General features: G+C 54.7%; 12 protein-coding genes across 18 annotated transcripts in view; 3 read left to right on the top strand and 9 right to left on the bottom strand.

Moving 5' to 3' along the window:
- Window positions 1-3,955: 3,955 nt before the first annotated feature.
- Window positions 3,956-4,732, bottom strand: LOC309968173 (thioredoxin-dependent peroxide reductase, mitochondrial-like; the record flags this gene model as incomplete). Its single annotated transcript, XM_082849349.1, has 1 exon — window positions 3,956-4,732. The coding sequence occupies one exon, from the start codon at window positions 4,730-4,732 to the stop codon at window positions 3,959-3,961; it is 774 nt and encodes a 257-aa protein (XP_082705475.1). The 3' UTR covers window positions 3,956-3,958.
- Window positions 4,733-19,628: 14,896 nt separating this feature from the next.
- On the top strand, window positions 19,629-22,002 carry SPSB2 (splA/ryanodine receptor domain and SOCS box containing 2). 2 transcript variants are annotated; one of them, XM_082849341.1, is made up of 3 exons: window positions 19,629-19,797; window positions 19,959-20,709; window positions 21,649-22,002. In XM_082849341.1, exons 2-3 carry the CDS (start codon window positions 20,043-20,045, stop codon window positions 21,774-21,776), a joined length of 795 nt encoding a protein of 264 aa, XP_082705467.1. In that variant the 5' UTR covers window positions 19,629-19,797; window positions 19,959-20,042; the 3' UTR covers window positions 21,777-22,002. The 2 variants fall into 2 exon arrangements, with proteins under 2 accessions (XP_082705467.1, XP_082705466.1); XM_082849340.1 differs by lacking the exon at window positions 21,649-22,002 and having other exon boundaries at window positions 19,959-21,061.
- A 160-nt stretch (window positions 22,003-22,162) lies between these two features.
- TPI1 (triosephosphate isomerase 1) lies at window positions 22,163-25,789 on the bottom strand (the record flags this gene model as incomplete). Its single annotated transcript, XM_082849339.1, has 7 exons — window positions 22,163-22,750; window positions 22,878-22,965; window positions 23,544-23,629; window positions 23,915-24,047; window positions 24,122-24,206; window positions 24,310-24,433; window positions 25,564-25,789. The coding sequence occupies 7 exons, from the start codon at window positions 25,787-25,789 to the stop codon at window positions 22,635-22,637; spliced, it is 858 nt and encodes a 285-aa protein (XP_082705465.1). The 3' UTR covers window positions 22,163-22,634.
- A 1,297-nt stretch (window positions 25,790-27,086) lies between these two features.
- Window positions 27,087-40,120, bottom strand: USP5 (ubiquitin specific peptidase 5). Of its 4 annotated transcripts, none has more exons than XM_082849307.1 (20): window positions 39,961-40,120; window positions 36,849-36,974; window positions 36,559-36,625; window positions 36,228-36,361; window positions 35,926-36,071; window positions 35,497-35,681; window positions 34,931-35,025; window positions 34,198-34,391; window positions 33,402-33,473; window positions 32,894-32,981; window positions 32,640-32,765; window positions 32,012-32,165; window positions 31,502-31,676; window positions 30,792-30,880; window positions 29,782-29,973; window positions 29,136-29,279; window positions 28,905-29,050; window positions 28,532-28,685; window positions 28,324-28,408; window positions 27,087-27,699 (listed from the first exon to the last, which is right to left on the bottom strand). In XM_082849307.1, exons 1-20 carry the CDS (start codon window positions 40,069-40,071, stop codon window positions 27,606-27,608), a joined length of 2,577 nt encoding a protein of 858 aa, XP_082705433.1. In that variant the 5' UTR covers window positions 40,072-40,120; the 3' UTR covers window positions 27,087-27,605. The 4 variants fall into 4 exon arrangements, with proteins under 4 accessions (XP_082705433.1, XP_082705434.1, XP_082705435.1 ...); XM_082849308.1 differs by having other exon boundaries at window positions 36,502-36,625; window positions 39,961-40,102; XM_082849309.1 differs by having other exon boundaries at window positions 29,851-29,973; window positions 36,502-36,625; window positions 39,961-40,102.
- A 1,164-nt stretch (window positions 40,121-41,284) lies between these two features.
- CDCA3 (cell division cycle associated 3) lies at window positions 41,285-43,071 on the top strand (the record flags this gene model as incomplete). 2 transcript variants are annotated; one of them, XM_082849356.1, is made up of 5 exons in its annotated part: window positions 41,285-41,404; window positions 41,652-41,778; window positions 42,330-42,548; window positions 42,686-42,789; window positions 42,916-43,071. In XM_082849356.1, 5 exons carry the CDS (start codon window positions 41,285-41,287, stop codon window positions 43,069-43,071), a joined length of 726 nt encoding a protein of 241 aa, XP_082705482.1. The 2 variants fall into 2 exon arrangements, with proteins under 2 accessions (XP_082705482.1, XP_082705481.1); XM_082849355.1 differs by having other exon boundaries at window positions 42,255-42,548.
- Window positions 43,072-45,057: 1,986 nt separating this feature from the next.
- On the bottom strand, window positions 45,058-50,602 carry GNB3 (G protein subunit beta 3; the record flags this gene model as incomplete). 2 transcript variants are annotated; one of them, XM_082849336.1, is made up of 9 exons in its annotated part: window positions 45,058-45,563; window positions 46,352-46,568; window positions 47,986-48,187; window positions 48,284-48,350; window positions 48,439-48,601; window positions 48,719-48,782; window positions 48,871-48,977; window positions 50,236-50,274; window positions 50,546-50,602. In XM_082849336.1, the coding sequence occupies 9 exons, from the start codon at window positions 50,600-50,602 to the stop codon at window positions 45,457-45,459; spliced, it is 1,023 nt and encodes a 340-aa protein (XP_082705462.1). In that variant the 3' UTR covers window positions 45,058-45,456. The 2 variants fall into 2 exon arrangements, with proteins under 2 accessions (XP_082705462.1, XP_082705463.1); XM_082849337.1 differs by having other exon boundaries at window positions 48,287-48,350.
- A 1,484-nt stretch (window positions 50,603-52,086) lies between these two features.
- P3H3 (prolyl 3-hydroxylase 3) lies at window positions 52,087-62,418 on the bottom strand (the record flags this gene model as incomplete). The annotated part of the gene is made up of 15 exons (XM_082849319.1): window positions 52,087-52,594; window positions 52,736-52,876; window positions 53,610-53,685; window positions 53,762-53,879; window positions 54,104-54,254; window positions 54,530-54,631; window positions 57,422-57,546; window positions 57,659-57,726; window positions 57,846-57,898; window positions 58,954-59,043; window positions 59,422-59,558; window positions 60,030-60,161; window positions 60,305-60,506; window positions 60,858-61,010; window positions 61,924-62,418. The coding sequence occupies 15 exons, from the start codon at window positions 62,416-62,418 to the stop codon at window positions 52,439-52,441; spliced, it is 2,199 nt and encodes a 732-aa protein (XP_082705445.1). The 3' UTR covers window positions 52,087-52,438.
- Window positions 62,419-63,541: 1,123 nt separating this feature from the next.
- GPR162 (G protein-coupled receptor 162) lies at window positions 63,542-66,911 on the bottom strand (the record flags this gene model as incomplete). The annotated part of the gene is made up of 4 exons (XM_082849323.1): window positions 63,542-64,087; window positions 64,391-64,548; window positions 65,142-65,331; window positions 66,045-66,911. 4 exons carry the CDS (start codon window positions 66,909-66,911, stop codon window positions 63,542-63,544), a joined length of 1,761 nt encoding a protein of 586 aa, XP_082705449.1.
- A 4,674-nt stretch (window positions 66,912-71,585) lies between these two features.
- Window positions 71,586-84,718, bottom strand: CD4 (CD4 molecule; the record flags this gene model as incomplete). Its single annotated transcript, XM_082849332.1, has 9 exons — window positions 71,586-71,616; window positions 71,915-71,982; window positions 72,301-72,422; window positions 72,991-73,191; window positions 73,939-74,277; window positions 75,257-75,490; window positions 75,902-76,060; window positions 84,364-84,528; window positions 84,670-84,718. The coding sequence occupies 9 exons, from the start codon at window positions 84,716-84,718 to the stop codon at window positions 71,586-71,588; spliced, it is 1,368 nt and encodes a 455-aa protein (XP_082705458.1).
- Window positions 84,719-100,460: 15,742 nt separating this feature from the next.
- On the bottom strand, window positions 100,461-105,799 carry LAG3 (lymphocyte activating 3; the record flags this gene model as incomplete). Its single annotated transcript, XM_082849512.1, has 8 exons — window positions 100,461-100,620; window positions 100,893-101,020; window positions 101,302-101,544; window positions 103,052-103,327; window positions 103,724-103,987; window positions 104,643-104,902; window positions 105,290-105,437; window positions 105,742-105,799. 8 exons carry the CDS (start codon window positions 105,797-105,799, stop codon window positions 100,516-100,518), a joined length of 1,482 nt encoding a protein of 493 aa, XP_082705638.1. The 3' UTR covers window positions 100,461-100,515.
- Window positions 105,800-107,560: 1,761 nt separating this feature from the next.
- PTMS (parathymosin) lies at window positions 107,561-112,196 on the bottom strand. The gene is made up of 5 exons (XM_082849360.1): window positions 111,743-112,196; window positions 108,730-108,801; window positions 108,488-108,563; window positions 108,286-108,347; window positions 107,561-108,116 (listed from the first exon to the last, which is right to left on the bottom strand). Exons 1-5 carry the CDS (start codon window positions 111,785-111,787, stop codon window positions 108,066-108,068), a joined length of 306 nt encoding a protein of 101 aa, XP_082705486.1. The 5' UTR covers window positions 111,788-112,196; the 3' UTR covers window positions 107,561-108,065.
- A 9,236-nt stretch (window positions 112,197-121,432) lies between these two features.
- Window positions 121,433-121,896, top strand: part of MLF2 (myeloid leukemia factor 2) — a 4,254-nt gene continuing 3,790 nt past the window's right edge. Inside the window, exon 1 of the mRNA XM_082849352.1 lies at window positions 121,433-121,614. The gene's annotated coding sequence lies outside the window, so the exon portion shown is untranslated. The remainder of the gene's footprint in view (window positions 121,615-121,896) is intronic.

Below are 121,896 nucleotides of genomic sequence, written 5' to 3'. Positions count from 1 at the left end.
ATAGATATGTTGATATTATTTTTTTCAGGGAGGTTAGTTTATTATGGCTTTTTTAAAGTTATAATTAACATGCAATATTATATTAGTTTCAGGTATACAACATAGTGATTTGATGTTTTTATGCATTATGAAATGACCACCCCAATAAGACGAGTTACCATCTGTCAGCAAAGTTGTACAATACTGACTATATTCCCTATGTGTACATTATATCCTCATGATTTATTTTATAGCTGGAAGTTTGTACCTCTCAATCCCCTTCATCTGTTTTACCCATCCCTCCATCCCCTGCCCCTCTGGCAACCCCCAGTTTTTTCTCTGTATCTATGAGTCAGCTTCTGTTTTGTTTCTTCATTTGTTTTGGTTTTTAGATTCCACATAAAATTGAAATCATGTGGTATTGTTTTTCTCTGTCTGACTTATTTTACTTAGCGTAATATCCTCTAAGTCCATCCATGTTGCCACAAATGGAAGATTTCATTCTTTTTTATGGCCAAGTAATATTCCACTACACACAGACACACAGACACACACACACACAGACACACACACAGACACACACACACATCTTCTTTATCCATTCATCTATGGATGGACACTTACGTTACTTCCATATCTACCTATTGTAAATAGTGCTGCAATGAACGCAGGGGTGCACATATCATTTGAATTGGTACTTTTATTTTCTTCAGATAAATACCTAGAAGTGGAATTGCTGAATCATAAGGTAGTTCTATTTTTAATTTTTTTGAGGAATCTCCATACTGTTCTCCATAGTGGCTGCACCAATTTACATTCCCACCAACAGTGTGTGAGGATTCCCTTTTCTCCACATCCTCACCAACATTTGTTTTTCTTGTCTTTTTAATAATAGCTATTATCAAATAACCACAAAATTATTTTAATTTGCATTTTTGATTGTTGGTGAGGGTTTTTTTTTATATGTCTATGTATTTGTATTTATTTTACAAAATGCCTCTTCATGTCCTTTTACATGTTCCTGCTAAGTCATTAGTTTTTAAAATTGATTCGTAGGAGCTTTATATGATCTGAATATTAACTGTGGTGGAAACAGCCAGTTTCTTACCTGATATTCATTCTTCCCGTCTTTCTCACCAACAGAACTGTTTTTAAACAGTTTATATAAATGAAGTTATACAACATGTGGTCCTTTGCGTCTGGCTTCTTTCACTTAGCATTATGTTTTCAAAGTTCATCTGTGTTGTAGCATGTATCAGTACTTCATCCCTCTTAATTGCTGAACAGTATTCCATTGTATGGTTTATACCACATTTTTTTAATTTCTTCATTCGTCAGTTGAGAGACATTTGGTTCTTTTCATTTTTTGGCTATTACGAATAATGCTACTATGAACGTTCATGTACAAATTTTTGTGTGGCCGAATATTTCCATTTCCATTTCCAAATAGTATCAATAAAAATATAATACTTTTAGTATCAAGATATTGTATACAGTAATGTATACAGTAATGAATGGATTCCAAAGGAGGACATGATTCTTTGCCATGTGGAGATTTCATTCTAAAATACTTACGGTTTCAACATATTCATTTATTCAACTATGAATATTGAGTGCTTACTAGGTACCAGGCACTTTGCTAGGAGCCTGAAATAAAATGTTACAAATAGAACCAGACCTCATATATTTCAACTAGTTTATTGGCAACTTTTTCCTTACAAGTGGAACTGTAAGTGGATCATATGGTAACTCTATATTTATCCTTTGAGAAACTGCCAGACTGTCTTCCAAAGGGCTGCCCCACATTACATTTCCACCAGCAGTGTTTGAGGGTTCTAATTTCTCCGTATCCTGCCCAACATTTGCTATTACCTGTTTTTGATTATAGCTGTCCTCGTGGATATGAAATGGTATTTCATTGTGGTTTTGATTTGCATTTCCCTGATGGCGAAAAATGGTAAGCATCTTTTTTTGTTTTCATTGGCCATTTGTATATCTTCTTTGAGGAACTGTCTGTTTAAACTCTTAGCTTATTTTTTAATTGAATTTTTTTGTCTTCTCATTCTTGAGCTAACAGAACTTTTATATTATTGGGGCAACACTGTGCCCAGCTTTAAAATATATATATATTTCTCAACCTCCATTCACTGCTGATACGTCAGTTAGTGAAACTTCTAGAATGTCCCTTTTTCCTCCTCCCCTTTCTCTTACTTCCTCTGTAAAGTAGAAATGTGATGGCAGGAGTTCCAGCAACCACATGGGGCTGTGAGATGACCCAGAGAATATAAGCCACATGCTAAGATGCCAGAACGTAAGTAGAAAGCAGCCTATGATACAGAAAATATCATGAAGCTATCATATCACCACTGCACTGCCTGTCTCCAGACTTATTTTATATAAAGGGAAACACTGGTTAAGGCTCTGGGTTTGGGGGATCTATGTTGTAGCCACATGCAATTCTTAGTTGATTATAACAAATTATCTCAAAACTTAGTAGCTTAAAACATTTATTATCTCAGTTTCTGTGAATCAGGAATCTAAAAGTATCTTAGCTTGGACTACAGTTATCTGATGGATTGGCTGGGCCTGGAGATGGTTCAGTGACATGGCTGTTAGCAGGACTGTTCCCTGCCATATGGGCTTCTCCACAGGACTGCTTGAGTGTCCTGACAATTAGGCAGCTGGCTTCCCCCAGGAGAGAAGGAGACCATGGTGGAAGCCACTGTGCCTTTTAGTCACACAGATCACTTCCACTTTATTCTATTTTTAGCAGCTAGTCACTAAGTGCAGCCCACACTTAAGTAGAGGGAAAATAGCCTCCACCTCTTGAAGAGAAGAGTATCAAAGAATTCATGGGTGTGGGTTTTTTCGTTGTTTGTTTTGTTTTGTTTGTTTTTTTGGCCGCACCAAGCGCAGCCTGCGGAAACTTCGTTGCCCAACCAGGGATCAAACCCAGGCCCCTGGCAGTGGAAACATGGAGTACTAACCACTGGACTGCCAGGGAATTCCTGGTGGGCATGTATTAAAACGACCACACATATACATTAACTTTTTTTTTTTTGTATTTTAAAATGTTTATTTTTTTACATTGAACACGTCAGGAAATCAAATAATTACAATGATTCAAATGCATGAATGATTCAAATTCAAAATGCAATCCCTGGATTCAATAATTATCCTTTATAATTATGCCCAATAAATATTAGAAATGTATGTAGGCACTAAGTCAGCTAACAAAATAAGTAAAATAATTATATAAAGTATATATCTCAGGACTGGGGAACATGCATGATCAGTTAAGTCACTTGGCCACTGTAGATGGTTTTTTAAAAAACATGATTCACATCTGCTTCAATCACATACACATTCATTGCAAGTGTTTTTTTTTTTTTTTTTTTTCCTGGCCGCACTGTATGGTATGTGGGATCTTAGTTCCCTGACCAGGGATTGAACCCACACCCCCTGCATGGGAGCACAGAGTCTTAACCACAGGACCACCGGGGAAGTCCTGCAAGTGTTAAACTAGACCACTGATGCTAACAACTTAAAACTATGATCTTAAGAGAAAATTCAGTTTAATACAAAGAAACTCAAGAAGAAAATTTCAGGACCCTTGATCAGAAGCTTTTGATGCCTGTCACACTACTCTAGTGTACACAAACGTTCAAGTAAGGCTGGTAAAGAAGAGTTGTTTCCTTTTCCCTTTGAAGACATGATCCAAGAAATAGGGGAACTGCACATTCTATAGCAACTAGCCATCTGCCCATACACTGCTAATAAAGGACTCCTTACGTTAGTAACTAACCACATTTTAATAGCCTTGGTCAATGTTACAAAAACAAAACATTTAGAGTAATATTTACGAATACAAGCATAATTGTGTTTTTTGCCTTCTATAAATAATCTCTGAAGTGCTAAAAGTGAGTTCCAGCTGTGGTTCTCTTCTGGTGTGGGAAGCTGCAGGTGAACATGGGATGGTCTACTGATTTACCTTCTCAAAATATTCTTTGGAAGCAGTCGGATGGGGCTTGATTGTAGGAGAATCTGGTGTCCAGTTGGCTGGGCAGACTTCTCCATAGGTTTCTACAAACTGGAATGCCTTCACCAAGTGGAGGGTCTCTTCCACACTTCGGCCCACTGGGAGATCATTGACGCTCAAATGCTTGATGACTCCGTTAGGGTCAATTATGAAGAGACCTCGTAGTGCAAGGCCAGGACCTTCTAACAGCACACCATAGTCTCGGGAAATCTGTTTAGTCAAATCTGACAAGAGTGTGATGTGCATGTGGCCCAAACCGCCATTCTTCCTTGGTGTGTTTATCCAGGCCAGGTGGGTGAAGTGGGAATCCACTGACACTGCCACGACTTCACAGTTCACATCGTGAAATTCATTGGCTTTGTCACTGAAAGCAATAATTTCTTTAGGACACACAAAGGTGAAATCCAAAGGATAGAAGAAGAGCACTAAATATTTCCCCTTAAAGTCATCAAGGCTTATTTCTTTGAACTCTCCATTGACAACAGCTGTACCCTTAAAATAGAGCACATGCTGGGTGACGGCAGGGGCATGGCATGAGGAACTGGTGCTAAAGGCGAATTTTGCTTGAGCAGAACCAGACCACCGTGCATTTGTCAAGCACGTTCTTCGAGAAGCAGCAGGCCTAAGGGCTGCGGAGGCAGAAATGCCCCAAGGAATGGCACTCACTTTTCGCACAAGCGAAGTCCAGAACAATCTTCCCGCCACGGCCGCCATCTTCAGGGTCTACATTAACTTTCTGTCTTTTATAAATACTGAAAATGTTTTCCTAGTTTGTCTTTTCACTTTGTTTATACAGTGTCGCCTTAAAGAAATGATTAATCCCATCCTTACCTACTGATTTGAAATGCCATTTTACATATATATATATATATATATATATATATATAAAACCCTGGACTATTATTTTCCATTGACCTATATATAATATATATAGCTCTTTCTGCTCTAGTACCACACTGTCATAACTATAGATTTTTCTATGTATATAATTTATCCTGCTATCTTATTCTATTCTAGTAATAGAATAGTCTGTCTATTGGATAGAGAAGTAGAGGAATTCAATATATTTTAAGATGTTAAATTCTTAAAATAGACAGAAAATTCAGAGTAACTACATATATATGAATATCTATCTATCTATCTATATATATATATATATATGGATGTATAATGATTCATTGAAGGTGGAAGAATCTGGGGTAAGGAGGGGGGATGGAGAGGAAAGTTCAACAGGACTCAGCAACTGGATGGACACAGCGTATGGAGAAGAGGAATATACCCAAGGTTTGCCTGAATCTAGTGTTCCTGGGGAAATAATACTGGCAAGGAAAGGAACAGAAAGGTTTGGTCTTGAAGCTTTGGCAGATGATCGATTTCTTTGGGACTTACTGAGGTTGAAATGGTAGTGGGACATCCACTACCATGGACATGGAGATGTCCGTTAGACCACTGGAAACAGGGAGCTAGAGCTGAGCTTCGAGGTTGGCTGGTCCTTCCGCTCCGCCATGTCCTCCAGGACTGCAGTCCGCCGTACTGTACTGCCTTCCCCTATGGCTGAGTCTTCCCGTTGTCATGTGATGCATGCAGAGAGCAATCTGAGACCTAGGTGAAACCATGCACATGCAGCCAGAGAGAGTTTCTTCCTGCTGCTTTCTCATAATGATCTCGGAGGTCAGTGAGATCCGAGGTCATAATAATCTCGCTGACAACGGGCAGCAATCCTGAAGAGAGATCTTAGTTCCCAGCCCAGGAATTGAACCTGAGTAGCCTGGATGAAAACCAGGAATCCTAACCACTAGACCACTAGGGGCTAGAGGCTAGAAGCAAAGTGGCCCCTGCTCTTTCCCCCGTTGAAAGCACGAATGTTTCAAGGAGACAAAAACTGTAAAAACAGGTACAAAGTTTATTATTAGAGACATAGCACAATGTATGGGAGGAGTTTGTTTATTTAAGTCAGAAGCTAGGCAGAAATACACACCCAGAGAGGAGTGTGGGAGTCCTGAATGAGGAGCACCGTAAAGAAGTGATTTAAATCACTTATATAGGACAGTCCTTCCGGGTCTTTGTTTACATTGGGCCAATTATCTCGTTTCTTTTTTCACACCTGACTGGTCCCAGGACCCTCCCCAAGATACATGCGCCCCCAACATGCGTGTGCAACTTTTTGCTAAGATGGATGCCACAGCAGAGGCCTGTGGGTGCATGTCCACACTTATTACGGGGTGGGGGCCCCCTCCCTTTTTGACCCCCAAGGAGCCTTCCTGCGCATGTGCAGACAGGGAAGTCTTCCCTGACCTCAGGAGTGAGCGCCTTTATCTCTTTACTTTAGCAGAGCTGAGCTACTGCCACTAGCTTTGTCCTTGGAGTGTCTGGGTGAGAACAAAGCTTCAGTTTTACTCCACTTGACAAACCCCAGCTGTCCAGCCCAGGGGCCCATCTACCTCCTACCTCAGGCAGAGCAAGGAACCTTCTTTTCCAGCATACTCCACTACCCTTGGATTCAGTTTAATGTGAGATGATAAATGAGATGATCCTTATGAGATGTCCTTTAATACCATTTGGTCAGAGTTTCTGTGACTCAGTGGAAAGCATCTCGATATACCTGTCCTTGCAAAATCAGTGATAGATACTCAGAAGACTTTTTTTTTTTTCTTTTGGCTCTCGCCGTGCAGCTCGTGGGATCTTAATTCCCAGACCAGGGATCGAACCTGGGCCCTTGGCAGTAAAACCACTGAGTCCTAACCACTGGATCGCCAGGGAATTCCCTAGGAAGCCTTTCTTTGTATCTCTATCAGCCATAATTTGCAGCACGTCAACAAAAGGAGTGTGTGTGTGTGCGTGCATTTGTCACATTCAAATTATACTCTAAAAACTAAATAACATCGATAGCAGTGATATGCAGGTAAATGTTTAACAGCAGGCTCTCCAGAGAGAACAAAAGGCCCTCCTTTTTAGCGTATACTGATTTTTCTGGTGTAAATTCCCACCACGGCTGATTGCAAGCTGGCAACTCACAATGTCATGTTTCCACCATACAGATACAATAGAGATAAATATTGGGTTGGCCAGAAAAACCCGAATGAATTTTTGGCCAACCCAATAATTTCAGTTTTGTTAAGGGCTGAATTGTGTACCCCCCAAGTTCATAAGTTGAAGCCCTAACCCCCAGTACCTCAGAATGTACCTGTATTGGGGATAGGGCCTTAAAAGAAATAATTAAGTTAAAATGAGGCCACTAGTGTGGGCCCAAATCCAAGCTGACTGGTGTCAGTATAAGAAGAGGAAATTTAGGAATGCCCTGGAGGTCCAGTGGTTGGAACTCCATGCTTTCACTGCTAAGGACCCGGGTTCAGTCCCTGGTTGAGGAGCTAAGATCCTGTGGGCCGAGAGGCGTGGTCTAAAAAAAAAAAAAAAGAGGAAATTCGGACACAGAGGTGCACGCACACAGATAAAAATATGGTGTGAGGGCACAGAAGAAGGCAGCCACCTTCAAGCGAAAGACAGAGGCCTCTGTCAAAACCAAACCTGTTGACACCTTGCTCTTGGATTGCCTCCAGAACAGAATAAATTTCTGTTGCTTCAACTATTTTAGCATTTTTGTTATGGCAGTCCTAGCAAACTAATACAAAAAGGGAGTAAAATAATTAGAAAGTGATGAGTTTTGAGTACTTTTTAACTTTTGTTTTTAATATAATTTAATATAATTTATTTAAATTATATTTTACAATTTTATTTTTTTAATTTTTTTATTATTTTTTTAAAAATGTATTTATTTATTTTTGGCTGCGTTGGGTCTTCTTTGCTGTGTGCGGGCTTTCTCTAGTTGCAGCGAGCCGGGGCTACTCTTCGTTGCGGTGCGCAGGCTTCTCATTGCGGTGGCTTCTCTTGTTGCGGAGCACAGGATCTAGGCGCAGGGGCTTCAGTAATTGTGGCACGAGGGCTCAGTCATTGTGAGGCATGGGCTTAGATGCTCCGCGGCATGTGGGATCTTCCCAGACCAGGGATGGAACCTGTGTCCCCTGCATTAGCAGGCGGATTCTTAACCACTGTGCCACCAGGGAAGTCCCCGATTTTATTTTTTTTTAATGGCTGCATTTAATAACCGGCTCACAGAATTCATGAAAAATTAACAAACAGCTCTCACAAGCCTGTTCAAGCCAGCTCCAGTTCATTGCATATTTCAACGAGTCTCAAATTTCTATTTCTAACCAAGAACACTTTTCTCAGTCCAAGGCTTATATAGTACACCTCCTCCTTCTCAATTTATATAACTGAGATCTCAAAATTAAAATATACAAATTCCATATCTTTTCCTCTAACTCTGCTTTTCTTCAGTGCTCCGCATATCACCATTCAGATGTTCAAACCAGAAACCTCGCATCGTCTAGCCGTTTTTTTCTCCCTCAATGACATTTTTCCCCAATGGCTCCCACTGAATCTATCACCAACGTGATCCATCCCACTCCAAATATATCTTGGCGACTAAGAAACATATTCACAACCTAAAAGTTGAGAGTTATGTTTTATTCAGTGGACATACTAAGGACTTCAATCCCGGGAGGCAGCATTTCAAGTAACCCTGAGAAAACTGGTCTGAGGAGGCAGGGTGGGAACTAGGACATACTGGAGTTTTGCAACAAAGGGTAAGTAGTAGTGACAGGGATAGAATAGGATAGTTATACAGGTAGCTGTAGAAGTCCCAGTAGGGGACTATAGATAGGGAAACCTAGGAAACTTTGCAAGACCACTGTAAGTTAATGATCCCTCAAGAAAGCTATTGGAATATCGTGGAAGGAAACAGGCTTGCTTAACTATAAAGCCATAAACAAAAGCACGAGATATGCCCCAGGCCATTAGGTGGAAGAAAAAATTTCACCACCCTTCTACTGATTTGAATAAACGCTATGATAATTCTAGTTTGACCTCATAGGGTCAGACACTCTCTTGCCTGATACGAAGGAGGAACTAGGGATGTAAGCCTCCTGTCTACTCGAAGAAGGTGGTCTTTTCCCCTCCCTCTTTCCTTTGACTATAAAATTGTACCCCACTTAATCCTCAGGGCAGAGCTCCCTCGCCTGCCTGCTTGCATCTCTTACAAGCATCCTATATTAATAAACCTACTTCTTGCCTATCACTTTGTCTCTCGCTGAATTCCTTCTGCGCTGAGACACAAAGAACCTGAGCCTCAGTAAGTCCAGACCCCAGGTGAATGATTCCAATTAAAAGACCGGGGGTTCAAGTCCCAATCAGGGTTCTGGCTGGTTTTGAGCCCCGGCCACGTGGGTTCAAGTCCCAGTCTGGGTTTAGACTGGGTTCGAGTCCCGGTACGGGGGTTCAAGTCCAAATCTGAGGTGCACGGTTTCAGCAGGAAAAAAAAAAGATTACTGTTAATAAAAGAAAACTATACATCTCAAGTTAAGGAATTCAGCGCTTTTCTATGTATGGGAAGATGCAAGAGTCTGAGCTCACTGAGATCATTCCTTTGATATGCAGCTCAGCTATCGGGGGCCAGTATCCTGTGTTTTCACATCCTGAGTTTCCTCGGGGCTCACCGTGGGGAGTGGCTGCAGTCTGAGGGCTGCTAGATAGCAGGCATGCTTTGTTTCCTTCCTGAGTTCCCTCAGGGCTCACCAGCTCACCACTGGAGGGCTGCAGTTGCTGATGACTGTGACATCCTTTGTTTACTGATATGTCAGGCCATGTTTTATTTCTCAGTCTTGATTCCATCTACTTCTTTCCATCTTCTGTGACACCTCTCTGGCCCAAACTATTATCATCACTCTCTGGAACTAGTAAAGTAGCCTCGTAAATCGTCTTCCTGATTCCACACGCTCTCATCCAGCCATCTTTCAAGACCAGTCATAGTAAGCCTTTTCAAATGTAAAGAGAAGCCTCTGGCTTTTCCTATTGCCCTTAGGATAAAATGGTTACTCATCACCCCAGCCTAGAAGCAAAGCCTGAACCCGAGCAGGACCCTGTGGGGCCCTCCCTGGTACAAATCCTTTCTGTGTCCCCAGTTTCTTATTTGTAGAAAACAGGCTTCATTCACAAACTTCCCTGAGTTCCAAAAGGAAGGTTCAAACAGTTGCTAATCAGGGAAGGGAGGGAATGCAGAAAAAAGGGAGAGCAGTGAAGAAACAATAGTGCAACCTTGGAGCAGGGTCCTGGTTCCTCCCCAAGGAATATACATAATAATACCTTTGAGGCTTCCCTGATGGTGCAGTGGTTAAGAATCCGCCTGCCGATGCAGGGGACACGGACACGACATGGGTTCGATCCCTGGTCCGGGAAGATCCCACGTGCCATGGAGCAACTAAGCCCGTGCGCCACAACTACTGAGCCTGTGCTCTAGAGCCCACAAGCCACAACTACTGCAGCCCGCAGTCCTAGAGCCCGTGCTCCGCAACAAGAGAAGCCACCGCAATGAGAAGCCTGCGCACCGCAACGAAGAGTAGCCCCCGCTCGCTACAACTAGAGAAAGCCCGTGCACGGAAACGAAGACCCAAATGCAGCAAAAAAAATAATTAATGAATTAATTAAAAAAATAATAATACCTTTGAGCTCTTCTTCAGGAACTAAGGCCCCCACCCAGGTGGAGGATGGCACCGCCCTGTTACCTCACCACCAACCAATCAGAAGAAAGTCACACCCTGTAGCCTCACCCCAAATTTTTCCTATAAAAATTTCTCCCCCAAACCATCAGGAAGTTCTGGCCACCTGTTCTCCTTGCTTGGCCCTGCAATAAACCTTTCTTTGCTCCAAACTCCAACATTTTGGTGTGTTTGGCCGCACCATGCATTGGGTACGTGAACTTGTGTTCTGTAGCAAGCCCAGCAAGGTCTGTCATGACCTTTGCTATTGAGCTCCAGCCACACTTAGGTCACAGGGCCAGCTCTGAAACCGTGCAACCCAGATTGGGACTTGAACCCACGGGTTTTTAATTGAGATCACACACCTGGTCTCAGGACTTAATGAAGCTCAGGTTCTTGATGTCTCATGGCAGAAAGAATTCAGTGAGAGACAAAGTACTAGGTAAGAAGTGGACTTATCTAGAGAGAAACACACTCCAGAGACAGAGTGTGGAAGGCGAGAGGCCCTGAAATATGGGGGTGGTTAGTTTTTATGGGCTGGGTAATGTCATAGGCTAATGAGCGGGAGGATTATTCCAACTATTTCGGGGAAGGGGTGGGGATTTCCAGGAATTGGGCCACTGCCCACTTTTTGGCCTTTTATGGTTAGCCTCAGAACTGTCATGGCGCTGTTGGGTGTGTAATTTAGCATATGCTAATATATTACAATGAGTGTATAATGGGGCTCAAGGTCCACTGGAAGTCGAAACTTCTGCCATCTTGGACCTGGTTGGTTCTAACCAGTTTTTGTCATGTCCTATGGCTACATCATTCTTTTAAAGGTTGTGCCCTGCCCCCTTCCCTCCTGTTTCAGTTCCTTCTCCCACCTAACTCCCTCCTTCTTGTGGCTTTCACTTATATTCTTTTCTTTTGTGTGGAACTCTTAACTAACACCTTGATACTGAACCAAACTCGGATCTGCTTGGCCATGCACAGTAAAGCCAATCTAATGACACCGGGTTGTGGTGAAGGAAAATGCAGTGTTTATCGCAGGGCTGCAAGAGAGTAGCCCAGGGCAGCTGGTGCTTAAAACACTCAAACTTCCCATTGGTTTCAGCAAAGCAATTTTAAAGGCCAGGTGAGGGAGGGGGAGTCCCAGTGTATATGATCAGCTCGTGCACAATTTTCTGAATGGTGAGGTAACAGGCCCGTGTCACAGGGGTTACATTATCAGTCCTTAGGCACCCGTAGGCTATGTGCTCATGGCCATCAAGCGGTTAATTTCTTCCACTTGGTGGTGGTTCTAGCATCTATGAAACAACTCAGGAAATGCGCATCAGATACTATCATCTAGGTACTTTGGAGAGGAGCTATAAAACAGAGGCTATGTGGGCGGGGTCTGTCCCAGGAAGGCCCATAGGGTCCTGCTCGGTTACATCCTGAGGTCTTCTAGGCCTTCTCAGAAAGGCCATTCTTCTTTTCTTTTTCTTTAATTAACTTACTTATTTTATTTATTTACTTTTGGCTGCGTTGGGTCTTCGTTGCTGTGTGCGGGCTTTCTCTAGTTGCGGCGAGAGGGCGCTATCCTTTGTTGCAGTGCACGGGCTTCTCATTGCGATGGCTTCTCTTGTTGCAGAACACGGGCTCTAGGCGCGCAGGCTCCAGTAGTTGTGGCTCGCGGACTCAACAGTTGTGGCTCGACGGCTCTAGAGTGCAGGCTCAGTAGTTGTGGCGCACAGGCTTAGTTGCTCCACGGCATGTGGGATCTTCCTGGACCAGGGCTCGAACCTGTGTCCCCTGCATTGGCAGGTGGATTCTTAACCACTGCGCCACCAGAGAAGTCCAGAAATGCCATTCTTAAGCATAATCTAAATTAGGATTCCCTCTTACCGGGCCCTGTTTTTCCTTGATGGCAGCAAACACAATTTGTCTTTATACCTGAATTTGTGGATCGAGTTTGTTCCTTTCCAAATGTCATCAAGTACTTCTATGTCAGATTCTTCTAACTCCAACAGACTTTCAGTTTTGCTCTGCATCCCTACCGCCCAGGCCCAGTGCATGCCACATAGTAAGTGCTCAATAAATACTTGCAGAATCAGTATTAAATGTGATTTTTAAAAGTAATTAAGAACTTCCTGCCCTCAATTTGGATTTGCTGTACAGATGAAATGCCTTTAGCTCCTCCCTCCACTTTGTGAATCACTAATGAGTGAACAAAGGACAAGCCAGGGAGCTAGCCCCACTTAGGATTCACTAGAAGGAAATGAAGGCCCTGAAGGATATAAAGGTGGAGAAAAACTAGAAAAAGTTAAGTCAGTCTTTTAAAAACTGGCAATGATAAAGGGGCATTCGATTTGGCAAGTAAGACTTTTTATGACTGATGGATCTAGGCTGGCAGAGTTTAAGAGGGAGTGGGTTTTGTAGGCCTGCTCCTTTCCCCTGAAGTTTCTAGAATAACCTGGGTGTCTCCTACTTCCGGCCTCGCTCTCCTCCCAGGTGAACACAAATACTGTCTCCTGTGGAGGGTCCCTAGACAGAACTACACTGACCGTGGGAAAAGGAGAGAGATGGGGAAGTAAGGACGGTTTTTTGAGTGATGGAGGAAGGAAGCCCTTTAAACGTAGATAAACTCCATCAGCCTCTATTAGCAGATCTGCTGAAGCACTAGTTCCTTCTACTCTCCCGTGGAACCCGGAGCTACAACCGCCCCTCAGCAGCCCTCACTTCCGCCCTGGGGCCTTTGTTCCGGCGCAGAATGTTCTAGACGCAAACGCCAGCGCCGGAAGGAGGTGGGCGGGGGCGGGAGCTTGCAGGCCCCAGGCGGCCCTCTGCGGCGGGCGGGGCTGGCGGGGCGGGGCGGAGATCGCGTCACCGCTGCGGCCGCTGGGAGGCGCGCGAGCCACTCGGGCGGCCCGCCTGCCGCGCCTGCGCACGTAACCGCGCACGTGACCGCCCCCGCGGGGTGTCAGCATGTCCCGCCTCCCGCTGCGCCGCGGTTACGTAGCCGGCGCCCGGGCGGTAACGACGGTGTCACGTCTGCTTTAGGGCGTGTTTCCTGCAGTCGCCATTTCGTCCCCGCCTGGGGATTTGGCGCAGTGGCTTCTCAATTTTTGAGCCCCGTTGCTGCCGTTTGCCAGCTCTAGTCACAGGGAAGTCATTTAACCCTTCGGAGCCTCGCTTTGTGAATCTGTAAACATTGGGCCGTCTTCGTTGTGGGGATTAAATGAGATGTGGTGGGGTTTCATCATAGGCACCCTTAACGTGAGCCCAACGATTCTCAGATTAAATAGGGCGGAAGGTCTCCAGCCACCATTCCACGCGAGCGGAAGGAGGCGGGAGACTGGATTCTGTGCTCTCAGCCGGTTCTCAGCCTCTCATTGTGTGTTTCTTGAGAGGCTGACTGGGTTCCAGTGTTTTGCTTTTTAAGATGCCTCTTTTCCGCATAACACGACCCACCTGAAGGCAGTCTAACCATTTCATCTGGCGCCCAGCCAAAGAAACAGGTAGCCCTTCCCATGCTGGAAGAAAAATGAGCTTACTTAAGGAGGGGCAGTGTGTCCATCTCCAACGTGGCACATGAGTATGATCTCAAGAAATTACATGTGGGTCTTCCCTGGTGGCGCAGTGGTTAAGAATCCACCTGCAAATGCTGGGGACATGGTTTCAAGCCCTGGTCCAGGTAGATCCTACATCTTCCTGGGCGGAGCAACTAAGCCTGTGCGCCACAACTACTGAGCCTGCCCTCTAGAGCCTGTGAGCCACAACTACTGAAGCCTGCGCACCTAGAGCCCGTGCTCCGCAACAAGAGAAGCCACCGCAGTCAGAAAACCGCGCACCACAGCGAAGAGTAGCCCCCTCGCTGCTTCTAGAGAAAGCCGGCATGCAGCAGCCATAAATAAATACATTTTATTTTTTAAAAAATCACATGTGCAATCAAGATTCAACAGATTTCGTGAAGCCAGGTCATCAAGTTCTGTAACTGTTAAAGTGACAGCAAAGTACATGTGATAAATCTTTAAAAGCACTAAACTTATTCCTGGAAGAAATGAAGCAGAAGTATGTGCCTCACAATGGCCATACATGGCAGAAAAAGAAAAAGAAAAGCTCTTGGTCTCAAGTCACAGTTCACACCTCCTGCCAGAGAAGACAGCCGTGGGATGGAAGGATTTCAAAACCAGCCAAGGATGGCATAACAGTTTTAAAAACCAAAAACGTTGAAACTGTTGAGGCTGTATCAGTGGAGGAACAGGAAGCAAAAGCCACCCAGAGCTACTAAACAGAAGTATTAGGCAAAGGGCTAGCTTCCAGAATATAATGAGGCTGGTATCTTCTGATGGGGAAATGCCCAATTGCCATTAAAGTTCCAAACTAGAAACACAAGGCCCTGGTTTGATAGCAACTAATGACCTTGTGACCACCTCTCTCTTCTCTCCTGGTGGCAGTGTAGCACTCTGTTTAATAAAGCCAGAGAGTTCTACAGAGGTACAAATCCCAGTGCCCCCGCTGCCCCCATTTGTTTTTTTGTTTCTTTGTTTTTTACTGTACTCTAGCAATCAAATGCAAAGTCCTGGGTGGCTGCAGCACTTTGCCTGATTCTGTTTTGCAGTTTACATTCTAGAAGCCAAGTAGGATCTCAGAGAGAAAAGCCTTGGCTTTGTTGCTGCTCACGGGCGGCAGTACCACTCTGAGGTACCACACACTTTATGAGTGTGCTCATAAAGGCTTTGAAGTCCTCTTCTCTCTAACGTCACCCCTATCCTTCATTCTGCTGATTAAGCATGAGTTGCTGTTTCAAAGGCACATGCATGAGGCTGAGATTCCTCCTTGACTCCCAAAGCCAATTGAATGCTAACCCTGATCTTAACGTGGTCATGAGTTGGAAGAGTTGAAAGTGCTCCAGTATTGCCAGTTGCATCTTTATATTAAGCAGACATGGAAACAACCAAGCCTCAAACCGTCCTTGCTTGTTGGGAAGAATGTGTTTAGTATTTTAAGGGTTTTCTTTAATTTTTTAAAATACATTTATTTATTTATTTTTGGCTGCATTGGGTCTTCGTTGCTGTGCGCAGGCTTTCTCTAGTTGCGGTGAGAGGAGGCTACTGTTTGTTGTGGTGCACGGGCTTCTCATTGCGGTGCCTTCTCGTTGCGGAGTACGGGCTCTCGGCGCGCGGGCTTCAGTAGTTGTGGCGCACGGGCTTAGTTGCTTCGCGGCATGTGGAGTCTTCCCGGTCCAGGGCTCGAACCCGTGTTCCCTGCATTAGCAGGCGGATTCCTAACCACTGCGCCACCAGGGAAGTCCTGTAAGGGTTTTCTATTGACAAAGAAGTGAAACTCACTGTTTGGCCTAACAAGTGTATCATTATGGCTTTGTGGAAGAAATGAAAGAACTTGAGAGCCACAGAGAAACACTAATAAAAAGCTGAGGAACTGATAAAATCATCCCCAGAAGATAAAGATAGGAAGAACAGGAAGAGAAGAACAGTTCAAATCTTCATAAACTTGTTGAAGTGTTCCATGCTGTAAATACCTGAATGATTTAATTTCTGAATAAAATCCCTCCATGGAGAGAAACCTGAAAATTACATTTGGTTAAATCTATGCATTCTAATTCCTTGTAACCCGGCAATTCTGCACAGTAAGTACGCACCCAACAAAAATGAGTGCCTAGGTCCATCAAAAGAACCTGCAATACTGTACATAGTAGCTTTCTCTATAATAGCTGAAAATGGAAACAACTCACATGTCCATCAACAGTAGAATAGGTAAACTGTGGTATATCCATACAACGGAATACTGTAAAATGATGGAAGTAATGAGCTACCTTTTCATGCAACAAATGGATGTAAAAGTTAAGATTACTCGTAGCATTGTGGAACATCTGAGCTATTACCAACAAATGTTTGAGCAGTCCAAGATTCGGTGGCAACAATTGGTGAAGAAACGTTTTAAACCACCAGCAGCTGAGCAGCTGCAACTTCTCAAGCTGAACTGGAGCTGGCCGTGGATTAGGCTTGGTATCTGACCCCCAAGACATGATGTCTTTATTTTTGTTGTCACACTGGCAAGAATATCCAGGTTGGGTGGATGACAAGTGTTCCGGTTCTTTTTTTTTTTTTTTTTTTTTTGCCACACCTTGCAGCACGTGGAACCTTAGTTCCTGGATCAGGGATTGAACTCATGCCCCCTGCAGTGGAAGCGTGGAGTCTTAACCACTGGACTGCCAGGGAAGTCCCCACATCCTTCTTGTTAATATGCTTTCTTCTTTCTCTTTAATTAAAACAATGTAAAATGTTATTCTGTACATCATTATATGTGTACTGCCATGTATTGTATTTGACCTGAAACTAACGTATGCTGTACCTAATAGATGGGGTAAGTAAGGTGTTTTCAAGGGTAATTTTAACTCTGAGACAAATCTGTCACCTTACCTCTGCCGACTCTCTATCCTCTCAAAATGTGAAGCGTGTAGCACAGTGCCTGACACACAGGAGGTACCAGTTCAGCACCTTCAGCCTGGACACCCACTTTCCACAGTCCACACGCACTCTCTCACTAAAATTGCCGATGACCCCAAAAATCACGTAGGTAATCCAACCTGAATTGTCTGCTGTGCTGTGTCCTCCTTGACCCTCTCCTCGCTCTACACATTCTCTCCAGGACTCCTCTTGTTCTCATAGTTCAGCTCCTGGCTAAAGGCTGATACACCTCCCAAATTTATATCTCCAGTCCAGGCCTCTCACTGCCCGTCCAGCCCCGCCATTTTCTTTTTCTTTTCCAGACCTGCCACTGTCAAGCGTGTTCTGGATGGTTCCATTGGGTTGTTGCTCAGGCACCTTAAGAACACGTCCTAAAGTGAACTCACCATCTCTCTCTCCCACCCTCCTGCCCCTGCCCCCATCGGCTCCTCTTTCTGTCATCTCCGTCTTCTCGTGGCACCACCTTCCAAAAAAGTCTTCCAGTCCAGAAAACATCCCTTTCTCCTCTCCCTGGCCTCAGCATCTAATCAGTCACCAGGTCTTGCAGTTTCATCAGTGTTTCTTGAATTCTTTTCATCCTTATTTTGACTGCCCTATTCCAGGCTCTCAACATGTCACCTGGGCCGCTCCACTGCTGCCGGGATGCTTTTTCTAAAAGAAGTTTCTAACCGTGTTCCTCTCCCGTGTCTCTCCTACGTGGCTCCCCCATTACCCATCTGTCCTACAGGGTAACATTTGCATTCTTAACTTGGCCTGCAAGCCCTCCTGATCTCACACCGACTTCCCTAGGCTTGCATCTTACGCTGCAGCAACCCTGAAATCTTCCAACTTCCCCAAACCCAGCTATCGCTTCTGTTTTATTTTCATGTTGACCTCTCAGTCTGAATGTCTTATTCATGCAGCAACTCTAATCCAACCTCCAGTCCTGCAGAACCACCTCTCAGGCAAATTCCTTGTCATTCTTAAAGATTCAGCCCAGGGACTTTCCTGGTGGTCCAGTGGGTAAGACTTCGTGCTCCCAATACAGGGGGCCTAGGTTCGATCCCTGGTGGGGGAACTAGATCCCGCATGCATGCCGCAACTAAGAAGTCCACATGCCGCAACTAAGATCCAGTGTGCCACAACTAAGACCCCAGGCAGCCTAAATAAATAAAAAATAAATACTAAAGAAAAAAAAAGATTCAGCCCAGTGTCATCTCCTCCAGGACACTTTCCTTTCTGAACTGCTTGATCTCTGGTTAGGAGTCCCATCCTTTTTACTCCTATAGTACTTTCTGGATATCCAGAATTTTATCTGCCGCACGATAAACTGTTTCATAAATGTCCTTGTAACTTCCTTGAAGATTCCCTGCTTAATCCTCAGTGCTCAGCACAAATGATTACATTTGAACCAGAAACTAAGTGCTTTACATGTATATAACCTCACTGAATCCTCACTAGAGCCTATGCAGTAGATACCAATAGTATCTCCATTTTACAGAGGGAAAAACAGGCATGAGGAGCTTAATAAATTTGCCCAAGGTCCCCCGCATACGGGCCTTCAGGTGTTCACACCCAGTCAGCCTGGCTCCACAGCTGGCATCATTTACCACTAATAGTAGATTGCCTCTCTATGAAGTGGGCACTTAGTAAATGTTAAGGAAACAGGAATAGCTATGCTTGGTGAGTACAAACTATCCAGCAGACTCTGTGCTAAGTGCTTCACCTGGATTACCTCAACTCCACAACAACGCTGTGAGGTGAGTACCATTATTATTCCCATTTTACGTAAGAGAAAACAGGTTTAGAGAAGTCGGGCAACCTCTCCAAGGTCAGAGAACTAATTAGTGGTATAGCTGCACTCACAACCAAGGTCTTATCCACACACTCTACCAGATGAGGCTGACAGCTCAGGAATGGATTGTCGGGTAGGATGAAGGCTAGAACAGCACGCAGACCCATGACGCCTACCGTTCAGAGCCAGAAACTCAAGAGTTCAGAACCTCAGGCACCGAGCAGGCTGACTCACAACCCGGGTCAGAAAAAGATCAGCCCAGTGACAGTGACCCAGAATCACCAGGACTCGGAAATAGATGTCACCACAATGGAAGCCCTTCCTTGACCTCCTGTCCCATATCCCTAGGGGCTCAGGAGCTGCTGGCCCAGGAAGCTCAAAGTTCTTGACGGTGGAGAACAGACCTCCAAAGCGATGATAACATGAAAGGGTTAACTCCGAGCTTGGGCGGCCAGGGGCGGACTCCATCGAAGCGGGGTAAGATTTAAGCGCCCGGCCCGCCTCCTCGCGGGGGCGGGGCCTCGGGGCGAGGAGCGGCCTGGGACTGTGACCAGAGGTTTACCGCCCGGGAATGGGCTCTACGCGCTGCGTACCCCCAGCGGCCTAAGCCGGAGCCGAGTGTTAACCGCCCCGCGAGGGGCCCCGCGGGGGCGCGGTCTCGGGGCGGGGCGCGACCTGAGATGGTGACAAGAGAGTTAACCGCCCGGAGGGAACGTGGGGGCGGGGCCGTGGGGCGGGACGAGGCCTGGGGGAGGTGCTGGCGGCGGAAGAGGCCGGCGGGCTGCGCCCGGCGCGCTTCGGCCACTTTAGGCTGTGCTGCTCCGGAGGGCCGGCGACCTCCCGGCACGGGAAGCCCTGCGAGGTTCAAGGGCGGTGACAGGGGTGCAGGGCGCGCGAGGGGGAAGGTCCCTCGACACGCCGAAAGGCGGCGAACTCGCGAGTCTCGAGAGACCGGGACAGGTGGGTGAGGGCAAGGTAATGATGGGCCTGGGAGCTTTGGGGGAGCAAAGAGGGAGGAGCGGGGCGGTGAGCAAACCTGGGGAAAGGATGGGGCGCCTGGGTGAGGAGTCCCCTCCAGGATCCCTCGCTTCACACACTCTTCTCTCCCAACTCCTCTCTAGGTCGATCCCGACCGAGAGCTCGACTTTCAGAGGAGAGACGCCCCAGCAAGCCTCTTTAGGGGAGTTCTCCAGCTCCTCACCTCCATGGGCCAGACAGCCTCGGCAGGGGGCGGCGGCAGCATCACCCACACCCCGCAGGCCCTGTACCCTGGCCTGTCTTGTCCCGAGGGCTTGGAGGAGCTGCTCTCGGCTCCCCCTCCTGACCTGGGGACCCAACGGCGCCACGGCTGGAACCCCAAGGACTGCTCAGAGAACATCGAGGTCACGGAAGGGGGGTTGTGCTTTGAACGGCGGCCCGTGGCCCAGAGCACTGATGGGGCCCGGGGTAAGAGGGGCTACTCGAGGGGCTTGCACGCCTGGGAGATCAGCTGGCCCCGGGAGCAGAGGGGCACCCACGCTGTGGTGGGCGTGGCCACGGCCCTCGCGCCGCTGCAGGCTGACCACTATGCGGCGCTGCTGGGCAGCAACAGCGAGTCGTGGGGCTGGGACCTTGGGCGCGGGAAGCTGTACCATCAGAGCAAGGGGCCCGAGGCCCCCCGGTATCCAGCCGGACGTCAGGGTGAGCAGCTGGAGGTGCCGGAGAGGCTGCTGGTGGTTCTGGATATGGAGGAGGGAACTCTGGGCTACGCTATTGGGGGCACCTACTTGGGGCCGGCCTTCCGCGGACTGAAGGGCAGGACCCTTTATCCAGCAGTAAGCGCTGTCTGGGGCCAGTGCCAGGTCCGCATCAGCTACCTGGGCGAAAGGAGAGGTGAGGCCTGGGGCACGTGTGGGGAGAGTAAGTTCTGTCACTGGGGTCTGTGGTTTTGGGATGGAAGCTCAACACCTTACAAGAGCAGAGGGAACTGGCCTTCATCTGACCCGTCTCCTACCTCTATTCAGTGCCAGGAATGGCTAAGAGTCTTCACAGCTGTTACCTAACTCAATCTTCCTAAGCCATAGAGGTAAAAGTAAGCCTTGGGAAAGCAACTTGCTAGTGAGAGGTGAACGCTCAGAATGAAGTGAAGCACTGTGGGGATTAGGGCTTCACAGGAGAGATCAGCCCCTGGAGCCAGAGGTGCAAAGGGTTAGATTTGTCCTGGGCTAGGTGTACAAGTCCCAGAGGAAGAGGACTGGTGGTGCCAGGCGCCCGGAGTGTGTACCCGGCTCACTGGGCTCTGACTCTGACACATACCTACTTCCTTCCTCAGTCGAACCCCAGGAAGGAGCCGTTGAGGTCCAGGCACCCGGAAGAGCAGTGAAGGAGGCAGGGCCTTGGGGCTGAGTGGACTTAACTGTTCTGCAGTTGCCGAGTCTGCAGCAGAGGGTGGCCGCCTCTCCCCTGTAGCCCATGGGAGCTGTTGTAGAGTGGAGGAGGGCCACCCTTCCTTTCACCTCCTCAGCCCCAGCTCTGGGGCCTCTCTGGATTCAAAGCCTGGGCCAGCTCCACGGTCACAGCCGCCTCGGCCTGTTGCTTAGAGGGCCTTATTTAGAGCTTCACCCCAACTCCGACCGGGGACGTGTGAGATCCATGATGCATCCACCACAAGAGCAGATGCAGAACTTCAGAGCACCTTAGACCTCCCCTGAACCGAGGTGGGAGCAGACTTGCAGCAGGAAAACGGAAGGGACTCTGGGCAGGACCCCGTGGTTTGATGATGTCTGGCTGGTGGCTGCACCCGTACTTACTTTCCCTCATTCTCTCTCCCAGCTGAGCCACACTCCCTTCTGCACCTGAGCCGCCTGTGTGTGCGCCACGCCCTGGGGGATACGCGGCTAGGCCACGTTTCTGCTCTGCCCTTGCCCCCCGCCATGAAGCGCTACCTGCTCTACCGGTGACCCCTGTGATACCACAGATTGCGCTGGGGCCTTGACCCACCCCTCTGGGGGAGGCAGCACTGCTGGCCTAGACCAGCTGCCTGAAGCCGGTGAGGCTGGGTCCCACCCCACCCCAAGCTCTGGGGAGCACCACAGCCCCAGGGCCACCCAGAGGGTGGAAGGGAGGGAGCTGTTACTCAAGGCTGGGGCAGCCTGGTACACAAGACATTTCTGCAAGTAAAAGTTGGAAGAGATGTGCTGCTGTAGAAACCTGTTTGTGGGGGGTTTTTTTGTTTTGTTTTGTTTTTTTTTTTTTGCACAAGGGTCCCGTGGCTGCCTCAAAAGGGAAAAAGATGATCTGGACAAGTTCAGTGAAGAAGGACACACCCCAAGGCTTAGTGCCAGGTGTTTATTTCCCGCACACGCGGGACTGCTCACAGACACAACACACACAGGCATCGGCACCGTGGGAGGGGGCAGCAGCCCGGCCTCAGCAGAGGACAGGACTTTCTCTCAGCTCCTGACCTCACGGTGTGAGATGGGACAGGACGGGTTCTTGCTCCTGCCTTCACTGGGGACTGAGGGGACCCATAAGCAAACACCCCTCCCACCTCTCAGCCAAGCTAAAGCCACCTTGGTGACAGGTTGAGTTCCAACTGATACAGTAAGTGGAAGCGGGAGTGGCCTGGTCCCAACCATTACAGGGTAGGGTGTAAACGGCAAAGGAAGAGGTACATTTTGGATTAGGCCACAAGAGGCAGCAGGTGACACCATCAGAAGCATGTGTGAAGGTTGGGGGGGGTGCAGTACAGTTACTGGGCTTCTGAGCTACCTAGTCCCTGTCTCAGCAGGAAGGGTAGCAGAGACGGGCAGGGCTTATTATTTGGCATTGATGATATCCACGAATTCAGGCTTGAGGGAAGCGCCCCCCACAAGGAAGCCATCCACGTCAGGCTGGCTTGCCAGCTCCTTGCAGGTTGCCCCAGTCACAGAACCTGGGAAGGGAGAAGAGAGGGGGAGAGGTCAGGGATGGGAGGGGGTACTCCAGCCCTACCTCCACGTCGAAGGACTCAGTCGGGTTCTCAGCCCACTCCACCTCCGGCTGGAACCAAACCCACTTACCCCCATAAATTATGCGGGTGCTCTGAGCCACTGCATCAGAGATGTTGGACTTAAGCCATCCCCGGAGCTTTTCGTGTACTTCCTGGGCCTAGAACAAGAAGCTAGACTAAGACTTTCACTCAAAGGGGCAAAAGACGTGGGCACCACTGGAGACAGGCAGTGTGGTTTTGGGACAAGAACCCTGGGATCTGAGATAGAACACCGGGGCTTCGATCCCACCCAGGTCCTGGAATGGATGTCCTTTGACATGTCACTCTCTTTTCTCCTGTCTTTTATTTTTATTTATTTTTTATTAATACCTTTATTGGAGTATAATTGCTTTACAACGGTGTGTTGGTTTCTACTTTATAACAAAGTGAATCAGCTATACGTATACATATATCCCCATATCTCTTCCCTCTTGCGTCTCTCTCCCTATCCCACCCCTCTTGGTGGTCACAAAGCATGGAGCTGATCTCCTTGTGCTGTGCAGCTGCTTCCCACTAGCTATCGATTTTACATTTGGTAGTATATATAAGTCCATGCCACTCTCTCACTTCGTCCCAGCTTACCCTTCCCCCTCCCCTCTCCTGTCTTTTAAATGAGGGGTTGGCCCAGGTGGTCTCTGTGACTGTCCAGTTCTACCAAGGCAGGGGAGATCAGGGTAGGGCTCCTGGGCTTGGTTACCTGTTGAGGTGTCGCAGTCTTGCCAGTACCAATGGCCCACACAGGCTCATAGGCCAGGACAACCTTGCCCCAGTCCTTCACATTATCTGTGGGACAGAGATCACAGGTGGAAGGGTGAACAGGAAGGAGAGAGCCAGCTGTTTCCCCAGGGAATGAGTGACGGTGGCCTACTGACCCCTGGCGGCCGTTAAAGGAACTCCAAGTGGCATCTATACCATCGGGGCAAGAGCAGAAGCGATAAGGATACAAGGGTTCTCACCCTCCCATTTCCTGCATCAGCGTGGGGATTAAGTCAGGCTGCAGGGCATATGACCCCACCCTCTGAGCCTCCGTAGCCCTGGCTAGGCTCAAAGGTCCCTTTCTCCAGATACCTGCGATGACCTTGGTTTGCTCGAAAACGACCTTCTCAGTGATGCCAGCTTCCCTCTCATCTAGCTTCTCCCCAATGCAGGCGATTACTCCAAGTCCCTCTGCCAGGGCGTGAGCCACCTTCTGCCCAATCAGCTGTTGAGGAACAGACTTGGTGAGACACCTGTCTTGGGATAAGCCATCTCTTATCTCCTCTCCTGGTTACTAACCTCATCTGACTCCCCAAAGACGTGCCTTCTCTCCGAGTGCCCCAGGACCACCCACGTGGCTCCACAGTCTTTGATCATGCCAGGGCTAAAGGAAGAGAACAAGCCACGGTTCAGCAGGGAGCCCACCCTGTCGCTTTCCCCTTCATGAGAATAATGAGGGCTGCGTCCACCACCCACCCACATGTCACCTGATCTCCCCCGTAAAGGCCCCGTTAGCCACTTTGTAGCAGTTCTGCGCAGCCACTGCAATCTTGTGATCTAGCTTCTGCCGGGCGAAGTCAATGTAGGCGGTGGGGGGTGCGCAAACCACCTCTGAGGATAAGACGGTGACAGAGGGGATGAGGTCACAGGAAGCCTTCATTCCCCAGACCCCATCCAGTGCTCGGGAGCCCCCTAGCCTTCACCACTTTCTTAGTTCTGCTTTTGCCCTTTTTCACACCAGCACGATAATCTCTGTCCACTCTGCAGCTCAGGCTGGGCCTGGACCCAACTCTTTGAGCCTTCCAGGTACCCCTGAGAGGCGATGGCCCTTGCCCTGCCCTCTGCTCTTTTAACAGCTGTGGCTCCGATTTCCCCAGGCTATTCTGGGCCTGGGCACCTCCTAGACTCTGCATTCTCTGAGGGCCGACCCCGCCTCCCTTCTAAAATAGCCCATCCCCACCTTCGGAACCGGGCCAGGCAAGGGATTTTAGCAAAAGCAGAAGGGGCCAGCTCCTGGGGTTTGTACTGACGTCTTTGGGGGTAATAAACCAGAAGGGGATGCCTCTTGATAAGACCTGGGGTTCTGTGCCTTAGGTGCGTGGGAGGGGAAGCGCTGAGGACTGCACTCTGCCGAGGGCGGCAGCGAGTCGACTGGCTCATAGAGGCCTTGCGCTTTCCCGTTTCCAGGCTGGAGAAAGCGGTAGGATCGCTCTTCACTCCCAAATGGCTCAGCCCCTTCCGCGGAAGGCAGGAGTCATGCAGGCCGCCGAGGGGAAAGGGTCAGAGCGGTAGCTCAGGAGGCCAAAGCCACTCGGCCGCCCAGGCAAGGCGCGGGGAGGAGTCTCGGGCTACGTGCGGCGGCGCACGAAGCCCGCGCCTAGGGGGCAGCTTAAGCCCGTACTCAGCCTCCTACCACACACACCGGGCTGCCGCCGGCCTCTCCCGATCGCCCGCAGGGGCTGGGCTCCGCTTCCATCCCCCGCTCTCGGCGGGTGCAGCCCCCGTCCGCGCCCCGGGGCAACCATCCTCCCGACGACCCACAGCCGGAGGGCACCGTGAGATGCGGCCCCGCCTTTCCGCGTCGACACACCCCGGGTCCTGCGGCCGCGGGGCCAAGGCCCGGACCCCGACAGCCCTGGTCCCCAGCCGTGCACGACCACGCGGACACCGGCTAAGAGAACTCTGGAGAGGGCGCCGCCACGCCGGCCCTCCCACCCCGGCCCTCCCTGGCCAAGGCTCACCGGTGTCGGCCGGCACCTTGGCCGCGTTCAGAGTGTTGATGAGCTCCCCCAGATTGTTCTTCCGCCCGTTCATCTTCCAGTTCCCCCCAACGAAGAACTTCCTGGAGGGCGCCATTGCGCTAAATCCGGCACACTGAAGGTCACGAGCAGCGCGCAGCCGCTGCCAGTGGCCACTTATATAGAGCGCGGAGAGGCAGAACTCCGCCCCCACCGCGTCCTCTGCCATGACTGGCCCGGCCCGAGGAAGCCCTGCCCCAGGCCCCGCCCCCCGCCCGCGGAGGCCCTGCCCCCGGCCCCGCCCGCCGCCCACGTTGCGAGGTTCTGACGTTATCACCGTTTTTGTAGCAACGTTCCTGGCCTGTCGGGGGCTCACAGTCGCTTCGGCCGCAATTGCCAGACTTTGGGGAGAAGGCGAGAACTGTGCGCCCGGCAGGCACTCAGGGGAGCCCCCGCTTCACGACTGCAGCCCCCCCAGAGGGCCAGAGGGATCCCGAGGGGGGCGCTGGCTGCAGGCCCGGCCACTCCACTCCCAGGCTTGGCCTCAGAGCCCTGAGGGGCATCTCTCCCAACTCTGGGAAAATGAACCCCCTTCCCCCATCGGAGCGGCCACATCCCTGACTGCTGAGCAGGCACGTTTGACCTACCAGGGCGAGCCCAGCCCAACAGAAACTGGGCAAGTAACAGGGTTCAGAGGTGGAGGGATGGCCCACGTTGGGTGGAGACGGTGCAGCTAAGAAAGAGGCAGTTCAGAAGTCTGCCCTGACCCCAGGAGTACCCCACTTTTTAAAAAAACTTTATTTTATTATATATTTATTTATTTATGGCTGCGTTGGGTCTTCACTGCTCCGCGTGGGCTTTCTCTAGCTGCGATGAGCGGGGGCTACTCTTCGTTGCGGTGCGTGGGCTTCTCGTTGCAGTGGCTTCTCTTGTTGCGGAGCACGGGGTTCAGTAGTTGTGGCCTGCGGACTCTAGAGCGCAGGCTCAGTAGTAGTTGTGGCACACGGGCTTAGTTGCTCCGCGGCATGTGGGATCTTCCCGGACCAGGGCTCGAACCCGTGTCCCCCTGCATTGGCAGATTCTTAACCACTGCACCACCAGGGAAGTCCATGGAGTACCCCACTTTTTACTCCAGCGGGCCAAGGCCGGACAAGGGACTGCAGGGCCTGGGGCCCAGGGCTCCCTAGCCACTGGGGACATTTGGGAGGTACCCATTTGGGCCCCCTCTCCTGTGATGGCTGGAAGGAAGGACTCTTCACCCCATCCGTGCTCTGTATCGCCCCACTCCACTTTTCTTCATCTGACAGCTCGCACCCCTCAGCTTTCCTCTACTCCCCCAGTGCTCACCTCACTCACCCCCCAATCTCCCAAGAGCGCTAGAATGGTAAAAAGCACAGAACTGCCTACGAGGGGGCACGAGGGTCAAAGGGCTGGGGCCGGGAGTTTTCAGAAACTGGCCCTCCTGCTAACCCCAGGGGGTTAACAGTTTCCCCCAAGTTATCAAACAGGACAAGATTGAACCATTGTACTTTTATTCACATCCTGTATTTTGGCATTTTCCAGAGAAGGACAGGGGAGAGACAGGGTGGGGAAAAGACTGAGGCAGGAGGGTGAGGGGGGTCCCCATTTCCCTTATGTCCCTCCTTGCCCGACCACACGGGGAGCAAACACGAAGTGGGGAGGGGAGGCACAGAAGCCCCCTCCTGTGGAAGAGGCTGCACAAAGCTACACCCACACCACACACACAAACAAGCCCGCTCCACGCCACGCCGGCAGGATCACAGAGAAGCAGAGCACTATGGGGTCAAGGGCAGGAAAGCTACAGTCTCCTCACAGACAGGCAGCCGGCCCCTCCTGTCCCCTTCCTGCTCTGTCCCCAAAGTCTCCCGAGCGCCCCCCGCTTTGCTTGGCCATTCTCCCATGGCCACTAGCTTCTTCCCTGCTGCCGGGGACGAAAAGAAAAAGGGTAACAGCAGGGGGGCGCCCAACCCTCATGCTGGGTGGTCTGTCCCCCGCCCTCAGCGGTAAGGGCTCCGGGCAGGCTCTTAGCTGGCCACTCTCTGGTAGAAGTAGATGTAGCCCAGGTCCTTGGGCGGCTTCTCAGAGGCACACACTTTCTGGTCATTGTAGATCACCCATCTGGGGAAGGGGGTGGGGGAAAAGGATGAACAACCCGGGCATTCGCAACTCGGTCTCTCTGACGTGGCCCCTGGAGTTGACCCTGGTGACTCTGGGGCAAAGGCTCCCAACATTCTCTGCCTCGGTCCCCAAACCTACAGTCCAGCTGCCACCTGTCTCAAGGGAACGTCCTAATCTCACAGGGTCATTCCTACTCTACTCGGTGTCTTCAGACCCTGTGGTATCTTTACAGCCACCTGCACCCATTCCTTTTAGGTAGGGATCAGCAAGCTTTTGTCTGTCAAGGGCCAGACAGGAAATGTTTCAGGTTTTGCAGGCCATCCGGTCTGACACAACTACTCAGCCTGCCTGTTGCAGCGTGAAAAGAGCCACAGGCAATACATAAACGGGTAAGTGTGGCCATGCTTGTAAAAACTTTATTTATAAAAGCAAGTGGCGAGATTCAGCCCTTGGGCCCTAGGTTTGCCGATCTCTGCCATCAGGCTTTCTGCCAATTTCTGGTGAATTTGTGCCACCACCAGGCAATGCCTTATTGTCCCTCACAAATATTCTAGGACTTTCAGGATGCCCCTCCCCACCCCCAGAAACACTGTCCCATTCAAAAGGCACGTGCTGTCCCCTCACCTGCCTTCCTTCTTGACATGGCATACGTAGTGACCACACATGGTTGAGGTGCCCATGTGACTAATGAAGGCGAAGAGCTGATACTCTAGGGAGGGAGGGGCAGGGGAGGAGACAGTGAGGGCGGATGCACCCAGCAGCTCACACCCAGGACGGGATTTCAGGGAGTGTGGATCAGCCCCCGCCCGTCCTGGTTCCCCGGGACACTCACTTCCAGGACCGTCCCGGACCTTAGGTCCCACCGGTATGGACTCGGAGATGGAGTCAGCAGCTGAGCGGCCCTCGGAGATGTCCATGGCAGCTTCCGCGTCCAGGTCGTCTATGTGACTGAAGATCCAGTCCACAGCCCGTTCTAAACTATTATTCTGGGAGAGGAGGGAAGCGTTACTTTTTATGTTTTAGCAAAGTCAGGGTCAAGAAAGCCCCCAGTGAAGGCCTCTGCTCCCTTATCACAGCCACTAAAGGGCAGAGCCCCAGACTGGCCGTACCACACAGGTCATCCTCGCTCTTGCTCACGAGGGATGGAACCTCGCTCCCACCCGCTTCCTCCCACAGGTCCCGCCCTCATCTGGGGGCGCCCATACCGTGGCCCGCAGGGCTTTCAGGGCCTGGTCCCGGGAGAAGCCCATGGAGACGATGGTGGTCACACAGTCCTCTGGCGGGGGGTCAGCTGCTGCGCTTGTGGAGCCGGGCCCACTGGAGCCAGGCAGGATGAGGGGGTTTGCAAAATCTGCGGATGTGAAGGGGTTGAAGTGTTTGCGGGAGGGTGCTGGCCCTGCCTGCTCACCACCCCCCAGCTCCCCAGCTCTGCTTACCTGGATCATCCATGTGCGACATGACCCAGTTCATGGCGGCCTCGGCCCCGCTGTTGCCCGTGTAGTAGACTGCTTTGCGGCAGGCGTCCATCGGGAAGCCCATCTCCACCAGCTGGATGATGACCGATTCATCCAACATGGGCGCTGTTGGCGGAGAAGCGCAGGCACAGGGGCCTGACTCCTTGGGCCACTCCCTGCCCCTCCTCGCTCCCACAGTCCACCCCCAGCCCTCTTCCAGCCACCCGTTCCATGTGTTTTTCCTCCATGGCCTGGCACCTTATTCCAGAACTAAAATGACAAAACGACATCACGTGTGGCCAGCAGTATCCTCAAGGTACAGAACTGAGGCTAGAGGTCCCCCGGGGAGCCCCTTCCTTGCCCATTCTCTCAGAACAGGCCGTTTCTGGAGTATGATAACCTGCCCCCGCCCCCTACCCAACTCAAGGTGAACGAGGGCAGAGGCCATTAGCCAGCCACACAGAGGATGTGGCTGGGGGTGCTCTATTGGTCCTCACGTCCATCAAGAGGGCAGAGGAAATTTGAAAGGGAGGACAGGAGAAACACAATGGACAGGGACAAGGGGAGGCAGGCAGAGAAGACCCCCATCAGCAAGGGAAAGAGACAGGCAGGAAGAAGAGTCACTAACATGTCGGAGAGGAGAAGTGAGGGGAGCAGAAGGAGTCTTCGTCTTCGTTGCCATAGAAACCAAGGCTACCTTTGGGCTCATCCGGAGTGACCAGGGGTGGGGCAATGTCGGGCAGCTCCTCCTCTCCAGGCTGCAGCCCTGTGCCCCTCAGCTGGGAGATGTCTAGCTCCTCTGGCATCTCGATGGATACATCTGCAAGTGGAACAGCAGGACAGAGGTCACCTCAGCAGCTCCCCGAGGCCCTCTGGGTATAAGCACTCCAGGAGTCTCAAGCCCCTGCCCCCATCCTGCTCTGTAGTAAGATGCTGCTCAGAGCAGGACCCATTGCAGGGTTCTCAGTGTAATAAAAATCATCACGGGCCGGGGTTTAGGAGACCAGGATTCCAGTCCTGGATCTACCACCAATGAGCCACGAGCCAGGAAGGCGCCTCCGAACGCGCCGCAGAATGATTCTATACTTCCGTGGGGCTCGACTTATCTGGGAAATGAAGTTAATTCTGCAGTTGGCAAAGTCATCAGGGGCCTGTAAGGCCCGTGAAAAACTGTTTCAAGATTATCAAAATGAAAGCATCTTACCAATTATATAAAACCATGAAGATAACTTTCGGTTTTAGGTCATAACTATAAAATCGAAGAAGTGTTCAACAACAAGATCCGACTGTACAGCACAGCAAACTGTATTCGATATCTTATGATAAACCATAATGGAAAAGAATATGAAAAAAAAGGAATGTGTATATATAACTGAATCACCTTGCTGTACAGCAGTAATTAACACAACGTTGTAAATCAACTACACTTCGATTAAAAAATGTAGTGAAAAAAGTAAAAAATCAAAGAAGTCTTAATATTTTTAGTCAGCGCTTTTCAAACTAGACACATTTTGAAACATCTAAGGTAATGTTTCCCCTTTCGGAGGGAAGTTGAAGAAGCATTAGTTTACGTGTTAAGGCCCCTTCTTTTTCTAGCGCTTTCTGCTTAGCCTCCCTCGCTCGTCCCAGCCACCATACCCAGTTTCTTGGGCACCCAGTCTAAGCCGAAGGTGAACTTCTTGATCTGGATGACCAGGTAGTCAGGGAATGAGGCAAATCGCGTGGTCCTAGGGAAGAGAGAACGTCCTGGTACCCAGAGAACCTCTCCTGAAAGCCCAACCCCGGGTTCAGCCTGTCATGGATAGAAGCCCTAACAGCCCAGAAGACACTCCATATTCTTTTCTTGCCCTGGTCAGGCATGAAGAGCATCTGTAGACACGGAGAAGCAGAAGCCAGGGAAGTGAGGGGGCGTGGGGGGGGGGGGCGGGGGGCGTCTCACGGGCATGGATTTCATGGCTGAAATCCCGGCAACCAGAGACTCTTTCACATCTCAAGTTCATGCACAATGATGGGTTAGCAAAGAGTAAGATCATATACTGGAAGTTTCAATTCTGTCCACGACTGTCACTGAGTGCCTGTGCTTTGCCGGGATCGGGGAAGTGAGCGGAGAGAGGCTGCCCTGGAAACTGATTCCATCCCAAGAGAGACGAGGGACTGGTAGGGGCAGGTCAAGGTAGCGTGTCGCAATTATCCGAGTCCCCTCCTGCTGGGGCCTCCTGGACCGGGGCACCAGCCTCAACTGACACAAGTCTGAGATTATGACCACAAAGGGACTCGAGAATGCAAAAAAAAAGGCTGACGGCATCTTTGGGTTTACGCTGACACGGGCCCAGACCCACAGGACTTACTTTACGGCTACTGATTTGGCCTGCAGGGCCGTGCTCCAGAAGTCATCTACCTGCTCGGGGGCCCCGTAGGCCTCCAGGCAGGAACTGAAGGGCACCTGGGCCCGAACAAGTTCTGGCAGTGGCAGCTTCTCCTCTTCGGCTTGCCGCTTCTTCTCCTCATACTCCAGGAGCTCCTCTGGTGACAGAATCAGTGGGTGGGTCCTTCAGAGGGGGCTGCCTCTTTCCCCCCTGAGCCTCTCCCTACTGGCGCTGCGTCCACGACAACCTCAGCTCCTCCACCTCTCCAAACCTACCGGACACACGTCCGTCTGTGATCTTGCCTCTTTCTCAACACAGCTCTGCTGACCAGCTGCAGGCAAGGTTAATCCCACCTGCCCCCAACAGCCCTGCCTCGGCCCTCTGGCTGCGGAGCAGGGCGGACCACGGGCTCTGCTTCTGCAAGGCACCCAAGCACTGCTCCCAGGCCTCAGCCTCCGCCTCCAGGCCCCGCTGGGAGAGCAGAGTGCCCACCTTTGTTCAGGGCCGCGTCCATGGGCACAGGCAGCTGCATGATGTAGTCCACTCGCTGGGTGTACTTCACCTTCTCCGTTGCCAGGCACTTGATCTTTTCTTCCACCAGGAAGCGGAACACTTCATTAGGATTTTCAGAGCTCCGGCAATTCCTCTATGGGGAAGAGGCAGGGTGGGGAGGTCTGGGCAGCCAGGCACTGGGATGGGAGCCTAAAAGAGTCACTGGCGGGTCAGGGAGAGAGGGGAGTGGAAGAGAGACAACCACGAAGAGGGGCAGGGATGCCAGAGCACAGCAGAAGCCTTCCCTAATCAACCCCGCCAGTTCTGGCCCATCCGGGCACGGTGGGACTGCGTGGCAAAGTGTCTGTACTTTATAAGTGCTAAGTAACCGCCTATCGTTTTCTTTGAGTGCATCCTTCATTAGGCTGCAAGCCCAGCGACTGTAAGGGTCGCTCCTTTGCTGCACTCCTCAGGTGCAGCCGCTCCTCGCAGGGAAAGCTCAGGGCGCGTAGGCTGTGGGGTCCCGGGGCTGGGAGTGGGTTAGGACTGACAGGAAAGAATGGGCAGCAAGGAGAAGGGAGGGACCTGAATCGCAGGCAGACAGCAGGTGTGTGAAGAGCGCCCTCACCTCCACCATGTTGATAAGGTGAAGGAAGAATTCTTGGGCATCCTGCTGCCGGTTGGTGGAGAACTCAGGGTGACCCTTGCCAATGAGGGCCTTGAACATCCGAGGGGCGATGCCATCTTGGACGTCCTAGGCAGAGCCAGGGCGGCGATTCAGCTGGGGCCCGAGAGGCCACCAAGTGGCCTTCTTTAGACACCTCCCGGATCTCAGTTTGCCCACAATTCCAGAGCCTGAAAGGGATGGAGGCCCAGACTCACCTTCTGTTCCGGCACCTGCTCCCCGTCGCCCGACTCTGCTGCTGGCTTGGAATACTCTCCCGAGAGAAGGCCATGGCCCAGCTTGGCCCTGCATTGACATCCAAGAGAACCACTCAGCTTCCATCTGACACCCATCTACACCTCATCGTCCCCAACTCAACCCCTGCTCAAAGCCCCCTTAGACAACTCCCTTAAATGTGAAAAACCTTAGATTCCATGGGAACCCAACTCAAGGCAGACAGCGTGCCCAGCAGGCAGTCATCTGAGAGCCTCTAGCTGGCCGGGGGCTAAACAGCCTCTAGCTGGCCGGGGGCTGAACTGCCTCTAGCCGGCCGGGGGCTGAACTGCCTCTAGCTGGCCAGGGGCTAAACAGCCTCTAGCTGGCCGGGGGCTGAACTGCCTCTAGCTGGCCGGGGGCTGAACTGCCTCTAGCTGGCCAGGGGCTGAACTGCTGTCCACTCCAGGGGGTCATGGAGGAGCGAGAAGGCGCACAGGACTGGCTACATACACCTGGGTGCTGAAGTCCTGGGTCGGGTCCGTCGGGGCGTTCTGGAAGATCTTCTCCAGCTTATCCACATATCTGAGAGCAAAGGGAAGGGTCATTGGAGGGGCCTTGGTCCAGCCCCAGAGGAAAAGGGAAGGGAGTAATTATCTACCAGCTCAGGGAATAGGTTCCCTCCAGAGCGGGGAGGCACGCAGTTGACCCTTGGGGTCCACTTCTTTCCAGCAACCTGCCCTCCCTCCCATTTCCAACTTGGTCGGCATGCAGGGCACTCCAGCCCCGTCCCTGACAGAGAGTCGGGGGAAGGGAGAAGACAGCCCAGGAGAAGGATAAATACGGTTCATATTCTTTGAACAGAACGTGTCAATGTGTTCTAAGTTTTCACGTGTGTACCAGGCCTTCCCAATTAGACACTCACTTATGCTGAGAACCTGCCTTTCTTCTATCGTCAAGTCCCTAGCCCTCCCCTATCCCCAAATGCTCCATGTACCTGTTAGGTGCTCACCTGATGTCACTGGCCTAAAATAAAGACCACCTGCTCGCCCTTGAGTCAGTCAGGAGGCCTCGGGGGGCCCTGGGGTTGGGCGTCTGGCCCCACCAGTGGGTTTGTGTGTGGCCGGGTTGACAGTGATGCAGCCCTAGAACCTGCTCCCCTCGCAGTGTACCAGGAGCTAAGACCGAGCTAGAACAGAGGGCCTGAGGGCAGCCAAAGGAGGGTGCCTGGAGGCTGGCTGCCAGGGGAGGAGCGGGCGTCATGGGCGCAGAGCCCGGGGGCCGGCCTGGGGGAGAGGGCAGCACTCACTTCCTCTGGAAGTCGGGGATGCTGAAGAGCACCTGGACCACCGAGTTGAGGTAGCAGCTGTTGCCCAAGTTGCGGATGCCTGTGTAGCCAGGCCCGAACAGGGGCTTGAGCGGCACCCCCGACTCCTGGATCAGCTCCCACTCGCCGATGCGCTGGTTCATGTCTATCTCCAACTCCGTCATCGTCTTGTCCGTCTGCACAGGAAGGGGCACCTCAGACAGGCTAAGGAACGCAGCCCTGCGTCTTTTCCGTTCTCTCGCTTGGTCTAGGACGAGAGCCAGCTGGAGCCTGGAATGTGCTGAATTACGGGCTCTGACACGGGAGGCCCATTGGGTATCCTCCAGTGCAAGTTCCGGAAGGCCACAGGCAACTGTCCTAGGGGCCCGTTAGGCAGCAGGCCTCTGCCCAAATGAGGGGATGAAACGAACTCAACTCCCCAGAGCTAAAGCGTTCATCCATGCTGAAGCCACCCCTTCTCACCCTCAGATCACCCAAGCATCACTTCCTCCATCCCCTGGACTAGGCGGCCCCCTGGAAACTCCTGCACACCCTCCACAGTCTGCAGTTACTCCCGTATCTCCGTGAGCATCTGATCAATGCCTGCCTCTTATCTGGAATATAAGCCTATGAGAGCGAGGACCACCCCGTCTCATTTGCAGTGACCAGCACATAGTAGGGGCTCAGGAGTAGTCAGTGAATGATGAAACGATTCTAGAAGCTGAAGGGGTCTCACCTTCTGCATCTTCAGCATGTCGATACCAAAGTGGGACAGGTGCTCGGCCAGGTTGGGGTCCAGGACCATGTCATCCTCGTCATATGAGTACACATCTAGCATAGGAAGCAGCAGCAGCGTCAGAGGGGGCGGCTCAGGCCCAGCCTGACCACCAACCCCACCCCCTGCCCTGAGAGGCCTCGGTGGGACAGAAGGACGAGCCGTGAGGGTAACGCTCTTGGCACCCTCGAGCATCAGTGAGGCCGTAAGCCCTTCTGGGACTGGCTGTCCGGGAAGATGGGGTGAAACAGGACAAGGGTTGGAATTCCTTGTGCCTCCACCCTACAGGTAAGGTTCTAGAGTGAGATGGGTTTGAAAGAATACTCACTAAGAGACAACGATGGTGACCCCTAGGAAGGGGACTGAGATTTGGGGGTTAACTGAAAATTCAGTTTTACTGCAATATTTTCATCGTTTATCAAGAGAACAAACTGGTGTCTTGTTCGTGTCGCGTGAGATGAGTTAGGGGTTAAGACTCAGCGATTTCCGCGTGGAGGTGGTCGGCGGGGGGGCGGGGGGGGTAGTACCAGCTCCGTCAGGTGTGATGGTGCCCAGCTTGACGGCTAGCGGGTAGCCCGTCTCCCTGTAGTGCTCCACGGCGTGGTTGTTGCCCCCGCTGCCGTCGAAGTAGCGCCGGCCACAGAGGATGGAGCCATCGGTCAGGTTGAGCCACAGGTTCTCCCTCATGTCGCACTTGGAGCACTTCCAGCCACTAACCCCGGGAGAAGAAAATTAGCTGAAATATGGGTCAGGGGGTTATGGGAGAGGTGGGTCCCCCACTGGTCCAAGACCTCTCTCTTCTCCTCTCCTCTGGAGATGCCCTCACTTAGCTCAGCTCCCCCAGGTCTCCCTCCTCAGCCTGCTCCCGACCCTCTCTCCCACCAGACCCCCAGGAGGGTGGCCTCTTGGCCCCAGCTCTGGGGGCTGCACCCCGAGGTGGAGGGGCCAGGCCTCACCAGGGAGGGATTCGAGCAGGGCTGTCCAGCTGCTTGACGTTGAAGGCATGCTTAGACACCTGCCGTACTTCCCCATCCCAGGCCTGCACCTCCTGCTTGCGGGAGGCTGAGTCGGCCGACAGTAGGGCCTCCACCGCACTGGTCACCTGGGGGAAGCAGAGGGTGAGAGACAGGACCCAGCCCATAGCCCCACGTGCCCCTCTAGCCCCGTGGTCTTCAGCTTTCTCGGGCCTTGCCCACGACATCACTGCTCTGGCCCCGCCTGCCCTAGAATCTTCGGTAGGGCAGGAAGGTATTCATACCCGATCTCTGACAATGTCAGGCAGTCCCCCCAACCCATCCCGGGCTATCTCCAGGTAATCCGGCAAAATGACGATTTTTACATCCTCATCGTATTCATACTTCTCCTCGTTGAGCTCAAACCCGCCTTCGACACCTGGTAAGACAGGGAAGAAGAAGGGGGGTAGGACCACCACCACAGGTCAACACCCCTCCTCTGAGACAGCACTTCACCTTGTTCCCTCCAGGGTTTCAGGGCCACAGATCAGGCCCATCCTTCGGGGGCTTTCCTAGTACCTCTGAGAGCAGGAATGGCCAGCTCAGGGAGGAGAACAGGACGGCCGTGATGCTCACCGATAGCCAGACGGGTGGGCTTCTTGCGGGGAGGGTCTCCAGTGCCTGCAGTTGTGTCTTCCTCTTTCTGCAACGAGGCAGGAAGGGCAGCGTCAGCCATGAGCACCAAGGAAGGTACAAATGAGGAGGCTGGACGGGATGGAGTGGGCTAATCTCGGAAGAGAAAGGAGCCAAAAACACACGTGCTGGGTTTTAATGACACCAACAGAAATGGGTGAGGGGGAAACTGAGGCCTGCGGGAGGTCGGGGGCCCAGTGGGATGTGCCCGAACGTCCTCAGGCCTCGCCTACCGGGCGCCGGGTCCGCCGGAGGTGCAGGTAGACTCGCTGGCCGGTCTTGTTGAAATGTCTCTCCACATACTGTTTCCCAAAGCCCAGGAATGTGTTCATGCAGATGTAGAGGCCACCCTCAGACTCCTGCAGGACAAGAGGCAGGGGAGGGAACACAGGCAGGATGAAGCCTGGCCAGGGGAGACCAAGACCCGGAGTCAGAAGCTGCTGGTTTCCGGAAGCAAGATCTGTCCTCAAACACCGTGTGGCTTTTGGCGAGTCACTTAGCCTTCTAGGACCTGGCACCTGGCTAAGAGCCTCCCCATCCTCCTGTGACTTTGATAACAACCCACAAGGACACCGGGGCTGAGCAACACCTATCAGTCCCCATTCCTCTTCCTTCTTGCTTCTTCTTGGGAACCCTCTGGTATACTGCAGAGAACTCCCTTTACCTCTTTCCTGGAGCCCAGAGATCCGGAGAGTGAACGGGGATCAACTACCATAGACTTGGAAAGACCTCCATGTCAGACACTGAACCTAATCTAGGGACACCATGACCAACCCCACCCGACCTCCAAGATTCAGCAAACCTTCCAGACCAGAGGAGCACAGATGCCAGCACCTGAACAAGACACCTAAGCCCGAGCTTGCCAGCAAGGCCAGACCTTTCCCTTCCCTCACTCTACCAGGCAGTCGATCCCTGGTCCACACTGGTCTCCTCCTTCCTTGCCTGCTGAGGTCTGGCTCCAGGAGAACAATGCCTTGCTTGGGGCTCACAGCTTCACTGGGACCCAGTCTGGCAAGGACATGAAGTCCAGCACTCTCCAGTCACCGCCCTGATGCTTCGCCCCTCCCGCCCCCGACCAATAACCAAATCCCCACTGAAGTCCCATCAACCTCCAACCTCAAAGCCATCCTCTTTCTAGAACCATCTATCAACACCTTCTGAGACAAGAACACATACGACCCAGGAAGAAAACAGGGAAAGACAAGTGTCCACCGTAAATCACAGCTGAGGAGGAAAGATGGGCTTTCCCCAAACTGAGCAAGTCCACCCGCGCCCTTGTGAAGAGAGTGACGGAGAAGGAGGAAATTGGACAAGAGCCTTCCCTCAGATCCAAGCAACAACAGGCATCTTCTTCCTGGAATTAAAGCCTCAGTGGCCTTGAAAAATTCTCTGCTATGAGTTAAAAATAGGGCACCGGGGGCTTCCCTGGTGGCGCAGTGGTTGAGAGTCCGCCTGCCGATGCAGGGGACACGGGTTCGTGCCCCGGTCCGGGAAGATCCCACGTGCCGCGGAGCGGCTGGGCCCGTGAGCCATGGCCGCTGGGCCTGCGCGTCCGGAGCCCGTGCTCCGCAGCGGGAGAGGCCACAGCAGTGAGAGGCCCACGTACCGCAAAATTAAAAAAAAAAAAAAAAAATAGGGCACCGCACCGCAGTTCTCAGTCCCATAGATTGCTCTGTACCACTCCCTAGAACAGTGTGGGTTATAACGTTCATGAACAAATACAGCATTTCTCATCACGGAGGTCATATAAGCTTTTTCTACCATGAACCCAATTTGAAGATAATCAAATATGCCAGAAGTTGGTTAGCAAAGCCAACCAATGGAGATCTCCTGACTTGGGGTGAGAGAAGGAAAGTGTAATGAGATTACAAAAGCCCCTTTTGGATTGTTCAAACCATTACTAAGGAGAGGGACAGGAGTGTAGAGAAGGAGCCACTGTAGGTAATTGAAAGAAGGGAGACTTCCACCATCTGTTGATAATTGAGGAAAAAACCTTTCCCTCCTGAGAAAGACAGTGCTTCACCAATGCATGCACTTGATAAGACTGGGAGGCCTGTGGGAGCTCTGCAGTGATTAAACTCCTATGTTGCAAAGAAAAGACGCTGACTCCACCAAAGATTGGGAACCCTGGAGCTCTGCTCTGAGCAGCCGTCCTCTTTTAGCTCTGCCAAAGCCAGACTTCAGAGAAGCAGCACATTGTCTGGGGCCCAGATCAAAGCCTAGCAAACCAAGCAACCTACAAATCACAGTGATGATCCTGAACTGGGCCTCAGATCACGCTGCTATCCCCAGCACTGGCGATGCATTAATGAAGCCTTTCCACTCTGACTTGCAGTTTTCCCGGCCACGAGCTGGTCTGGCTGAACACCCTGGGCAGGGCCCAGCAGCGGCTTGAGGGAGGGGTGGTGAGGGGGGCGGATCCCAGCCAGGCTGCTGCCCTCTCAGTTCAGGCTCTGGCCTAGCTGGAGGCTTGTGTCTGCCTCAGGGTGTCACAGGAAGGCAGAACTGCAGGAAGGGAGGGAGGTACCGGGTGGAGCCTGCAAAACGTGAAGCACGGTGTGGGCGGCGGCTTTGCCTAACTAGTCAGGAGTGGGAGCGGGATGGGAAAGGGGCCTTAGTACCCAACACGAAAGAAACCACCTCTCTGGGAATACTTTCAGAAAGGTTCCCTCTGCTCTCTGTGATGGGCGGGAGAAAGAGAGAGGGCTGCGGCCATAATTCACCTCAAAGGAGAAACGACTAGGGCTTTCCTCTCCTCTTTCCTCCTCTCCCTACCACCAATGACCCACCTCCCCGGCCCCTGTCCATATTAACCATGGGTGGAGGCTCTCTAACTCTGCCTTTTTCAGAACCGGGTTTCTTCAAGGCCACTTCCAGACTACTAGTCGCCTGGGAACTGCAGTCCCCACCCTCCTACCCCAACCCGGGCCCAGAACTGTGTGTGGGGGTTGCACCATCCCTCCCACATGAGACTACAAAACCCGGAGAGCCATGCGCGATAGGCAAGGCCAACTCCCAGGCTTTCGCAGGGGTCCACATGGGAGATGTAGTCTGGCAACCGGGTTGCGCCTCTGGCTTAGAACGGTAACGAAGGGAGTGAGCGACTACAATCCCCACAGTGCTCCACGAGACCGGGTGCGGGTGAGGCGGGCGCGGTGGCTTCCGGGGGCGGTAGTCACACGACAGCTCCCGCGAATTCGAAGCAACGGCAGGGGTAGCGTGGGAGACTACAAGTCCCATGGTGCACCGCAGGGAGGCGGTGGCCCAAGACTTGCAGGCCCCGGCGGAATGACCAGGGCGATGGAAGGAAGTCGTGCTCGCTGTGGCCGTGGGGAATGGGCTTACCGGTGTGTCGAAGGAGAAGGCGCACTCGTCTTTGTGGACCCGGTCTCCAGCCTTGGGGACCCGGATAGTCGGTAATACTGACAGCAGCGCCTCCTCACTCAGCTCCGCCATGACACCGGCAGCAGCTCCTCGACACACAGCGGCTCCCACCGCTTCTAGTCCCCCACCCCCTACCCTTTAGTCCAATGAGCGCCACTCGTTAGGCGCATGCGCTGAAGGAAAGACGGGCGAGAATGGCAGTTGGACGGAGCCTGCCCGCTAGTGCTCCGCCCTCTGCCCGGCTCTTGACTATCGCCAATGAAAAGCGCTTCTAATGCAATCGATGCTCGGAAGAGCCAATCCCACTCCTCTAGGTTAGAGCGCACGTAGAGCAGTGAGATGGGTCCCGGAGTTTTGGCTGCTGGGACTCCGGTACCCTACAATCCATTAGTGTGCTGTCTATTGAAGAGCAGAAACTGACGGTGGTTTAAACCAGTCAATCCCAGAAACTTTCCTGGGGACCTGTCCAATGGGAAAATAGAAGGGCAGTTGTAGTATTGATATTTGAAAAGGGGCTGTCCAATGAGGCGGGGTTTGAGAGTTAGTGTCGAGTGATTGCTAACTCCGTCGACCAATAAAGATTACGATCTCTTTGGCCTCAGAAAAATCTTCATAACTCCGTCTCCAGCTGGATATGTACATAATAATTCATGATTCTATTTTTTAATAAAATCATTTGATTTCGAAACTGAAGGTCTCAAAAGCGAAAACTGGCATTCTGCAAAGTCTTACGACAGACAGCTCGCAGCCCTATACTGAACAAAAGTCCCTCTATCGAGGAGGCGGCACCCCTGGCAAGTCAAGCCGTCGTCCATTGGCCCCACAGTCCCCATGATAGACGTCCACCCAGCCCAATGGCTTCCTGCACTGGAGGCGGGTCTCACATAGCGGACCTATAGGAACCAGGGTCGACTCAGCCAATAGGGTCAAGGCAGGGGCGTGGCGGGAAGTTTGAAACTTAGCTTCGGGAGTTGAGGATCGAGCTGTTTTGCATCCAAAGCTGGAACTGGGGCCCGGTAAGTGATGTGAATAAATTAGTGAATAAGTTAGCGGGCCCCGGAGGCCCAGAAGGAGCTGCCTTGTCGTCTGTATCAGTCATCATCCCCTCTGAGACCTCTGGCCCGGCGGCCAGGCGCTTCCTCAGCGGGGAACTGGGGAAGTTCGGGTGGTCTGGAGTCAGAGGGCGAACGTGGTCGCGGTAGGGACTGAGACCTGAGTCACTTCTCACAGGCATCCCTTCCTCGCCCGGGCCGGGCCCTGCCCCCTCCTATTTCTCCTGGTTGAGATGGGCTCAGCCAAGAGCGTCCCAGTCACTCCAGCGCGGCCTCCGCCTCACAACAAGCTGCTGGCTCGCGTGGCGGACCCCCGCTCACCCAGCGCCGGCATCCTGCGCACTCCCATCCAGGTACTCAGGATCGGGGTGGGGGAGGCAGCGAAACTGTCTGAATTTGGGGGCCTCTGCCTAACCTGATTCTGAGAGCGCTCACTCCCCGCCACCACCCCCCGCCTTATTTTCCACATTCTCAATCCCGGTGAAGTAGGCTGAGTGTCTGAGGGCCTGGGCAATTCTCGTCTGGAGTGTGGACCTGAGGCTACAGACCTGGCGGGGAAGAGTGAGGGCCCAGACTTGTTCTAGCCTTTGGTCCTGACAGGTAGAGAGCTCTCCTCAGCCAAACCTGCCAGCAGGGGAGCAGCTGGAGGGCCCTAAGCAGCCCCAGGACTCAGATCCCCGCTCTCCTACCCTTGGCATTGCACGGACACCTATGAAGACCAGCGGAGGTAAGTGTTGGGCCCAGGGAATCCTGGTAACGCTGTCACCTGGCATCCTTGGGTGACAGCATTATCAGAAGCGGCCTCCATCCTCCTGCTTTGAACCCATGTCACTCTTTTTTTTTTTTTTGCGGTACGCGGGCCTCTCGCTGCTGTGGCCTCTCCCGTAGCGGAGCACAGGCTCCGGACGCGCAGGCTCAGCGGCCATGGCTCACGGGCCCAGCCGCTCTGCGGCATGTGGGATCTTCCCGGACCGGGGCACGAACCCGCTTCCCCTGCATCGGCAGGCGGACTCTCAACCACTGCGCCACCAGGGAAGCCCCCATGTCACTCTTCTCTCAACACTTTGCTCCCTCTCACCAACTTCTCTCTTCCCAGTCCCTCATCCACCAGGGCGTGACTCCTAAGGCTCATGTATCTTGTCCTCCTTGCTGAATGCTTTGTAACAGAGGGTCACTATCTCACCTCACTTCTCCCCCCCATAGAGCCCCCAAGCCCACTGGTGAAACAGCTGAGTGACGTATTTGAGACCGAAGACCCCACATTAAATCTTCCCCCAGAGCCTGTTCTGCCCCTAGAGACACCTTCATCTTCTCCACTGGACTTGCCTCTGGGCACCCGGTTTTCCCTTGAGGATCAGATGTCACCTTGGAGCCAGACTGAGCTCCCCTCCAGGCAGGTGTTTTCCAAGGAGGAAATAGGACATGCCTCAGAAACCGCTATGGCCAGCCAGGACTCAGACAAGCCCTCGAGAGACCCCGAGACTCCTTGGTCTTCAGGTACAGAATCTAAGGGCAAGGTATGGGGTAGAGAAATTGGGAGAACACTCTGGGATAATGTCCATGAATGGATGGAGGAGAAATAAACTGTAAACCCCTAATCTTGGCTCCTTGTTTCAACTCCTTACCAACTCTAGGTTCTAAGTGCAGCAGATGGAAAGCAAACAGCAAGGTGCTAGGGAGACCTCCTCTCACCATCCTGCAGGATGACAACTCCCCTGGGACTCTGACACCACGACAGGTAAAGGGAGAGAGGGTGAAAGCTATTACTAGGAAATCCAGCGTAAAGATGGGAGCCCTTTTGCCCTATCTTCTCTCCCCTGAACAACCTCCCGCCCTCCCTCATCTTGCCCACTGCCTTTTGCAGGGAAAGCGGCCTTCTCCCCTGAGTGAAAATGTTAGGGAACTAAAGGAAGGGGCCGTTCTGGGAACTGGACGACTTCTGAAAACTGGAGGACGAGCATGGGAGCAAGGCCAGGGCCACGACAAGGAAAATCAGCACTTTCCTTTGGTAGAGAACTAGGGCATGCACGGCCCCAGCACTGGGACTCACCAGGGGCCTAGTGTTATTCTGTGTCCTCTCACCCCTTCTTTCCCTGGGAGACTGGAAAGGCTCGTTTTCTTCAACTCCCCCTACACTACCAACTCTGGGACTGAGAGCTTCCTTGGCTTTCTTTGTGTTTTATGTGTTTCTGTATATTAAAGCAAGTGATTTTTAAATGATTTTTTTTTTATCGGAGTATAGTTGCTTTACAATGTTGTGTTAGTTTCTGCTGTACAGCAAAGTGAATCAGCTATACGTATACATATATCCCCTCTTTTTTGGATTTCCTTCCCATTTAAGTCACCACAGAGCACTGAGTAGAGTTCCCTGTGCTGTACAGTAGGTTCTCAGTTGTCTATTTTATGCAGAGTAGTGTATATATGTCCATCCCAATCTCCCAATTCATCCCAGCCCCCGTTTGTGTCCATACATTTGTTCTCTATGTCTGTGTCTCTGTTTCTGCTTTGCAAATAGGTTCATCTGTACCATTTTTCTAGATTCCACACATATGTGTTAACATACGATTTTTGTTTTTCTCTTTCTGACTTACTTCACTCTGTATGACAGTCTCTAGGTCCATCCACATCTCTACAAATGACCCAGTTTCATTTCTTTTTATGTCTGAGTAATATTCCACTGTGTATATGTACCACATCTTCTTTATCCATTCCTCTGTCGATGGGCATTTAGGTTGCTTCCATGACCTGGCTATTGTAAATAGTGCTGCAGTGAACATTGGGGTGCATGTGTCTGTTTGAATTATGGTTTTCTCAGGGTATATGCCCAGTAGTGGGATGGCTGGGTCATATGGTAGTTCTATTTGTAGTTTTTTAAGGAACCTCCATACTGTGGCTGTATCAATTTACATTCCCACTTAAATGATGTTTTTAAATGTTATACCTAAACCTTGCACTGGGTCTTTTGTATGCAGAAAGGCAGCCTGGGGCAGGGTGGGGGGAGGGGGGGCTTGTGTTCCACGGCCTGAGTGTCCCGCACTGACACCTCCAAGCCTCATTTACGCACCTCCCTTAAATCCTGGTGTTCCCCAGGGCACTGTCCTTGGCCCTTTCCTCTTGCTGTCCCTGGGTGTTCACTTCTAGGGCTTCATCTGTTACTCATCTGTATTCTGGTGACATCCAGGTCTCTCTACCTAACCCTGATCTTCATCCAGCTGCCCCAGAGGAACTTCAGAGCTTGTCTAAAGTTGAATTTGTGATCTTTCCCCCAGAGTTACTCGTCCTGCCCTATCCTCTCTCCGAGTGAATGGCAGCACCATCCGCCCAGTTGCCAAACCCTAACCTCGGCCATTACCTTGAATCCTTCCCCTTGAATAGCCCATAGCCTAGGCGCTGGTCACTTCCTCCTGGAGAGTCTGCATCTTTAATCCCTTCCCCACCCCTTCCCATCCCCCTCTGTCCTATCGCTCTTGCATTTCTTGCCACCTACCTCCTACCTTGTTTCCCTCCATTTCCTCCAGGCTCCCCTTCCTCCATTTCATCAACCGACATTGCCGCCAGGGCCATCTTCCCGAGGAGCATCGCTGATCACGTTACTACTCCACTCAAAACTCTTCAATCGTCCCGCATTGCCTGTAGGGTAAAGTCTAGACTTCTTAGCTTTTTTAGGCCTCTTACAATCTGGTTCCTTCTCAGCACAGCCCTCCTGTACAAACACACACATATGCACCCAAGGCAGGCGGTGGGGAACCGTTGTGCACAGCCCCCCTCCCAGCCTCCTCCTCCTGCCCCAGCTCAGGCCCTGCCCATGAGGCTTGGGCTCCTGCCTCAACCTTCCTTTCTGCCCACAGCTCTCTGGTACCCAGCCTTTATCATTGCACATGTGATACGTTATTACTTAAGTGGGACCTGCATCTCTTTGGAACAGAAGTGGGGTGGGAGGCAAACATCACAGACATACCAGGGCACTACTTTATTGCCAGTGCTTTAGGAGAGGCAAGAAGGTAGACAAAGAAGGAAGTACGAAGGAGAAGGGGGCCAGGACCCTAGTAGTGCCAGAGCTGAGGGCCCTGCGCCACTCGCGTCTAGACAAAGGTGGTGGCTCTGGGGGCGGGGGAATGCTAGGGCCTGTGGCCTCAGTGGGAAGCCTGCTAGGCCTGCCAAGGGTAGAGAAGCTGTCAGGACCATGGAGAAGGGGAGGCCATGGGAGGAGATGGGGCAGTTCCCCACCCATGTCCCTGGTGTTGCCTCCCAAAGGCACTCTCCCCATACTCCCCACGCCCTCAAAGGGGAAAGCTGGGCGGGAAGGGCGGCTGCAGGGTAGAAGAGAAAATCTTAAAGAAATCGGGCAGGGGAGAGGGCAGCCGAGTGTCTTCGTGGCCTTTTACCCCCCCGTCCTCCAGCCTCCTCAGTTCCAGATTTTGAGGAAGCTGTCCCAGGAACCAGTGGCCACAGCCATCCCATCAGCTGTGACCCCCAGGCAGCTGACCCTGTTGTCGTGGCCAGAGAGGATGCCTGAAGAAAAGGGAGAGGAGTTAGCCTGGCAGGGAGTGTGTGCACACAGGGCCGCTAGGTTAGCCAGGCGACACAGCTGACTAGAGGAGGAAAGAGGATTAGCCCTAAGGGGCGGGCCTTCTATTGAGGCCAATCTCTCTGTGCAGAACCTGGGGTGGGGGAGGGGAGGGGAGGGACCTGGGAGGGCTGGACATGTCAACGTGCCGGGAGAAAAGCAAGGGCACTAGAAAATGGGGAGGGCTTCCAAATGGAGATTTAGGCCCCGAGAGAAGTGACTTGCCCAAGGCCACTCAGAAAGTAAGCAGTGGAATTAAGACTTGGATCCTGACTCTCTGGCCCAGTGTTATCTTCACTGGGCACCTGGCCTCTCCCAAGAGAAGAAGCCACACTATCTGATTCAGCTTCAGACCAGGCCAGTCCTAGAGAAGCACCCAGGTTGGGGTCAGGGCCACCAGGTCACTCTCCATCCCCTGAATTCTGTCACTGCATAGTCCCTGAGATGGCCCTTCCCTTTGGTGGATGCCCCTGAAACCCAGCACTGACTGCACATTCAAGGCCCACAGGTCTGGGGGTGGCCAGGAGGAGCTCTTCCGGTGGGAAGCAGCCATGGCAGGCGCAGTGGAGAAGGGCCCGTTAGAGCAACTTCGCTTTGAGAGAAGGTGGTCCTAGATTGGGAAGCAAGGGGGGCTGGCTTCTAGGGGTAGAGCTCAGTTACCGAATAATTAGGGAGCAGTGGTAAGAGGGTCCCCACAAGGGGAGCGAGGTGGCCGTGGTGGGCAGGCTCTTACCCACTCGCTCGCACTTCATGGAGTCCCAGACATTGCAGTTGAAGTCGTCGTAGCCCGCAAAGAGCAGGCGGCCGCTGAGGGAGAAGGCCACGGATGTGATGCCGCAGACGATGCTCTCGTGGGAGTAGGTGGTCAGCTCCTGGTCCGCCCGCAGGTCAAACAGGCGGCAGGAGGCGTCGTCCGAGCCCGTGCAGATGGCCTCTCCATTGGGGAAGAACTGCGCGTACAGGTGGCCAGGGGTCAGGACTCAGACCTGGGTAGCCCGCTGCCTTTCCTGCCCTCTCCCTGCTCCTGCCCTGGTGACTCCAGGCCCAGCTGTTTCCCTCAGCCTCCCCGGCCCCCGCCCCCGTCCCTTCCACCGCCAGCACGGTCGCTCTTCACCACTGACGTTTGTCACATGCCAGCTGCAGCCGGGCTCCCTACCCCCTTCCCTGCTCCACAGTATTTCCACGTTGCAGGGGAGAGCATGGGGCTGAGGGAGGGTGGGCAGCGTGCCCAGGGTCACATGGTCAGAAGGGCGGAGGCTGTCCCAGACGCCAACGACTACAGTCGGCTGGATCAGTGTGTAAGCACAGGGCCAAGTACACATGCATATCCTGAATCTCATCATGAGGAAATGTCACATAACCCGATGGAGGGAAAGTCTACAGAAAACTGGCTTGTACTCTTCAAAAACGTCAATGTCACGAAAGACAGAGAAAGGGCGCAAACGGTTCCAGTTTAAAAGAAACATATGTATATGTATAACTGATTCACTTTGTTATAAAGCAGAAACTAACACACCATTGTAAAGCAATTATACCCCAATAAAGATGTTAAAAAAAAAAAAGAAACTGAAAATCCAAGGCAAGGGAATGCGATACATGTTCCTGGACAGAAAAAAAACGTGGCTATTTTTCAGATAATTGGTGAGATTTGAATATAGACTATAGTACTGCGTCAATGTAAATTTCCTGATTTTAAGAATTAGACTGTGACTACTAAAGAGAACGGCCTTGATTTTAGGAAGTACACACTGAAGTATTTAATGGGTAAAGAGGCATGAGGTCTGCAACTTACTTTCAAAGAACCCAGGGAAAAAGCTAATGACAAAGCGTGTCTATACCTACATCTAGGTGTGTGTGTGTCTGTGTCCGTCTGTCCATCTATCCCTCCCTCACTCTACAGAGAGGGAATGATGAAGCAAATGTGGCAGAAAGGTAACAGTGAATATGGGTGAAGGGTAGATGGGAGCTCTTCTTGTTACTCTTGCAACTTTTCTGTGAGGGAAAATTATTTCAAAGTGGAAAGTTGAAAGGGGCAGGGGCTTCCCTGGCGGCGCAGTAGATCAGAATCCGCCTGCCAATGCGGGGGACACGGGTTCGAGCCCTGGTCCGGGAGGATCCCACACGCCGCGGAGCAACTAAGCCCGTGCGCCACAGCTACTGCGCCCGCGCTCTACAGCCCGCGAGCCACAACTAGAGGAAAGCCTGCACGCAGCAATGAAGACCCAACGCAGCCAAAAATTAATAAATTAAAAAAAAAGGAAAGGGTCAGGGGGCTGCAGGAGGGGATGAAGGCTGTGTGTGTTGGAGGTGGAGAGGTGTTCCCGGGAGTCAGAGAACAGAGGGGGCGGGGCTGAGGGGACTGCTCACGCAGATAGCATTGATGTCCGACTCGTGGCCCGTGAACGTCTGCCGGCAGGTCCCCTCCCGCACGTCCCAGAGCTTGGCGCTGGCGTCACAGGCCCCCGAAATGAAGAGTTTGAAGTCAGGGGACACGGCCAGGCTCATGCAGTCCCCCGTGTGTCCCACAAACACAGTCTTCTGCTGCCCGGTCTCGATGTCCCACAGAGCACTGCGGGGTGGGGGGAGGGGAGGGGAGGGGGTCACAGAGAAAGGCCAGCACAGAGGTGCCTCCCAAGCCCCAGCACCCACAACGCTCGGTCCTCACCACGTGGTGTCCCCGGAGCTGGTCACAATGTTGTTGTCGTCCAGGAAGCGGCAGCAGGAGAGATAACCTGGGGGTAGTTAGGACAGTGCCCTGGCTGCCGGCCGCCCCCCGCAGGGCCGGGACTTCCTGGGACCCTCAGTCTCTCACTCACTCACCTGTGTGAGCAGAGAGCTCCCGGCTGACCTTGACATTGCCCTCCCGGGATTTGAGGCTGTAGATGGAGCACATGTTGTCCAGCCCCCCACATGCCACGAAGTTCCCCGACGGGGCGTAGGCACAGGTCATGACCCAGGAGGAGCGGAGCGGGATGGCGTGCACCTGCGGGGGGCAGGGCAGCGGGGGCCTGCGCTGAGCTCCCAGGTGGAGAGCAGAGAAGGGGAGCAGGAGGCCCCCAGGAAGGAGGGCGGCAGAGGGGCCGGGAGACAGGGCTGATACCTTGTTGGTGGTGTAGGTGTCCCACACAATCAGCTTCCCGTCTTGCGAGGCACTTACCAGCAGCCTGGGGAGAGAACGCTCGTGCCACCCAACTCTCCATCCTGTGTCCCCCTAACACCCACCCCCGGCCGCCCACGCCTCTTAAGCCTCACTTGGAGTCGGTGGCCCAGTGCATGGCGTAGATCTTGGCCAGGTGTCCCCTTAGCGTCCGCCGCGTCCGCATCTGCACTCGTCCCACGACCTCTAGGCCAGACACCAGCTGCAGGAAAGGGAGCACTAAAAATCAGGGTGAGGACTTCCCTGGCAGTCCAGTGGTTAAGACTCCATGCTCCCAATACAGGGGGTAAGGGTTCGATCCGTGGTGGTCGGGAAACTGAGATCCCGCAAAAAAAAAAAAAAAAAAAAAAAAGGAAATCAGGGGGTGAGCAGGGTGCATGCCCACGTGTCAGTGTCACAGCCACTGATCTGTACAAGTTTCTGTTACGTGCCAGGCTCAGGGTCAGGGCCCCAGTCTCAGAGCTTTCAGGCCCTGCCCGGCAGTGGCTTAGACTGATGCGGGAGACAGACACAGGCATGTTGCTAAGGGTTTAACCACCACCTCTCCTGCGTGGGCTGGGGGAGGAGGGGGAGGGGGAGGGGGATTTGCATCGTATAAATAATACCACCTTGACCAATCCAAGCTGCCGATGTGAGACCACCACACACAGACTTGGGAAGAGATGCACACATCTGGCTGAACCCAGCTGCTAGGAGCCTGCCCTCGCCAACCACTGCTGCACGGCCAGCTCTCACTGGGTACCCAGAGCAGCTGCATGGCCCTGAAACTCCTTTGACCTTCTAGACTTAGGCTGGGGCTCCAGGGTCAAAAGACTTGACTTGCCATTTACTTGCTTTGTTATCTCAGGCCAGTTACTTAACCTCTCTGAGCCTGTTTTCCTCTGAGCCTGTAAAATGAGGTTTACAGCACCTACCTTATGGGGTTGTCATGAAAATGAAATGAAATTATGTATTTAAGCAACTTAGCCCAGTGCCTGGCTCATGTTCAGTAAATGTTTACTCTTATTATTAACATTTAATCCAATCTAAGATGCCACCAACTCTACGAAGGAAAAAATCTGTGAATTATAATTGTAAGGCATCGATTGTTGGATGCATCTCAATTTCCGAGATGTCAAAATGTGAAAAAATGCATCTTAGAACTGACGACTTCAGTATTAGACAGCTAGTACCTAGAGTCGCGAAGGGCTTCTGATTGACAAAGCCCTACCCCTCTTCATCCTTGCCACCCCGTCGTTTTATGGACGAGGACAGGACAGAGTCTGCCTCCTTAGTCTCCGACTCGGTGCCTGGCCCAGAGCAGACCGACCTCGCGAAATGTTTGTTGAATGAATGAATTCATGTCATTCCTCACTCCAAGGACACGCTGTACTAGAGCTTGGGCACCAGGCTGTGGCTGGCCAGGGGCTCCCCTCCCCACTCCTCCCCTCCGGCCCTGTCGGGCGGGCAGGAGCTCTCACCTCTGCCAGAGTAATGTCAGCACAGGCCTTCCTGGCATCCTGTGGGGAAGCAGACATCAGGGGACGGTAAGGGCAGGGTGTCGGGGGGGGTGCGTGGGCGTCTGATGCGGGTGGGTTTGGGGCTCTAGGGTTTGGGGGCGCCTCTCAAATATGAGATCCAAATTCAGGAGGTCTCTGGCGACTTCCAGGTCAGGGGTCTCTCGGGCGTCACTCAAGGGTGAATCCAGCCCTCTTCCCCCACAGGCCCCACTCCCGCACGGCCCGGTTCCTTGTTTTCTGGGGTTCCCTGGTGGGAGGGTTCTGGGGTTACTGCAATCTGCTTCTTGAGCTGCTCTGCTTCCTGCCGCAGCTGCTCCATCTCCCCCATGGCGGGCAGCGGGAGGCGTGGCTCGGGCTCCTGCCAGGAACACAGGGTGGGTGTAGGTGGATCCCCATGTCTCTGGCCCTCACACCTCACACCGGACCCCTCACGAAGGCTGGAGCCCAGTCCCCAGACAGGGGACTGACTGGGTGGTCTGCACCACCTTCCCCGCCCGCCCCTCCCAGTGTGGAGTCCTGTGCAGCCGCCCCGGCGCTGGCCCAGCCCTGCCTGCAGCCCCCAGCCCCAGAGGGCACAGCCAGCCCAGCTCCCTCTTACTTGGGCTCTGACTGGACCTCTTTAGGCTTCCAGCTCCGGTTCCCAGGCGTCTCCTCACTCGCTCAGCTGCGATGCCCGCCCGTCACCTGCCCCGGCTCTGCTGCCAGGGGAGCTGGCCTGGCCTGGCCCCGACTGGGGGCGGGGGGCGGGGGGGCAGTGACAGGGAAGGGTAGGGCCAACGACGTCAGGCAAATGAAATCAGCTGGCCGGGGTGGGGGGAGAGGACAGGGCAGGAGGCGTGTGGCTTCCGAGAGGCTTGGGCCCAGCCCAGGTTGGGGGGTGGGTGGGTGGCAGCAGGAGCGCGGGACTCCACGGAGAAGCAGCCCCCGTGACGAGCCCCGGAGGGAGGAAGGAGTGCGGGTGCTTCCCCGGCCAGTCTCCAGGCAGAGAGCAGAGCATCAGGCCCCATGGGATTAGAGCAAAGCTGTGAGGATTAAGGGCTGGGTTTGGGAGGGGTGCAAAGGAGCAGCACGACCACAGCTCCGGGGGGCCCCCAGGCCCTGGCCCCCACCAGTGGCGATGATCTTGGCAGTCAGGGCCTGGCTAGGAACCAGTCCAGGAGCCAGAGAATGAGGGTGAGAGGCGGCCCACTGTCAATACCCAAAACTGTGCGCCTTAGCTCCGGTGGGGCGCGGAGAGGGCTCCGGCGAGCACGAGCACGGGGAGGGTGCGGGCCGGGGCTGAGATTACAAGGGACTGATCTGGATAATCCTTCTTCTGGACAAGCCCCAGCCAGCTGCCCCCAGGGTCTGATCCCGGGGCAGAGTGGGAAGGTCCGGGGGCTCCAGAGAGGAGGATGGACAGGCCTGGCCCAGCTCTGGGTGGAGAAAAGAATGGCAAGTGGAGGGCAGCCCCGTCCCCTGCTCCCATCCGGGGCTGGGCCCACTGCTGGCCCCCAGGACTCACAGGGTCCTGCTGGGGCTGAGAAGGCAAGAACCAGAGGGATGAGGCTGCCCAGAGTCCCAGGCAAAATGCTCAGAGAGGGAAGACAGGGCTTAGAGTAGGAGGCCCAAGGAGCAGCTGTCAGGGTTAGGGTTCATCTGCACGAGGGGAGCAGGTGGCCGAGATTTCCCTGACAAATCACAGGCTGGAGAGGCCCTGCCTCTGGGAGGCCCACGATACCTGTCCTCCCTGGCTGGTCACAGCCTCTCCACCCTCCAGCCGCCAGGGAAACTGCCGCGACACACTTGACTGGGCCCCCGGCTGAGGGATCTTCCGGCTCTTTATTGACGGGCGGGGAGCGGGCAGTGGGGTCACCCTCCCTCTCGTTCTCCTCATTTAAAGCAGTCGGGCCCTACCCCCTGCCGTTTCTCTCCCACGGCGGCAGCATCGCGTCTTCTGTCTGTCCTAGGGCTGCAGGTCCGTCAGCTGGGCCCAGGCTAGTCTGTGCAGTGTCCTCTGTGTCCAGGGCTGCACGGCCCTTGTGATCCCCAGGCTGGCGGGCGTGCAGGGATGGAGAGCTCGCTGTTCTGCTCCTGTCACATGGGGACTTCTCGGGGGTCTTGGCATCACGGCAGACCCCCCACAAGTCAAGAGGCCACATCCCCAAGGAGCTGGCTCAGCCCCTCACAGCTCCTCTCGGACCCGAGGCGGCTTCCCAGCCTTGTCCAGGACCCGCTGAAGCCTGTGGCTGGGGGGTTCTGGGGCGGGGTCTCTGCTGGGCATTCCTTCTCCCTCCTCCTTCTCTGGCTCCTGCAGTAGCTCTTTGGCTTCTGTCCATTCCTGGGAGGCGTGGAGAGGAGGGTCTGGCCTGATCTCCTGCATCCACCCTGCCCCAAGGCCCCTCCCTGGCTCAGCTCAGCCCCTGCGCCTTACCCATCAGCCTGCCCGCCCCTCACACAGCTACTCCCGCTCGCTCCTCACCTGCTCCCCGTGCTCAGGGGCCCACGTGTGCCACAGCGCCAGGCTGCAGCGCCGCCCCCGCGTCACGGCCCACACGCCGTGGGGATTCTCCACGCCGGAGCTGAAGGCCACGAGGCGTCCGCAGCGAGGACGGACCTGCGCCTGGCGGGCCATGGCGGATGCAGCTCCAGGGAGGGGCCCTCGGAAAACCTGGCCCCGAGTCCCTGGAGTAGGACGGGGGTAGGGGGCCCAGAGAAGGCAGCTCTCTTGCCCACCACTTCCCCTCCATAATTCAGGGGCTGTCTGGGGGCAAGTGGGAAATGGGCCTCCACTTGGGGAGCCCAAGTGCCAGACTGAGGCTAGAGGAGTTGGAGCCAAAGGGAGAAGGGACCTCCATCCGCCCCAGTGCCCTGACTTTTCCTGGCCAACTCTTTGTACCAGGTGTGAAGCCACCTGAAGGCACGAGCGCAGCACCAGACTCCGGGTTCTGGGCATAAGGATCTTGAGGACACTTTTCCACCCCAAAGAGAGCTTGGATGACCGGTGGTGAGCAGAGAAGGAAGTAACTGGACAAGGCAGAGCAATACACAATGAAGAAGCACTGCTCCGCTCTTCCACCGATCCTAGCCCCGAGCTTGTATCTGGAATAGGGGCTTGGGGTCCTATGCTTCACCCGCCCTCCTTTAGGAGGGCCTGGAGGGGCCCCTTGGAGGTCTCCTGGGAGGGGCTAGGAGAGCCCCTGAACACACAAGTGGTGGGAGGCGCTGGGGAGGCCAGGGAAGGAGAGGGCTAAGGCGGCCCCAGCCACTTCCCTGCATTTGCCTCTGGGAACCTTCTGTTTTGAATCCTGAGCCCACAGCTGGGCTCCCTGTCCCCCGCACCAGCCCCCATTTACCGTGACGGTGAGGGCGTTGGGCTCTGTGAAGAACAGGTGCCCGCCCTGGAAGTCATCATTGAGGTAGAGGACTCCGCTGGGGAGGGAGGAAGACAGGAGGCGGTGAGACCCCCGCCCAGGCCCCCCTGCCTGACCCCTGGAGGGCCGCCCACCTGTAGTCTCGGTAGGTGTAGGCCGGGGGCTCCCGCCAGCACTCCCCGGTGTCAGGGTCCAGGACGCAGTTGTCTGCATGCACCGGGTGGCTCAGGTCCATGCGCTGTGCCTGCTCTCCTGGGAAGCAAAGGGGCCTGGTGGGCACCCCGCTGCCCGGTGCCCGCCCACCGACACCCACCCTGCAGCTCCGGGGTCACAGCCGGGCCCGGCCTGGGCAGGGGAGTCAGTCCTCATGCAGTGAAGACTGGGATGCACGTGGCTGGGGCTGCGGAAGGTGTGCGGTGCACCGGCCCCGAGGGGCCCCGAGGCTGGGGCGGAGCGGCAGGGTCCCTGGCGGTTACCTTCTATGGCACTACGGCACACCAGGTGGGTGAAGGAGAGGTGCAGGGGCCGGTCCGGGGAGAAGTAGGCCTGTGTCAGGCTCCGCACGCGCTCGCTCACCTCCAGAAGCAGCTGGGCGCCCTGACTGCCCACAACCCCAGCCCGGGCCAGCTGCCAGCAGAGAAGGAAGGGCCAGGAAGGGGGAGGCACTGGAAGGGTGGCCCCTGCCCCCGCCCCACTTCCACTGCCCTCCACCCACGGTTTGGGGGTGCCCATCCGCCCAACTGCTCCATGACGGCAACCCGGGCCCCTTGGTCTGGAAGCCCCTCCTCAACCCTGGGCCGAGGACTCGGCTACTCTCGGTCCCGGAAGAACCCTCCACAGGAGATGCCCGGCCCTCTTCTCCAGTTCTGGCATCAGGCCAGGGCCTGGGGACCTCCTCTCACCTGGGCGGCCTTGAGCACCGTGAGCCCCTCGAAGCGTTCGTGGGGAGTGTGTGGGGAGCGGCGGCCCTGATAGCCAGACCTGGCTCCAGACTCAGCCGCGTCCTAAGCAGGGAGGGGGTTGGCTGGGGGAGTCACCCTCCCCGGCCCTGGGCTATCGCCCACCTCACTGCCCACAGGGCCACATGGCCTTCCCTCCAACCCTCCCAACTCCCTGGAAGAAGCTAGAAGCTCCCGGAGTTCTCTGAGCTGCTGCCCTTTCCCAGAGAACGACTATCTCCGCGTCTGTGTTGTCACTCCTGGTAAAGATATGGAACCCACTCACGGAAGGGACTGTGCACAGAACTCTGGAGAGCTTCCTACAGTGGGGAAGGGGCCCTGAGAGGTAAGGACAGCTGGGGAAGGGGGCAGAAGGGGCTTGATCACTCATCCCGATGGGCCGAGAATAGGGGAGTTTCTCTGGAAAAGGACGCTGGCAGGAGGTTCGACAGTCGGGACAGGTCCTGGCTGACTCGAGGTAGGGACGTGGCATCAGCAAAGGTGTCTCTCTTCCATCCCTTCTCACCTTACATGCTCTTGGAGAACTTGAGTACCCTTGATGCTAAGTCCCAGTTACCCAACTGCCTACATGACTCTTATCAACTGAGGGTCTCCTAGTATCTGAGTGTCCCTTTCCTGATACCTACTGTCTGCTTTTTCTTTCTTTTTTTCTATTCTGTCTGCTTTTTGAAACTCAAGGTACCACTATCTAATTACCCCGTATTTAAGCCTCATCTCTGAGAGGTTTATATAGAGGCTACCTGGCCACTCAAGCCATCTAACACTCTATTCTTTTATTCATTCATTCATTCAGTAGGCACTGAGCACCTACTACGTGCCAGGCACTGTTCTAGGCACTGCGGACTCAGCTGTGAACATGAAAAGCTCCAGCAGGGTTTATATTTTGAGATAATAAACAAACCAGATCAATTCAGGTGGTGATAAGTGTTACATGGAAAATTAAAGCAGGGTTACAACCCCGAGAGTGCCCCGGCAGGGATCAGGGGACAGCTAGGTGATGAGGTGACACCTACATTGAAACCAAATGATATGAAGGAATAGCTGAGAGAAAAAATGTTCCAGGCAGCAGAAATAGCAAATGCAAAGGTCCTGGGGCCAGAATGAGTTTCGTGTAATCAAGGAACAGAAAGGTCTGACACTTGGGAGTTATCCTTGACTCCATTCTTTCTTCATCTTCCACATAGATTTAGTCCTCAAATTCTCTTTCTTTGATTTTCTAAATATTTCCCATCTGTCCCCATCTTCATTCCCTTGAAATGAGAACCTAACCTAGGGCGGCGGCCCTCTTGCAATCATCCCGGAGGCTCCCGCTCACTTCCCTCTCCCGCTGCATTCTCCACACTGCCACTAGAGGGAGCTCCCAGTCCTACAGGATGAGGGCTCCAGACCCTGCCCTTGGCGGTTCTGCAGGAAGACAAAAGTCCACCCCTCCTTAAATCCTCCAGTAAGCCGTCCACAAATAAAGTCCAAACTCCTTGGTAGGGTACAGAGGCCCTTCCCCATCTCTCCTGGGCCTCCACCCCTACACCGCCTCTGGATAACATACGGCCTGATGTTAATAGCGATAGATCATGCTATTTCCACATTCTTCCAAGAGCTTTACCAGGTACTAACTCATTTAATCCTCAGCCACCACAGCAACCCTACAACATAACCGCTGCATTTAGCCCCGTTTCATAGAGAGGAAACTAGGCTCACAGATGTTAAAATACATTGCCCAAGGTCACACAGGTAATCCCTGCTGGGACTGGCCCATGTTCTTTTTTTTTTTTTGTGGTACGCGGGCCTCTCACTGTTGTGGCCTCTCCCGTTGCGGAGCACAGGCTCCGGACGCGCAGGCTCAGCAGCCATGGCTCACGGGCCCAGCCGCTCCGCGGCATGTGGGATTTTCCCGGACCGGGGCACAAACCCGTGTCCCCTGCATCGGCAGGCGGACTCTCAACCACTGCGCCACCAGGGAAGCCCTGGCCCATGTTCTTAACTCCTGTGCTCCACTGCAGTTCCCAGAACCCCCCTTGTTCTTCTCCCTTGCAGCCTGACTTTCCTTCCCTCTCTTTTGGTTAACTCATCCTTAAGACTGAGCTCAAATGCCAGCCCCTCCGGCAAGCCTTCCGTGACTTTGCATCTCGGCGCGGGATCCTAGCTCCCTGACCAGGGATCGAACCCATGCCCCCTGCAGTGGAAGTTCGGAGTCTTAACCACTGGATGGCCCGGGAAGTCTGTGGATGAGTACCCTGTATAGACTTCTTTCATCAAACTCACCACCTACTCTGATTATGTCTCCGTGCCTGATTCCTTCTCTATACACTGAGCTCCCAAATGCACGGTCTGGGTTCATCTACCTCTCCCTGGAACCTAGGCATTTCCAGTATACAGCAGGGTCTCAAAGAGCGTGTGTCGAAGAAACGCTGGCCCAGAGTGAGACTGAAGCTTCATAAAATGGCAGAGTCGACCTGGCGAATACAGATCATCTCACCCAATTCAGGAGGGGAGGCGATGATGGAGAAACAGCCTGCGTGTCTGCCGAGCCAATAACTGAGCTCTCGGCCAACCAAGGAATCTTCACCTGCGCACTCACCCTTTCTGATGCATTTATGCTTTGTATTTTGTTCTTCCTATCAGTTTCTCACAAAATCCTTCTGTAAAATGACCAGCCCATGTCAGCTAAGTTAAGAGGAAAAGCAACTTGTCCCCAGCGGGGAGGCAGTGGCAAGCACAGTCCCCGCTGGAGAGTCAGGGAGGGCAGGACAGGGGGCAGGCCAAGAGCAAGGGGGCAGACAGCTGTGCCAGAGGGTCCCCAAGTAGCGGCAGTGCCCCCCCCACAGGTCTTCTCACCTTGGCCAGCTGCAGGAGCACCCCGCACTCGGCTGGGGTGAGCAGCCCGTCTAGCACCGCTCGCTCCGACCCATTCAGCTGCCTCGCGTCCTGGGTCAGGGTCACCCCCTCCAGGAGGAGGACATCTGCCGGGGAGGGACGGGAGCGGGGCTGAGGGTCCCCTGAGAGCAGGCCCAGCGGTAGCTGGCAGCCCCCAGCCCCTGCAGGCTCCTGTCTCCTGCTGTCCCAGGAACTCACCCTTCCAGTGAGTCAAGGGCTTCGGCTGTGGAGGCTCACGGTCCCACGGCGTCTTCTCCCGATCCTCTCTCAGGGGTGAGAGACACGCTCAGCGGACGCACAGGCCAGTCCAGACCCATCTTCCCCAGGACCCATCCCTCCCCTTCCAGCTCAGGCCACGCCCCTCCCACCACAAGGCACCTCCTACCTGAGTTTTTCTCTAAGGGCCTCAGGGATGAAAGCTGCTGGGGTCCAGGGATCCTGGGACAGTCAGGAAAAGCGCCATCACCCATCCAGTCCACCCCTGAATCCCTGACGGTAGACCCTGAGCTACCACATTAAGGTCCTCCTGCTTCCAGAGGGGAAGGTGGAGGCGGAGAAAGCCCTGGACTCACTGTCGGGAGCCCCGGGCACTGGGCCAAACTCTGCAATAAGGGTGATGACAACAACAACAACAACTTACGTAGCACCATTTGCCAGGCGCTATTCTAAGAGCTTTATACGTGGATGTGGAATTTATCATTTAAAGTTCACAACAGTCTGATCAAACAGGTCGCAGTAATGTGCCCATTTTGCAGTTGAGAGGACTCTGAGACACAGAGACGTAAAGCCACATGCCCAAGACCACACAGCTGATAAGGGACAGAGTTGGGATTTAACCAACGGTTTCTAAAGAGGGAGATTTGCCCGTTAGGGGATGTTGCAATGTCTGCAAACAGTTTTGATGGTCATGACTCAGGGAGTGCTAGCGACACCTACTGGGCAGAGGCCGGCCTACAGGGAAGGTGGCCTATACGGTCCTACGTTGCCTGGACAGCCCCCTTCTCCCAGTTAGGAAGTATCTGGTCCAAAATGGCAATAGTGGCAAAAAGGTTGAGGAAGCCTGCCTTATGCTGTAGCACTAGCGAGAATAACCTCTGCCCTTTAGTCCCCTCCACAACTACAACAAAGAGTAAGGAAAGCAGCCGCAACAGAGCTTTCTGTACTTCGGAGCAAGTGACGTGGCTTCAACAGGGCTATGAGATAAGTGGGATGTTCCCATTTTACAGGTAAGGAAATCGAGGCCGAGGCAAGTGAAGGTCCAGAGCTTGCTCGTGGCAGAGAGACCAACATTTAGGCCTGCGTGACCCCAAAGCCGCCCTTAACTGCAGGCGCCTGCCTCTGTCCCTGCGACGCTGGGACACAGAGTCCTCTCCAACCCTCGAAGGGTTATGGAGAAATAGGAAACGCTGTTGGGAACGGATGTGGCACATCCACATAGGGCATTACTGCTGTGCCCCTCCTGGGGGCGGGTGGGGAGCAGTGGGGTCACTCACGGGATCCTTGAAGCTGGCCCCCAGGTGCTCCATGGCATAGTAGAGCTGTCTCTTCTCCCCCAGGGATCGAAGGACGAAGCGCTGGATGTCCTGGAGAAGGGGGACAGCGGGGGGCAGGGAAGTTAAGGCTGGAGGAGAGCAGGGGAGCCCGCAGGCTCCCTAACCTTGGCTGTGCCCCTCGGCTCAACCCTCCTCCAGCAGCTTCAGGGTGTCGGGGCTCAGACTGGGGGTAGTGTGTGTGTGTGTTGTGCCCAGGTGGGGGCAGGCAGGGGCGAGGTTAATGGAAGAGGGCTGGGCTGGCACTTGGACTCAGAGGTAGAGCCTGCAGTGGGGAGCAGGGAGTGGAGACTGAGCGGATGCTGGCCTTGGGGTCGCCTTTGGCCAGAATGGGGGGCGGGATCCAGGTGACTTCCCCAGTACATCTGTTTGATTTCGGGCTACCTCACAGGGTGAGTGCGGAGGGGCTACCTCTCTCGGCCCGAGGCCAGGTCTCGGCTCTCCTAGCTGGGCCTGGTACTGGTCCAGAGCCTTCCTGGCAGCCTCATCCTCCGGGTAGAAGAGGAGAACGCTCAGCACATTTTCCACAGCCTGGGACAGATTCCCTACTGGAGACAGAGAACAGCGTGGGGCGGGACCCAGAGACCGGGCACCGCTGTGACCCCTGGGCAGAGGCAAGAAGCCAGGGGGACAGAGGCAGAGCCGGAGAAGGTGGCCTCCCAGGGCCCATCCCACCCAGCAGACAGGCTCCTCCACTGCTTCTTTCCAAAGCTTACTGGAACATACCTGAGCTGTGTGGGCAGAGTTCAGAGGGGAGGAAGAGAGGAGAGAATAAAGGAAGGTGAGAAACAGCAAGGACAGAAGGAGCCCTGTGACCCATCTCCGAGCTTTCCACCACGGCACCAAAGGAGAGCAAGCGTCCGCCTGAGGTGGTGGTCCCCATGGAGCCCTGACCAACTACAATGCAGCGACAGACGGAGGGCGGGAGGGATGGGGCTCAGGATACCATCAGAGGCAAACCTTCACTCTCCCCGTTTCCAGCCTCAGCCACCCCCAGGGCTCACCCTTGCCCCACTGACCCTGAGCATGGGCCTCGTGCAGCCGCCTCAGCTGGCTGGGAAGGAAGTCTGGGACAGGGAAGCTGCGACCAGGACGTGTGGCCGTGTCCCCCACACAGCGCTGCCGGCACCGCAGGACCCCTATCCAGTGCCCTGCGGGGGACACACGTGCGCCGCTCAGCTTGTGTCGCACCTCCCTGGGCACCGTGAGGCCCCGCGCAGCGCGTCAGCTCCTCACCTGCGATGGCCTCGTACAGGCCTCCGGGGCTCCCGGTCCCCTCTGCCCAGCTCCTCACCTGCGATGGCCTCGTACAGGCCTCCCGAGCTCCCGGTCCCCTCCGCCTCCTCCTCCGCCTTCTGCTGCTCCTCAGGCCCCTCGCAGCCGGCCCGGCAGCTCTCCACCTGGGCCAGGCTCTCCTGCAGGGCCTCCTCCAGCCAGGGCAGTGCCAATGCTGCTTCCTGGTGCCCCAGCAGCTCCAGGCCGGTGTCATAGGCTGCCTGCTGGGGAGGGGAGTGGTCAGTCACCTGAAATCCTGGGGCAAGGGTTGCCAGACTAGATCGGGAGGGGGAAAGAAGGGGAGGGGTGTGGGTCTCATTTGGGGCCTGGACTCCAGGTCCCAGTTCACCTTGGGGAATACAGGGTGGGCCTCGGAATCCAAATGTTAGAACGTGGGATTTTGTGAATCTCGGGAAGAAAACTAAGTCCCAGAGAGGGACTTCCCATCAGGGTCACAGAGGACGGTACCCAGACTTCCTGATGCCCAGCGGACAATGCACAGTCCGGCGAGGCCTGTGTATCCAGCCAGTCAAAGACTGGGGGCGGGATAGGGGTCGTCCTGAGGGTCTCACCCAGTATGGGGGCGTCTCCAGGTCCCGGAAGCTCTGGGGCCGAACCCCGGACATCCGTCTGTACTTAGCCATGTCCTCTCGCATCTGAAGGTGCGTCGGGTTGGCCACAAAGAAGGTGTGCGCTGCGGCTGCTGCCAGGTCCAACTTCTTCAGCTGAGAAGTGGGGAAGATGAGGGAGTCAGCCCTGGGGTAGGGGTGTCAGACTCTGCCTCCTCCCCAGCCTCCGCACCCCAGACACACCTGGCACTGCCCCAGAGCCTTCTGGAAGACCGGTAGGTGAGAACTGCCCACCACCCAACCTCCAGACCCCCAGTATGTTGGGGCTCTCGGGAGTCTGGTAGCTACGGAAGCGGAAGCGGGGTCTGAAGACTGGAGTGGGTGGGGTATGGGCAGAGGGACCTCGCTGGAGAGACGAAGTGGAAGTGATGGCTAAGTGCGGTGCGGAAGTAGAGGTGACCCGAGCGACCAGCAAAAGCCGCTGGGCTCTAGGACCCTGAGCTGAGGTGTGTGTGACCAGCGCCCCCCTTCCCCAGCCACGTAGGCATTATTAGGCAACCAGGACCGCACCAGTATCGCGCAGCGTCCATTGCCCCTGCCCCGGGACACCGGGCCCCTCAGCCCTGGCCCGCTCCTCCTCTCTCTTTCCCGAAGCTCCCTCCTGCCCCAAGCGAAGGCTCACACTCACCCCCTTACCCGCCCCCATGCTCTCTCTCCAGCGGCGGATCTCAACCCTAATCCTCCCCCTTCATTCCTGGGAAGAGGCGGCTGTCACTCCACGTAGGTCTCAGTAAGACTTTCTAAAACTCCAGGCCCCTGCCCTCCATCTCCGACCTACTTCCACCCCGCCGCATGACACCCATTCCAACTTCGCTCCCACTCTCCCAAGGCTGTCCCTCGGCGGCCTCGATGGGTGTTTGTCGCGGTTTGATAGGACGGACTCCAAAGACGAGGTCCTATCCACACAGCCCCACCCGGGTCCGGGCGCTGGCCCGCCGCCCCTCCCGGGAGCTGGAGGAGGACAGCGGCGGGGCCGGGGAGGACCCCCGGGGCCCGGGCCGCCGCGCACCTGGTAGTAGGCCCTCTGCAGGTAGTTGTAGGGCTCCCGGCGGCGGAAGGCGTCCTGGAGCGCGCTCCCCACTCGGAGCCGCGCCGCGCCCCCCGGACCCAGCCTCCGCGCCCCGCACTGGGTCAGGCACTCGGCGCGCCGGAGCGCGGCGCGGAGGAGCAGCGGCTCCCAGGCGCCCCGCGCCGCTCCCGGCCCGGAGTCGGGCCCCGGGGAGGCGGGGAGCGCTGCCCCCGGCTCGGCCGCGCAGCGCGCCCCGCAGTCCAGCCGCGCGCGGCCCAGCGCCGCCCGGCTCCGCAGCGCCTCCCGCAGCAGAGCCACCGCCGGCGCCCAGGCCCCCGCCGCGTAGGCGCGCAGCCCGTCGGCGTAGAGCAAGTCGGGGGCCTGGGGGGGCGCCGCCGCGGACAGCGGGGCCAGGCCGGGGGGCTCGGGGGACCCCGGGGATCCCGGGGGAGGCAGCAGCAGCAAGAGCGGCAGCCACTGGAGGAGCCGGAACATCGTGCGAGAGCCGCCGGCCGGCTGCAGGAGGGAACTGCGGGAGCCGCGAGGAAGAGGGAGGAAACGGGGAAGGAAGAGGGAGGGGAAAGGAAGGCGAGATCGAGAGGAGGGAGGAGAGGAAGAGAGGAGGAATGAGCGGCGCCGACGGGAGCTGATGGGGCCGAGCCCCAGCCCTGGGAGAGGCCGGGGTGAGAGCCAGCCGGGTGTCAGAGGACGCCTGGCAGAAGGTGGAGAACGCGGGCTTTAGTACCAGCGGGGTGGTGTGGACCAAGAAACAGACCGCGGGGAGAGCAGGGCAGACGGCCGGCGGTGGAGCAGGCCTGGTGCTCTGAAGACAGCCTGAGGAGCCTCGTAGGACCCCTGACTCCAGACGCCGAGGCCCAGCGGGTGGGAAGAGCTACTGCGGCTGCGTTCTCCTCCACTCTTGGGGTCCAGGAAAAGGAGCGTGGATGCCTCCCACAAACCCGCACACACGCGCTTTTGGACAAAGAACTTTCGAATGCAGCAGGGAGGGGGGTAAACCCCAGGTCTGTGACACCAGGTCTGCTCAAATCCTTTCCTGCCCAGAAAGTGCGCACATACAGATTTGGGAAAAGGAGGAGCGCTGAGGCATGGGAGATAGAGACATCCTCTAAAACCACCTCCACAGATCTCAACGAAGATCCTTCAAACCCCAAACCAGCTAACTCAAGTGTCTCCCTATGTCCTCCCCCCTCCACACCGCCCGCCCGCCCGCCCAGCCCAGCCCAGCCCGAGGTGCTCTCAGAAGGCCGTCTCTGTGAATGTCTGCATGTTTGTCTTTCTCCGTGTATATTTCTGTGCCTCTGTCCGGTGTGCCTGCTGCAGTTTGTCTTCTATGAGCCATTCCAGCCCCCGAGCCTCTGACCATCCCCTTTGCCACCACAGCACATTGGACACACAGGTTTCCATGGTGACACTTCAGACTTTAATACATTTTGCTAGGGATGATGGAAGGTGAGTCAGGCATCTGGTCACTTGGATGGGAGACAGCAGGGGTTCCATCTCCCCAGAGTCTGGAGGCAGCTGCCTCAGGGTCAGGGACAGAACGAGGCGTTACGCACCCAGGCCCCCCCACCCCCGAGTCCAGCAGGCCCACCTGGGCTCACAGGGTCAGCTGGGAGAAGATGGGGTTACCTGGGTCCCAAGGTCCTCCCCAAGCTCTTGCACTCCCCTCACCTCCTGTCAGGGAGCAGCGTCGCCCTGCACTTAGCCCCAAAGGAAGTCCAACGACTCTGCTATCAGGGGACCCAAGGGAGAGTCGGCGGGGTGAGACTCCCAGCGGCCTGGGCCGGCGAGGAGAGGGCCCCGGCGAGGCCGTCGGAGAAGGCAAAGGTGTCTCGTCAATGAAGGTGGTGATCTCCTCTCGGAAGAAGCCTGGACCCCGTGGGGGTCCCCCACCTGACCCCAGAACCCCGCCCTCCAGGAATTGGCGAAGGCTGGCCAGCCCCCCGCCTTCAGCCTCCTCCTCCTCCTCCTCCAGCCTTTGTCTCGGTCCCAGGTACTCAGGAGGGCCCCCTAGGGCCCGGCTCTGGGCTGGGAGGACCCGGATGTCATCAGAGGATGACCACTTGTGCAGGAAAGAGCCAGGTGCCCGAGGAGTAGAGAAGATGTTGGTCTCATCGTGGGACAGACGGCGGGACAGAGGGACCTGGGGAGAGGAGCGAGTAGACCCAGGGGTGCTGCCGGGACAAAGGGGGTAGAGGCAGGAACCACAGTGGGGACTCTGCAAGATGGTTCCACCCCTTACACTTCTGCAAAACATCCTCTGATGGGCAAACCTGGTTCTGAGCGGTCTGAAGGGGAGCCTCCCTTGCCATGCCTTCCTTTCACCTACTCCTCATGTGCCCTGCAGGCTGGGGCTAGGGAATCGGGGGTCAGGATGGATAACAGAGACTGGAGAAAAGTAGTGAGGGGATACCCAGAATAGGAGGTGTACTGCCTAGTCCCGTACCTGTAAGTAGTGGACCCTCTCAAGAGGGGGAAAGAGCGTGTGCCTTCCAGGCAGCAGCTTCACTTGGGTAGGGTCCCTACCCCCTGGTCCTGTGGCCCCGTTGGCATCAAAGCGAACTTTGCACACTCGGCCATCTGCATAATCATCACAGCCCCCATCTAGGAGAAAAAAGGGGCAGAGTGGTTACAGGCAGGGAACACCCACTTCCCCACCCCCTTTAAAAGCTCCCACCCCCTTATAAGCTCCCCAGAGAATCCTGTTTCCATTAGTCTGTAAGCTCCAAGAGGAAAACAAGAGTGGCCAACGTCTGTTGCATTCGGTGCTGAATCCCTAGCGATTCATACATATAGACACACTTATCTGAAACAGTTACCCCTGGCCCCCCAATCCCACGCCAGGAGCTGTCCCTGTAGCTGGGGAGTCTCTCTCAGGAAGCTTAGCTTTCCCTTGGTTCCACAGCCTTCCTTTATGGTTGTGTTAGTTCTCTGGACTGTTTCTTAGGCTCGGCGGAGGCAGAGCTGGCTAGTGTGGCCTTCGAGGGGGAACAGACACCGAGAGGAGGAAGCAGTGGGTGTGCATCGGGGTGATGATTGGGGAGAGGGGAGCCACGAGTCAACCCAGGGGCGCTGCAGGTTCTGTCCAGCAGGGGGCACTCCAGGGCAGCCCGTCCCCACAAGAAAAAGGGCTGGTAGAAAAGGGCAGGAAAGGGAGCCGACGCCTAGGAAAGCGAAAGCCCAGCCCCTCCTCTGACCGTCGTCGCCATCCTCCTCGGACATGAGAGCCACGCACTGCTCCCACACCGTGCGCACGTCGGCGCGGTAGCGCTCGCAGGACCAGATGAAGGAAGGCAGCAGCAGCGTCTGTGCCATGGAGCACCACAGCACGGCCAGCACCATCCAGGGGGGAGCCGAGTCCGACTTCAGGGAGAAGAAGCTCACCACCTGGCAGGAGGATGGAGAGTGGCCCCGGGTCAGGGCCCAGAGCCGAGGGGGCCCACTCGACCCCAGATCCGACATCCTAGTGCAGCCGAGGGCGGGGCAAGAAGTCAGGAGCGGATGGTCCGGATCGCGTAGGATCGGGACAGAGGCAAAGCTGGAGATGAAGAAGGCTGAACAGAGGGGAAGGGATTGACTCAGAGGAAGATCAGGACAGAGTACTGGAGAGAAAGCCCAGGGGTGCAGAGGGAGAGGAGCAGACGCCGTACAGTAAACTTGAAGACAGACTGAAATCCAGAAAGAGGGACTAGATGGGGATGCAGAAAGCTGGGGGCGGGGGGGGGGCGGTGAGCTCTCTGGGGTTGCCACCCAGGGGTGCTCAAGACCCTGTTGTATCCAGAGGGAGTTCGGGAGTGGAGTGTGGAGCTTAGCAGCTGGGTGATGGGTCTTGGGGGCTGAATAGTGGAGCTGCAGGATAGATGATGGAGCCAGAGGACAGGGAGTGGGACGGAAGGATGGATGATGGAGTTGAGTACTGGTCACTGGCGAACAGGCTACGGAGCTGGGCTAGTGGGAACTAGGAGATGGATGATAGAGATGGGGGTTCACAAGTGGGGCTGGGTAGAGGAGAGGAAGAAGGATGATGGAGTTAGAGGTCAGGTGATCATGCTGGGGTCTGGGTATTGGAGAGAGCAGGTGGGGGGGAGTCCCAATCTCACCAAGATGGGCACCCCTGTGAGTGAGTCATAGAGAAAGACGATGGCGCTGACCAAGTTGGTGACCTGCAGGGATGTCTTGGCCGACTCGGACCCATCCAGCGAGGACCGCCGCTTCCCTCGGGCATCCTCCACCACAATGGCCGGCACCTCAAAGGCTGGCCGGGTGCCCAATCCCCCTGGCCCACCCCCCTTGGCCCCGCCCCCAGCCCCCGCTCTCCGGGCCTGCTGAGCCCTCCGGGGCCGGGCCCACAGCGTCTGGTAGAAGGTGATGGCCACACAGACCAGCCCCATGACGATGCCCCCAAGTAGCAAGAGGCTGAAGCAGACGCCAAAGCCGAGGCCAATCTTGGAGACGATGAACTGGCAGCCGCGGGCGTAGTAGCGCTCGCCGTTGTTGTGCCAGCCGATGGAGGGCAGCGTGGAGAGGATGAAGCTGACCATCCAGATGCCCACGACGGCGTGCAGCGCCTGCTTCTTGGCGTTGCTGAGGCGGTAGTTGACGGGCCAGCGCACCATCCACATGCGGTGGTAGGAGAGCGAGGCGACGGTGAAGCAGGTGGCCAGGGCCAGTGTGTAGTAGGTGGACACAAAGACCTTGCAGATGCTTTCGTTCCAGTCATAGTCGGAGGAGGCCTGGCGCCGGAGCTGCACCACAGCGAAGGTGGTGAGGGGCACGGCCGCCATGAGGATGTGCGTGCCTGCCAGGAAGCAGAGCAGCAGCTCCAGCGGCTTGTGCTTCTGCTGCTTGGCCGAGATGCTGAGGATGATCCAGGCGTTGGCCAGCAGTGCCAGGAGCCCGCAGGCCAGCCAGGACAACGCGTTTGAGCGGAGGGAGGCCTCCTCCGCCCCCGCCCCACCCCGAGCCATCCTTCGTCGGTCCCCCCACCCCCCTTGAGCTCTTGGGGGTGGGGGCTAGGTCTCACCCAGGAGCCCCACTCACACGCACCCCCATGATGCCCACAGTCCTTGCCCTGGAGCGAGGCAGGCCGCCCCTAGGCCTACCCTAGTGCTCAGCATTGCACGGCTGACCCAGCTAAGGTCAGGTGTGGAGGGCAGGGGAGGAGACTGAGGGTCAGCAGAGGTGGTCCTCCGCCTCCATGCTGGGTGGGACCCTTCCAGAAGTATCCCTGTAGTTGATGGGGGGAGGCAAGCTGACCGCTTTCCCAACTAGGAGGCTGGCTGGGAAGCCCTGGTCCCCATGTCAGGACTTCCAGCTGTCTTCTGCCTCTGGTGCTAGGCCAGTGAGGGGTCCTCCGGATGCCTCAAGGGGCATGGGGGCGGGGCTCAGCCGCCTGGACACCCTGCAAGGGAGAGATGAGGTGTGGAAGGGGCGGAGCAAAGGTGGGGCCTAGGCTGGTCTCCAGCTGGTACCCAAGGCTCCCTTCTCTTGAAATGATAGAAATGACTGGTTACTAGGGGTCATGGGGTCACCCAGAACATTCTCCTGCCTTAAAGCAGACGGTCACTCTAACACCCCACACGGATGAGAGCCCTGCTTTCCAGACCTCCAGGAGAGAAGGTATTCTGACCTCCTGTCTCCCATCCTTCGTCAGCCATTTTTCCTGCTTCTGGCCCTCCCGGGTCCCTCTTTCTGTCCCCTGCTCAGCACTCCTCAACCGCTGTCTTCACATCCCTGGATCTCTCCTCAGAGCTACCATGGCAGAGGTAAGACTCACTGGAAACTGGGATATGGTATTACAGTCATTCCCCAACCTTCCAGGCTCCTGGGTCCAGGGGTCCAGGTGCTCAGTTCCATCTCCCCAAGCCTACATGATCACCCGCCCACTCACTGGGTATCTGGGAAGATGGGAGAAAGGAGGCTGGGACCGAGGCGGGGGTGGGGTGGGGTGGGGTGGGGGGTGGCAGGGAACCCGAAGACAGGGGAACCACTGACATCAGAAGCATCCGGAAAAGGAAACAGGGGGAACTAGGGGGAAGGAGGAGAGTTTGAACAGAAGAGAAGGAGAGAGGGGGCAAAGTGATAGTATTTGAAAATAGAAGGAAAAGCCAAGAGACCCCTGGAGAGGAGGCTTTGGGGGGAGGTGAGGGGGGATGGAGGGAGGGAGCAGGGAATAGGGAGGCTGAGAAGAAAAGCCCAGTGTTCAATAAGGTTCAGACTCCCTCCACCTCATAGACCCCCACTCTTTCCTCCCCTGTCCTGAGCCTCAGTTTCCCTCTGATGGGAAGGAGGATGTTCTGAATTTGGTGACTCTGAGCTTCATCGAGCCCTGGGGAGGGGGTTCAGAGGAACTCGGGTGAAAGCCTGAAGAGAGTGGAGGCAGGAAGGATGGGCATAATGGCTTTGGGGTAAGCGAGGTAAAAATGGGGCACATCAGTGGTAGGGTCTGTTTCCTGTAGCAGACCCTTAGACCCTTGCCCTCCCCAAGAGGTCCTAGTCCATCCCCCACCTTTGTCTTCCCTCGGAGCCCAGTACACCCTAGTTGCCATGGCAATGGCCAGCTAGAGGGAGATGGAGGGAATCGGTCAGGAGCGCCCCCCATCTCCCCTCCAGCCTTGGACCCCTTCCCATCCACACCCACCCAGGCCCAGAGGGTGGGCTCAGGAAGAAAGAGCTGGGGACTCGGAGAGGGAGGGAGGCAGGAAGGATGTGAAGGGCAGAGAGAGGAGGTGAAGGACGGAGAGAGATCAGGGGAAGGTGGGAGGGGGTCCGGGGGACTCCAGGGCGGAAAGGGGTCCCTCGCCCTTCGGGGTAAACGGGTAAAAGGTCAGGCGGCTCCTCCCTCCTGCGGGCCACCCACCGCGGTCTCCAGGGCAGAAACAGCAGGTGGCTGGGGAGGAGGGGCCGGCCCGAGGGGGAGAGGAGGCGGCGGGGGGGAGAGGGGAGGGGACCACGGGGGACAGGGCCGGGGTCGCCTTACCTCGGGCTGCGCCCAGCACTGCCATGGAGACAGCACTCCCGACGCGGCTCTCCCCGGCTCCCGCCGCCTGCCGGCTCCAGCTCGCCGCCCTCCTCCCTCCTCCCTCCTCCCTCCGGGCCTCCCTCCTCCCGCCCGTCCCAGCCTCTCCGTTCGGCCCCCTACGTCCCTCCGAGCCCCTCTCTCCCGGGGTCCTGCCGCCGCAGCCCCGGGTCGGGACGGAGGCGAGCCTTGAGGGGCGGGGGCGAGCGCGGGGCGGGGGACCGGACGGTGGGGACTTGGAGGGGGAGGGGCGAAGAAGGCGCCAGGAGGGAGGGAGCGAGGAGGACGGCGGGGAACCGGCTTCATTGGAGAACTGGATCGTGTCCTGCCCCCACCCCACCCGGTTTTCAACACGAACTCAAGCTCGATGAGGCAGCTGGTGTTGCTCGGGGAGTTGGACACGTGTGTCACTGTGTGTATCTGTAAGGGCTGTGCCCGGGCGTAGCTCACGCGGGCATGTGCTGGAGGCTGCCTAGTGAGGGGCGCTGGTGAGGACGCTGGGGCTGCTTGCGGGATGCGGGGTACACAGGCTGAAAGAAAGCACCCCACCAATACACACCGCTTCCCCCTCCTGGAGCACAAATTCACACTTGTGTGGGCGACACACACAATTCTCCCGCACACATCACAGTTTTTCACGTGCAGGGCACACACAGCCCCTGCAGTCTCTCCCCTTCAGTGTATCACACACCCGCACACTCAGGGCCCTCTGGGGTGGGGAGGTGGGTAATCGGCCTCCAGAGGATTTTTCCCTCCCCAGGGAAACTTCGTCTCCTTCCTGGGGCAAGCCTGGCAACCTCTCCTCTGGGTCTGACCCCACAGATCAGAAGATTCCAGGTCCCCAGAAAAGAGCCATCTCTCTCTCTCTCTCTCTCTCTCTCTCTCTCTCTCACATCTCACACACACACACACACACACACACACACACACACAAATGAAGAAGAGCATCTTCCTTAAAGTCAGTCTCTTGGATTTTTCTGTCAGCTCAGGGAGGCAGGGGTGGGGAGTGGGCAGGAATACAAAGCAAGCCATGGGGAGCCCTGGAGACAACCGGGTGTTCTTCCTGGAAGAGGCGGCAAGCTGAAGGGAAAGGAAAAGGGGGAAAGGGTAGGGACTGCGGGACATGGTGAGAAAGGGAAGGGAGGAGAGGCAGAGGAGGCTGGGGATCCTGAGAGAAATGGATCAAGAAGAGGAGGAAGGGGTTTCCCTGGTGGTGCAGTGGTTGAGAGTCCGCCTGCCGATGCAGGGGACATGGGTTCGTGCCCCGGTCCGGGAAAATCCCACAGGCCGCGGAGCGGCTGGGCCCATGAGCCATGGCCGCTGAGCCTGCGCATCCAGAGCCTGTGCTCCGCAACGGGAGAGGCCACAACAGTGAGAGGCCCGCATACCGCAAAAAAAAAAAAAAAAAGAAGAAGAGGAAGAAGAAAACTTGTAAACCCAATTTTCTTGTCTCCTGAATCATTTGGGGGAGGGATGAAGGGGGGTATGGGGCAGGTAGACTGAGGCCCAGTGGGTATCTCTGAGGCCCAGAGGTACCCTCAGAGGGTTCACTGTCTGGCCAGCTCCCCACCCTGTCCCCCTGGCAAAGCTCACCTTCTAGAAGGTTCTGATAGGGTGCGTGGCGGGTCACTGTGCTCCAGCCTGTGCCCTGATTAGGAGAACTACAGGTTTTGTCCTCTGGTAATAGGATTCTGCTGTGATGAAGGAGGGATCCTCGGCGGGGAGGCCCTGAACTCTCTGAGGCAACCTCCCTGCGGTGAAGGGAATCCAAGGTAGTACCGGGCATCTATGACCAGCCAACTGCAGAGATCTGTGTGGCATTTGTCCCTGTGTTCAAGAGAGAACAGTGGACCTAGAGGTCAAGAGACCTGGGCTAGCCCACGTCCTAGCCGTGTGAACCTAGGCAATCACCTGACCTCTCTGCATTCCATTTCTGGTCTATAAACTGGAGATAATAATCTTGGTCCTGTCACTACCAGTCTTGTAGGATTTTCATGAGGTTCAAATAGACTAAGGATGTGAAACTGATTTGTAGACAGCGCCACGCTGCTTGGGTGGTAAGGAACTGTATCTGCGCACGAGTGTGCCCAGGGCGCTGGTCTGTGCTCAGGTCAGGATGTAAGTCTGTGGTTCTGCTGACACAGGGTAAGACGCAGGCAGAATGGAGCAGCACAGGCTGGTGGTCAGGAGCCTTTGGATCTGGACCCGTCCTTGACGGGCTGTGTGACCTTGGGCTAGTCCCTGCCTTCTCTGGTCCCGGGGTCCTCTCCCGAACAGTGACAGCCCTGTGCTTCGTGCTTCAGACACCCAGCCTCACCCTCCAGGGCAGGCAGGGCCGGTCCCACGTGCTCCCCTGAGATGCAAGTGAGCAGTGAGGGAGAGGGTCGAGAAGAAATCATCAAAGAAGGGCTAGGGTTTGAGTGAAAAGGAAACGGGGAAGAGGGGGTGTGAGCGAGCCTCTGGAAGAGCGGACCCAAGGCCCACTGGACGGGGAGGGCAGGAGGCGGACAGAGGCGCTATGCCGGCTACATTCATCTGGTCCGCAGGCCCAGGAGACCAACAGGAAATGCAGGGGGAGCCAGCTGGGGAGGCTGCAGATGGGAAGCTCCTCCTGGCTGGGGCCTCAGGTGAGACTACATGTCTTCTGGAGCCGGCTGGAGGGACGAAGAATAAGAGGAGCGTGTCTGTTCCTCCCCAGCTCCTTGCTTTCCAGGCCCTCCTTGCCTCCCAGACCCTGCTTTTCTCGTCCAGCTCAGTGATGGCCTCCGGACACATCGCAGGCCCCCTGCCCCTCACCTCGCCGTCCTCCACCTCCTGCCAGCTACCTACCTCCTGGGCCATCCCTGCCTGCTTCTCTCCTCTCCACCACCTCCCTCTAGCCCCCCTCTCCTCTTCTCTTCCTCCCCTTCCTTCCCTCTCTTCTCCCCCCTTCCCTCTGTGCCCCCTAGTTACTGCGAGCAGTGGCAGGTCTTCTTCTCACTGAGGAGTCTCTTGATCTGAGATGTCCGCTGTGCCCGGCGCTGTCCAGGGAGAAAGAGAGGAGTCGTGAGGGTCCCAGGCCTCTGAAAGGGAGCTGCCCCTTGGAGGGGGGCGTGGGAGGGGAAAGGCAGTGACTGTGGCTGAGGCCATCTGTCCCAGAATTAACTCTGCGCCTTCCTGTCTCTCCCTCCGCGTGGGATCTGGGACGGGGCCCAGCTGGCAGTGAGGCTGCTGAGCAGTGGGCCGAGGGAGCCAGAGCAGAAGCAGGTCACCGACACAGGGTATCCTTGTTGCCGCACAGGCCTCAGGTGCGCAAGTGCCCCGCGGGGGAACGAGGGCGTCTGGGGAGGCTCACTCACCCTGCGGTGCCAATATTTAGCAGAGAAGATGCAAAATCCAGTGAGAAGCAGAAGACTGGCGACCCCCCCCAGCACCACAGCCAGAAGCTTCGGCCAGGCGCGGGCGAGCACCGGGGGCAAAACTGCAAGAGAGAGAGCCGTGCTCAGCTCCCTGCCCGCTGCACTCAGGCACAGGGCACGCAGCAGGGGGGCCCGAGGAGGGAGGGCCTCGTTGCCCTGCCACACTTGGGTCTGGTCCTTGGGCTGGGAGAGCGGGGCAGGGTGCACGGGGCCCTCAGGGGCCCCCAGGGCTGGAAGGGAAAGGCTGGGGAAGGGGTTTTAAGGTTTAGACACTGCACTGTACCCTGGGGAGCTAGAAGCGGCGGTCCACGCCATGTGCCGTGCGCATGAATGTGTGTATGTGTGTGTGTGTCTCTCTGTCTGGGTTTGAAGAGGAGCCAGGGAGGGGGGCTCTTGGTCAGGTGGACCCCTGGGCTGTAGACCTTAGGGAGATGGGAACTTGTAGGACTACAAGAGCCCAGGACCACACCCCACTTCACCTCATCACCCCTGTGTCCAGGCACCATACCTAAAACCCACCCATCTCAGAGCAACTGGGAGGCTGGGTGGTCTCCACCAGCCTTGGGAGGGTCCCACGGTGGAGGAGGTCGGGGCTCGGGGTTAGGCCACGGAATCTGGACTCTCACTCACTCTTGACCTTGGATTCCAGGAGGACTTTGCCCTTGTCGCTCAGTAGACACTGCCACATGCCTGCTTCAGGGCCCAGCACCGTCACCAGCTTCTGCTGATCTGAGACCCTCATACTCTGGTTCTCCTTCTTCAAGCTCAGTGTCAGCCCGGGGGACGTGGGTCCCAGCACCTCACAGGTCAAACTGTTTGGGGACTTAGTCACTGCAGAGGGACAAGAGCCTGAGACTGGGAGCCTAGACCTCTGGGTTCCTAGCACCTCCATGCTCTAAGGCGATTCGCAGGACAATGAAAATGATACTTTACATTGGCATTCCTCTTTTAGCCTCTCAGAGCACATTTTCATGCAGTTATAATGGAGGAAACAGGGTTTTTGAGGTCCAACAGTCTTAGATTTGAACCCCAGCCCCACTGCTTACTATCTGTGAGTCTCTGAACAAGTTACTTACCCACCTGAGCCCCAGACAAAAATTAAATGGAGAAATACATGTAGAGCGCTTGACTGGGGCCCGGCAGGTACAAAGCATCAAATATTAGCCGTTATTATTTGTGAAGTTGTTAGGATGATCAAGGAGATAAGGATGGGGAGAACTCAGTGTGGCGTCTGACCTTGTCACCATCACTGTCGTACTGTTACCCTCCTTAGGAGACAGCCGAGCCACAGAGGGGTCACAGAGGGTCGGGGTCACAGAGGGTCGGGCAGAGGCAGAACTAGAGCCTGGTTCTCAGGGAGGACCCCTGGGAATTCTAGTGGAGGCCACCTTAGGCCGGCTCTTGGATGTCAGGGACGGACAGAGGATTGCCACCTCAGTTCAAAACCAGCCCTTGATTGGCTCCATCAGGCAGCCAGGGCCTAGGCATCCCTCTGGGGGCCTGTCCTGCCTTGGAGGGTCCCAGGGCCAGGTCCCTCCAGCCCCACCCCGCCCTCACCTTCTCAGCCTATCTCCTCACCTCTCATCACCACGAGCTTCACTTCCTGATACAACTTCCCCTTGGTGAGATTCAGGGTCAGGTTTCCAGAACCTGCGTACTGAGGCAAGGCCTGGGGCAGAGTCAGGTGGAGGGGGAGCGCCTCACTCATGCGAAGCTTGAGGTCCTTGCGAGCCTTTCCCACAGTCACCTTCCCGTTGTTCAATGTGAAGGTGATCCAGGACTCAGGGGAGGAATTCCCCTTTGCCTGCAGCCAACTCAGCTCCCCGCTCAGATTTTCATCTCCGAATGTGAGTGGGAAGGAAAAGTTCATCTGCTCCCCCTCCTTTGCATAGACTGTGCTGGAGACCTCCTGGAAGGCTGGAGGGGGACGGGAGAGAACCCGGGTCCACACGCAGGCACGCGGCGGGTAGGCACGTGGTGGGGGGAGACGGGAGGAGACCAGGTGAGTCCAAACACCCAGGCTGCCATTCGGGCGCTTAAACTCCCATCTACCTCTCCTCTCCTCTCTCAGCTCTGCACCCCAGGGAGGTCCCACGGCAGCACCCCCTCCCCCTAGAAGCCCTCCTAGAACAGCCCAGCCACAAGGGGCCTCTCCCTCCTCAGGATCCTAGAGCACAGAGGCCATTTGGCCTGCACCACTTGGGTACATAAGTTATCACCCTTCACAAGATAAGAGCAAACCCTGGCTGACTACGTGCCAGGTGCTGTTCTAAGTGCATTCCGTACGTTACTTCTGCCCACAACACGACAAGGTAGGCTAGACCATCCCTGTTTTACAGATGCAGAAACCAAGGCACAGAGAGGTTCAGTAACTTGCCCAAGGCCACACGGTTAAGCCAGAGCCAGGATTTCAACCAGAGTCCACACCCTTCACCACCGCACACCCTACCGTGTGTCCCGTAAGCACCTGGAGGACAGGATCTGGGGTGGTGCCTGCCTTCTGGGCTCTTTTTTCCCTCCCGAAGCCTAGCTCAGGAGGCATCAAATTTGCAACGTCAGATTTCATCAGGACTGGCTTGCTGCTCTGAGTGTCCCTGAATTAGTGGCTTTGCCAACTTGGTGGGCGGGGGGAGCTGAGGCAACAGAGAACATAGACGCCCTAGACAGCCCTCCTTTGGGGCTTCCTCCTGGGTCTCTGGGGTCCCTCACGTCCTCACATCCCCTGTCCCTTCCTTCTCCCATGTCTACTACCCTGAGGCGTGGCTGTAAATGAGAAGCTTGAGGAAGAGAGGGCCCAGTATGTCCCCCAGGGCAGACCCAGAACTGGAGCAGCAGCGAGAGCAGAGGGACCGTCTGTCAGGCCAGGGGGCCTGCGGAGGAGGGGAGCGCCTCTTACCCAGCACCAGGATGTGCTTGTTGAACACCAGCGTCTGCTGGGCCTGGGAGACGGTACATGTCCAGGTGCCACTGTCCTGCAGCCCCACCTGGGGCAGTGACAGACTCTTGGCCTCATTCTTCCTTTTATTCCCTGGACCTTTCCATTGCACTGAAGGGTTACTACCAGAGGGGCCTTCCAAGGTCAGGGTCAGGCTCTGTCCCAGCAGCAAGCGGGTGTCCGAGCTGGCAGTCACTGTGGGGGGAGCAGGCCAGTTGTGTCACACACACGCACCATCTTCAAGGAGAAGGGAAGAAGCCAGGAGACCAAGGGTGTCTCTCCGTTACCCCCATCCCAGCATCTTCCTTCTGCCCATCCCCAGCCCAAGGCAGCGTTTCCCTCTCCCCTCCCCCTCTCCTTGTCTCTCTCAGTCCTTCCTCTGTCTCCTGCCTTTCCATTCCCCTCACCCCCACCCCTAGGTCTCTTCGACTCCCCCTGCCTGACCCAAGGCCTGAGGAGGGGCTGAGGAGATGCGGCGGCCTGTCTGATCAGTCTCTGGACTGTTGAAATGCCACCAGCTCAGGTCCTGGTTTGGGTACAGGGATGGGAGTCAAGGAGGAAGGGAGATTGGCTGGAGGTGTCCTCATCCCAGGCTGCCCCACTCACATCTGAACACCTGCAATTCCACCTCGATCTTCTTGTCCTCCACTTCGCAGATGTAAGTCCCCGAGTCAGGCACTTCAAGATCCTTGATGACCAGAGGAAAGGATCCTTGGTCCCACAGGTTTATTTTTGATTCGACTCGAGAGTTCAGGTTGGAGGCACCTGGGAGTAGAATGCCACCGTATTGAGGAGGTTGGGTACCCTGGAGGCACGGCACCCCCTGGCGAGGGCGGTGCCCACAACTCTGCTGATCTGAGTTGCTCATTTCCAGCAGAATCTGCCTCGGGTCCTAATCTGAGAACCCCAGACTGGCGAGGAGGTCCCAACACATTCTTTTACCAGGCCAGGACAACATCTCACTAACCCAAAATATAAAATCTTACCTTCATTTAGAGAGCACCAACTCCTACATGCCAAACACTTTACATGCATCATCTCAAGTAATCTTCACAACAGTTCTGAGAAATAGGTACTGTTTTGCTTATCTTGCAAATAAGGAAAGTGAGGCTCAGAGAAATTAAGTAGTTGCCCAAACTCTTGCTAACACGTTATCGGCAGAAACATAAACCAGTACAATTTCTTTGGAAGGTAATTTGTTTTGTTTTCGTTTTCATTTTTAAAATTTTTATTGGAGTAGAGTTGATTTCAAATGTGTTAGTTTCTGCAGTACAGCAAAGTGAATCAGTTCTACCTATACATACGTCCACTCTTTTTAAAATTCTTATTCCATACAGGTCATTACAGAGAATTGAGAAGAGTTCCCTGTGCTATACAGTAGGCCCTTATTAGTTATCTATTTTATATACAGTAGTGTGTATATGTCAGTCTTAATCTCCCAATTTATCCCTTCCCCTGGAAGGTAATTTGTAATGTCTACCAGAATTACAAATGCACATACAGAACTAAATGTTCACCAAGAAAGGAGAGGTTAAATAAATTAGAGTTCACCCATTCAGTGGAATGCTATGAGAAGAATGAGAAGGATCTTTCTATTCTGAGATGGAGTAATATCTAAGAAACATCATTAACTGAATAAAGCAAGATATTAAGCAGGCTACTATTGCTTGAAAAGGAGGGGGAAAGTTATTTAACATCTATCTATCTATATCTATCTATCTATCTATCTATCTACCTCTCCGTCTATCTATCTGTCTATCTACCTATCCTGCCTGGTATATGAACGAATATTTCTAGAGGTGAACGTAAGGAAATGGTCGCCTTGGTAGTCCCTAGGAAGAGGAAGTGCATCCCCATGAGACAGGTGTGGGAGGGCTTTTCACTTTATGCCCTTTTCTACCTTTTGAATTTATTTTATTTTATTTTATTTTATTTTTTTGTGGTACGCGGGCCTCTCACTGTTGTGGCCTCTCCCGTTGCGGAGCACAGGCTCCGGACGCACAGGCTCAGCGGCCATGGCTCACGGGCCCAGCCGCTCCGCGGTATGTGGGATCTTCCCGGACCGGGGCACGAACCCGTATCCCCTGCATCGGCAGGCGGACTCTCAACCACTGCGCCACCAGGGAAGCCCTACCTTTTGAATTTTGACATCAGTAAGTGGTGGAGCCAGGATTAAGATTCAGGCTGTTGGGTATGCTGTGCAGTACTGTCTCTGGAAAGTTCTGCAAGCACGGACATGCGGCCTCCTCCAGTCTCCTCATCAGAACCAACAACCAGCACCCAGAGGAAGCTCTTCTGTTTAGCTAACCATTTTCTGGGTGCAGCAGCAGCCCCAGAACTTCATTACAATGAAGGGCTTTAGCAGCTAAATTTGCATAGCAAAGACACAGGCTTTTACTTATAATGCATATTTGCAGGGATGGGGTGAAGGCGGCTGAGATAAAGCTCCCACCCTCAACGCCCTGGCCCTCTCCCCATTTTGGCCTTGGTGTGGGAGACGTACTGTCAAGTCGGCCGTCATTCTCCCTTCTTGCCTCTTCCAGACCCCACAGCCCCTTCCCGCTGCTCAGGGCCACCCTCTCCAGGAGACCTTTCCAGATAACCTGTAGCCCTGGGCTCACACCCACCCCCGATTTTCCTCCAGCTCTGCCCACCTCCCCTTTCATTTGTCCTGCAGGAGTCCCTACCCTACCTGCTCTCTCCCCTGGATCCGTGTGCTGGTTAGCGCCCCAATTTTTCTGAAATCCTACTACATTCCTTTTACAATCTACCAAACTTCTTGAAGGGGTAGCCTCCTCTGGTTCTGCCCCCGTGTCACTTCTTTCGATTCTCTCCTCCACATCTGAGCACCCTTCCCTTTTCTTCACCTTGGACTCCTATTCTGCTGTCTACATTTAGGTGCTACTCCGGACTCTCTCCTGGATCCTCTTCCCCGTTTCTGTAGACATTCTCAATTCCACCGCAACCCCTGTCGGCTCTGCAGATGACCCCCAGCCCCGGCCTCTCGCCTACATCCTGGGCCCACGTTTCCAGTGGCCCAAGGGATGACTTTATCTGGATGTCCTGCCATCACCCAAAACTCAATTGGTTCCAAATGAAATGTAACACCCTTTCCCTAAAATAACTTTTCCTCCTTGCTTCCCTTTTAAAACGTCTTCCGAGCCTCGTCATGACCCTCTTGTCCAGACTGTTCCATACCTTGTAAAAGTGATTCTACTTTGTGAAAGGTCAAAGGTTATCAATGCATCTGGGATCAATTCATGGAGGAGACCAGTACTGAACCAAGCCTTAAAAGAAGTACAGGCGGTGAGCTAGAGGAAAGGGTTGCAGCAAGGACATCTAGGAAGGGGGAAAAGCTCCAGGAAGGCTGCACAGGCAACCACCTCAAAGCAGTGAGGAAGGGGCTTCCCTGGTGGTGCAGTGGTTGGGAGTCCGCCTGCCGATTCAGGGGACATGGGTTCGTGCCCCGATCCGGGAAGGTCCCACACGCCGTGGAGCGGCTGGGCCCGTGAGCCATGGCCACTGAGCCTGCGCGTCCGGAGCCTGTGCTCCGCAACGGGAGAGGCCACAACAGTGAGAGGCCCAAGTACCGCAAAAAAAAAAAAAAAAAAAAAAAAAAGCAGTGAGGAAAACACCTGGGTGTGAGGTTTCTGGCTGGGGAGCTGCAGCAAGCGATGCTGAGGGGAAGAATGTCAGGCAGAGGCTTCCAGGCTTAGCCTAATGGACTAGGGAGTGAAACACGCAAAGCATTGCTTTGGGAGCCGGTACTGCTGCAGGAGGAAGAGAATTGAAGTAGGAGAGACTGGTAGCAGAGAGAATTGCCAGGAAGCTTCCACTGTAATCCAGGGGAGGGGTATGTGGCCTTGGCTAATGAGGGTGGAGTTCCCATGAGAACAAAGAAGATGAAACAGAAAAACACTTCCACAGGAAGGAATGGCCATAAGCAGTGACTGATGGGAAATCAGGGACTAAAGTAGGGGAAACAAAAATTGGCTCTATGGTTCAGAAACTGGGGGAGTCAGGAGAGTGATGCTGCCGTGGTCAGAGATCAGGAAGCCGGGAAGGGGAGCTGTTCTGAAGGAAATTCAAATCATGGGAACAGAACAAAAACGTCAACACAAAAGAGGTAAGAATGTTTAGAAGGGAGTACATATGTTTCAATCTCACAGGCGATCATAGAAATGCAAATTAAACCAACAATGATATATTTTTCAACCATCAAATTAGCCAAAAAAAAAAGTTTTAAATATTACTATTCAGTGTCAGCAAGGGTGCTGGTGAGATAGGCACACAGTGACATTATTATCTAGACTTATTGTAAATGGCTAGAACCTTTCTGGAAGTGATCTTGCAGTATATACCAACTTTTTTTTTTTTTTTTGCGGTACGCGGGCCTCTCACGGTTGCGGCCTCTCCCGTTGCGGAGCACAGGCTCCGGACGCGCAGGCTCAGCGGCCATGGCTCACGGGCCCAGCCGCTCCGCGGCATGTGGGATCCTCCCGGACCGGGGCACGAACCCGTGTCCCCTGCATCGGCAGGCGGACTCTCAACCACTGCGCCACCAGGGAAGCCCTGTCTTTAGTTTTTAGAAGTTTAATTATGATGTCTTTTTTTAAAATTTATTTTATTTTTTAATTTTATTTTTGGCTGCATTGGGTCTTTGTTGCTGTGTGCGGGCTTTCTCTAGTTGCGGTGACCAGGGCTACTCTTCGTTGCAGTGCGTGGGCTTCTCATTGTGGTGGCTTGTCTTTGTTGCAGAGCATGGGCTCTAGGCACGCGGGCTTCAGTAGTTGTGGCACGCAGGCTCAGTAGTTGTGGCTCACGGGTTCTAGAGCACAGGCTTAGTAGTTGTGGCATACAGGCTTAGTTGCTCCACGGCATGTGGGATCCTCCCGGACCAGGGCTCGAACCTGTGTCCCCTGCACTGGCAGGAGGATTCTTAACCACTGCGCCACCAGGGAAGCCCTAAGAAGTGTCTTGATGTGGATTTCTTTAGGTTTATCCTGCTTAGGCTTTGCTCAACTTCTTGAATCTATAGGTTAATATCTCTTGCCAAATTTGCAAATTTTTCAGCCACTATTTTTTCCAGTACTTTTTCAGTTCAATTTTCTTTCCCTTCTCCTTCACTCACTGACACAAATATTACATCTTTTGTTAGAGTCCCACAAGTCCCTATGGCTTTGTTCATTTTTTCCACTCTATTTTCTCTCTGTTGTTCAGATTGTGTAATTTCTATTGTTCTATCTTGCAGTTCACTGATTCTTTCCTCTGTCCCCCCCACCCCAATGTGCTGTTGGGCTCATTCATTGATCCCTTGTATTTTGGTTATATTTTTCCATTCTAAAATTTCCATTTGGTTCTTTTTATGTTACCCTTTTTTTTTTTTTTTTTTTTTTTTGGCCAGGCTGTGCAGCTTGTGGAATTTTAGTTCCCCAACTAGGGATCAAACCTGGGCCCCAGCAGTGAAAGCACCAAGTTCTAACCACTGGACCACCAGGAAATTTCCAACATCCTCTGTTTCTTTGCTGAAGCTTTCTGGTTTTCATTTGTTTCAAGCATGTTTGTAACTGTTTGCTGAAGAACTTTTTATCATGGCTGCTTTAAAGTATTTGTCAGATATTTCTAACCTCTCTTTCATCTCAGTGTGGGCATCTGTTGGTTCTTTTTTTCATCCAGTTTGAGATGTTTCTGGTTCTTAGTACCAAGAGTGATTTTCACTTGGAACCTGGACATTTGAGTGTTATGTTATGAGATTCTGGATCTTATTTAAACCTTCTTTTTTAACTGGCTTTCTTTTATACCATTCTTATTACTGCCAGGTAGAGGAAGACATCTAGGTTCTCCTCTCACTCTCCACTGTGCTAGAGGGGGATGCTCCTCATAACTGGTCAGGGGTGGAAGTTCCAGTTCCCCACGTGGGGAAGTTCCAGTTCCCCATGTGGTCTCCATAGATCCTGGTTACTACAGGGTGATGGTAAAGGTCTTGACTCTCCACTAGACCTCTTCTGACACCACCCCAGCAGGGTGGGGTGCCTCCTGACTGCTGGGTGGGGTAGAAGTCCAGGATCTTCCTGTGATCTCCACTGACTTTACAGGGGGTGGAGGAGGCTTCTCACTGGCTGGTGGGGATGCACAGCCCCATTTTCTACTTTGCATTCTCTGATCCCATCTCAATGGAGGTGTTGGGTGCCTATACAGCCTGGGTGGGGGGGTGTGGAAGTTTAAGCTCCCATTCAGCCTTTGTTGGCATGGGAGAGTGTGGGGTCACAGTTTTCCTCTGGCGTTTGGCTGAAGTAGAGCAGTCGTTATATTGAAGCTTTTTGTCTTGCTGGGTTGCTCCTTTCCTGGTCCTTTGACTAAAGAGAGCAGGCTTCTGTGAGGCTTATCTTCGTCTGTGCCCATCAGAGCTTCCAGGTTGCCGGCTTCTTCAGCTCCAAGACTGGGGTATTCGAGGCAAAAAGAAAACTCGCCAACCTGTTGTTCTTCAGGCCCTGAGGTCCCTACCAGTCTGCTCTCTTCTCAACACCTTTCAGAATCTTCTTATGTTAGTTCTATATGCAATGTCTAGGTTTTCATTTGTATTTCATGAGAGGAAGAGTGAAGAGTATGTTACTATGGACTGAATTGTGTTCCCCCAAAATTCATACGTAGAAGCCCTAACACTCAATGTGATGATATTGGGAGATAGGGAGGTAATTAGATTTATATGAGGCCATGAGGGTGGGGCCTTCCTGGAGGGATTAGTGCCCTCATAAGAAGAGACCCCAGAGAGCCCTCTCTCTCTCTCTGCCATGTGAGGACAGAGCAAGTAGGTGGCTGTCTGCAAGCCAGGAAGAGAGCTCTCTTAAGAACCCGACCATGGGGCTTCCCTGGTGGTGCAGTGGTTAAAAATCTGCCTGCCAATGCAGGGGAAACGGGCTTGAGCCCTAGTCCAGGAAGATCCCACATGTGGCAGAGCAACTAAGCCCGTGTGGCACAACTACTAAGCCTGCACTCTAGAGCCTGTGAGCCACAACTACTGAAGCCTGCACTCTAGAGCCCATGCTCTGCAACAAGAGAAGCCACTGCAATGAGAAGCCTGCGCACCACAATGAAGCATAGCCCCCACTCGCTGCAACTAGAGAAAGCCTGCACATAGCAATGAACACCCAACGCAGCCAAAAATGATAAAGAAAGAAAGAAAGAAAGAAAGAAAGAACCCAACCGTGCTGGCACCCTGATCTCAGGACATCCAGCCTCCAGAACTGTGAGAATATGTGTTTCTCTTGTTTGAGTCACCCAGACCATGGTATTTTGTTATGGCAGCCCAAGCAGACTAATATGTATGTCTACTCAATTTTCCGGAAAGCCCTTGTTTTTTATTATCTGCATAGTTTCCCACAGTTGTACCATAGTTTAACCCTTTCATCATTGATGGGTTTTCAGTTTGAATTCTGTGCTTTCATATTATAAGCAATGCTTATAACAACATCCTTGCACAGGTTTCATGAAATATTCCTGATTTTATTTCTGTCAAATAGATTTTCCAGGGAATTCCCTGGCGGTCCAATGGATAGGACTCCGCACTTTCACTGCCAAGGGTGGGGATTCAAACCCTGGTTGGGGAACTAAGATCCCGCAAACTGCGTGGCATGGCCAAATAAATAAATAAAATAAAACTATTTAAAAAATAGATTTTCCAGAATAGCTATTACTAGGTAAAAAGATTTTAGAACTTTGTATTTAGTAAACATTGACAGATTACTTTAAAAAATTAGCCTAATAATTGATTGTCCCATCATGATATAATGTTCTGAGGGAGTAGGATAAAAAGTATGTATAGTATGATATCATCTATGTAAATAATATATATTTTCCACACTAAACAAAGATCAGAAGGAAGTAAATGAAAATGTTAACAACAGATATCTCTGAGTGGTAGAATTATGTGTGCATTTGATTTTCTTCCTTATTCTTTTCTGCATTTGCCAAATATTCTATAATGAGCATGTAATACTTTAAAAATCTGGAGAAAAAAACAGTTAACATCAATAAAATTTACATAAAGGAAGTAGCATATTGAAAAGTGCACATTGATATACAGTTGCATCTTACTATAGCAGATGCCATTTCAGCAAAATTTGTATAATAAAAAGATATCTAAAGAGCAAGCTGACCTGGCCCACAGATTTCACTTCTAGGAATTCATCCTACAGAGACATTTGTACGTTTCCAAAGATACCAGGTTTGACTCACTGAAGAATTCTTTTTTGTGAGAGCAGTAAAATGAAAATAGCCTAAGTGTCGAACAATATGGGATTAGTCAAATAAATCATGGTATAATTATACAAAAGAACTATGCAGTCACAGAAAAGAAATGAGGTAGAAATATATAGAGAGGGACAGATATATGCAGATACAGATAGATGCACACACATATTGAATACAGAACAATCTTCAAAATACCTGCATAATTTTAAGAAAAAAAAAAACCCAAGGTTAGAACCAGGGGCATTGTTATGGTGTGCTCATTGCCTGAATGTCTCTTTTGTTCTTTTATTGTTTTTGTTTTTGTTTTTTTTTGCGGTACGCGGGCCTCTCACTGTTGTGGCCTCTCCCGTCGCGGAGCACAGGCTCCGGACGCGCAGGCTCAGTGGCCATGGCTCACAGGCCCAGCCGCTCCGTGGCATGTGGGATCTTCCCGGACCGGGGCACGAACCCGTGTCCCCTGCATCGGCAGGCGGACTCTCAACCGCTGCGCCACCAGGGAAGCCCCCATTCTATTGCTTTTAATGAAAGTAAACCAAGTATGGTCATGGATCTGTAGCAACAATATTCGTGAAATCATGGGTTTTATATGATAGTTATTTTTCTAATATCCATTAACATAATGAAATTATAATAGACCACCAGAAGCCATTCCCCAGCCCACCAGCAGCTGGCAGAGGGAGGCTCTGCACTTGGAGGGCCCCTGAGACTCTCAGCTGGAACCTCCAGGATCCCAGAGTTTCCTAGGAGCTGGGCTCTGACACCAGGGGTGTTCAATCCCTGGGGCTTTCCTCTCTGAACGGGGAGTGGGGCCAGCCTACCTTTGTGCCAGAAGTAGCCGTGACGCCCCAGAATCTTGGTCTGGTAAGAATTTTTCCAGCTGAAGAACAGGCTCTTATTCTGGGAAGCCTTGCAGGGCAGCTCTGCGAGTTCTCCTGCCTTACCCAGCACCACTTTCTTCCCCTGAGTGCCGGCTGGGAGCATCACTAGGTGGAAAAACAGGGGGTCAGGCTTCGAGGGTGTGGCTGCGCTGCCTCCACCTTAACCGCCCCACACACACACTGCATTTCCCAATCAGCCCCTCCTCCCAGGCCACCTGCACCCAGACTCCAAGTCTGAGCACTCACCCAGTTGCAGCACCAGGAACAGGTGCCTAAGAGAGGTTCCGGGGTCCATTGTGGCTTTGCTGAGGCAGGCAGGGACCTGGGCCTTCCCCCAAAGGAAAGGCAGGACCTGGGGGAGACACCAGTCATCAGTCAGCAGGCGTTCACCTGGCCTGGGACCCCTTCAGGACCTGGACAGCCAGGCCAGGACCTAGACGTGCAGATCTCTAAACAAGACACCCACTGGACGTGCCACACATGCTGTACCCAGACCGGGGGTGGGTTCTCTGCCAGGTGGGACCAGAAACGGATTCTCGGAGCAGGTGGTAAATTGGGACTAGGACCAGGGAGCCAAGCCAGGTCATGAAGGTCCTTGAGTGCCATACTGGGAGGCTGGGACTCGACCCTGGGCGCTAGGGAGATTTACTTAGAGAAGGACAGGAGTAGATTTACAAGATAGATGCCTTCAGCTGTTGAGCAAACAATGAGCTGGAGGAGGTCAAACACTGGAGGCAGGATTTCAAGAATCCTGGTGAGAAAACTCCAAACTACAACTAGAACTACCATATGACCCAGCAATCCCACTACTGGGCATATACCCTGAGAAAACCATAATTCAAGCAGACACATGCACCCCAATGTTCACTGCAGCTCTATTTACAATAGCCAGGAGATGGAAACAACCTAAGTGTCCATCATTGGATGAACGGATAAAGAAGATGTGGCACATATATACAATGGAATATTACTCAGCCATGAAAAGAAACGAAATTGAGCTATTTGTAGTGAGGTGGATGGACCTACAGTCTGTCATACAAAGTGAAGTAAGTCAGAAAGAGAAAGACAAATATCGTATGCTAACACATATATATGGAATCTAAGAAAAAAAATGTCGTGAAGAACCTAGGGGTAAGACAGGAATAAAGACATAGACCTACTAGAGAATGGACTTGAGGATACGGGGAGGGAAGGGTAAGCTGTGACAAAGTGAGAGAGGCATGGACATATATACACTACCAAACGTAAAATCGATAGCTAGTGGGAAGCAGCCGCATAGCACAGGGAGATCAGCTCGGTGCTTTGTGACCACCTAGAGGGGTGGGATAGGGAGGGTGGGAGGGAGGGAGATGCAAGAGGGAAGAGATACGGGAACATATGTATATGTATAACAGATCCACTTTGTTATAAAGCAGAAACTAACACACCATCGTAAAGCATCATTTAACTCCAATAAAGATGTTAAAAAAAAAAAAAGAATCCTGATGAGACAAGATGAGGCCTGAACTCAGAGAGACGGACTTGAGGGAGGAGCTCTGAATTAAAACTCCCAGGACTGGGACTTCCCTGGTGGTCCAGTGGGTAAGACTCCACGCTCCCAATGCAGGGGGCCCAGGTTTGATCCCTGGTCTGGGAACTAGATCCCGCATGCATGCCACAACTAAGAAGTCTGCATGCCGCAACTAAAGATCCGCATGCTGCAACTAAGACCAGGCACAGCCAAAATAAATAAATAAATAAATATTTAAAAAATAAAATAAAACTGCCAGGACTTGGGGCCTGATTCAGTGTGAGTGATGCGGCCAGAGAAAGAGCAGAGGGCGATTCCCTGCTCACTGTCAGACCGACCCTACGAGGTCTCTGAGTGGGACAAGGAGAAAGATGATGTTTCAGAGTTTTTGTGGGCTTGGAAGACAGATAAGGCTGTGGAGGAGGGGGTCGCAGAAAGGCTCTGAACAGGCCTCAAGGAATGGGCGGCACTGGGTTGGAGCAGTGATTCTCAGCGTGTGGTCAGAGGTCATCAGCAGCAGCTGATACCTGAGAACATGTGAGAAAGGTCCACCCCAGAACTGCTGAATCAGAAGCTGGGGGTGTGTCCAGCCGCCTGTGTTTTCACAAACCTCTGGGCGACTGATGGACGGCTCAAGTATGAAAGCCCTGAGCTAGCTGGAAAAGAAAGGGGAGGGGCATCCCACTGCCACGTGCAAGGTCAGGGGGCTGTGGAGGGAAGTAGTGGGGGGCGACATGGGAGGGGGCGTGGAACCTGACCTTGAATCTTCAGAGGCAGGCTAGAGGGTGAGGACTCGGCTCTGCAGGCCACTGGGAGTCGCTGCTGTTTTTGTGAGCAGAGATGTGAGTGGTCTTTGTAGAGCTTTAGGAGGCTTGATGTGGTAACGGGACAAGACAGATGACATGGAGGAAGTAGAGACTAAAGGAAGGCCACCAGACAGTGCCTCGAAGGCAGGCAGGGGCAGGCTCGAGTGCCTTCGAGCGAGCGAGCGGGGTGGAGGAGGGTTGGACTGGGAGTTTGGGATTAGCATATGCAAACTATTATATACAGAATGGAAAAACAACAAGGTCCTATTGTGTAACACAGGGAACTATATTCAATATCCTGTAATTAACCATAATGGAAAAGAATATGAAAAAGAATGTATATGTGTATATATATACACGTACCTGAATCACTTTGCTGTGCAGCAGAAGCTAACACAACGTTGTAAATCAACTGTACTGCAATTTAAAGAAAAGTGTCTTTGAACTCCAGGCCCAGGCTGTAAGCGGGCCTCAGAGCATAGACGGCCTTGCGGGCACTGTCGGCATGCACCTGGCCCAGAGTTTGTGCATGCAGACCTACTTTTCTCTCCCCTTCTGCCTGGTCTTTCTCTCCCCCGAGACCACCTTTGCAATGATCTGCCCCCTCTGAACTCCCACAGCCTCCCACTCTGAACTTGACACCCCCTTGGGCACATCCCACCTTCTACCTTCGGGTGCAATGACTTGGGTTCCCACCTCTCCTCCACCACCCTGATCTCCTCTGGGTTTGAGGTGATGGTCCGGCCAGCAATGCTGCCACTGGCACCAGCTGGAGCACAGAGAAAGGTCTCGGGTTGTGTTTGGGTAACTTAAACCAAATTGAATTGAACAGAAGAGGGGAAATCACTGATTACTTTTTTCTGTACTCAACATGTTAATTCTGTTACTAAAATGGGTCATTGAAGGGTCTGTACCCACCCAAGCCTGGCCTGGATGAAGCCCAATCATCCGTGTCCACGCTGCCTGTTCTTGTGCGCACCCCCCCAGGCATGCTCCTTCCTCTCTGCCCTGCTTTCCACAAGGAGGCTGACTGCTACACATCCTACACAGCGTGTCACCCCGGCTCCCTCATGCTCCAACTCCTGGTTGGGGTTGGCCACTGGGAAGCACCCACAAGAGATGGGAGGGCCGGGGAGAGAGGCGGGGGTATTTTATCCTTACTCTCTCCCGGCTCTGGGCATATTTTCTGGCAATGGCTGTATTCCCTCTCTCCCCGCTCCCTCCCCTGGCAACGGCAGTTCCTGTCAGATGGCCCCCTAACCACAGCTCAAACTCTCACTGGGTTCTAGAAACAACAGGTTGGCCCTTTCCCCTTCAAGACTCTGCCTCTTCCTACTGGTATCTGGTTCCTCAACATGCGGGTTGGGCCCCTGTCCACACCTCTTTCTGCAGATGGTCCTGAACCATCTGAGACGCATTCTGTTTCCTGTTGGGCACTGATCCATGATTAGGATGTAGCACTCAGATGGGTGCTGAGGGCTTGGTCCTCCTCGTGAGGTTTGGGGGGCAGGGGGAAAGCCCCCTCCTCCTCCCCATCTGCTTTCAGGCAGCCTCCTCCCCATCTGCCTGAAAGAGGAACTATCCCGGGCCCAACTCACGGTGGGAACTGGATAGAATTCTTTTAAACCAGGGAAATAGGAAGAGAAGAGGTCATGAAGAAGGTTTCCAGGAAAGGAAGAGGGAGGCTAGTCACGGGCGAAGTTGTTTTGCAAGTTGGCCTAGGCCGTGGAGGCACAGAGGGGAAGGCTGGGGTGAAAGTGTAGGGCAGGGCACGCTGACATCTGAGAGCGGGTCCCACTGCCGCCACCCCAGACTCACCGTGTCCTTGGTGAGCGGAGAGTGAAGGAGTCTGCATGTGGGATAGCCCTTCCCTGGGGTCCAAAGTCAGCCTAGATGCCTGAGCAAGGTTGGGAACATTCTTGCCTCTCCCCGAGTGGTGGTCATTCCTTCTTCCCCACTCGGTGATCCTGGGGTCTGCGCAAGGGCCACCTCTCGCCACCAGCTCCCTGCGCTGCCCCAAACCACCGCAGGCCTCAGCTTGATGGGGGAGGTTCTGGGTTTCCAGCCGCTGTCTGCTTTGGTGCCTGGGGCCTCCGCTGCTGCCTCAGAGAGCTGGCCTTTGATTTCCACATCCTCAGCCTCCCCAGAGGCGCTCTGCCCCGGTACAGTAGCATCCTGTACACCACAGCCCCTGAGAGCGGCTGGGAGGGCCCGCTGGTCTCCGAGGCCCTGGCTCCTCTCTCCCCTCGTTTCTCTGCTCACATCTGTGCATTCCTGCACCTATGCTTCCCCACGCTGATGCCTCCACCTTCAACTCCCTGCATCTGTGTCCCCCTTCCTCTGTGCCTCAGACACCAGGAGGTGAGTCTGGCTCTCCTGGGCTCACCTTAAGAGCCCCTTGCCTCTTCTCCTTTAGCACCCCTCCTCTCTCCAGCTGCCACTACTCTCTAGGCCTTTCTGGCCTGGAAACCGGCATCCAGACCTCTGGCAGGGATGCAGGCTTCCACAAGCCTCTATGTGAAGGGAGCCTGCAGAACACAGCCTGGAGCCCAGGGGCGGATGCCAGGGAGATGGCTGCAGGCTGGACAAAGGGAAAAGGACAGGGACTTCCCTGGCGGTCCAGTGGGTAAGATTCCGCATTCCCAATGCAGGGGGCCTGGGTTCGATCCCTGGTCAGAGAACTAGATCCCACGCGCATGCCACAACGAAGATCCAGTGCAGCCAAAATAAATTAATTAAATTAATTAATAAATTTTTTAAAAAAAGAGAGAAGGGAAAGGACAGATTCAGAGAAACACACAGAAGCCCCAAGGGAGGATGACGGGAGGATGGGTAGGAAAGAGGGCGGCAGGGAGAGACCCAGAGCAGCTCATTAAAGCAACAGCTGCACTTCACACAGTCCACGATCACACACAAAGCCCAGGGGCGTACAAACAAGGTAGGGGCAGAGGTTAAGTGAAGCAAATTCTGAGAGGCCAGACCCACGCCCGGAGCAGGACACCCAAAGAGAGGCGAGGAGAGGCCAGAGTGGCGAGGCCCCGCACACCCTTGGCGCCCCGAGCCTCCCCGCCCCGGGCTGCGCTGAGGAGCGAGGCTGGGGGGGAGGAGGCGGGCGCATCCCCACCGCAGCGCCCGGTCTGTGGTCCTGCAGGCGCTTTCATCTCCTCCCCACGGCCCCCATCAGCCCCCTCCAGCCCCGCCGCGGGATGCGGCCTCCACCGCACGCGCCCGGGTGCTGCTGCTCCCCGGCTTCACAGGAACTAACTTCCTAGAGACGCGGTCCCTCTAAGGGACCCTTGTGGTTCCCTGGCTGCAACCTCCGCCATCCTCTCCTTTGCCTCTGCCGCCCACGTGGGGAGAGCGGAGCCCCCCTCCTACCACAATCCCCCGAAAGGTGCAGAACAGTCCTCAGCCTCGGAGCCCACAAAGCCAGGCCCCCGCCTGCTCCTCCCCGACACCCACCCTCATCAGAGGTGGTTCATTCAACCAGCGCTCACTGAGGGTCGACAGCGCGCCGGGCCCTCGGTCTCCAACTGCGTGGCGGACATCACCGTGGCCAGGATCAGGGCCCGAGGGCTGAGGGGCTTCTGCCCCAAACCGGTCGGTGGGGGGAGTTTTTATCCCAGGGGAGCCTCTTCTACCTAAGGGGCCCCACGCTGAAAGAGGGAAACAGCCCGGGGTTCTCTCTGACCTGGTCCTCTGGGAACCCCTTCATCTGAGGTGAGGAGGGCAGCCATTTTGTTCGAGCCCAGAGCCTACCCAGCGCAAGAAATTGTTTGTCAGAACATAAGGTGCGTGACCTCCCCCATCAGGTTCTACCCTCAGCCTCGCAGCCCGAAAAAGTCACGCCACAAGAGCAGGACGTTCAGGAAGAGCTCTCACACCCAGAGTGAAGTCTTTGAATTAGCGAGAATGGGGCCTATTTTGAGGGATCTGACCGTGGGGAGGGAGGCCCTTCGCCCAGAATCCAGCCAGGAAGGGAGGACAGAGGACACCCAGGGAACAGGGCTGGAGGCCAGGGAGGCCTCAGGAAAGAGGAAAGGACCCAGGGCATGGAAGTGGAAGGCTGGGGTCCTCAGGGCATCCCACTTGAGGGGTATCACCTCCTGCGTGCCCCCCCCCACACACACACACACGCCCACCAAGCCCAGGGAGGGTCTGCAAATCTTTTTCTAATCCCCACTAGCCTCCTTTTGCAGAGCAGCTGAGACACCTAAAACCAATTCCTTAGAACCAATTTTTCTAACGATGTCGTGGCCTAAAAATACGTGTCTGTCACTCTTACAGCACGCCATGCCGAAGAGCTCGGTTTCAACCCTTTCTGGGAATGTTACCTTTCAACTGCTTCATTAACCATTTTGAAGCTAATTAAAGTGGAAGCGCCTTTAGACATATTGTTCAAAAATCCTAAAAATGCACAAAAAAGTCAACAGAAGTGTGGAAACCCATAAACAGGGAGTCGATGGAGGCTGCATCAATCACACAGCTTACGAACTGCTGCCAGTATGCGTTCTGGTGTGAGTTTTTGGTGATTGGGTCATTGGGAAAATTAATTTTGGGGGAGAGCTGTCTCTAGACCAGATCCTCCTTCTCTTTCTCTTTTTCTTGCTTTCACTTTGTTTTCTCTTTTCCTTTCTTTTTTCTAGGCCTCCTCCCGCCTTAATATTTGTTGATTATTTTTATGTCTTTCCCATCCCTCCTTCCCTCTTGTCTTCTTTTCCCCTCTCCCTGTCTTCATCTCCTCCACTCCCCATGACTAGTGGCCTTTCTCAGCCCGGGGCACCCATTCCTCCTCTGCTCTCGGAGTCACCCTTCCGAGTCAACACCCTTCCGCTCCGGGAACCGAGCTGTGCGCCGTGGGACTACGGAGAGAAGTGTGGCGTAATCCCCGGCCTCTGCAAGCTCCCATTTCCAAGGGGAGATCGATGCTCATGAAATGCAAGAGAAGGTGGTCAGAGCTGTGGGCAGAGACCTGGAAATCCAACACGTCTTCTGTGACATTCCTCTCCCCTTCCCCGACCCTCGGGAAGGAACAAAGCCCTGTCTGCTCCTCTTACCTCTGGGCCTGGATCTCTCTTCCCCTCTGCCGCTTGCACAGGTGTGTCTGTGTGAGCGTTGGGGGCGAGAGCCCACGGGGGAGAGCGCCTGTTACTTCTGCAGAGATGTGCTAAAACGGAGAGACAGGAAGCCTGCTAGTGAGGCTCCTCCACGCCCCAGGCCTGGGCCAGCCCCCAGCGTCACCACCTGGGGCTGGGGTCCCCACCCCCTGCTTCTCGGGGAAGTTGTCAAAATGAAAATGGCAAAGTCAAGGGAAAAACATCTGTAGAACCCGGCCAGAGCCCAGAGCGTCACTGCGCTTCTCATTGAGTAGCGAGAAAAAGGGTCACTGTGCTTTTCGTTGGGTGGCAAGAAAAAGATTGTATCAGTGATGCTACAGTCTGGCCTGGGCTTCAGGGAAAGCAGACGTGGGAGGTGGGGAGATAGAGGGTCTACGATAGCCGTTGTGGTCAGCCCCACACAGCCCCTGGCTCCAGGGCCCTGAGGACATTTGTTCAGGGGGGGCTTCTGGGGCTTCCTCCCCAGGGGCATTATAGTTGGGCCCGTGTAGCAGAAAGGGCCTGGGCTGAGGCATTTCAGACACCCAGAGTAACCATGGACCAGGCTCCTTTCCTCTGGGCCTTCGTCTCTGGCCAACCCCCAAATATTTCTCTCTGGTCCAGATCTCTCGTGAGCACCAAATGGGGGTATCCGTCTGCCCATTGGGTTTCTCCGTTTGCATGCTCATCAGACATAGCAAACTCAATGCATCCCAAACCAAATTCATCCCCTGAATACTACTACCCTCCAAGCCTACTTCTTTTTTTTTTTTTTTTTTTTTTGCGGTACGCGGGCCTCTCACTGTTGTGGCCTCTCCCGTTGCGGAGCACAGGCTCCGGACGCGCAGGCTCAGCGGCCATGGCTCACGGGCCCAGCTACTCCATGGCATGTGGGATCTTCCCGGACCGAGGCATGAACCCGTGTCCCCTGCATTGGAAGGCAGACTCTCAACCACTGCGCCACCAGGGAAGCCCCCAAACCTACTTCTTGTTCCAGTTTCCCACTCAGTGAGGGGTCCACCACCCACCAAGCTGCTCAAGCCCAAGGAACTGGGTGTAATCTCTGACTCCTTCCTCACCCACCCCCTCCCATGTATTTATTTACCAATTCCCCCGGACGTTACCTTCTAAGCAGCTCTGAAGTCTGTCCAAGTCACTCTGCCCACCACCACCACTCCAATCCATGGTTCCATCATCCTTCACCTGGACCACAGCTCCTGCCTCCTCATTGGCCTCCTGGCCTCTCCATTCTACCTTCCTCCAGGCCATCCTCTGCACAGCAGCCTGAGTGGTCCTTCCAATATGCGCGTGTCATCACGGCATTCCCTTACTATGAACAAAAGTGGCTAGTTCAGCTTGCAAGTGCAACTATTAATACAAGTGTTTCTATTGATACAACTATTGTGCTTTATTTGCAGCCAAAGCAGTTTCTGCTACTTCTCATTTCATAACACAGTGTACCCAAGGGTTGAGAGTTAATACAATTAATATTTATTTACTGCTTCATCAAGTGCATTCTAAAGTGAAACTGGCATTAATTTTTTCTTCTTTTTTTGCTGCAAGTGCCTGGCGGTGGAGAGCACGATGACCATAGCAAGGTTTGACACCATGACCTTGATTTGTGCTAAGGCAGCAGTCTAACCCAGATTTTGCAACATCACTGTAATGTCAACATAGTGACAAAGGTAAATAATGTCCCATTATTTTTATGAAAATGGTTTGACCTGGCAACCCCCCCTCCCCAAAAGGGTCTCAGGGACCCCCATGGGCCACACGTTGAGAATCACCAAACTGGAAAACTTGTATCCACTCTTTGGATCTTAGCTCTCTCTCTGCACAGACCTTTAGCTGTCCCCCAAATCTGTTTTCTCCTTCTTCCTTAGTAATAGAACCCTCGATTTTTAGCTGAGCTCATTGTTGCCCAGATTTCAGTGATATTTCCCAGCCTCCCTTGCAGCTGGGTATGGCTAAATGACTCGGGTTTGGTTAATGGAAGTAAGAGCAAGTGTTAGGTGCAACCTCTAAGGCTTGTCCTTCAAGGCAGAGGGTGTGTCCTCCTTCAGGCAGGAATGCAAACATCCTTCCTGTGTACCGCCTGCCTGCTTTTCTCATTTACATGACTGAGCAGGCTCCTGTAGGCATTTAAGATTATAACCCCTGACCTGGCCCAGTTCTCTCCATTCATTGGTATATTCAACAAGTGTGCAGTGTTTAACAGCCCAAGGCACTCTGCTGGGGCCCGGGGGTGTGATGTTCAGTAAGCTAGACATGGTGACACGGACACTAAACATTTACTAATTCCATCACAACTGGATAAGTGCCACAAAGGGAGAAGCACAGAATGTTGGGACAGCTTATCATAGGGAACCTTCTTGCAACTGGGAGGTTGAGAAAGGCTTCCACGGGAAGCATAGATCAGTAACCACTGGGCTCTGCTCTCAGTAAAAGAAAATTCCACATAACAGAGGCTGGAATGAGACTGAAGTTGATTTCTCCCCTGAAAGGAGCCTGGAGGCGGGTGGTCCAGAGGTGAGGGTTGTGGGGTGAGGAACAGCACACCCTCATCCTCCGCGTGACCCCTCCTCCTAGTCTGAGAAGGCTGCTCAGGCGCCCCAGTTGAATGAAGGTTCCCTTGTGGTAAGACCTCCCAGTACCCTGTGCGGCTTCTCCCTTGGAAGCACTTATCCGAGTGAAACAATTATGAAATTGTCGTTTAGTGTCTGTCTCACGGGCTACAGTGGTGACCACATCTGTCTTACTTAGCACCCAGCAGAGAGCCTGGGGCCTGGTAGACTCTTAATACTTGTCGAACACTTTTTAAAATATTAAGTTGTATTGATATTGATTGATTTTAAATATATGGTGGTAATAGATACATCCCATAAAATTTACCATTTTAACCATTTTTAAGTGTTCAGTTCTATGCCATTAAGTACGTTCATGTTATTGTACAACCTTCACCACCAACCATCTCCAGAGCTTTTTCATCTTCCCCCACTGAAACTCTGTCCCTCTTAAATGCAAACTCTCTGTTCCCCCCTCCCCCCAGCCCCTGGCTGTTGAATACTTTCTGAATGAATGAATGCAGAGGGGCTAGAGAAAGGCTCACAGACTTAAGTGCCTATAGGAGCCTGCTAAGCACTATAGCTGAGAAAAGCTGGTAGTAAACATTAGGGAGGGGTGAAGACTGGGGTAAAAAGAGGCACTGCCTCAGCTAATGAGGGCAGCTACTAACCACACAGCTCCAGCTGAGCTGACAGTAGAGGTTGTACCAGAACGTGAACCCAGAGTCGCCAGCTCCGCCAACATTTCAACAGAAGGTGGAAAACCAGACATTTATGTAATATCTCCTAATTTTAATGTTGGCAACTAATTTTGTGTTTTGTTCTAACACTGAATAAATCACACAAAGCATTCCAAGGGCTGGATCTAGCTCAAGGCCCACCAGTTTGCAACTGATGTACCAGATGGACGGTGTGATGCCACCCAGCTCTTGGGTCTGTGGCCTGTGAAGATGGGTTCCCAAGAACCAATGCCTCCCTCTGGGGTTTTCAAGCAGGAAAAGAAAAGGGGAAGAGACAGCAAGTTTATATTGAACATGTAGAACTGCTGTGTGCTTTATATGGTTGTGTATTTTATTTAATCCTTACAGCAATGATGGGGCATAAGTATTATTTTCCAGACCATACAGATGAGGAAACTGAGGCCCGAAAAGTTTAAGAGAATCACTAACAGTCGCAAAGCTGGTAACTACACCTGATGGCACTAGGATTTGAATTTACCTGCTTGGCCCCTAATCCCTGGATGGTCCCCCTCACCCTACTGCCTCTCCTCTGCAGTAAGAAAGGCTAGGAGGTCTTCCCTGGTGGCGCAGTGGTTAAGAATCCGCCTGCCAATGCAGGGGACACGGGTTGGAGCCCTGGTCCGTGAAGATCCCACATGCCGTGGAGCAACTAAGCCCGTGCGCCACAATTACTGAGCCTGTGCTCTAGAGCCCAAGAGACACAACTACTGAGCCCATGTGCCACAACTACTGAAGCCGTGTGCCTAGAGCCCGTGCTGCACAACAAGAGAAGCCACCGCAGTGAGAAGCCCGCGCACCGCAACAAAGAGTAGCCCCAGCTCGCAGCAATTAGAGAAAGCCGGTGTGCAGCAACGAAGACCCAACGCAGCCAAAAATAAATAAATAAAATAAATTAAAAAAGAAAGGCCAGGATGAAGGGGGAAGGGCAAGATAGGGGTAGGTGGTTAAGAGATACAAACTACTATGTATAAATTAAATAAGCACAGGGAAATATAGCCATCATTTTGTAATAACTTTAAATGGAGTATAATCTATAAAAATATTGAATCACTATGCTGTACACCTGAGACTAATATAATATTGTAAATCAACTATACTTCAATTTAAAAAAAAAAAGAAAGGCCAGGATGAGGCGGCGGGAAGTCTTCTCCCACAGCAATGGAGGGGGTAGGAGGCCAGTGACCTCATCTGGGGCTTCTGAGGCTTGGCGTCACCAGGATCCCTCACATCTATAGAGAGATTTTCCATTTTCAAAGCACTGTCACATACATTAGCATATGCCAGACCTTTTCAGCACGTATTACTATCCTCATTTTACAGAAGAAGAAACCGAAGTTAAGCTCTCTGCCCCATTATATGACGGTAGGCACGGAGCATGGGGGTTTCCAGAAGTCTCCTGGTTCCTGAAACAAAGCTATTTTTGCCGCGTGTATTTTGTCTGCAGGCTGGAGGTGCGGGGGTAGACCAGGGGGGGAGCAAGAGATGGAGGCAGAGGGTAGCCAGCACCCAGGCTGCTGACAGAATGTTGGGGACCAGGCTGTGGGAGGAGGGGTGGGGCCGCCTGTGGAGCAGGGAGGTTGGAAGCCCCAGGTGCAGTCCTGTGGTGGCCTCCTCACCAGAGCAGCTGCAGTGGCACCCTCCACAGCCTCGTCAAAGCGAGTGCGAGTGGGGCTTGGGGAGGGGGGATGGGGAGGGGAGGGGGAGGGGGACGGGAGGGGAGGGGGAGGGGAGGGGAGGGGAGGGGAGGGGAGGGGGAGGGACACAGAGCCTGTTCTCTGGGAAGCAGAGTTCTGCAGGGCTGAGTCACCTCCACCCAGGCCACATTCCCCCCGGTGCCACGACCACTTTCTACAACTCCCAGAGGGTGGTTGCAAGGCCTCCCGCCCCATGGGAGGTATGAACAGGCAAATTTCAGAGCCCAGCCTGGGCTCAGCCAGCTGGCACCTGCAGGCCCTGGAGAAACTGTCAGCCACTGAGTGGAGCAGAGAGAGCCCATCCCCACCCGAATCTCATTCCCTTCAAAGGTCGAACCCCACCTTGGGGTGGGCCCGAGCAGGGACAGCTAAGCGCACCTCCTTCGGGGGAGGGGTAACAGCAGGAGCCCAGGCCTAGTACCCTGGCTGCTGGGGGAGGTGAGGCCGGGACCTTTGTGGGACTGCCCTGCCCCGTGGAGATGAGAAGACCAGATCAGGGGTGGGGGACACATCGGCAACGGTGACCACAGGCCTGAAGGCGCACAGTACGGCCTCTTGCCTGACACGCTGGACTGGGCAAAGCTCTGGACCTCGTTTGGCCTCCAGAACTTCTGGAGGAGGCCGTCAGGTCCCTGGCAGGGCTGGGGGTGGAGGTCCTCAGAGAGGCCTCTTCCCCCTCTTGGCCTATGTCTCTTTCGGGCACTGTTCCCCACCATGATAGCGGGGTGCAACATGGCCCCCGCGATTGCTGCTTCCTTCACCTCACACCCTCATGCTGTCCCCGACACTGTACGAGCATGGGCTCTGTGGCCAACAGAAAATGGCAGAAGGGATGGCATGTCACTCTCCAGATTAGGTTGTAAAGACATGGTAGTGTTCGTCTTGCTAGGTCATGGGCAGCCCTGTGAAGAGGCCCACGTGGGGAGAGACCAACGCCCCTGGCGGGCAGCCACCGGAGGGAACCTTTTCACCACCAGATCCTCCAGCCCAGCCCAGCCTTCAGATGCCTACAGCCCTGGCCCAAATCGTGGCAGAAACCCCCGTACGAGACCCGCACCAGAACTACTCGGCCAGGCTGCTTCCGGATTCCTGAACTTGTGAGATAGTATCTTTACTCTCTTAAATTACTGCATTTGGGGGTGGTTTGTTACGTGGCAGTAAACAATTAATACACCCCCTTCCCTTTTTTTTTGGCTGTACCGCGCGGCTTATGGGATCTCAGTTCCCCTACCAGGACTTGAACCCAGGCCACAGGGGGGAAAACCCGGAATCCTAACCACTAGGCCACCAGGGTGCTCCCCTCCCTTCCTTTTTAACGAGGACCTAAGACGATTCCCCCTCCCCACAACCCCCATGAGCTCCCTGCCTCCTTGCCGCCCTTTCCCCTCCAGGACCCCAACCTGGAATGTCAGTTTGCAGATAAACTTGGTGAAACAGGATGGATTAATCTCACTCCCTGAACCCTAAGAGGACACGGAAAGGGCTGGAGGTTCTCTTGCTGGATGGGGAGTGGGGTTCAGGGCCAGAGAGGCAGGAGCAGGAAAGTGACCCTGCCCCCAGGAGAGATCCCACAGAGACAGGCCGAGAATTAATCAAAGGAGCACGTATACACAAGCCCCCTGCCCCCATTTCCTTCCGCTCTCTGCTCTTCTCTTCCTCAGTGGGTGGAGGAACAGGTGGCCTCTGTCCCCTCCCTGTCCCCTTTGTGCATGAGCGCGGGGATGTCCCTGCACAGAGCCTGTGCATCCTCAGTGACTCCTCTCAGAAGCCCAAAGGGCAGAGGGTGTCACCTCGTAGAGAGGAAGAATGTCACCCACAGAACTTTCCAGGAACCCCCTGCTCCATTAAAGCCTGGTGGCTTTCACCACGGCCGTGGAGAGCAGGTTGTGGGCAGAGCTAAGGAGTCTCCTTGGCAGCGCCCCTAGCCCACAGCAAAGGGGGTAGATGGTGCTTTGAAGGCCGCTCAGAGGGGCTTCAGGCCTTCCCTTACAGTGCGACCGTCCCTGGCGGGCCCCAGAGCCTCCTTTCTGTGCCCCTGTGTCCCTGCCTATGACGAGACAAGGGTTACCACCATCCTAAGGCTGGGAACCTCAGATGGCCTCAATGGGTCATTATTCCAGCCCCTCCCCGCCAGGGCTCTGCACGGAACGAAGGTGCTCCTCTCCCCATTCTGTCCCCAAGTCTCTGGCCATTGTGTCTCCACGGGGCAGGTCTTCAGCTTCATGGTTCATGTCTGTGTCACTGCACACAGCACACAGGCTCGGGGGACAGTGGCAGGGCCTTTGCCACATCTTGTGTCTGTGCACCCCCCCATTGGCGCCTGTAGACCAGCTCCCACCCACTTGCAGTGTGTTCTCCCTCCAGTCCAGGGTGACAGCTCCCTCAGCCCAAGTCCAGAGCCCTGCAAACACTGCAGGCGGAGGGCTGGGTCCCTGTGTGTGTGTGAGTGTGTGTGTGTGTGTGTGTGAGTGTGTGTGTGTGTGTGTGTGTGTGCTCTGCTAAAGCACCGTCTGCCCCACCCAGAGAAATGTTCCCTCCTAGAGAGACAGACAGACAGAGCAAGGAGGCGATCAGGCTCGTGGGTCTCCTCCTCCTTCCTGAATGGATGCTCAGCACACCCACAGATTTCGAAGCCCTCGTATTATCCCACATCTGCACAACCCCTTTGGGTGCATTATCCTCCTGGTCCTATTTCATAGATGAGGAAACTGAGGCTCAAGGAGATGAGCTCTGGTCACATCAGCACAGCCGGGACCAGAAGCCAGGGTTCCGGACTCCTGAGGCTTTAGCAGCAGCCAGGGTCTGGGTGTCTGTTCTCTTCCCCACGTGGGGCACTTTGTCCCCAGGACTCCCCTGTGTCAGACTTGGATCATAACTTTGCCAGGGCCAGGGTGATCTGTCCTGAGGGTGTACAGGGCGAGAGACAGTTGCTGGGTGCGCTCTCATGCGCGGACCACAGAGAGTGCAGTCACAAAGGTAGAGCCAGCCCACGGGGCATCGGGGCTGCCTGGTCCCCGTCCTCACACTGCTAATCTGCCTCAGGCTGCCCTGTGACCCTGTGGTGTGTGACAAACAGAGACCACTGGGTGGCAGTGTGCGCTCGTGCCTGCGACCAGACAGGTCGCCCAGGGCTGCGGAATATAGGGGTGAGGCGGAGGCTGCCACCCAGAAAGGTTGCGAGAGCCCATCTCGGGAGGACTCGACCCGGCAGGGCTGAGTGTGTGTGTGTGTGTGTGTGTGTGTGTGTGTGCGTGCGCGCGCGGGCGCTGCCGCCAGAGGGCCAAGGACAGTGCTGAGGTATGGCGTGCGCGGGGTGGGCCTGAGGGGCGAAATATAAAGGAAACCGGGCAGCCGGAGCAGCGTGAGCAGAAGGACGGAGGAGACGGCTGGAGGGGTGAGGGCTCAGGGCTGCCGGACCTTCAGGGAAACGACTCCCCAGGAGAAAGAAAGAGCAAGACAGACACCAGGAAGAAAGAGTCACGAAGAAACCAGGAACGGAAAAGGGGAAGATGCACGACTGCCGGGGGAAAGTAGGTCAGAAGGCCAGGGTGTGAGAAGGGAGCCCAGAGGCTGGGGAGAGGCAGACCCTCCCTGGGCAAGAAGGGGCCGGACTCAGGCTTGCTGCTGACGGGGAGTTTATTTGCACTGAAGTGCGGAGATGCAGGGGCTGCCCGGCTCCAGCTCAGGGCTGCTTCAGCTGCGGCTGCGGCTCCGGATCCTCTGTCTTGCCCTGAGGCTGAGGTGGGTGAGTCCCATGCTCTAAGGCAGAGAACCTTCTTGGTCGCCACTGTGGGAAGACAGACACGGAGGGTAGGAGGAAGAGGAGGGGGAAGGGAAAGGGAATAAGCTATTCCTTCCCAGGCCCCTCCCTGCCCATATGGTCCCAGGCCTTCCCTCAGCCCCTCCTTTGGTTCCTTCAGGCACAAGGGGTCCCTGGAGTGCAGAGGCTCATGGAGAGGGGGCTCTGAGGGCAAGTTCAGGGGTCAACCTTGCTCATCTACCTGAGGAAGGGGTGCCAGACAGCACACCGAGGACTGGGGAGGGGGGCTCCCGGCTCACCCGTCTTCTCCAAAGGTGAAAGCTAAAGGCTCCAGTCACCAACACGAGGAGGAAGAGGATCCCAAGGATGAGGAGAGGAAGGTGGCCTGTTTCCCAGGCCCCCGGGGCTCCCCCGGAACGTTGGGCGCCTACGGAGAGAGGTCAGGATTGCAAGAGCCATAGGGTCATGGCCGGAAGGACACCTTGCCATACCCCCACATGTTACCGGCAATGAGACCCAGAGAGTTTAAGGCACTCGTCCAGGGTCACTCAGCTAATTATTGGCAGAAGTGGGTCAGGCCTAGACAGGAGCTGGAGGTCAGCTGCCTGACTGCAGAGAAAGAGCGAGCGTGGTGTGGGGAGGAGGTCTGGAAGTGGGATGGAGGTGACTGGTCTGGAGTTGGGGCTATGGCGCTGTGGGGTCTCGGACCTGGGCGGGACAGCTCAGCGAGGTATACGGCGGTCCCGAGAAGCCTCTGCCCCTGGTACAGACGGCACTGCCAGGGCTGAGAAAGGAGCCTGGCCTCCGGCATCAGCAGCCAGGGGCCTGCGGAGGTCCTGCGAGACCGCTCGTCCAGGGGGCTCCACACAAAGTGTTCTCGTCCAGATGCCGGAGTCACCTCACAAAGCAGTTTTCTCAGGTTGCCAGGTGATCCATGGGATTTGGGAGTCACTGAAAAAATTAAAGGGAAGAGATCTTTGGGGCCCCGACCCCCCTACATGAAAGCCTAGGCCCGACTCCCAAGTCTCACTTGCCTTGACTCACCTGGGCTCTGATTGGGTGAGGTGGAGGGGAGGAGATCAGGGTCATGGCCACATTAATCTTATCAAGACAAAGCTCTGGTCAGATCACTCTGCTGCCCCCAAACTTTCCAGGCTCCCTACTGCCTTCGGGGGACGGCCCGAAGGATCACGTGACAAATATTTCAGATTCCTTTCCATGACTTTCTACTCAAACGCTCAGAACCACCCCCCATCGTTCAGGTGAGCTGGCCTCCCGGAGACCTTGCACTTTTCCTGCTTCCATGCTGTGGCTCACATCTGTGTCCCCCAAATGCATTCTAGCCCCATTTCTGAATGTCTAGAGAACAGATCAACCGATCTAGGGACAGAGCATCTCGAAGCTGTGCGGTGGGGATGGGCAGGAGGAGAAAATCGATGAATGGCCTGGAGCTGAGCATGGCGTACAGGCCCCTGAAAGTTTGCTGGCACAGACACCTGAGTTTAGCCCCAAGTCTGGTACTTCCCAGCTCTGTGACTTTGGGAAAGTTCCTTCTCTGTAAAACAGGGACAACAATCTCTCTCCCATTGAGGTGTCATGCAGATAGCTTGGAAAACTGACTCGACAGTGGACCCTCAGGAAGACCTTGGACAGAAAGAACTGGTAGGCTGTGGTAACTGACTGGGAAGGAGGAAGTTGAGGATGAGTAGGACACGAGTGGCTGACGGGAAGGTGACTTAGCAAGAGGACTGGGTGCGAGGAAAAGATGGGGCTCAGAGTGAGGCTGAGGTGTGGGTACCATATCTACGTAGAGATACCTGGGAAGCAGGTGGAAATCCAGCACTGGTCTTCAGGAGATGTGTTGTTGGCAGATTCATTTATTCATCCAACCAATATACATTATTAAGTGCCTACTTTGTGGTGCTATTTAGTGGCATAGGTGAGTACGGCAGACACAACCAAGCGGTGGTAGTTACCGATCAATCAACACATACCTTCTGAGCTTGTTTGGTTTTTTCTTCTATGTTTGTTTTATACTGTCTTGAAAAGCCCTCGCTCAGTAAATATTTGCTGACTAAGGGACGGATTTATTAATTCCTCCCCAATCCAGGCCACTTCCTGCAACTTTAACCCAGGCCCTGGCTCCAAGTGGACACGGATTCTTGAACTATATTCCACTTCTCTGGAACCATTCAAACCTCTGCCACCTCTCCTTCTAACTTTTCTGACCCTCCCCCCAATTCAGAGCAGGGGAGTCCCTTACGGAAGAGTGGAACATTCATCCAGTGACTCAGGGGAGGTTTTCAGTTTCTGTTCGTTATATGGGGGCGAAAAAACAGGAGGCCACAAGGGGCATCCCCCTGCAACTTGTGCCCAGTGGCCTGGCATCATGAGGCGGACTTGCCCAGTCTTTGCCCAGCTAGCCTTCCCTTCCTGTCCTTTCCCACGTGGGGCTGACCTGTGATGACTGCCAAAGTGACAGTGGCACTGAGCTGCTGCCCCTGCAGGTGGACGCCGCAGGTGTAGGTCCCAGCCTGGGCCTGGCCCACAGCCTCTAGTAGAAGGGTAAAGTTGCCACGGTTTCCAGCCACCAGGAGGTCGGGGCCTCCCCCAGGAGGGGTCCATGTGGCAGTGAGGGAAGACTGGGTCTCCACACCCGGAGGCAGGTGGCAGGGCAGCTCCACCCTGGAACCAGCTCCAGCGTATACTGTCAGAGGGACTGGGGGCTCCAGGCCTGCAAAGAAAAGGGAGCCCCAAGTTACAAAGGGGCTGGAGCGCTAGGTCTGCAGGGAAGGGAGGAGGAAGGATGAAGGAGGTGGTCCAGCTCTGAAGCGTGCTAAGGAGCAGAATAAGGTGGATGAACTGCGGGTGCTCAGAACCCCCGAATGTGCGTGGGCCAACAGGAGACCAAAGGGCGGCAAGTGAGGCTGGATGACCGAGGGAAAAGCTAGAAGGGAAAAGCCGCTGAAAGGCTGCAAAGAGAAAGAGAAAGGACTGGGACAGTGAGGCCCAGAGCAATCACAGGTGCCATCAGCTTGGTTTGGGGGCTCATAAGCCCGGGGGAGGTGACGGGGGAAGGGGGGGCAGGAAGGGATTGTGGTCAAGTGTGAACGCAGACTGGAGGAGTTACCCAGAACAGTGAGGCTGTACGTGGTGGAGACACTGAAGCCATCTCTGTAGGTGAGGGTGCAGCCCCAGGTCCCGGAGTCCAAGGGGCTGACATGGGGCAGGAAGAGGAAGTTTCCGGCTAAGAGGTGATGGGGGGACTCCTGAACGGGGACTCTGCCTGGGTCCCGGAACCAGTGCACAGAGGCCGGGAGATCAGGGCGGCTAAAGGAACAGTTCAAAATGACGGAACTGGAGGTCCACAGAGACCCGAGGGGGCTGGCAGTCACTGCGCAAGGACAGAGAAGGTTGATCAGGCCCACTTTCCCAACACATCAGGCCAGCTAAGCTGGAAGCTCCTGGAAACAGGCACCTGGCTGTAGATCTCCTTGTCTTCTCTCTCCCAACCGTCCTCCCACCCACCCAGCCCAGGGCCTGGCCCCTGGAGGTGCTTAAAATGCATACCCAGGAGTCCCCTGCCTACTTCCCCTGCCCCCTGCCTCCAGTTCACTGGGCTTGGTCTACGCTTCCCCTTCTCCAGGCCTTGCTTGAGGATCCCCACTAAGGCCACCCCGAGCTACAGACTACAGATGTCTCAACGGAGTCACTCCAGCCCTGCGCTCCCCCCTCGAAGGGGTGCATCCCCTCCTCCACCCTGGCACTCCCGCTGTGGGTCGGGGAGGGGAGCTCGAGGGGTGATACGATCTCTCCACCCGGCCCTCCCTACACACACGTGCTTCTCCGGGGGCACCTTCCACCCCGCAGGCAGGCTCGCCGGCCCCTTCCGCCCCTCTGCTCGGGGCTCTCCGGCAGGGCCTGGGGCGCATCCTTAGAAGCACAGCCAGCCTCTGCGCAGCCCTTCCTGCCTCCGGGGCGGCGGGATATGGGGCGCCCTCCTCCTAGCCCCGTTCCCCCCTCCGTCCCCCCCACCCCGCCACACCTACCCGCCGCCTGGCCCACGCGCAGACGGAGGCGGCAGGCGAGAGCGCGGTCCCCGAGGCGCACAGCGGCGTGGTACTCGCCGGCGTCGGCGCGTCGGGCCGGGCGCAGCCACAGCGAGAAGTCCCCGCGCTGGAGGCCGCGCTCATCCAGCTGCACGCGGGGCTGCAGGGGCGGCCTCCCGACGCGCAGGCCTCCGGGAGCCAGCCTAAGCACCGTGTAGCGGCGGGGCCCCGGGCCCCGGGGGGAGAGCGCCGCGGGCTCACTGGGCGGGAGAGAGATGGGACTGAGAAATGCGAGGGGAAGAAAGCCCGGGGAAGAGGCCGTCCTACCACACTTTGAGGATGAGGAAGCCCACCCAAAGGAAGATCTCTGGACTGCTAACCGTCCCGTCCCCCGCTCCGGTTGGCCAGCACCATCCACTACCGAAGAGAGGCAGGCGTGCTGGGGGACGCAGGTGTGAGGGAGGCAGGCTGCGGAGGAAGGGCGGGGAGGGGGGCGGTGGGCAGCAGGGGAGGCTGAGCCACTGGCTTCGGAGGGACTGACAGCTCGGCGGGAGAGCACAGAGGGCTGGCTTGGGCCCGGGACTGGAAGTCTGCACGCCCTTACTGCTGGAGCTGGGGGTCTTGTTGCTGCAGTCGGGGGTGCCTACCTGTCTGGTAGATGCTGCCAAGTGACTTGTCTTGTTCGCAGAAGGCTGAGGTCCTGGAGGGGGATTGTGGGGCTGCAGGGGAGCTGGGCAGGAGCCCCCTCCTGGGCCCACACCACCGGGACCTCTGCCCCAGGGTCTGGAGCCTCCACTGGGGAGGAAAAGAGAGGCCAAGGGGAGGGGCCATGAGCCAAAAGACTTCAACGCAGAGAAGGAGCCTCAGGGTTTTCTGAGGGAGAAACAGGGCTGAGGGAGACCTTGGGTTTCTGCCCCTTCCCTGCCAAGGGGGAGACCTAAGAGAGGCTTTGGGGGCTGAAGGACTGCCCCAAGAAAGGCGTTAGAAGAATCCACCCAATCTAAGGGCCTTGGCATCTGTGTGGTCATCGAGAAATCCCTCCTCACCCCCTGCTGTGGGTCTGGAGGTCAACCCTCCCAGAGGGTGGTCCCCACCTTACCTGCAGCTGCCCACAGCAGTTGCAGAAGCAGCCAGACCGGGAACCGAGCGTCCCGCATCTCCTCTGAGCCCTGGGCCACACAGCCCTCCAAAGGGAAGAGGTCAGAAAGTGGGGAAGGACTGATGTTCAAAAGAGGGGTTCTGCAAAGAGGGTGTTGGAGAGAGAATCTAGAAAAAGAGGAATGGAGGCCTGGAGAGAGAGGGAGGAACCAACGACCAGGGGCTGGAATCTAGAGGAAAGCCCGGCAGGCAGATCGGGCAGCCGGAGGGATGGGGTGGGGGTCCCGGGGGATGGGGCAGGGTGCTGGCAGAGAGCAGAGTGGAGGTAAGGTGGCTGTCTTGAGCTAGAGGCCCTTCTGCTGCTCCCAGGGCCCTGGCCCCTGTCCTTCTGTCTTCCCTCCACCTTTCGCACTTCCCCTCCCCGTCGCCCCCCCCAGCACCCCAGGGCTCACGGTTTCGCTTCGCAGTGGAAAGTCTGAGGGGGCTGATTCCCAGCAGCATTACCTCCACCCCTGTGATGGCGCTCCCCTTGTTTATTTCCTCAGTCCTGGGTGTCCCCACCGCCCTCTCCACTCCTCCCCCACCCTCCTGACTGTTCTCTTTCCTGAGGAACTTCTGCCCTTCTCTTCTGCCTTGAACTACCCACTTGCCCATCTCTGAGCTGCCTCCCCAGGCCCCAGTCATACTTTCTTGGCAAGTCCTTTCCTTGGTACTCATCCCCTCCCTTATTCCCTTACCTTCCCAGAACTTCATTACCCTCGTCTACCTGTCTCCCCACCCATCCAATGACTCCTAGAAGCTCTGCTGTACCCTGAGAGATGGTAGGTCTGAAGAGGGGCACCCCACACACAGGGAAAAGAATAGCTACACTGTCTTGTGCCTTCATTACGTGCTGGGCATTGTAGTGGGCACTTTGTGTACAGTAACTCATGAAATCTAATATTATCCCCCATTGTACACATGAGGAAACTGAGGCAAGCTCAGAGATTAAAGGTCAGGTAGGGAGTGTGAAGACAAAAGCTGTGTGTGTGTGTGTGTGTGTGTGTGTGTGTGTGTGACCCTGACCCCGGGTGAGTTACAGGTGTCTTCTCATCTTTGGAGATGAATGGTATCAGTGAATCACACACACCCCTCTACAGCTCAGACCTCTGTGTGATCAGCAGGCTCTCGCAATCCAGAGGCTCTGAACTAGGAGAGGGCAAGGGTGATACGGAAAAATGCAGACATCCTGCAGCAGGGATCCTGCCTCGGGAAAACCTGAGGCAGAACTAGGGAAGGAAGGCTGAGGCCAGAGGGGAACTCCTCCCCACGCCACCCAGCCTGCGGAGCCAGAACTTGCATTAGGCCTGGAGCCGCAAGAGGTCCTGGAGTTCTCCCTGCTTGACCAGGAAGGAGCTCACTGCTCAGTGCCAGGCAACCCTCACTCCATCCAAAGAGGCTGAGACCCAGGTCTCCTGCCCTCTCCCACTTCAGGGGCGGGACTTCCTGCTTCTGAGGCTGTTTCTTTGCCTGGTTCAGCACAATAGGGCTGGTAGCTTTCCACTGGGCTCAGCAGTGTCTAGCCCGGTGCGGGTTAGCAGGGAAGGGTGTGTGTATGGCTGGGAGGAACATCCCCAAGAATCCAAAACCGAGACGCGAGTCAGCTCTCAAAGACACCGCCCCACCCCCACCCAGTCCACCCGGAGCGCTGCTGCTCTCGTCTACTCCCGGGGTGGGTGGTAGGAGGGTGCCGCTGGCCGATGTTTTATAGAGGGGAGGGGTCCTGATAGAATGTACCATTGGCCACCCTCCTCGCTCTGCCCGGGTAAGCAGGAGGCAGGTTAAAAACAGAAGCGCGACCGTTTCTTTATTAAATTATACAAAAAGGGGAGGGGAGGGGGGCAGCTGTGGGGCTCGGCCCCAACCCTGTTCCCACCCCGGCCTGGCGCTGTCTGAGAGAAGGGGATCTGAGGGAGACCCAGGGATCAGGCAGGGTAGGGATGGGCAGGATGTGAGGCTGGGATGCAGAGGTTAGGAAGGAGAGGCTCCCAGAGGAGGGTGGGGCTGGCTGCGGGGATGGAGAAAGAGAGGAGGGAGAGGGAGGGGGCCACTGGGGACCAGCTGGGGAGCTCAGATGGAGCAGGTCAGGAGGTGGAAGATGGCAGTGAGGATGGAGGGGGCAGTGTGTGGAGGGGCGGCACGAGAAGGCTGGGGAGAGAGAGGGCGGCAGCTCTGGCGCGGGGCCCAGAGCAGGGAGCCAGGTGAAGAGCGGCTGTGCTCGGCTGTCCCTACCCTCACCTCCAGGCCCCCGAGGGGCCTCCCACCCCCAGCCCACTGGCGGGGGGCTCATGCCGACGCCCCATTTTCTGTCTTCTGCCGCTTGGGATCCGCTTCATCCTGTGGAGAGGGAAAGAGCTGCGGTAGCCGTCACCTGGAGAGGGACCGCCCTCTGTGCTGCTCCAGCTCCAGCCCCCGCCCTGCACCACCGGGATCTAGGTCCAAATCCAAAGGGCTCCCGGCCCTGCTGCATCCCTGACAGCCCCTCAGCCCACAACCCAGCCCAAACCTCCTCTTCGGCAGCTCTCTTCAGCGCGGGCCCTTCGTCCTCATCTTCTTCTTCTTCCTCATCTGAGGAGCCAGAAATGGGTCATTGGGGAAGGGCTGGAAGCTCCAGCAGAGACCCCCTGTGGTGGCCCTCAGCCCTGCTTCAGCTCTTCAAACCCACCCTGACGGTTCCTCTGAGCCCAGCCTTCCCTGCCCCTCCCCACCTTCCTCGTCTCCTTCATCCTCCTCCTCGCCGTCCTCGGCGGTCTCTTCTTCCTCCTCAGCTCCGTTCTCCTCCTCCTGCGGACAGGAGAGGGAGGTGTCAGGATGGCCCTGTGCCTCCACCCACCATCCCCGCCAAGGGTAAGGGGCCTGAGGGCGGGGTGGCGAGGATGGGAGGGGTCGGGGAAAGGCGGGCCCCCAGGAAGGGAGCTGGGGGCACGGTGGGCAGGTGACCCCTCCGCACCTCCACCACTTCTTTCTTTCGCTCTTTCCGGCTTGCCTTCTCCTCCACCTTCTCTTTCTTCTCCTTTAGGTCCTGCAAGAGAGAGACAGGTCACCTTCCTCTCACCACAAACGATCTGCAGCCCTTACTTAAGTCCCTCCAGGCCCGGCTCTCCCTCTGCAGTGACGTTAGAGGAGTGGGAGATGGAGGAAGTGGGCGATGCGGCTTAGAGACTGCACAGAGGCCCCAGGGTCCTCACAGCCACAGCGGGGCTGAGACCAGACACCTTCCCCAAGACTCGAGGGAGGCGAAAAGTGATGAAGCCCGGGAAGAGGCAGCCAAGGTAAGCGCTCATCACCCCCACCAAGTTCTGCCCAACCTCACCGGCTGAAGAGTTCAGCTCAGCAAAGCAAATCCCCTCCATCTGCTCGCAGCCCTGATGCCCCACCCCCCCCCGAGGTCCCTCCTTCGCCTGCCCCCTCCCTCTGCCGGCCCTGCTCTGCCTTTTGTCTACCTCTGGGGCCTTTTCCTGAGGACTCTCTCCTGGGCATTCCTCCCAGCTTCCCTCTCAGCTGCGAAAGCCTTTGTTTCTGCCTTTGTGCCCCCCTAATCCTCAGGCTCGTACCTGGCCCAACGCTACAGGAATAGGAAGAGCCCCTTTAGCACGACTCCCGGTGCCCCTCTCACTTCTGCCCACTCCTGCCCCCAGGCAGTGCAGGTGGCTTCCGCCTCCCGACCACCCACGGTGCGTGCACCAGCACGGTGTGGGCCCTGGTGTGGTGTGTGCACTGGTGTGGCAGAAGGGTAGGAGCCACCGTTGCCAGGGGGGATGTAGGGGAAGTAGGGTAGGGGAAACGTGGAAGGGAAAGACTCTGGGACCTGGCAGACGAAGAGACAGACAAGGTCTGTGTGAGCGGGATGGGACAGTAGAGGGGAAGGTCCCTGTGTAGAGTCCCCTCCCTCCACACGGCCCCTCTCTCCTTCCCAAGACCCCAGCAGGCACACCTTTGATGTCTGGTCCTGATGTGATGTGGCCCAGGGAGGTGCTCACAAGAGTCCCCTCTCTCGGGACACCACACCGGCCCTTCCAATTGAGATTCCAGTCCTCTCTCTACCCCACCCCTTGGCAGGCAATGTGGTGTCTCTGTGTGATCAGATCGGATCTAGTGTTGGTGTGCAACTCTGTGTATCCGATTCCATGGGGATGGAAGTTTTCTGGGTGAGTAGATCACCCTGGGAGGGTGTGTCCTTTCTGGAACAGGGTTGGGACAGGAGAGAGGTTTGGTGCTGGGTGGCTGGCCTGGAGGGACGCTCAATTCCCTTCTCCCCTTATGGGGAGCGCAGAACGCTTGCCCCTCTCACTCCAGCTAGGTTTCTTCATGCCACTTCGCTGTCCTCATTTCTCTGCCACATGGTCGGTGTGGCATTTCTACTACCTGGTGGGCTTTCCCCTACATCCTGGGCCTGGAGAGCCAGGGGATCGTCAGCTTCTCTCTGGGGGCCCCAGCACCAGGTCTGCACGGCCCTGGCCTGAGTTTCTCATCAGGGCTGATGGAGGAAAGGAGAGTGAGTGCCAGGGAGGGAGGGAGTCTACCAGAGGCCAAAGTCCAAGGGGCCGGGCCCTCTCCTCCCCTGTCTGGTCCTGTCCTTCTGGTCACTGTCCTTCCATGATCCCTTTTCCAGGAGGGTATGTGACCTAGGTCTTGTGCTAGGCAGCTCTCTGGCCTCATTTACTCAACACGGGCACACACACTGACACAGGCTGACACTGATTCACACGCACAGCTACAGAGGGGCGCCCACGCGATCCGGAGACGCACGGCCCGGTGCTTGGGCACGCTGGCACACTCTGGAGACAGCACAAGTGCCGAGCCACTCGGCACTCACAAAGCAGCCACACGGTTCCAGAACAGCTACGTCTCCACACGCACACATGTAACTGACACGGGCAGTCCCACACGCTCGCTGGATTTCAGACATACAAAGACACCTACTCAGTGAAGTCACATGCCACTGCACAGCCCACCGGAGGGCCGCTCAGCACACCTTGTCAGATCTCACACGGAGCCCCTGTCTCCCACTGCCTCGAATCCCATTGGTTCCCCCTTTCACTTCACCGGCCTCCAGGAGACCTCTGTGACCTCCTCAGCAATCACCCCCCACCCAAGGTCGGGCTCCCAGCCCCCAAACCCTGGCCGAATTAATTTCCCCAAGCGACACTCAGCAGGTTCCCTAGGGAAATTAGAGAAAGGCTGGAAGAGAGGCAAGGCCGAAGGGATGGGGCCAGGGAGGGAGCTGACGGGAGCAAGGGCAGCGCGATGCAATGCCATGCAATGCTGGGCCCCAGCTTTTTCGAAGGCTGTTCCCGACCCCCTTCTGGTTTTTAGGAATTCAAGATTCTTTAAGCGTGGGGGGAGACGCTGGAGGAGGGCTATGCAGACTAAGAGAGCTGAAGGCCAGTGGACGAAGGAGTGGATTCAGATGGAAGGAAAGGAGGGAAGGAGAAAATAGAGGCAGTAGCTGTCGGAGGAGAGAAGCAAGAGTCGGTTGGGCCTCGAGGGGAGGGGCCGAGAGGAACAGCCTCCCTGGAGAGTCCTGTTTACACCGGAGGCTCTCAAACCGCTTAGCGGAGGAAAGGTGAGGTCAGACTGAAAGGGAAGACAGGGGACGGGGCGCCGGAGAGGGGCGCGGGGGAGGGGGCAGGGTAGATGAGACGCGCAGAGCTCCGACGGTCACCGGCCGGGGTGGAGGCGCGCGAGCCGGGGCCGGAGAGGGGTGGGGACGGCGCGGGGCCGGAGCGGCCAGGCCGGGAGCCGGGCGCACGGCGCTCGGGAAGCTAGAGGGCGCTGGCGCGAGCCGCGCGGAGCGGGGCAGGCAGCGCCAGGCTGGGGCGCGGGGGGAGGGCGGAGCGGGGTCCACCGGGACCCTGCACCCGGGCAAGCAGCTTGCGGCCGTCGGGGGCGGCCTGGGGCGCACGACTGCGCGGAGCCCGGGGGGCGTGCGGAGGCCGGGCCGCTGCCGGCCCCGCCCGTACCTTGGCGCTCAACTCGGCCGCTGCCTCCACGCTCTTCTCCGACATGGTGCCGGGGCCGGGGCCGGAGCTGGCGGGGAGTCGGGGTCCCGGGGCCGGGACGGAAGGGCCCTGGACGGCGGAGGGTGGCCGCGGCCGGAACCTGGCGCGGTGGCGGCGGCGGCGGCGACAGCGGCAGCGGCGGCCGCTCGGCAAGCTGGGGCTCAGGAAGAGGCGGCAGAGGCGCGCGGGGTGGGGCGGGGGTGGGTCTGGCGCGGAGACCCGCAGGGCTGCGGCCGTCCGGAGGGCGGGCGGAAGGGCGGTGCGGGCGGTGCGGGCGGTGGCCGGCGCGCTCCGGCCGCGGTCGCTCGGTCCTCGGCTCGCCGCCCCCGCACCCGCAGAGCTGCCGCCGACCAGCCGCTGCCGCCCCCGGCCAGGGAACCCGCTTATAAAGCGGCGCTGCCCGACGGGAGGGGCTTCCCAGGGGTGGGGCAGGCGGGAGCGGGGAGGAGAAGAGAGGGGAGGAGGATGAAAGCGGAGGTTGGAGAGGTGGGGATAGGAGGATGAAAGCGAGGGGAGGGAGCGCGCGAGAGGCGGGAGGGAGGACTACACCAGGAGGGGGAAATGGAGAGACTACGGTCGCGGCGAGAGGAGTGGGGCGAGGAGGTGGGAAGGAGTGGGGCGAGGAGGTGGGAAGGGGTGGGGTTCCTGCGGGGAGGTACCTCTCCGAATCCCGACCTACTGCCGGCGAATGTGGAGTGTGTCTTTTGGGGGCGGGCTGGAGGGATGGCCTGGATCCTACAGACACCCCACCAATAGCCTCGAGATTTTTGCCAAGGGGTGGGGTGGGGGGGAAGCAGATGGAAAGGCCGGGCAGGTATTAGAGAAACCAAAAGCTTAAAGAGGAGGAAGAGGGCGGGAGCTACTTCCACATCTCGCTGGATTTCCCCTCTCCTGCGGCATCTACGTTCCCTGGGTGGCCTTGGGAGGGGTTGAGAGAGCAGAAAGGGCCGCCCACCCTCCGTCCAGCCCTAGGCTGACTTTTGTGACCCCTGCTGGGTTCCTCCCTTCCGGGCTCTCGCTTGTGATCTGAGGGGAGTCAGAGGCCTTCCAATCTCCTTTCCCCTTTTCCATCTTCGACCTTTCTTCTTTGCCCATCCCACCTCACTTTTCTTTGCCTGGTCCTTCTATCTTCATCCCTCCTCATCCATTTCTGTCTCACAACTCTCTTCTTCTGTCGCCCCTTCTCCACTTCTCACTTGCCTTCTTCTACCTTCCATCTCTGCCTTCCCTCTCTCTCCAGACAACACTGTTCTTGTCTCATCTGAGTCTGTCACCCGGCCCTATATCCTTAGCTGATTTTCCTCAACTCCTCTTCATGTCCTTATTTCCCACATTTTCCCTCTCTTGGTCTTTCTCTTTCCTCTGCTGCCATCTTCCCCAGCCTTTCTGGATGATATCTGCTTCCTTTGCAGGGGGTTCCAGCCCACACTGTTCCACACACCCTCAGCTCCTCTCCTTCAGTCTCAGTATCTTTGGGTCATTTTGAGAAGCTTGGGGTTTCAGGAGGGGACAGGAGACCTGGGGTGTGTAGCAAAGGTCAGGAAGGTGGATGGGATGGAAGGCTAGGGTTTGGAAAAAGGTATCTTTGGTGTATGTGCACTCCTGTATTTGTCTATCATTAGTCTTCATCTTTTTATCATTTTCATTTTTTTTATAAAAAAAGACATAACTGACCAATCATCACCATTTAGTCTTTGAGTGCTTAAATACCCCATCTTTTGGTCCCTTGGTGTCCACACCTCCTAATTTCTCTTTCGACTCTTCTATCAGTTTCTCAGTCTCTGTCTCCTCAGAAATCTTGGAGCCCCACCCAGGTTTCTCCTTGCCGACTTCTGTCCATCTTTCTCTGAGATCTTTCCATCTCTGTCTCTGTTTCTCTTGACATACTCGCTGATGTCTTTAGCGATCTCTGACCCTCTCTATCTCTGTACTCTCTTGCTTCATTTATCTCCCTCTCCCCCCTCCTCCCCCTCCCCCCCCCCCCCCCCCGCCCAGTCTCCCTGTCTCGCTCCCTCCCCGTCAGTCTCTTTCCTCTCCCTCCCACCCTCCTTTCCTCTTCCCCCCTTCTCCACCTAGCAGCCCCGCCTGCTGTCTCGGACACCCTGCTGGGCTCTTACCCTGTTGCCCTGGTAACCGCCCCCCACTCCGGTCATCTCCACTCCCCTCCCCCCCTCCAATCACCGCCACCAACAACCTCCATCCACCTTCCTCCTATTTTTCCTGAGAGCCAATAGAAACTCTGTTGCCAGGTGGAATGCTCATTTGAATCAGCCAATCCAGGAGCCTAACTGCTTGCCCTGCCTTATATGGGGATTTGAGGAGGGCCACTCCCCCCACTCCAGCCCCACAGGGGACCAGCCCCTCCACTGTCCTTTATCCCCGCCCTGGAGAGAGCCTAGGACCTTCCCTCTCACCCTTTTATAAGGGTCTGGCTTCCCATTTCCCTAACTGGGACCACCGGGGTTAGTGTGGGCTGTGGGTTGGACTGTGGGCTGGGCCTGAGGGCCGGGGGTGGGAATGAGGTGTGATTAGGGAAGGGGAGGCGGAGGGAGCCGGGAATTTTGCCCAGGGAGGGGTGTCTGGGAGCGGAGGCAGCTGCAGTGGAAAATTCCAGGGAGATGGAGAGGCAGAGAATGGGAATCCTGCCCCAAGGCCCAAGGGAGAGCCTTGAGAATCTAAGAGTTTGGACACTAGGGTCCGCAGGGACCAAAGGAAAAAGTGGGAAGCAGGAGGCCTGGATCTAATTCCTTCCTGCATGGGAGAAGCACCCCTTAGCCCTCGCTCTCTGGTTGGACAACACATGTCTCCTGAAGTCTTGGCTTCCTAAGAAGAAAGCTACACACTTAGGATGAATTTGGAATGAGTGGGATGCTGAAAGCCCACCCCCTATTCCTTGGGGTTGGTCTCTGGGCCTCTGGGGCCAAGAGTGTTAAATGATGCCAGCCTGTGTTTACTACTTTCCAAAGAATGATTTCTGAGGCCTTGTGGAAGCTTGCCTATTCCTAGAGTTCTTTTAGTTCACAATTCAACGGAGAATTTTCCACTGGTTGAATGGGGAAACCTGTGCCTTCTTACACATTTTCTGGAGGTGGGAAAAGGAAGGCCAGGTGAGAATAGGGGAGGCCCGAGCCCCCCTGGAAACTTCTGACATCCCAGCAATTCCCTCACTACTCTGTAGAAGGTGTTCAACTCTATAACTATTTCCATCTCATTCTAAAGTAAATTATTCCCCCTCTTCAGCTTCCTGGGTTTTTTCAGTTTGCCTCTTTATCTGATAGGTGAAGTGCTAAGGAAGGCGTTGTTAGCTATCATTCAAGGATGGGAGGACAGAAACCTGAAAGTTGGGCCTCTCCACTCCTCACTATACTCTTCATCCCATTCCACTCCCAATGACCTCGTTTGCTATTCCTCATTTTTCCTTTGCTTTAAAAAAAAAAAATCCTTTCAAAACTCAAGACAGTAGAGAGTTGAGAGGAGATGGATGGATTCCTAGATTTAGTTAGGCTGGACTCTGTCCAACAAAATTTTCTGTGATGATGGGAATGTTCTATATCTGCAGTTTCCAATACAGTGGCCACAAGCCACGTGTAGTCACTGAATACTTGAAATGCGGCTAGTGCAACTGAGGAACTGTGTTTTTTACTTTAATTTTAATTAAATTTATTTATTTATTTATGTTTTGGCTGCGTTGGGTCTTCGTTGCTGGGCACGGGCTACTCTTCCTTACGGTGTGTGGGCTTCTTATTGCTGTGGCTTCTCTTGTTGCAGAGCACGGGCTCTAGGCACGCGGGCTTCATTAGTTGTGGCGCATGGGCTCAGTAGCTCGCGGCATGTGGGATCTTCCAGGACCAGGGATCAAACCCGTGTCCCCTGCGTTGGCAGGTGGATTCTGTGCCACCTGTGCCATCAGGGAAGTCCCTTATTTATTTATTTTAGATAGAACTCTACCTCATTCTTTTTTATTTTATTTTTTTTCTGTCATGCTGCACGGCCTATGGGATCTTAGTTCCCTGACCAGGGCTTGAACCCAGGCCACAGCAGTGAGAACGCTGAGTCCTAACCACTGGACTGCCAGGGAATTCCCAATTTTAATTCAATTTAAATAGCCCTAGTGGCTACCATATTGGACAGCACCACTTCAGACCTCGGCCCTAAACTGCCTTTTCTTTTCCTATCTCATCTCTTGTCTCCATCCCCAGTGTTCTGTACATGGAAAGTCAAAAGCAATTCTGGCTGCCGTGTTGGAAGGTCACCTGGGCCACTGTCGGCATGCACTTTACCACAGGTGCATGATTGCTCAGGATTTCCACATTTTCACAGATGAAACAGACAATGTGGCTGACCCAGAGTAGAGGAAAGTGAAAGTGAAAAGGCTAGGGGAGATGGTACCAGGAGTGACAGCTAGAGGCTTGTTCTGCCCAGAAGGTAAAAGGCCGAGGGAGGACTTAATAATCTGGAGGAGGTTATTCAGTCAACGGTGCCAACTGAACCCATGCAGGTGGCTCAGGTCTCAGGGGTCCTGTTCTCACTCAGTCTCCCTAAGCAACTCCATCACGCACCTCCAATGGTACAAGTCACACTGCCAACGCATACCTCAAATGCTGATGACTCTCAAACCCATATCTCCAGCGCCAGCTTCTCTCCTGAGTGCGAGTCATGACTCCAATTCCCTTCTGTCTTCTCTCCCTGGATCCTCACAGCGCCTCAACCCCATGCCTTCCAACTGCAACTCCCCCATTTTTCTATTTCAGTTAAAGATCCCGCCCCCCACCCATTTATTCATGCCAAGGGGTCATCCGAGACGCCGCCTCTTCCTTTCTTCCCTAGATCCTTCACATTTCACTTTCTAAAGGTTCCTGAGCACCTACTCTTCTCTCCAAGCCCAGTCCTGCCCCTGCTCCAAGGGTCACTGACTTTAAGCTTAATTTAAGCTTAATTAATTTGGGTTTTCAATCATGATTTAAGAGTTTTTGTATCTTCAGCACCTACTGCTGTACCTGGCATATTGTAGAAGCTCAAAAATGTTTGCTGAAATGCATAAACTGCTTTTCTACCTAAAATCTCACCTTCCGCTTGAAATGCTCTTCTGGCTGCCCTACCCCACCCCCTGAGCCACTCACGCCCTCTTCTGAACCACTTTTGCCCTTTTAATATACATCTTCCTATGGCGGCCTTCATCCCAGGATTATCATGGATTCCATGTCGGCAACCCTCACTGGACTGTGAACCCTGTTGGGCAGAGACCGTGTCTTGTCTTTTCATCTCCAGCACCTTGCACTGTGCCTGGCATATAGTAGGAGCGCCAATGTTTACTGACAGGAACTACCACACAGGCAGCACACACTTCAATCCTTAAAGCCCACGTTAATCACGAGACATGCTGCCTCCTTGGGGATGCCTTCTTGAAATGATCAACAGACAACAGGAAGTTCTTAAGACCTAAAACTCCACTGCTAATGCCAACCATTAACATTAGCATACCTGCCCAAGGTAGTCTAACATCTAATATCTTATGGTTGAACTAGGCATGGGATTCACGTATTCCTGTTGTCCTCTTCCTGCTTTGGGTGGCTAGCTTCTAAAGGGAAGACTGTCCACTCAGTTATCCAGTGTAGCCTTGTGGTTCGGATCACAATTTCAGCCAGACACAATTTCCATATGTTCTCAAGCTAATCCTATATGTACACAGTACAGTGTGGCAAGCAGAATGGTCATTTATTTCTCATTCAGTTGCCCAGGTCAGAAAACCCTGGGGTTATTCTTTTTTTTTCTTCTTTTCCAGCCATGCCTTGCGGCTCTCAGAGATCTTACTTCCCCGACCAGGGATTGAACCCAGGGCCACAGCAGTGAAGGCGCCAAATCCTAACCACTGGACCACCAGGGAACTCCCTCTGGAGTCATTCTTGACTCTTCTCCCTTGTACTGCATCCAATCATCAGCAGATTGTTAACTCCATCTTCAAAACATACCTAGAATCTGACCATTTCTCACCTCCACTGTTTCTAACCTACTCTAAGCCATCTGGATATGGCTACAGCACGCTAATAGGTCCTCCTGTTTCTGCTGTGGTCCCCCCAATGGTCTATTCTCCGTACAACAGCCAGAGTGGTCCTTTGTAGGTCTTACAAAGTCCCACAGGATCTGGCTTCCTTCTTGCTCTGTGCCTTGTTTCTCACTACGGCTCTTCCTTTCATTCACATCAGTCTAGGCACATTGGCTTCTTTGTTCCGTGAACACACTAAACATACTTCTGCCGCAGGGCCTTTGCACTTGCTTTTTCCTCTGCCCAGAATGCCTTAACCCCAGTCTGCTTACGAGTCACCTTATCAATGAGGCCATCCCTAGTCACCCTAACAAGCAACTACCACCTCCCAGCTGCTTGCCTGTCCCTCTACCCAACTTCCAACCTGCTTTATTTTTCTCTCTGTGTATATCTCCAGAGCCAGAAACAGTGCCTGACACAGTAGGCATTCAATAAATATTTGTTGAATGGATGTGAATATAAAACAAACTGAAAAGCTGGTTTTTAAAAACATGTTCCTGAGTCATTTTTCAATCTCACTCTGATCTGGTGTCCACTATACAACTCAGTCTCTCTACCTGGGGCAACTTAATGCTAATTGTCAGGGTTTATCTCCCCCCCACACACACATACACATGCACATACACATACACAAATCACACCCATTCACGTTGGCTCAGGCTGGAATCCAGTCTCCCCTAACTCCATCATCGCCCCATCCTCACCCTGCTCCAATAGCCAACTGCCCTGGGATTGCTCCAGATGCATGAGCTCACATCTAACAAGGGCCCCTTTTCTGTCCCAGCTCTACTCTCTCAAGGACTTCCTGACTTTGGCTCCATCAGATAAAGCAGTGAAGAGAAACCACTGTTTCTCTTCCTTCCCAACAATGCTTATCCCCTTTTGAGCTCAGCCTCACCCCTGGCAGGACCCACCCTCCCTCCTACATCTTATCATCTACAGGAAACTCTGATGACTGAGGAATTTCTGTTCATCAGAATTCACTGGACAGAGACGTGAGAAAGGAAGGAAGGAGGGACAGAGGGAAGGAAGGAAGGAAGGAAGGAAGGAACGGAGGAAGGAAGAAGGGGGGAGGGAGGGGGACGGAAGGGATGGGAAGGTGACGGAGAAGGAAGACAGACACAAACTGTGTCTAGGTGACAGAAAGGTTACTTGTAAAATTACATTCCTTCAATTCCTGGAGTGGATGGCTGCCTATATGGTCCACCGCTGGGCACTCTGAAAATGAGCTCTGCATTTCCTCCTTCATCCCCATCTGTTCAAGGATCTCTTTTTTTAAAAAAATTTATTTATTTATTTTGGGTGCACTGGGTCTTCGATGCTGCACGTGGGTTTCTCTAGTTGTGGCGAGCGGGGGCTACTCTTCCTTGTGGTGAGCGGGCTTCTCATTGTGGTGGCTTCTCCCGTTGCAGAGCACGGGATCTAGACGTGCGGGCTTCAGTAGCTGTCGCACGTGGGCTCAGTAGTTGTGGCTCACGGGGCTCTAGAGCACAGGCTCAGTAGTTGTGGCACATGGGCTTAGTTGCTCCGCGGCATGTGGGGTCTTCTCGGACCAGGGCTCAAACCCGTGTCCCCTGCATTGGCAGGCAGATTCTTAACCACTGTGCCACCAGGGAAGTCCCAAGGATCTCTTTTTAACCTGAGACAAAGCCCAGGTCATAGTTAGATGCTAAACTGTAATTTGTAAATATTCCTAGGAGAGGTAATTGATTTAAAATCATGCAAAGGTAAAAATGACTGATAAACCAGATTTTTTCCTTTAATTTCATTTTCTTGGCCACACCGTGCGGCATGCGGGATCTTAGTTCCCTGACAAGGGATCAAACCCGTGCCCCCTGCAGTGGAAGTGCAAAGTCTTAACCACTGGACCACCAGGGAAGTCCCTGATATCAGATTCTTAAGTCTTGGAAGGAAAAAGAGAAAGAGCTCTAGATACCTAAAGGCAGTAGGTAGAGGATACAAGGTAATGGAAAAAGACCAAAGGAGGAGGCTAGAAGCTAAGCTGCATCTCCTAGGCATCTCTGCGGAAGGCTGGACATGAAATGAGGAGGGAGAGGCTGGAAGGTAAGGCCCACTCTTCCTTAAGGCTGGGCTGCAGAACTCTCCTGGGACAACTCTTGATCACGTGTCAAAATGCTTTTGTTTGGGAGCAAGAGGAAAAGGGGCACTTGCATGGCGGCATGTTTAGAGATAGAGCATCTGGAAGATAAAAGATTTTACTAAGTCTCTTCCCCAGAAATATCAATGGAAAATACATTTTCTTATTTTTCTGTCTTTGGCTTTAACTTTGCCAGTCTGCCAGCTTCTAATTTCTCTCTGTTCCCCTCTGTCTCCACTATTGTGTTTTTCCTCTTTAATAATGATCAAGTCCAAAGAAACCTAAGAAGCCCCGCTCCCACCACCTTCTCCTGAGTCACCAGGGACCCCCTTCACCTCCTTCCCCAGGGAAGTGCTGGGGATGGGAACAAGCCTCTCTCACAGGCCCACAGATGTCAGGCCCGCCAACGTGGCTAGCGGCCAGTGTAAAGAACCAGGAGAGCTGGAGTCTGGAGGGGTCCGGTCTAAAGTCCACCCCGGACAGTCCAAATCCTCTGACACCCAGGGGGAGGGGGCCCTTCTCTCCAGTTGGGCCAGATTTTATGCAAGACATTTAGTATGTCAAAGTGTCAGTCTTTGGCCTTCGAGTCGAGTCAGGTCTCCTGGGCCTGTCTGCAACTCTGCCCCTGGGTGAGCTTGGTTAATGGAGCGCTCCACCCCTTTCTTCTCCCAAACGTTAGACCCTTGACCTACCTACCTACTTGTCTCGAGGCAAGAAAATATCAGTGCGGACTGGGAGCTCCAGAGGATACAGGAGTTAGAGAAGAGAAAGCGGAGATTGGCATTAAACGAAAAGGTTTCAGAACTAGGGCCTCTCCCCAGTGTGACCCTTCACAGCAGGGTAACTGAGGGGGGGTCCGGGAGCCTCGCCAACGCCAGTTCCCAAGGGGCTGCACTTCTAGCCTGGCCGCAGAGCGCCATCTGGCGGCCGGCCCCCAACCTGGATTCTTTTTGCCCCAGCCCGAGTTCTCGAAGCCAGAGGAAGACCTGGGCAGAACTGTCACCTCCTCTCCTACGTCACTCCGAGGGCCCCGCCCCTGCCTGGAACGCGCCTCCTCTCGAGGGGACTGGCCCTAGCGCCTCCCCCGTAGAACTGCCGCCCTTCCTCCCTCTTGGGATGAAAGCTTCCCAGGTAGAAATCTGCTTATTGCTCCCCCAGGGATCCGCCCCACCTCGTGGGGCCCGTGAGGAGCCTGCCCTCCCCCATGGGAATCTGCCCGCGTCCTCTTCCGTCTTCCTCCCCTCGCGGCGATGGACTCCTCTGCTCCTCCCCCACACCCTTACAGGGAGCCTCCTCCAGTCCACAGGACCCAAATCCAGGTTACTAACGAGGCCTCCCCTCCCCTGGTCCCGGAAGACTCCGCGACTCCCTGCTCCGCGGCCCGGGAGCCAACCTCACGCACGCGCGCGCTCGCGCGCGCGCGCGCCACAAGCCCACTCGTGGGCGGAGCTCCACAGGCCCAAGGGGGTGGGCTGTCCCATCGTGACGTCACTTCCGCCCGGGCCTGGCCGGGGCTCGGGCTCAGTGGGCCGAGGAGGGGCACAGAGGTGGCAGCTGTGTAAGGAGACAGTTCGGGAGGCCGAGGAGCTCACGCCCGGAGCAATCCCGCGTCCCGGGCCGCAAGCCCCGATCCTGCCGCGCACCGAGAGGCGAGACCGGCCGGATGGGCCGCTGAGTCCGGATCGGGGACCGGTGAGGCTCAAGCGGAGCGGGCAGCCGGTCCGGTGTGGGAGCGGCCCGTGGGGCTGCAGGGACCCCGGGAGCCTGGGTTGCGGGGAGGGGAGCGGGTCAAGCCTGCCTCCTGCTCGCCCGGCAGGGAGGCAGGGCCTGGGGGGGGGTGCCGCCGCCAGGCGCGGAGGGGACGGTGAGGCCCGCCCGGGGGAGGCCTGGCGGCGGCCGAGTGTGAGGAGGGGGCGGGGTGGGGGTCATTAATGCGGGCGGAGGGCCGGCACTTGGGATTCTCCTGCGGAAAGG

The sequence above is a fragment of the Leucopleurus acutus genome (genome assembly GCF_964270905.1).
Source record: "Leucopleurus acutus genome assembly, chromosome: 11".
NCBI lineage: Eukaryota > Metazoa > Chordata > Mammalia > Artiodactyla > Delphinidae > Leucopleurus > Leucopleurus acutus.
This window is presented reverse-complemented; position numbering and strand designations above follow the sequence as displayed.

Excerpts from the sequence above, each read along its gene's own strand:
- SPSB2 (XM_082849340.1), top strand. The coding sequence starts at position 20,043 with ATGGGCCAGACAGCCTCGGCAGGGGGCGGCGGCAGCATCACCCACACC.
- USP5 (XM_082849308.1), bottom strand. The coding sequence starts at position 40,071 with ATGGCGGAGCTGAGTGAGGAGGCGCTGCTGTCAGTATTACCGACTATC. Across the intron at positions 28,686-28,904 it reads TGAAAGCCCTGCGGGCCACG|AATAATAGTTTAGAACGGGC; the intron begins GTATGGGCGCCC and ends CTCCTCTCCCAG. Across the intron at positions 27,700-28,323 it reads CATGTCAAGAAGGAAGGCAG|ATGGGTGATCTACAATGACC; the intron begins GTGAGGGGACAG and ends CCCCTTCCCCAG.
- PTMS (XM_082849360.1), bottom strand. The coding sequence starts at position 111,787 with ATGTCGGAGAAGAGCGTGGAGGCAGCGGCCGAGTTGAGCGCCAAG. Across the intron at positions 108,802-111,742 it reads CGGCCGAGTTGAGCGCCAAG|GACCTAAAGGAGAAGAAAGA; the intron begins GTACGGGCGGGG and ends TCTCTCTTGCAG. Across the intron at positions 108,348-108,487 it reads GGATGAAGGAGACGAGGAAG|ATGAGGAAGAAGAAGAAGAT; the intron begins GTGGGGAGGGGC and ends CTGGCTCCTCAG.